Source organism: Oryza sativa, chromosome 5 (assembly GCF_034140825.1).
Source record: "Oryza sativa Japonica Group chromosome 5, ASM3414082v1".
In the NCBI taxonomy this organism is placed as follows: domain Eukaryota; kingdom Viridiplantae; phylum Streptophyta; class Magnoliopsida; order Poales; family Poaceae; genus Oryza; species Oryza sativa.
In genome coordinates, this window is record NC_089039.1 from 19,535,577 (window position 1) to 19,675,274 (window position 139,698).

The following is a 139,698-nucleotide window of genomic DNA, read 5'->3' on the forward strand; positions in this document are numbered from 1 at the left end:
GCTATGGGGTTGGTTTTATAACAAGTGGTACCAGAGCTTGTGGGAGATGTATATATAGAGGCACGAGAGATGAGTCCCACACCACAACACTTTGTATATGTTGTCTTGGGAGGGACATGATGCAAGGTTGGAGCACGGCAACGATTAACGGAAATTGTTCGGTGGAATCGAACACTTCTAGCAATGGTTTAACCATTCGATGGATACTTTTAATTGGGAGGCGACTGGACATGGTGCTCGATTTAAAGGTGGCGGACGCGATTGGCGATCCAATAGGTGAAGAAGAAGGCATGATAATTTGTTGGACTAAATTGATGGCGGTTAATCGAAAATTGGAGCGCGGGTGAAACCTTTCCTAAGGGAAAGGTGCCGACAACAGGACGAACTGCCGCAAAACTGATACACATGGGCATGGCAAGTACGGAACAATTAGAATGATGGGCGTAGGTCGGACTTAAATGCACAGATTGTTTGGATTGGGCACAGGGAAATGTGCATCCTGCTATGGGCCATGACGTGCACATATGTGCATGTTGGGCCATCATTTGCGCATGCAGCACATGCATAACAATTAACATGGGGCATTACACGCATACGGCAGGGAAGCACAAACGTGTGGAGCCTCAGTTTGCACACACACGCGCGCGTCCCTCTGATCAGGCCGACAACGGAGATTGGAAGGCCGTACGTGCATGTTTGGTGTAGCTGGTATCTTGGAGAGTTGGAGGTGCCGAGATCACGGAGGACTCGATCTTGGCCGGGTTGGCGCGCTTGCGGTGCAGAGGCTACGGACTCGTCCGCTCGTGTCCTCTATCACAGCGCACGGGGCACGGAGAGGTGGATCGACTCAAAGTTCAACTCGAACACGAGAAGGGCCAGCGATCGATCGTTACTCCATGGTGTGATGTGAGTTCGATCATCGGCCTATACGATCAGCAAAGAACGGGATTGCAAATCATCAAGCAAATAGTACAAGGATTGTGAAATCATGGTTTAATAGAAAAAAATAAAGCTTCCTATAAGTGAAATGAAGAAGTAATTTTGACATTAGTGCTAATAACAATCAATTGTACAGATTTTTTTGTAAAGTATATAAGGAGAAATTTGAATACCCTTAGAAAGGATGATTTTGGGCTCAAGAATGCTTGTTTTTACACAAATAATATCACAAAACACATAATATAGCTATGAAATCATAAGTTCCAAAAAATTGGGGTACAACTATAGCTCATGTTTCATTGGCACACCCATGGTTTCTAAGGAACACCCGTAATCAGTGTCCCGAGATATAAATTTTAGCACAATCTCATTAGTAAATATCATATCTCGATGTGGTTAATTATCTTGGTGAATACTTATGACGTATTTTCGTGTTTAGTTACCGATGTTCTATAATAGCTCGCATGAGGTTGGAAGTAATCAGGCAACAAAATTAGTGTTCTTCAAGCAAGAATGGTTGTCAGTTTATCTCACTATGTGAAGATCGATCTGTGAAACTAAAATGAGACTTAACATTAACTCCAAATAGTTGCCCTTCATGATTGATGATGAGTCTAGCTACGTACTGTACTGCCCAGGCTGACAGCTGAGCGGTCACAATCAAACTAGCAATCACCACCAATTCCGTGCAGACGTGGACGAAGATGAAAAAACTCGAGCTCGCTAGCGAAGTCCATTCCGACTCGCCAGCCGTCTATAAAAGGCAGGCGTTACGCGCTATCGTCCCATCTCGAAATCAAGCACGAGGACTCCCAAGTCCAGCCATGAAAGCCACGACGACAGCAGTGGCCCTCCTCGTGGCCGCCGCGGCCATGGCGGCGCAGGTAGTCGCCGAGCAGTGTGGCTCGCAGGCCGGTGGGGCGCTGTGCCCGAACTGCCTCTGCTGCAGCTCCTACGGCTGGTGCGGCTCCACTTCCGACTACTGCGGCGACGGCTGCCAGAGCCAGTGCGACGGCTGCGGCGGCGGAGGTGGCGGCGGTGGCGGCGGGGGCGGCGGTGGAGGTGGGGGTGGCGGCGCGGTGGAGGCGGTCGTGTCGAAGGAGCTCTTCGAGCAGCTGCTGCTCCACCGCAACGACGCGGCGTGCCCCGCCAGAGGGTTCTACACCTACGACGCCTTAGTCACCGCCGCCGCCGCGTTCCCGGACTTCGCCGCGACGGGCGACGACGAGGCGCGCAAGCGTGAGGTCGCCGCGTTCCTCGGGCAGACCTCCCACGAGACCACGGGCGGGTGGGCGACCGCGCCCGACGGCCCCTACTCGTGGGGCTACTGCTTCAAGGAGGAGATCGGCGCCACGGCCTCCTACTGCGTCCCCAGCGCCGAGTGGCCGTGCGCCCCGGACAAGAAGTACTTCGGCCGCGGCCCCATCCAACTCTCCTAGTAAGCACATCAAAGCTAGGTTCAATTTTTTTTATCAAATTCTCAGCGCGATAAGAATGGTTTTGAACTTTTGATCGATCGATCTCTCAGCAACTACAACTACGGGCCGGCGGGAGAGGCCATCGGCGAGGACCTCCTGAACAACCCGGAGCTGGTGGCGTCGGACCCGGTGGTGTCGTTCAAGACGGCGCTGTGGTTCTGGATGACGCCGCAGTCGCCGAAGCCGTCGTGCCACGACGTGATCACGGGGCAGTGGACGCCGAGCTCGGGGGACATCGCGGCCGGGCGGGTGCCGGGGTACGGCGTGATCACCAACATCATCAACGGCGGGTTGGAGTGCGGGTTCGGCCCCGACGACCGGGTGGCGAACCGGATCGGCTTCTACCAGCGCTACTGCGACGTGCTCGGCATCGGCTACGGGAGCAACCTCGACTGCTACGACCAGAGGCCGTTCAACAGCGGGTTGACGGCGGCGCAGTGAACAGCTAGTAGCTTCGCCGGCGGCGACTGGCTGGCGGTAAAATAAGAGTGCTTTGCCACTCACTCCCTGTACGTGTCGTCGTACAAGTACGTACTTACAACGTACTAGTATCGAGTCGAAGTATGGTGTGTCATAAACTTGTAACCGGGCTGAAACCGATATATATGCATGTGGCACAGTGTCAGTCCAATATTTCAGAATAAATAAATGGACAACAAAATTCTCTTTTAATCATGCAGAAAAACTCTTATATCGAAGAAGCACTTCTACATAAATCGTCGCTGGTGCCGGTTAGGAACACACGATTTTTGCATGTGGTTGGGCCAGCCGCATGCGTGAAATGGTCTGCAAAGATCACCATCTTTCCATGCGGCCAGGGCACCCGCATGCAAAAATCCGCGACTTGCCCCCGCTCCCGCCGCCGCCGCCAGCTCCCGCTCCTGCCGCCCTCGATCACGATGGCCGCTCCCGCCTCTGGATCTGGGTGGGACGAGGCCTGCCGCCACCACCCGCATCGTCGTCGTCGTCGCCCACTCGTCGTCGTCGCCGGAGTCGGAGACGCCGCCAGATCCACGCGAGGGAGGGCCCCCTGCGTCGGATCCGCGCCGCCCAGCCATCGCTCGCTGCCATCCGCTGCCGCCGCTCACTCCCGGCGCCGGTTGCTCACTCCCGCTGCCGCTGCTCGCTCCCATCCGCCACCGCCGCCAGATCCGCGCGAGGGAGGGCCCTATGCACCGGATCTGCGCCGCCCGGCCGTCGCCCGCCGCCGCTCTCTCCCGGCGCCGGCGGCTCCCATCCGCAGCCGCCGCTCGCTCCCACCGCCTCCTCCTCGTCGCGGCCCACGCCGCCCGCTGCTCGGCCGCGTCGCCCGCCGCCCGCTCCCATCTGCCGCCACCGCTCGCTCCCACCGCCTCCTCCTCGTCGCAGCCCCCGCCGCCCGCCGCCCGCTCCTGCCACCTCCTCCTCGGCCGGGCGTAGATCGAGGAGAGAAAGAGAGAGAGAGGAAGAGAGAGAGTGAGAGAGAGGAAGAGAAAGAAAAATAGAGGGGGTGAGATATCAGAGAGAGGAGAGGAGAAGACATGAAAATTTTTGAAGTGGTGAGGAGGGAAAAAACTATTGATGTGAAGATATTTTTACATGTGGTCCACTTAAAATAGCCACATGCAAAAATAGATTTTTACATGCGCCTCCTTAGGTGGACCGCATGCGAAAATAGTTATTAAAAATTAATTTAAAAATGTGAGAAGTTCGAATCAAATTTTATGATATTAAATGAACTTATATGAAAATGTTGCCAAAAACAAAGTTGTAGAACTCGTTGAGATCTACCAATTTTCTTTTAGTCATTTCTTCATTCGAGTTTGATTGAACTATATAAAATTTAAATTTTAAAATATAAGAAATTCAAATAATTTTTCAGGTAGTAAATGATTTCAAATGGAAAAGTTGTCAAAAACAAAGTTGTATAACTTATTAAGATCTACAACTTTTGTATTGGTCATTTTTCTATATGACTTTGTTTGAACAGTTTGAATATGAATTTTAAATTATAACAACTTCAAACAACATTTTCAAATACTAAATGATTTTAACTGAAAAAGTCGTCAATAACAAAGTTGTATAACTCATCAAGATCTATAACTTCTATTTTGGTTATTTCTTTATTTGACAAAGTGATTTGTAAGATTGTTCACAAAATATACATCTCTTAAAAACTATACAAGAGATGTATATTTTGTGAACAATCTTATAAATCACTTTGTTGGATGAAGAACTTATAGATCTTGATGAGTTATACAACTTTGTTATTGATGACTTTTTTAGATGAAATCATTTATTGCTTCAAAATATTATTTGAAATTTTGAAATTAAAATTTTTAATTGATAAAACAAAGTCACAAGAAAAAATAGCCAATATAATACCAATAAGAACACAATAACATGATAGAGCATGATTTTAGAAACATTTAGAAAAAATATCATCCAATTTGAAGTTCATATGAGTGAGATACACTAGTTTCAAATTTTTCAATTTTTATTTTCACATACGGCTGCTTAAGTGGCCCGTATGAAAAAAAAATCAATTTTTCCATGCGGGCGCTTAAGTGAGCCGCATGCAAAAATGAGCTCATTTTTGCATGCGGCCCTCTTAAGAGGCCCGTATGGAAAAATCGATTTTTCCATACGGGTCACTTAAGCAGCCGTATGGGAAAATGACCCTCAATTTTTGTAGACGCCACTAGTTATGGTCCATTTGCAAAAATCATGGGGTCTCGTACAGAAAAATCACTTTTGTAGTAGTGGAACCCACAAAGGTGTCGGTTGAAAAACCAGCACCTAGATGTCGGCACTATGTGGAGGAGAAATAGGAGCCGGTTTAGGAACCGGTACGTTTGAGGTTCCACGAATAAAAAAAATCGTCTCGATTCAAACCGATGCATCAATCCGCTCTCCATCATCCTTATCAAACAAACACAATCAAAATCAACATTGAAATCATCCAATCACAAAAATAAAGAAAATTGCAAACACAAACACATGCCACCATCGCTGTCGTGGATCCGGCCACCCAGTCGCCAAAACGTCAATCCGACTACCCCCACCGTCGTGGTGGCTTGTGGCGGAAAGGAGGCCACACACGACCACGACGGAGAAGGCCGCGCCCCACCGCAGCGGAGAGGAGGAGAGCCGTCGGGGAGAAGGAGAGGAGGAGAGTTGCGTTGTAGGGAACCCGCCACCTCCCCTCCTGCCAGATTTGGCGAGGAGAGAGCTGCCATGGGGAGTCCGCTGTCGTTGCCCTGGGGAGCCGTCGCTGCCCGTGGGGTGCCTCAAGAGAGAGACCGAGAGAGAAGCACCCAAAGAGAGGTAAAATAAAGAAGAGAGAGAGAGAGACCGCGAGTTGATAGAGGCGACCGCTCCTCCCCACTCCCCAGCCTTATCCTCTCGACCGCTCCTCACCGCTCACAACTCGGCTCATGGCTCAATTTTTACGGGTGTTGGTCTTTTAAAAAACCGGCACCTATATATATTATAGGTATTGCTTTTTAAATTGCTGGCACCTATGATAAATTAAAGGCGTTGGTTTTAAAAACCAACACCTATAGTATTGGGATCGGTTTTTCTATAGAAGCGACACCTAAGTCGCTTAAATGTGTCGGTTTATCTTGGCTTTTTTTCGCTTACGCGCAAAAGGATTACACGTCAATATATTAGAAGAAAAGAGTTTTAGTTACACAACGCAATCAACCAGATCGGCCTATGCCAGGGGAAGGGAGAAAAGGCAAAATAAAAAACCGAAGCTTAGAAAACTACGACGGCTAAACCCTAACTCTAAACAGTGGGAAGGGGCCGAGCCATACTACACTCCCCTGAAAGCGGTAACGCCAGCTTAAAAACCACATGTAGCCCTCCGAGTGGATTGAATGTTTTTTTTTTTTGCTTTCGATGCCATAGAGGTGTGAAAAGGATTTATAGGTACCGGTTTTAATAGTTCCGTCACCTATAGTGTCGATCTATATGTGTTTTTTTAAGTAGTGGAGTAAAATAACCAAGCGACCATACCGAGTAAGGATTATAAGTTCGCATATCTGAACTAATCATCTCCCTGCTCCGGCACAACGGAGATGAGAGCGCTACACATGATGATTGCACTATCTTATTCCATTTTAATCATATCATTCTGGGAAAAGCATGCATTTGATGGTCCGATTTCGTACGAGGCTAGGAGCCTAGGAGAACGGCATTTCGGCAACGCCACGTACGCCGTCGCGTAATTAAGTGCACGGTGGTGTGGAACACGAGCTAACGTCGCGGCAATTATTTCCTCTGTTTGCTCTTGCTGATATGCAAGCGAGTAATACTCTCTCCGTCCCAAAATAAGTACAGTTTTAGCACTATTTATATCCAATATTTGACCGTTCGTCTTATTTGAAAAAAGATTATGATTAGTATTTTTATTGTTATTAGATGATAAAACATGAATAGTACTTTATATGTGACTAATTTGTTTAATATTTTCTATAAATTTTTCAAATAAGACGAATGGTTAAAACACTGAACACGGATATCTATGGCAACACTTATTTTGGAATGGAGGTATTACAACGACTACTAGCATCCGGCAACAGGGACGTAACCTAGCTCTGATGATGCAGCACCTGCACCGCCAGTAGGAACAATAATCGTATGATGTGAAGCTTTACTGTTAGTTCGTACCAATTATCATCGTTTTTTAACACATCAGCAGTGGGAGGAAGATATGACAGCTGAAGTGATCATCAAGTTTGTCCAGTCACGAGAAATCAACAGACGCTCCCTTAAAAGAAAAAAAAATCAACAGAGGCGTCGTTACGATTGGCTGAAGGCATGATCATCCTAACTAGTAGGTGATACCCTAAGCTTTGCCGTGTGATTCATGGATAAGTATATATTAAATATTATCAAAATGATGAAAGTTGAAATGTTAAAAAAATAATGTGAGGAAGATGATTTGACACATATTTGTTGATTTCTAAAATATATACTCCCTCCGTCCCACAAAATCACGAATCCTGGAGGGGGAGGTTTGTCAAAAAAAACTCTCTCCTATCATTTTGACCACAGAAACCTTATCTCCTCGGCTTTTCTCGTCTCGTTCTCTTCTCCCTAAATCGCATCGCTCTCTCTTCCCCCAAATCACGCCCAGATGCGACCTCCTGCCTCCACGCCTTCCTCCCCGCAAATCCCTCCCCTCTCCACGCCGCTCCCCCTCACTCCCTCCCTGCCTTCCTCCCCGCACATCCCTCCTGCTCAACGCGGCGGCGGCGGCTGGCGGGGGAGGCGACGAGCGGACGCCGGTGTTCTTGCGTACATGTGGCCTCGGCGGCAGCGGTGACGAGCGGACAAGGCATTGGCGGCGACAAGCGGACGCGGCCTCGTCGGCGGCGGCGACCGGCGAACACGGCGGCGGCGGCGACGAGCGGACACGGCCTCGTCGGGGTTCTTGCTAGTTCATTCGTTAGGGTTGTTGCTAGTTCTTGTAGTATCTTTTTTTCTCTATTCTTGGCTCTGTTCTTCATTGACAGCTGCGAGGCTCCACCAGTCCACCTCCCCACACCTCCCTCCATTGTGTTGAAGGCTTTGCTACGCGACGGCGGCGGTGGAGCCTTGCATGCGTGTGGTATGCTGGTATGTGGCCGATGCTTGCTTTGCATGCTGATGGATGTGGCTTGCTCGGATGCAGCTATTATGGTGGAAGGGGATTGACGATGGGAAGGACAGCCACAAGGAAATTCATGCTTGTCTTTTTTTTACCGTTAATTAATGGTTGTACTTTGTACTTTGGTGAGAGCATACTAGTCTTTTGTCACTGCTGCTAAAGTCACCTTGGGCTTCTAGGAATCGTGATTTTATGGGACGGAGGGAGTATATTATAGATGATGTGTCATGCACTCATGCTTGCATGGGATTTAAAATATGCTAGAATTAGTAATTGCTAGTAAGTGAAGATGTGGCATGTTGTTTGCATAGGATTTTAAATGAGATAGAATAGTAATTGCTAGTGGGTGATGATGTGGCATGCTTGCATGTTGAGTTTTAGCTTCTAATAGTTGTTAGTGGGTATCAACTATATAGAAAGTATAGATTTATGGAACAGTGACAATCGAGGCTCAGATAATTGTCATTGCGCAATGTGCCACGTGGACATGATGAAAAAATGATACGATACATAACCGGTTACGAATTAGGACTTACGAATTAGGACTTAGAGTTGTAATAGGTATAAAACAATAGTTGAGTCGGATTTCGTCTTAGGGTCTCTCTTAAATAGAGAAACACACATGTTATAACCATGTGATGATAGTAGTATAAGTGAGGGATGACCGGCCTATGACCTTGCCAGTCGATAGTGGTAGATATCTTGTTACGCTGTAATTATGCTAGATTGGGAACTAGCGCACTTAATCAGTACTTCGGGGACGTAGACTTTGGTTGCACCCCATTAACAAATATTGACTCAGTCATTATTGTGTTTGGATCTTCTATGACGTTCTTTTGTGTTTGCTTGCATATATGATGTCGGGCTGGTTTTATATCCAGTGGAACAGAGCCGGTAGTATATCCATGTATAGGTAATGAGCCGAGCTGGCTCGGCTCGTGAAAGCTTGGTGTAAGGGAAGCTCAGCTTGGCTTGGCTCGCTACAAACAACGAGTTAAAACTGTAGCTCGGATTGGCTCGTTAATGGGCTCGAGCCAACTCGAGCTGGCTCGCGAACCTGGCATCAAGTAAATCTTAAGTAGGGTCTAAGAGAAATCGAGCAACATTTTACCATATAGAATGTGTAATAAAGTGATATTTTTCTTTAACATGTCATCACAACACATAAAATAGATAATATGACAATCAAAGTTATCATTTTCAACAAATAAATAGTAAGAAAAGGTGCAAAATTTTGTATGACTCTATTGTACTGAGCCAACGAAGCTCGCAAGCAGCTCGTGAGCCAGCTCGGGCTTGGCTCATTTTGGAAACGAGCTAGAAAGGATGCTTGGGATCGGCTCGTTTGGCTTTCGAGCCGAGCCGAGCTATGCGAGCCCGAACTAAGCCTGAGCTGAGCTAACGATCTCAAGCTTCTTGTCCATCCCTATCCATGTATAAAGGTACGAGGAAGGTGCCCCACATTGCAACTGTCGAAGAAGCGGGAATGAGGGTTCCCACTTCATCGGATGTCTCGTCGTTGGTCAGACATGACATTCAACATTGATTGGAACTGGATGATCGGTGAAGTCGAACAGTCTAGGCGGGGTGGCTATTGACGCAAAATCCGTTCCAACACGCAAAGGCTAAGAGATTTGTTTGACTATAGTGCACGTCCTTAATATTGGGTTCAGGGCGTGCTAGTTGGAAGTTGCTTCCCCTGAAGTATTTTTTTCCCCTTGATTTTCCAACTGCGTGTGCAATTTTGACCATGATGCAAGCAAAGTGCAAACAAAGTGTATTAGAAACACATAATTTTCTGGTAGTTCGTTTTGGAAACAGGATTTGCTTCTTGTCTTCCAAATTGCCAACAGAACAGACAAACAAATGCAGATGTAAATGCAGATAATCGCTGCATGAGTTTGGGTTTGGCATGCATGATGCATCCATATGAACCTGAACATTCAGGACAAAAGAAGGGCAAATTGTGCCATTAATCTCAGAATCTAAAACAGGATTCAGATTGCAATCAGCTTACCGGTTCCCGTACGTTTGCATAATTGCATGTACCGACAAGTTCACCAATTTTGCGTACGCAGGGCGTGAGCCTGAATTTCATATCACTAGCCGAGGGGATCACCATGCATGCCAGGGTGTTCTTCCTGCACGGTAGCGTGTCGTCCGTCGCGTGGGTGTTCGTGTACCTGCGGTCGCCGGTGACGAGAGGCCAAGGCAGGAATGCAGGATGCGGCGCGCTCCGGTGAGTCATGCGGTGGTGGGGTTCGGAGAATAAAACTCCGAATCCCTTCGAATCTCTTGGCTACCGTGATTCGCGGCCTGCGCGGTCCAGACGAGCTGAACTGCGCCCCGATGCAGTGTAACAAGCGATGGCTAGTGACTAGAGTAGTGTGTCCACGTCCACCGACGTTGTTCAGGGATTTCGCACAACGCACATCGAACATTTTCAGGGACAAGGTGGCATCACCTTCACTCCTTCAGGCTCCAATGCTCCATGGGTGCAGCCATGCAACTCTAACCCTATACCACTATTCGGGAAATTCTGAATCTCTTCGGTAGTAATAAATTCTTTGATTAAAAAATGCGTAAGAAAGCTGCAGGTTATGCTCGTTTTGCTTATCCGTTAATTGACCTTTGGTTTGATCAGGGTCGCATCGTTGTTCTGAACTTCTGGTGCAGTTTGCCTGCATTGTTGCGCGCGGTTTTATTAGTTTTTTTTTTTTTGAGGGGCAAAGGGCAGGAACTCTGCCAATTTCATTTCAGGAGAAAAGAGATAGAGTTTATACAATCATTTTATTAGTTAATTAGTTTCGTTAATAAGAACAGTTCATGTCAGTTTGAGTAATCGTGGGATCAGATTTTAGTTGATGCTGTTTTCTGGCCAATATGCATTTGCTTCATGTTGCTGTTCCTATCTGCTTGCTCAAGGATGCTAAAGTTGATATATCGGAGAAATGTTTAGTAGCAGGCTTAAGCCATGCCAAATTCAATCGTTATTCGTTAGTACTACACAAGTAAATAACGACGTCAAAGAGGGAGGTACATGAAATTCTTTATCTACCTACAAAGTAAAAAACCACATGAGAGAGACAAGTGTGTGAATTCATATCTATCATACAAAGAGATCTAGGTTGCATTTCTTCATATAGATCCTGTCTCATCCTGGGTAGTTGTAACGCAAACTTTCCAACGAATCAAACCAGAGCACGGCTCGATCTGGCTGATGCATGTGTGACATCGAATCCCCGGAAACAAAGACGATCGTTTTTACTACTGTTCTATCTCTTCATCTAGTTTAATTAATGCCCTGTATATTCGATCGTGCATCCATGTATCAGTGGGCTCAGTTAAACAAAGCAGACGCAGGCATGCAGGAGATGAAAACGAGCAACGCACCCTCGTGCTGCCCGAAAGACAGTGTACTCTCCACACTGGCATGACTCATTTCTACGGGTGAAAACAGAGCGGATTCAGACGAATAATGGTCATACCATATCCTAAACCAGGATTCAGAGTGGGTGCGGATAGGATACGGATGCGCATGCGGAGCGGATTATTTCGGATGTCGGAAATAGTGCGGAATCAGTTCGAAAAAGATTAAATTTATCGGATATTACATGTGTATACAATCAATACAATATTAAGTTAGCAATGCAAGAAACAATAATACAATAATCAATAAACGATCCATCATACTAATTATGTGCTTAAGTGTTAAACAATATGAATACATGATGTCCATAATATAAAAATACAGCTACGCAAGTATGCCATGAGAAGGTGAAAGCCTCAGACTAAGAAATCTATGCTAATTGATAAATTAGTGCATTCGATAGACCAACTTATGTTATATGCAATAGATAGAGTGATTACATGTGTTGATAAATTCGAATTATCCGGCAAACGGCCAATCGGATAATCCGATAGAAATGTCGGATAATCTGCATCCACCGGATTTTAGAGATACCATATCCTCATCCGCATCCGCATTATACTATCCTCATCCGCATTCATATCCGCCGGATTTCCAAAAGCCCATACCATATCCTCGTTTCGAACGGATTCAGAGTGGATCGGATCTATCCGATCGGTTTTCACTCCTACTCATTTCACACAAGATGAGGCCATCACCTTGCATAACCGATTTTACACAAGCTAGATGAGGCCATGATCTCCTCTATATAAGAGGCCATGCAGTCTGTGGCTTCATCACTCACCAGCTACGTACACTCAACCAACACACCACTGAAAAGCAAGATTTTGTTGAAGAAATAAGCATCTTGCCATGATCGCAGCAAGGGCTGCAAACCTGCAGGTGGCCATGAAGGCCCTGGCGCTGGCCGTGCTGGCCCTCGCCTACGCCGCGGCGACGGCGCGCGCCGAGCAGTGCGGCAGGCAGGCCGGCGGCGCCCGGTGCCCCAACAGGCTCTGCTGCAGCAGGTGGGGGTGGTGCGGCCTCACCGACGACTACTGCAAGGGCGGCTGCCAGAGCCAGTGCCGCGTCTCCCGCGACGGCGGCGACGACGACGTCGCCGCGGTGCTGCTCACGGCGCCGGGCGGCGGCCGCGCCGGCGTGGCGTCCGTCGTGACGTCGGACCAGTTCGAGCGCATGCTGCCCCACCGCGACGACGCGGCGTGCCCCGCCCGCGGGTTCTACGCCTACCGCGCCTTCGTCGCCGCGGCCGGCGCGTTCCCGGCCTTCGCCGCCACGGGCGACGCCGACACCCGCAAGCGTGAGGTCGCCGCGTTCCTGGCCCAGACTTCCCACGCGACCTCTGGTAACGTAGTAACGTTTACTTGTCACGTTGGAACTCACGTGTACGTACACATGTCTTATGCACGAGTGCGCATGTGTCCCTGCAGGTGGGCCCTACTCGTGGGGCTACTGCTACAAGGAGGTGAAGGGCGCGACGTCAGACTTCTGCGTGCCGAACGCGCGCTGGCCGTGCGCGCCCGGCAAGGCGTACCACGCCCGCGGACCCATGCAAATCGCATAGTAAGAGAACGCAAAGGAGCAAACCAAAACGTCCATATAAATGAACTTGCAAACAAAAAATCCACAAAATGGACGAACACTAGAAAAATCTTAAAATGCAACGGGATTTCATCCGTGAAACGTTCAATTTCGAGACTAGTACTATTTGGACTGAACAAATGACAAACTACTGGAATCTAATTTTCAAATTCAATTTCAGCAACTACAACTATGGGGCGGCCGGCGAGGCGATCGGCGCGGACCTGCTGGGCAACCCGGAGCTGGTGGCAACGGACCCGACGGTGGCGTTCAAGACGGCGCTGTGGCTGTGGATGACCGCGCGGTCGCCGAGCCAGCCGTCGCCGCACGCCGTCGTCACGGGGCAGTGGACTCCGACTCCCGCGGACAGCGCGGCCGGCCGCGCGCCAGGCTACGGGCTCACCACGAACATCCTCACCGGCGGGCTCCAGTGCGCCGGCGGCAACGGCGGCGCCGACCGGGTCGCGTTCTACAAGCGCTACTGCGACGTGCTCGGCGTCGGCTACGGGCCCAACCTGGACTGCTTCGGCCAGGCGCCGTTCGACGGCGACATCATGTCGGCGTCTGCGGCGAAGTAGACGTGTGCGCCGCCGTGCCGGCCCCGATCGATCGAATAAAATTGCGTGTGAGTACGCACTTCGCACGGTCGCTCTGCAGCCAGAGTGAGTGAGTTTGCTTTATGTATTTTTCGGTTTCGGGCGAGGAATTCTTCATGGATCTGTGAAAGCCCATATGTATGCATGGTCATGGCATGAATAAAGTAGTACTGATCTTCTCGAATACGGAATTATGGATCATGACTCACACGGTTAGGTATCAGTCGACGAAAAGCAATCTCACAAGAACGCATGCATATATATTTCATTGTCTCCTACAGCTTGTTCTTGCCAGCGGCCGTCCAATATTATGGAAGAGCCGAAGAAGAGTGTAGCAACAATTAAACAGAAGACGGAGCCAATGGACGATGGACACTCTTCTCGTCGAGCCGCACTCCGCTTTTGACCTCGGTGTACTTCGTCTTTTGATAGATGTTAGTGTACTTATGTTGTTTTTTTTAAAGTATTTTTACAACCATTTTACATTGAATTTGACAAAAATATTACACGTAGGGATGAAAACGGTCGGAAACGGTCGGAAAAACCCTCTACCATTTCCATTTTCATTTTATTTTCTCGAAAATGGAATCGGAACGGTATACTCGGAAACGGTAACGATATCGGTAACGTCAGTATATCGGAAACGGAACCGTCGGAACGGGAATCTACCGATATTGTTCGGAAGTCGAAAATTCATGTCGGAAACAGTGAACTGTGGTATCATCCCATATTTAACTGTGGTATGTCTAAAAAAATACTCAAGGCTTAAAAGTTGTACATCTACTAAAATCATGCTTGCACATCAACAGAAAATCGTGCTCAAACACATCAAGGCTCAGGCGTTCCACATTCATCTGTACATGTAAAAAAATCATGCTCAAGCATTCAAGCTATACACTTATACCTGGTGGACCTGGCAAACCTGGCAACAGTGGCAAACTCAATGTTCCTCGTCTCTGTTGTTGCTTTCAGATGGATCCAGATGGATGCGGCGTTTTTCTCCGGCAGGCGCCATCTTGCTTCTCCGGCAAGGGACGCGGCGAGGCACAAGGATACGACGGCTAGAACTAGCAAGCGGCGGTGCGGCGGCGGCGGAGAGCTGTGCGAGAGTCACGAGACAGGGAGTGGATGAGAAGGAGAAGTGACACGCCGGCTGACGCCCTATGGGTTTTCTTCCCGGCCTAAATGCCTAATGGGCTGCTCCTGTCTTGCTCCTGCTAGCGAGGCCCAGCCGGCTTCCTTCTTCGGAATTTTGTCGGAAATTTGACGGAAATTACCGATAAAAAACAGTTACCGACAAAACGGTCGGAAAAAACCCCATCCCATTTCCGCTACCATTTTCGAAAGAGATTACCGTTTCTATTTCCGATACTGACAATTACCGATACTGACTGAAACGGTCGGTGCAAACCGGAAACGGTAGCCAGAATTCTCAGAAATTTCCGTACCGTTTTCACCCCTAATTACACGAGGGGATGTTCCTCGAGGAATTAGAATCCTCTTCCAAGATTAACAGGCTTTGATTCGTATACGTTTACGTACGTACACGACCTGGCCGGTATACGTTACAAACCAACGCAGCATTGCAGCAACGAGACATATTCTATAAACAACGACTCCTAAGTAGGTACTCATCCTAATTAAACCATGAACAACAAGATTAACCCTAACAACTGCGACCAGCGACCCGTCTAATGATGGAAGGACCGAAGAAGAGTGTGCCAACAAAACCGAAGACGAAGGCAATGGCGGCTGCAGCCTCCGGCCTTCCGAAGAGGACACCGAGGTTAAAACCGGAGTGTGGCTCGACGAGATCGGGGTTATCGGCGAAGGCGTCCGCGGAGAAAGAGGCCGCTAGCTTAGGCGGGATATCGCCGTCCAGGTTGTTGTTAGACAGGTCTAGCGACTTAAGGTGACCTAGGAGCACAAGGGAGGCGGGGATTTTTCCCGAAAGGGAATTCGCCGACAGCTTCAGCGAGTTGATGAACTTGCAGTTGGCCAGCTCTGCGGGAATTGGTCCGGAGAGCTGGTTGCCGGAGAGGTCGAGGTTGACGACGAAAGGGAGCCAGTCGCACAGTGCGGGAGGAATTTGTCCCCCCAGCCGGTTGGAGGAAAGGTCGAGGGTTGTGATGGCGGAGCAGAACTGGAGCTCAGAGGGGATAGCACCGGTGAGGCCAAAGCCAGAGAGCGAGAGAGCAATGATGCGAGACTCGTCGGGGTTCCAGCACGAAACTCCCGAGAGCTCGCAAATGGCACCGGCGGAGGTGTTTGAGAAGGTCCAGGAGGCGAGGCGGCCATCCGGGTCGCCGAGGGATGTCTTGAGGCCCTCGAGACAGCGCACATCATCTTCTCGTGGTGTGCCGCTCTGTGGATGGACGGAGGTAGGGAGAGTCAAGGCCACAGTTAGGAGGAGGAGCTGGACGAGGTAAGGCATGGCACGGTGGTATATGCAAGTATGCAACCGATGAACCAAGCTAGAGCTCCGACTCCGAGCAAGTGAATATCAAATTACTGTTCTGTGTTAGCTTGCGATTTGCGAGCTACTCGCTACGGCTCGGATGTACGCTCGGTATTATAGGCAGAAACCATGACTTGATGACTACCTCCGTCACTCGGGCTTAAGAGAATCTCCGCGTGCAGGTCGCAGCTATCAGCCTATCAAATGGATACAAATCAATGGTCATACCGGAAAACAGAGCTGGGATAATCGTCGTACATCTTGGTTCCTTACCCTAATTTCTTTATTAGTGGGGAACTGGGGATACTGCAGAGATGTTGAAAAGTCGTGTGAATAAATGCGGTAAACACGCGGTCGACGACTGACCCCCCGGAGTCGTTGCGTTCAACAACGTGCGTACTCAAGGGGTGTTTGGAAGAGAGCTCTCCAAAAATATAAGTCGGAGTAATTTTTTGGTTTAGTCCCTCTCTTTTAAACACCCCTTGATAAACTAGCTTAGATTTACCTAACCTTTTTTTCTTTGACCAAGATTTTGATAATGCTCCTTCCTGGGCGCTCGGGGGTAGGAAAAATCGGACGCCCCCATCACATCTTTCCTGCCACACTGTCACTTATCCCCACCACACATAACGTTGCAACAAATTACCTATATATTTTCTAAACCCTTTATTAAGGGAATTGGTTTTATTTTTTTTCACAGAAAATGTTTCACCTAGTGTACTCACAATGTTTCACTATGTATAGATCTAATGTTACAGTGAATTAAAATATTCTTTTGCAACAAATCACCCACATATTTTGAAAACTCTCTATTAAGGGAATTTGGTTTACTTCTTTTTCCACCAAAAATGTTTCACCTAATGTACTCACAATGTTTCACTATGTATAGATCTAATGTAGCAGTGAAGTGAAATTTTCTTTTGCATTCTTTCGCTATTTGCTGAAACATTCTTTTTATATAAGGTGAAACAACATCCGATTTAAACGAGTGAAACATTTTCGATCAACTTAGTGAAACAATTCCGATATATCTAGTGGAACATCGTGCAACATTTAAAAATAATTCAATAATAAGCTAAAAAAATTTCGTCGGAATATATCCATGTGTGGTCTTGTTTTGAAGATTTAATTGCAACGAAATTAATGTTGCAGTCAAATTATGATTTGGATAAGTAATTTAAGAGAAAAATCAGTTTAACGTAGATTTGCACGTAAATCGGGCGCTGACGTCAGCGCCCGATTTTTCTCCAAACCGATCAGACGCCCGACCCGTAGACTTATCCCTAAGATTTACCTGACCCTCATCATGTAATTAACCAAGAGAGAACTAAACATACACAAGAGTGAAAAAGACTTTGCATGCAGTAGTCACACGCTGACACATGGCGTGCTCGGTTAGGCCAGTAGCAATGCAAGCTACTCACTTGAGGAACCTAAAATGCCACGTAGGCTAAAAAGCACCGTGTCCAAGTTTTGATTCCCCCACAGTGCAAATGGCCTCATGGGTGACTTTGATTTTCCGTTTCAGCCCCTATCACTTTTGATTTCAGCCCTCATATTTTGATCAATTTACAAATAAGTATAAATTTTACATTGAACACCTTACAATGGAGAAAATAATACAAAATCTCAACCCTAACCAGGCACCCACACTACCCCTCTCCACTTTCCCCGCCCACACAACCCATCCGAAGCTTCACAGGCGACGCTGCCGCCTCCGGCCTCTCTCCACCTCGGTGACGAACTCCGCAGCCGGCGGCCTCTCCCCTCTCCCCCACCTCGACGATGAACACCGGCGCCGCCGGATGTCGAGGAGATCGACGCGGTGGCGTGGATCCAGAGCGCCGGCAGTCGAGGATGCCGAGGCGGCGGCGTGGATCCGGAGCAACGGCGGTTGAGGAGGCCGACGCGACGGCCTGAATCCGGAGCGACGGCACGGATTTGGAGGGCGTCGACGATGATGACTCGACGACGGCGGCACGGCAGCGCGGATCTGGAGGACGTCGACGACGGTGGCACGACAGCGCGGATCTGGAGGGCGTCGACAACGGCAGCGGCACGGCGGCGACCCCAGCTCTGATCTCCTTCCACGCCCGGCGTGGTCGTCCTCGCTTAGAGACCGCGACCGACGACATCTCCCCACCACTGTCGTCGCACTTCTCTTCCGGCCGTCCTCTGGCTTCTCCCCTTCCTCACCGGAGGCCGGACTCGGTAGTGTGGCCGGCGAGCTATAAGCCCGTGCGAATCGCGTGGATGCTGACGACCAACGACGGAAATCGGATTGGGGAAGAATGGTGAGGATTGGGGAGGGGACCGCAGAGCGCAGGCACGCACGGTTTCTCTTTTGGGCGTAAGGAAACCAGATCCTAGCTAGGATGTACAAAACCTTGCAAAGACACGGGGCCCACTGCTTTTTCTCCTCCACATTAGATTTTGGCCTAGCTGGAGAACTAGGTAACACTCCAACTCACTGCATTATGAAGGGCCTTAGATCTCGCATGCCTGGCGTGACTCAAAGCGGAAACGCTAATTAGCGCATACGCGCTAGCTTTCTTACTACCGCATGGTTTGGCCCACAGGCCCAGCTCGTCCTTTATTGTCGTGTGAGCAGGCAAGTGCCCATGAGGCTGACTCCGCATGCTACCTGTTGGAAAAAGTACACCGAAGGTCCCTCAACTTGTCATCGGGACAAAAAAACGTCCTCGAACAACAAAACCAGATATGCGAGGTCCCTTAACTATGTAAAATCGGTCACCCGAGGTCCTTCGGTGGTTTTGACCCCGGTTTTGGTCTACGTGGCGGCTGAGTTAGTGTGGGACCCACGTGGGCCCCACATGTCAAGTGTCCACGTCAGCCTTCTTTCCCTCTTTCCCCTCTTCTCTCCCTTCCTCATCTATCTCTGTCTGTCTCTCTCTCTCTCTCTCCCTCCCTTCCTTCATCATCTTCGTCAACGTCGCGGCGAACCCACGGCTTGGCGAGGCCGCGCTCCGGCGGGTCGGCACGTCGGCGGCGGTGGTGGACCGGCTGGTGAAGATGCTCACCTGGAACGGCGCCGTACTCTGAGCTGGTGCCAGCCCATACCCCTCCGCTTCATGCCCCCTGAGCACCACATCGGCGCCGCACTTCTCGCCGTCGTCGCCAAGATGGTACACATGCACCTCATCCACACAGGTCTTGGTAGCCACCATGTACCGCCTTTGCGGCATGCAGCGGGCACGGTTGACCTCGCCCTTGTGCGGCACCGAGCGGGAGATGGACACGGACGAGGCTGGGACGGCACCGCCCGCCGCCGTGGCCCCCGCCGCTAGGTGGGGCGAAAGCGGGAGGGCAGCGTCGGCGAGCAGGAGGTGTTTGGGCGTCTCGTCGGAGGTGTGGGTTCCGAGGATGAGGCGGTGGGAAAGGGTGGAGTCCGGTGACCGGGAGTGGGAGGGGAGCCACTAGACGGTGAGCTACGGCCACTTGAGCGGCTGGGAGATGACGAGGTCGTAGAGCACCGGCGCGTTCTTTTTCTAGCTCTGGTGCTCCTCCATCTCCTTCGCGGACGACCTCGCCGCCGGTGGTGGCGGTGACGTTGAGGAGGTTGGAGATCGAGACGGCGGAGGCGTAGAGCGGTAGGGAGGAGCGGAACACGAGGTAGGCGTCGCAGGGCCCCGCGGCGGCGGCGGAGGTGACGTCGTACTCCTACCACGCCGCGACGATGAGGAGGACAAGGGAAAGGACGAGCGCGAGCACGGCACCGCCGCCACCACCACTCAGCCCTGTCGTCCAGCCGCCGACGCCTTTGTTGCCGCTCCACCATTGGCAAGATTCAACGCGGGAGATTCACACGATGCCCATCGTTTCGGGCCGTTTGAGCCGACGTTGTTTCGGGCGGCCGGCCGCCGGACCTCCTCCTCTCCCCTCCCCCTAGCAGCCTCCTCCCCACAGCACCGCCCGTCGCTGGCCTGAGAAAAGTGAAAGAGAGAGAAATGGAGAAGAGGGGGGAATAAGAGAGAGGAGATGAGGTGGCATCCTGACATGTGGGGCCCACATGGGTCCCACGCTGACTCAGCCACCACGTAGACCAAAACCGGGGCCAAAACCGCCAAAGGATCTTGAGTGACCGGTTTTGTATAGTTAAAGGACCCTGTATATTTGGTTTTGTGGTTTGAGGACGATTTTGTATCCCGATGACAAGTTGAGGGACCTTCGGTGTACTTTTTCCGCTACCTGTTCCAATGAAGCCACGTGGTCTTTCTTGGCCCACAACTCTTGTATACATCTTTTTTTTCTAATCAAGTGATTTGATTGTGCATTTCTTTTAAAACTTAAACATGTACAATTTGTTATAATAAAAAATGATAACATTAGTACAAACTTCTTAAATTTTAGTTGAAACTGAAATATTTTTCATTTCAAAATTTGAGTTGAAAGTTTTTTAAATTTTAACTTGAAAGATTCAAATTCGACTTGAAATTTTTCATAATTTGAGTTGAATGTTTGAAATTTTGAGTTGAAAGTTTTTTAAACCAATTTTTAATCAAGAGTTAGTAGTTTTTAAATTTAAGTTGAAAGTTTAAAATTTTGACTTAAAAGTTTTTTATTTAAATTTGACTTTCAACTTAAACTTTAATCAGAAAACTTAAAATTTGAAATTTCCATCTCAATTGGTTATTTATTATTTTATTATGAGAAAATTTTTAGACTCATCATTAACGCTAAGCGTGACTAGTGCTTGTCGACGTTTGATGTTACGACTACGGTATTTGGACAGTATAGGGATCGTTGGTACTAGGATATACGCGAGACTGAGGTAAAAGAGACGGAGACGAGGATTTTTATACAGGTTCGGGCCCCTGAATTGTCAGGTAATAACCCTACATCCTGTTGGTCGGAGCCGATATTGCTCTTATTCATGATAATCACACCAATACACTATTTGGGGTAGCCTATCTAACTATTGTCGACATGGCGGTCTGATGATCTGACTCGTAGTCGAGAACAGGGTAGCCTTTCTCCTTGAATCCGTGCCCGGCGAGATCAGAGATAGCGCTTTCGTCTCTCCTGAGGGTATCCGGAGTCACCGTAGGGTACTAGCCGTGCTTATCCCTGAAGTCGATATCCGGCGGCTTGTCTTGGCGTATGTAGGCTTCTATGCTGATTGTGTTTGGTGTTGATTGTCTCGTGTCCCCTCTCCTCCTAGGGGGGTTTGTATTTATACCCATAGGTGTTCCCTTGTCCAAGTAGAACTAGGAAACCCAATATGGATACAATCCGAGTAGTCCTTGTCGTTTCCATGTAGAACTATGGTTGTCTTTCCTTATCCGGAACTCCTCCTATATCCGAAGGTTGCTTCCATATAGGACATGGTATGAGGTGGGTCCTGCCGAGATTTAGTCAACTACTATTAGGTATGTGGTATCCATAACCCTGACAGTAGCCCCCGACTTCGATGCAAATGAACGAGTTCATATTCTCAACCACACACTTTGGAGGAACTGTTATCGAGCTCACGTAACCGTTCTCGGTGAGTTTAGAGATAACATTAGACTTCCTTTATCAGCCTCGTGCGGGCACCGAAAGGGTTTGTCTAAGTCAATCTCTGATGTCGACCGAGAAAGTACAGAGCGTACGACTAAGTCTCCCGTCTTGCTGTAATCGAGAATTTGGATTGAAGTCAAGAAATTTTATCTCGGCGGGTACACCATTTCTTCATTCCGTATTCCTTGTCAAGATCCAGCAACTGTTCTCGAGCGATCGAGAAGGCGTAGAGTCTGCGACGGAGCCTTGTCGACATTTGTCGTACTCGCCTTAGTCGATCTTGGTGTACAACCATAGAGACATGGAGCCTTCGTCATTGTCGAATAGAATTTTCTTGAAATCAATACTAAGAAAAGAATATTAGATAGAAATAGCCCCCGAGCGAACGCTCAAAGGGTAACATGTTATAATATAACATACTAGTGAATTGAATGTACAGACCAGTGTTTTGTATATGAGCGTCTTCTCTCTTACCGACTCCGATCAGTCAGTTTGTGGAGTCATACACTCTCCCTAGCCCCCAGCCTTGTCGTCGGAGAATTGTTCTCGGATGATAAGGCTCTTGGACCTTTGACCTGCCTTGGTTGAACAAGCACTGATCCTAGCCCCAAGCCGTGAAGTTGGAAATTCCATTTCCGATTACACAGCTTGGTTAATACGCACGGCGAGAACTATTACACGACCAGATCTTACATGGTCTTTCGTCTCTAAAGGATCCGACAAGGCCTTATCGGCTCTGGGCGTCCCTAGCCGAAGTTCCCTTAGGTTCCTCGGAGGCCTTGTCAAGACGGCGTAAAGGGACATTAGGATAGGTTTCAACGCTAGGTGTCATCTGGGTAAGGGATCTCTGGGTAAAACACTTGGTGATCTTGTGCTCCTGATATCAACTTTGTTGAAGCAGGGGTAATGGGAGAATCGCTACACCTCTGGTCGAGGACCAAGCAGTAGTCGTAACTCGACCACTTGGGAGAAACACTACACCGCTGGTTGAGGACCAGGAAGTAGTCGTAACTCGACCACTTGAAGTGGAAACAATGGGAGAAACGCTGCATCGCTGGTCGAGGACCAGGAAGTAGTCGTAACTCGACCACTTGAAGTGGAAACAATGGGAGAAACGCTGCATCGCTGGTCGAGGACCAGGCAGTAGTCGTAACTCGATCACTTGAAGTGGAAACAGTGGGAGAAACGCTACATCGCTGGTCGAGGACCAGGCAGTAGTCGTAACTCGACCACTTAAAGTGGAAGTAGTAGGAGAAACGCTACATCGCTGGTCGAGGACCAGACAGTAGTCGTAACTCAACCACTTAAAGTGGAAGTAGTGGGAGAAACACTACATCGCTGGTCGAGGACCAGGCAGTAGTCGTAACTCGACCACTTGAAGTGGAAACAGTGGGAGAAACGCTACATCGCTACGTTTTACTGGTTCGAGAACCAGAAGTAGGAGTCTCTTAATCACCTATAGGGGCGCTAAAGTTGGTTTATTACATGTGCATATCATGTGGCCAGCATGACTCACATACCCAACTTATAGCATATCCGGATGTCCGCTCGCAATCATGTCGGGTGATCAAACCGACGGCATTTGCGAGGAATTATCCGTTAACAATCTTTTCTCGAGTAGTCCAGCCATGGCCGGTGCTATGAGATAGGTCGTCGGTCTTCGTTGGTAAGTTGGGTGCGACGACTCCGCATTTGTCGAGAATGTTCTCGATAGTGGGGTGTACTCGATCACAACCTACTCGAGTGCTCAAATGTTCCTGAAAAATATTTTCTAGAAGGCAAGACATATAGCAGAGAATATCGAGTATGTACTCAAAAACTGCATAGATCTTCTAGTATTATCAGGATATAACGAGCAGATGTAAATATCAGGCATTATGTAAACCGTAAGCAAGCATGATTTATACGGAAGAAAATAGAGCAAGCCCTCAGCATTAAACCGTAGTCGATTTAACATCGGGGACACTCGCGCAATAGATATTGTATAAAAAACATGCTCTAGGTAAACATAATAAATTATAGATCTGACAATGTTGTATGATCTGAATAGGTACGATAAATTGCAAATAAAATATTGCGTACCTTTGTAGATACATGCCGGACGTATCTACGAAATTAGTAGATCAATTTGAAAAACCAATCTACCAATTACCTTATTGCGTACTCGTTCGACATCATATGATCTGACATCTTTTGGTACGCCGTGTATCTTGAGGCTTGGATGATCTCGATAGACCGAGTTATCGATGACGACGATGGTTTCGATCTGGTCGGAAAATGTACTTCAGTTGGGTTAGATCTCCTCACAGCCGAAGTCGTCGAGTAGCTTATTGTTGGAGAATCCATCTCTTGAACCCATCTCGTCGAAATCCTGAAGCACCAAAGTCCCCCTACCTGGCGCGCCACTGTCGACGTTTGATGTCACGACTATGGTATTTGGACAGTATAGGGATCGTTGGTACTAGGATATACGCGAGACTGAGGTAAAAGAGACGGAGACGAGGATTTTTATACAAGTTCGGACCCCTGAATTGTCAGGTAATAACCCTACATCCTGTTGGCCGGAGCCGATATTGCTCTTATTCATGATAATCACACCAATACACTATTTGGGGTAGCCTATCTAACTGTTGTCAACATGGCGGTCTGACGATCTGACTCGTAGTCGACAATAGGGTAGCCTTTCTCCTCGAATCCGTGCCCGGCGAGATCAGAGATGGCGCTTTCGTTTCTCCTGACAGTATCCGGAGACACCGTAGGGTACTAGCCGTGCTTATCCCTGAAGTCGATATCCGGCGGCGTGTCTTGGCGTATGTAGGCTTCTATGCTGATTGTGTTGGGTGTTGATTGTCTCGTGTCCCCTCTCCTCCTAGGGGGGCTTGTATTTATACCCGTAGGTATCTCCTTGTCCAAGTTGAACTAGGGAACCCAATATGAATACAATCCAAGTAGTCCTCGTCGTTTCCATGTAGAACTCTGGTTGTCTTTCCTTATCCGGAACTCCTCTTATATCCGAAGGTTGCTTCCGTATAGGACATGGTATGTGGTGGGTCCTGCCGAGATTTAGTCAACTACTATTAGGTATGTGGTATCCATAATCCTGACAGTGCTAAGAGCGCCGTTAGTCGAGCAACCTGCGTGGGGGAGCGTGCTGGCACAGACTCACCCATTAGGAATCCCCATAAAAAATTCCCGTGGTTAGACCCAATCCACTGAAAAAGAAAATGAACAGGGCCTCCGGTGGCCACACTCCCTGCGACTCTCAGTAGATCGATGCTGCCCCGACATAGAGTATTAAAAAACTATGGGTTTGGGCCCATGATGATCTTGCACATATATATTTATTGTCCCAAACCTAGCATTCCATATATGAAATATAGCTATATATATAAGAGGAGACTCACTATTCTACGCTGAGGATGAAAGGACAAATGAGAAAGGTGCCCCTTCACGGAATTAAATTTGAAAATATACTGTTGATTTGGTTTTTTCTCAAAAATATTAGGGATAAATTTTTTTTGCAGAATTATACCGTCCGTCTCACACAAACATTGTGCGAAAATGATGTGGACGTGACGACACGAACGGTCTCGTGCGACGATACCGGGAACCGTCGGTCTGACACAAACATTATGCGAAAATGATATGGATGTGACGACACGGGCGGTCTCGTGGGACGATATATACCGGGAGACCGCACGAGTGTCGCGAGGTGTCGCGGGACGAAATAGCGAGACCGGTCGGTCTCGCATTAGCAGCGAGCGAGACCGTGCGGCTGATTCAATTTTGTTTAATTACCTTGATTAGTGATTAATTAACTATCAATTAAACGCTAATCAAGGTATTACTCATTAATTATTATTAATTAATCGCTAATGAGGTGATTAGTCATTAATTAAGCGGAAGCTCAGCAGAGAAGCCGTTCGCTCTCACTGTTTGCTCGCCCGAGACCGCACAGTCTCGCCACGATACCGCACGGTCTCACGTCATCCTCGTGCGAGACTTACATGTGTCGTCACGCCCACGTCACTCTCGCCGTATCGCGCGGTCTCGCGTCATCCTCGTGCGAGACTGTCCGTGTCGTCACGCTGTAGCGCCCGTTCCGTCGTGGCGCCTAGCGGGAAAATGTAATTTCTAAAAACCCTAATTTCGAAATCTGTTTCCTTGCTTATTGTCTAGTGTCCGTGCCATTCCGGATCTCAAATCCCCGATCGATCGTCAAGTTCAATCCCGAATCAAAATCCTTCCCAAATCAAATCCCTCCGCAAAAGTCTATTTCGCCTCCCTTAGGTTCGATGGGCCGAATTCCTCTCGGCCCATCTCCCCCTCCCTCCCCATCTCTCTCTCTCTCTCTCCCTCTCCCCCGCTCTGCCCGTGCGCTGCGCACGCGTGCGCGTGAGCCGCGCCGAGCCGAGCGCCCTCCACTCTCGCTGCCGCTTCCCGCCGACGCCGCCCAAATCGTCGCGCCGCCCGTTGCTTCCCGCGCGCGCGCGCGCCGTGGTGGCCGACCGCCTGGTCGCCGCCGCCGTCAGCCTCTGCCGTGCCTGTCCGCGCCTGCCGTCCGTGTCGCCGCTCCGCTCCACACCACCCCCGCCGTCATCGCCGTCGTCACAACCCAGCCCCGCCACTCCGCGCGCTAGCTTCCAAGGGACAGAGGCAGAGCTCCCCCCCTCTGCTGCGTCGCCCTCTCTTCTTCCCCAAAGTGGCAAGGGGGCAAGCCCCTTTTCCCTCCTCCTTTTTCCCTTTTCTCTCCCGTCGGCGTCATTTCCCCCCTGTCGCCGCTTTGGCCGCGACCGCCGAGCGCTAGCTCCCTCCCTTGACAGCCCTAGGTCGGTTCCCAAACCGACGTTGCCATCCTATAAAGCCCAGGCGCCCTCTCTCCCTTCTCCTCTCGTTTTGTCCCATCGCCTCCACTCCATTGTCGCCGCCTCCCATGCTCTGTTCGCCATTCGCCGTCGCGCGTGTCGGAGGAGCCGGCACGAGCGAGGACACGGAAGGGGACTCCGGGCGCGCTCTCTTCTTCCTCTTCCCCGGCACGAGGCCGGAGAGATCGCTCCCATGCCGTCAGCCTCTCGTCACAGCGCCCCGCCTCATCTCGGTAGTGCATTCCCCCATTCTCCCTCCTCGATCCATCTCCTCCCCTTAGACTCGGTTAGTAGCGTGTGTAGTACCCCAGTAGCTAGCTGGCGTCGCCCCGACTGCTGCCGTCGCTCGCCGTGTGCTCGCCGCCATCGCCGCCCGAGCTCGGAAGCGTCTCTCGTCGCCGGCCTCCCTCGATGCGTTTCCTCCTAATCCGGCGCAAGGGGTGGGTTCCCGTAGCCGCGTAGATGCTCTCACCGCCGGGAATCGGTCCCTCATGACCTCGTCGCCGTTTCCCCCTTTTCTCTCCGCCGGTTGCCGCCGCCGCAATCCGCCGCCGACGGACTCCCTCCGGCGAATCCAAGCCGTTGGCTCGCTCCCTCTCGTTCTCCCTCGTCATCCCGGTGTACGCCCCGTCGCCCCTCGTCGTCGCACGGCGTCCCGGAGAAACCGTCGCCGCCCGCCGTCCATTCGAGGCCGGCGCCTTCGTCTTCCTCCAGCCGGCCCGCGTGGCAGCCACGTAGGCGCCACGTCGGAGCCACCTCGGCACGACCGGATCGGCTGACCCGGCCAGCCGCTCCCTCCGTTTCCCCCCTCCCCCATGCGCATGGTCCGCGGTGAGCCATGAGGCTGCGCGTGGGCCCGCCGCATCCGCGTCCTCCGCGAACCGCGCGCATGCGCCGCGCCTCCCCTCCCCAAACCCTAGCACGCCCCGCGTGCTCCTCGCTCACGGTGAGCCGAGTCACCGACAAGCGGGTCCCACCCGGGACCACGCAAGGTGGACCCGGCCCATCGGCTTCCTCTCTTCCCCCCGCCCGTGCGCGTGCCTTGGGCCGCCTTCTTGGGCCGGCCGGCCCATTAAGGTCTGCCGAGCCGCTCCTTTCTCTCGGGCCGCGCCCTAGCCGCCCGTGGGAAGTCTAATTCCCCTCCCTCCTTCTTTTCTTTTCTTTTCTTTTCTTTTCAAAAATAATTTAAATAAATCCTTTTTCCTTTAGACCAAAAATCCAATAATCTTAGAAATTCAATATCTTCCCAACCGTAAGGCCGTTTGACTCCATTCAACTTCCAAAATTCCTCAAATTTCGAGATCTATCTAATGGCACGCTTAGAGGTCATTAATAGGGCTTAATTTTCACTGTTTGTTGAGTTGTCCCGTTTCGCGTGTAGTTTCGGAGCCCGAAGACCCGTAGTGCGAGGAATTCGAGGATCAAGCTCAAGATCTCGAGCAAGGCAAGCCACCTTTGAACATATTGAGCCTATATTTGAACTTAATTATATTGCTTGCAAAATATCATGCATTGATAGGATTGCACTTAATCTGTTTGCCCGTCTGCAAGGCAGACCGGTGGGCCTACCTAACTTGTTGCATCTGATCCTTCTATTGCTAATTGTTATATCATGTTCCCTTGTAACCACCTAGTTGTGCCTCGGTAATCGTGCACTCTGCACGAGTATCGACGGTCGCCTTCAAACTTAAAATCTGAGAAACATCTTGGGTAAAACTTGGGTTTTACAAAAGACTTGGAAAACCCGACACCTGGGTCGGTGCTTGCGAACTAAATGAATTTCCAAAATCGCGGACCGGGGAACGTACCGGGTGTACGGTTTCCCGCTCTTGCACTTAAGGACCGTTTCCTTGGAATTTCATCCGATCATAAGACAAGTGCGACCACATGGGTGGAATGGGACACCCCTGGCTGAGTAAATTGCTAAGCGGGGGAGCCTTGATGCTGACAGACATGTGGATTCAACGGGGTGGTGTCGGAGAGAACCCCCGGGCTTCCTGGCACAGTATGGTCTGGGACCTAACCTGTTGTTGGTCTGGGACCCCTCTCGTCGGCATATGGCAACCCTGTGTCTGCTCTCGAAATGCCTTGTCATGAAAACCTTTATGTCACCAGACGTGGCCGTTCTGCACGGGCTGGGTGATTCGGGTTAGTAATGTCGTGTGGGTAAAGTGTACCCCCTCTGCAGAGGTTATTAAACTGTTCGAACAGCCGTGCCCACGGTCATGGGCGGATGTGAGGTGATTCCTAGCGTAGTTTTGTTTGCCTACTGCTTGTGAAATTTGCTGATGTGGTTTGGGTTCGATGTTTGGAAAATCTGCGGCTGATGGGATCAGCCAGGCCCGGGTGGCCGTTTGAAAGCTGTTGGCCGGGTGCCAATCTTGATCAATTCAAAAGACTGATACATTGCACATACTCCAACCGGACGAGACGCACTGTCTCATCCGTGTCGTTTGAGAAGCACTCACTTAGTTGTTTCAGAAAGGAGTTTAAATAAAACCTATTGCAAAAACAACAGCCTTTCCTTGAAGCCTGCATTAAACACTTAATTCCCCATGGCTTGCTGAGTACTCCCGTACTCACCCTTGCTCTATATAAATAATCTCCCCCCAGTTGCTGAAGAAGATGAAGCGGATCCCGCTGACGAGGAGTTCTTCCAGGAGCAAGTCGGCTACGATGAGTTTTAGGGTTTCGGCCTAGTTCCCAAGTCACGCCTGTGATGTTTGGTCTAAGTCTTGGCTTCCGTTTCCCTTTTGTAATGCAGTTGTGAGCTCGGGATCTGTCCGCAGCCCAACATGACTGTACTCCTACTCTATAATAAAGAGACCTCTGTTGCTGTGATATTCTGTCTTCCTGTGATACCAGCACTGTTTCCTGGGACTGGTATCGATTAACAGGTTAATTCGGAGCGTCACGGGCTAGTTCCACTCGGGGCTAGTTCGGGGCGTGACACACGCCTACGTCACTCTCGCGCAATGGATGTGCGAGACTGATAGTATATTTCTGCTAAACAATTTACATCCTGAATATTTTTGAGAAAAAAAACAAATCAACAGTATATTTTCAAATTTAATTCCCCCTCCACATATCTCATGTATTCACTTTTACTAGAATTATGTAATCCCTCTTAGATTACTCAGTAGTAGGGGGGGGTCGTATAGTGTAGAGTATGTCTTCATTGGAGCCTTGGAGATCGTTTCAATATAGATTTGAGATTTTATAATAATAAATTTGAGATCTTGTAACGAATATTTGGGTCTCTAAACAATCTCTATAATGAAAGGTTGTCACCTAGCTACAAAGTTGCAGATCTTATCAAAATCTACAATTTTATTATAAAGTTGTCCTTCATCAAACTTTATATGAAAAACTAAGTATAGATACGTGTTTTTCAAATTTTATTTCCAAATGTGAGTGACTTAAATCGCCCGTCTGTGAAAATGTTGTCGCAAGTGGCTTAAGCGTTCGTTTCTGAAAATCGAATTTCACAAATATGTAGGTCTTGACCAGAGACTCCCTCCGCATTTTTTTTAAAAAAAAAACAGGTCTTCTTTTAACCCGCCTATAAAAATAAAGGGCAGTGTCTGCATAAAGAGGGGACATCCAAACAATATTCGTCTCTACAAAGGTTCCAAACTTCGAATCAAGTATTTGATTTACGATCAGGCAATATACTCCTAAAAAAGTTGTGAAGTATGTCCTTAATTGCAGCACTGCTGGGCGGCTGCATCGATCATGGGAAAATATAGTGCAAACTCCATATGAAATGCAAACCTAGAAACTATCATAAGATACATAGACAGGCATCTAAACAAATGGACGTCCAAGTATCTCAAGAAGGGTGAGATCATGGGCCTAGACCACTTGTGCGGGATCTGAACAAATGAGCGTCCGAGTATCTCAAGAAGGGCCATGGGCCTAGACCACTAGTGCGATCGCCTAGAGCCTAGGCCGGTCAGGGGTCCATCACTAACCAATATAGCTAGCAGGACGTCATTAATTGTCCGCTCTAATGTCCAACTCCCAAGTGGTTACACTTCATCACATCGTGACTAGGTTTTACGGTAAGGTACCGTGATCTTCTCAATTTTATATCTATTTAGTCTAAAAAAATTGGTTAGGATTTTGTTTTATTCTGGTTGTTTAATTTATTTCACAAGTTTAAGTGTATATCATGTTAGTATTGTTCACTTGTGCCACTTTAGACTATACATGGTTTATAAAGTACTCTCTCCGTAGTGCAATATATACTCTCTCCGTAGGTGCAATATAAAGTCATAATTGTTGTCCTATCGCGGATGCTGATCATTCGGAAAAAAATAAAAATCGTTGTCCTAGGTTTGTCCCCGTTCCTGGACCTTCCTGAATCCCGGTAAGTACGTACGTTCCCTGCGCCGTGGACGCGCGTACATCTGACAATTTTGCACACAGCACACATGTATACTAATGGGAATTCTGCACGTTGCTACGAGAAAACTGTATAACAAAATAGTATTGATGAGTTGTAAAATTTAATTTTCTTACTATATAATTTTCTTTCATATGTTCTCTATAGTCTATATATGTTACCCTGATCAATTATCCAACGATTATAAATGATTGTGATGTACAGTGTTGCTTTTTGAGAAGATAGACAATTTGAATTCTTGATGAATCATTAAAAGCTAAAAATAGCCGAAATGATGCGACTTCATAATAGAAAAAAAAGTTAAATATATATGTATGGGCATGTTTAGATTGTAACTAAAATAAACATTAACAAGTTTTGTCAATGCTAAAATTTTGGCAATGGCAAGATTTCTTATGTATTGACTAAATTTGGTAATAAACTAAACGTAGATATTGTTTTTTAACTTTGCGAAACAAATATATTATGGTTGAAAATGACATCAAACAGGCTCTATGGTTCTGGAGTTCCGTGCACACAGCACCGCTCGCTAGCTCCCTCCGTCCCGCTACCTATATATATCTCCATCTCGAGTGCCTGGATCACATCAGCAAATTAATCAACGGGCTCAAGCGTTAACACACACACACACCGATCACCGAACACGTCTGAATTCGCCACGGGCGACGCGCCGCCGCCGGATTCACGAGGATGCTAGTCCGCTGCCTCCTCGTCGTCGCCCTCGCCGCCGTCGTGGCCGCCGCCGCTGGGCGCCTCGCCTTGGCCAAGGAGAATAACGGCGGCCGTGGGAGATGGCAAGTGTACTCGCCGGCGCCGTCGCCGCAGAAGCACCCGTGCCTGGAGAACCCGCCGAACATGACGGAGAACACGGGCGGGGAGGCCGGCGACGTCGTCCACGGCTACGGCGGCCTGGAGTGCTACGCCACCGGCTCCCGCCGCTCCGGCGGCCGCGCCGTCATCCTCGTCTCCGACTACTACGGTCGGTGCAGCAGCATGTGCATGCCTGCATGCCTTCCCGGAGACACTAGCCACTAGAGCTATGTTAGGCTAGCTTAGCGACGACATTTACATTGTCCACACGAATCGGATAATTAAAATTAATCCTCTTCGTCTAATTATTGTGGCTAACATTAATTGGCGCTTCATCTTCTGCAGGTTTCCGAGCACCAAAACTGAGGTACTCACGTTTGCACAGAATATGAACTTATGCGCTATGAAGTGACGGATTCAAAAAGAAATAGCATTAGAGTCTGAGCAAACTAGATAGAATTACAGTCCCCCTTTCATCTATATATGGTAATCTCATAGTCTTCACGCTAGTAGTGGGGGCTCAAGATCACGCCGCCCCCGTGCTGGATCCACCCCTACGATCATCGATCAAATCGCAAAAACTACTTCATGTCTTCATCACACAAGCAACAGGCTGTCGTGAAGCTGAGTTCGTTCACAACTCATTTGTGCATTTGTTTTTTGTTTTCGTTTTCCCATTTGGTTGGGCTGAAGGAAAATAGCGGACAAAGTTGCATACCAGCTTGGATGCTACGTTGTGGTTCCTGATTTGTTGTTCGGGGACCCTTACACCGATGATCCAGCGAGGCCATTTGAGGAGTGGATCAAGACACACTCTCCGGTTTGTTTCTTTTCTTTGATCCCCGTGCCTTTCCAATCTTTTTGTTTTGCCTCTCTGATTCCTTTTGTCACCTCTAGAAAAAATATATGAAAAAAAAACCCTGTAATTGCTAGCTCCAGTACAATTTACGCAAAGATTCTGTATCGCAGAAGATGATTCGTACTAAAAACGCCATCTTTTTTTCATCTGAATTTGAACTGAATCACTTTTTTTTTCTAATGAAGGATATTAATTTGTTCCGTAATGTTGCTCTCCATTTCAGGTTGAAGCAGCTGAAAAGACTAAACCGCTTATTGCGGCTCTGAAGAAGGATGGGACGTCTACTGTTGGAGTTGGAGGTTACTGCTGGGGTGGTGAGTTATTCAGTTAAATCCATGAGCATAAAACATTCAGACATGACATGAACCAGTAACCGAGCCAGAAATTGCTAAAGACTGGAACTAACGGTTCAACTAATGAATTGTTTGTTTCCTTTAAAATTTTCATGGTGATTTAAGAGAATTTGTACATGATTTTGGAGAAGCATAGGGCACAAGCTCTAGCTGCCTTAGGCTTGCCTCCACTCCTGACATGAACAGTTCTTATTGAATCAAAGTAGAATGGATCTTTTTTTTTTCATTTTGTGCCTGCAGGAATGTGTTCATTCTTTGAATTCTGAGTTTCTAAATATGCTTTTATGTATCAAACCTTCCTCTTTCATTCTTGACAGGAAAGGTGGCCGTGGAGCTATCAAAGACTGAAGAAACCAAAGCGGTTGTCATTTCGCATCCCGCGCTAGTGGTTGTAGATGACATGAAAGGTACAGATAATCGATCTTGTTCTGGCATTTTCACTCACTTAGCCTTATATTGTTCAGTTATTATCTCTCAAATTTTCTGAGTTCTTGTGATGTTCAGAGGTCAAATGTCCCATTGAAATCCTTGGGGGTGAGCTTGATACCATCTCTCCACCACAGCTAATACACCAGTTGGAGGATGCCTTAGATCAGAACAAAAGGGCAAGTTCCAACTGATTTCATTTTTATTTTCATTTGCTCTGTAATTGCAGTTGCAGATTGGCGACCCTGATCAGATGATTTAACTCAACCAAATTAGCTCGGCCTGAAACGATCATGTGATGTGTGTTGAACTCATTCATCTTGTTGGTTGCATGTATGCAGGTTCATCACTTGGTGAAGATCTTCCCGGATGCGCCCCATGGCTTCGCCTGCAGATACAACGCTACCGACCCGTTCGCCGTCAAAACTGCAGAAGAAGCTCGTGCTGACATGGTCAAATGGTTTGACAAGTATCTGGAGATCATGAAGCGGTGAAAGATTCAGTTGCACGGTTCCTTGGACTTGGATATCCAATACTACTAAATAAGAAGAAAATGAACCACTAGGCGCCTCATGTATCCAGTAAATTACAAACCAATTATTTGGCTTACAGTTTCATCAAAATTTTCCTGCCTGAAGCATATGATGAAAAGCAATAAAGCAAAGAAAAGCTATATAGGTTGGGAAAAAAAAGAGGACTCGAACCGGGTCTCTTCGGTGAGAACGGAGTATATCCTAAATAGCTAGAGCACTTACTTTATTCACTGAAATTTGCGTTCATCGATTCGTTAAAAAAAAAAAGCTAGATCACGGATGCTGGTATAAGTCACATTTGTACCTATAAATTCACCTTAGAGCGTCAGTTTGCCAACTTACAAAGTGACACTGTTGTATCAAAATGAACATAAAAGGTGGAGTGTCTTTTGAGCTTAAACATGTTGCGACCGGCTAATTGCGCTGCGGAAGAGGATAAAAAACAAACAAACAAGCAATCTAACTGATAAAAATATGAACAATATTTGTTATCTCTGTTTTTAAATGTATGGCACTGTAGATCGGTGTTTGATCATTCATCTTACTCTATCATTTAGTTTGTTTCCGCTTATTTTATCATTAAAGATAAACATAAAAGTCTAGATCAGTTTTGTTTAAGACTATAAACTCTATATTTTGCAAGAATTATCGATTTAGTTAATTCGATATAAAAATTTGGCTAATAACGCTTAATTCTTTCGGCCACAGAAGCAAGTTATCTAAGATGTTTACAAAGTAAGTCAACCTGGTAGTTTCTAGTTGATTAATAGAATTACTAACCTAACCACATACTCCATCCGTTCTAAATATTTGACGCCATTTACTTTTTTAAATATGTTTAACCATTCGTCTTATTAAAAAATTAAGTAATTATTAATTTTTTCCTATCATTTGATTTATTGTAAAATATACTTTCATGTATACATATAGTTTTACATATTTCACAATTTTTTTAATAAGACGAACGGTCAAACATGTGCTAAAAAGTCAACGGTATCAAACATTTAGAAACGAGGGAGTAGCTAAAATAGCTAATTTGTTAAGCCCTAGGCTGCAGGACATTTAACTTTTTGCCATTTTTAAGATGCGGCAATTAAGAATTTGTCACTCGTAGTCTATAACATGTGGGCCGTCATGTGTCCATGACATGTGGATCCAGTGGCAAATTCTATATCACCATTTGTAAGAGTGGCAAATAGTTAATTACTCTAGGCGGTTGCATTGGTGATGGCTAACTGTAGTATGTCACATTGATAATTTGATATGGATACATGATAGATCGCATTTCCAGAAATATGGATACATGGATATGGTTATATGTATAATAGTAAATGAAATTTAATGATAATATAATATGAAGAAATAAAATGTTAAGGTTTTAAATATAAAAGAGTTGACTATTCAATTTGATCGATAGGACAATAACACATATTTCTCTCCACTCCAAAAATACAAAGTGTATAGTTTTTTTCACGATCTTAAATGTTGTACTTTAACCATTACCTTTTTTCAGTATATACCATTACAACTATGAAATTAATATCACTTGGAGGTATTTTAAAATAAAAAATTAATAGTGTTACTTGTATGTCATTAAACAAATATATTGATAACATAATTATTAGTTAAAAGTTACACATATTAATTTATCTGAATACATGCACATTTTATATATATTTAGGATGTGGGAGTAATTAATTGATAACCTTGATTTAGACTTTTTATTAGCTTCAAATATATAATGATATCCATATGGGAAGTATCACTAGAGCGTGTCCGGTACATATGTAGAACTATTATCCAATGGATAACTTTATCATTCTTAAGAAAGTATCAGAAGGACTATAGTATAAAACATAGTACTACTAAACAAATTAGTATAAAATCTAGTTACTTTCTCAATAAACTGTAAAATTTCTTATATCGAATACATATGCCATGTTTTAGAAGTATGAAGTAACAACACCATAATAAGTTGTTGGAAAATGCATAGACCGTTGAGAACTAATGGCACCAGAAAGCATATGAGCTACTCCTTCCATCCCAATATGTAGCAAGCTTACTACGAATCTAGATATGCGTACGTCCAGATTTAGAGACCCATCATAAGTTGGAACATATTGAGATGGAGGGAGTAGTTACTGTTGACCTGCTGTGTTAGCGGGCTAGAGCTCACAACTTAGAAAACATTATTAGGGAACGCAGCCCGACCCACCATCCGTGGACCACCCAGATAACATTGGGTCTGCTTCACCACATATACAACGGAGCCACAGGCTCTAACAAACACCAAGATATACACTGAGTTGGCTGGAATATGTCATCGCGTCCGTTGATTTGCTCATATATAATTAATCTTCGCGTGGCGTTGATCAGATTAGAAATATTCAGATAACTGATCAAAATGCAGCACAACTACGATATCCGTTCGCATGATACGCATCATCACTCAACCTACTAAAATCTTAATTATATATACCTCCCCCAATTAATTATCATCGCTGCGACTCGATCGTTCATGTGATTTTGTGATCGAGCAACGTGCGTGAAGTCCTGAAGCCTCTGCACAGAGATGCGCGGCACGTACGCGCGCCTATCTGGAGGCTGGAGCTCTTGATGGATCACCAAATTAATAAACGGGTTGGTTTTGAACGCCTGAACCTGAAACACACACCGATCAACTGAAATCTCGCCATGGCGCTGCTTCGCTGCCTCCTCGTCGTCCTCGCCGTCGTCGTGGCCTCCGCTGGGCTCTCCTTGGCCGAGGAGAACACCGGCGGCGCGGGACGGCAAGTGTCCCCGTCGCCGGCGCCGTCGACAGGGAAGCACCCGTGCCTGGACAACTCGCCGAACATGACGGAGAAGACGGGTGGGGAGGCCGGCGAGGTCGTCCACGACTACGGCGGCCTGGAGTGCTACGTCACCGGCTCCCGCCGCTCCGGCCGCGCCATCATCCTCGTCTCTGACTATTACGGTCAGTGCACGCATACATGTTAGGAGCATAGCGTGCTCTCTCCGCTTCATATTATAAGTCGTTTTGACTTAACATTTTAAAAAAAAAGTCGTTTTGACTTTGGTTAAAGTCAAACTACTTTAAGTTTAACTTTGTAAGGAAATATGTTAATATTTACAATACTAAATTAGTTCATCAAATCAATAATTGAATATACTTTCATAATAAATTTGTCTTTGGTTGAAAATGCTAACATTTTTTTCTAAAAACTTGGGCAAACTTAAAACAGATTGATTTAGACCAAAGTCAAAACAATTTATAACTTGAAACGGAAGGAGTAGTTAACAATTTTGGGGAAAAAACGCCAAAAGAAAACAGACATGATAAATTCGAAATATCCAGAATAATTTAAATTTTGAACAAACCTGAATAACTTTTGCTAACTCGTGAAAATAATTGAAATTTCAAGCGAAATAGTTTCGTGTGTAGGTGAGGGGGAGGGGGTGGATTTCCAAAAATTGCAAACACTGCCTTGAGAGACAGTAGCCACTCGTATATGCTCCCTCTGTCCCAAATTATAAGGCCTGTATTTTTTTTACACGGTCTTTAATAACATACTTTGACTATTAATTTATTTCATGTTATATTTTCAATGAATATGAAATTAGCATCACATGAAAGCAATTTAAAATATGAATCTAACGGTACAACATGCATAATACTTGGCATATATATGGTTAGCATAATTGTTAGTTAAAAGTTATCAAGTTTGATTTTCCTTTGAAAGAGTTGTTTTTTTTTTTTGGGGGGGGGGGGGGGGGGGGGTGATGAAGAGAGTATCTCATAAATCCTCTTCTGTTTTTTGTCTGATAATATCGGCACTTCAACTTTTGCAGGTTTCCGAGCACCAAAGCTGAGGTACGCACGTTTGCAAAATCTGAAAATACGCGTTACACAAATTTGTCTCATGCTTTGATCGTCGATCAAAACGATTTATTAAAGCTATTAATACAAAAACTTCAAGTCTTCATCACGCAAATTTGTCGTGTGCAGCTGAGTTCGTTCTCAACTCAATTTTTCATTTGATCTTTTTGTTTATTCCCAACTTGCTTGAGTTAAAAGACAAATAGCGGACAAAGTTGCATACTCCGGATACTACGTTGTGGTTCCTGATTTGTTGTACGGTGACCCTTACACGGATGATCCAGCAAGGCCATTTTGGGTGTGGATCATGGCTCACTCTCCGGTGTGTGTTTCTTTCTTTGATCACGGTGCTTTTCGTTTGTTTGACCTATTGATTACTTTTCACTCCGTAAAAGAAAAAGTACATGATGAAAAGAAAAACCTGTCACTGTTCCAATGCAATTTTATACGGAACATTCAGTATTGTGAAAAAATGATTGCTAGTTAGACGCCATTTTTTGTCATCTGAATGTTAACTGAATCACTTAGATCTGAATGTTTGTTGCCATTTCATTGCAGGAGGAAGCAGCTGAAAAGACTAAACCGCTCATTGCGGTTCTGAAGAAGGAAGGGATGTCCTCTGTTGGGGTTGGAGGTTATTGCTGGGGTGGTGAGTTATTCAGTTAAACAACATGAGCACTAAGCAATCAACCACAAACAATTCTTAATTTCGTAAAAGTGAATGAATCTTCATTCTTTGTTCTCTTTTTTGTGCCAGGATGGGTTCATTCTCTAATTCTAATTAAGTAAATCTTTCATCCTTCTTATTTCATTCTCAACAGGAAAGGTGGCCGTGGAACTATCAAAGACCGAAGAAACCCAAGCGGTAGTCATTTCACATCCTTCGCTAGTGACCGTACATGACATGACAGGTACAAATATAGGAGTACAATACTACCTCTATTTCAAAATACAAAAATATGTAGGATTCAAATATTGAATCATAATATAAGCATTTTTATACTGATTTCTATAATTTCCACCACTTCAATGATTCCAAGCCAACCATATAAAAAAGGAATCTGAGCAATTTAAAATTCAAAAAACAACAACTGAAGTGATTGAAAAGATTTTTTTAAACCTAACCTTAGTTTTGCTAAAAGAAAATTTTAGAAATTCTTATATTTTAGAATAGATAGAGTATATACTTTTGTCGATATGTCTTTTTCCTTCACTTAACCTTAAATTGTTCAATGATCATTTCTCCAACTTCGTTTTTTTTTTACTTTTATATTTTGTAATGCTCAGAGGTCAAACGTCCAATTGAGATTCTTGGAGGTGAGCGTGATACCATCACGCCACCACTTGTTGTGCACCAGTTTGAGCATGCCTTAGATCAGAACAACAGGGTAAGTTCCAACTGATTCCATTTGCCTTTTCAGTTTAAATCATCGCTGAGACTGCAGTTGTAGCTTTGCATCACTCAGATGATACTCAACTGATTTAGCTCAGCGTGAACGCTCGTTTCATTTGAAGCACATCCATCTCTGCTGACTGCAGGTTGATCACTTCGTGAAGACCTTCCCCAAGGCGCCCCATGCCTTCGCTTGCAGATACAACGCCAGCGATCCGTTCGCCGTCAAAACTGCAGAAGAAGCTCGTGCTGACATGGTCCAGTGGTTCGACGAGTATCTGAAGCAGCACGGAGAGTTTCAGTTGCAGTAATTATTGAATTTATTTCATCAGCCGCGTCATGACAGGATGTGTATTATGATATTATTAGCGATACTATAAATATTAAAATTTTAATAGTATGTTAAACATATTAATTACCTTTGGAAAAGAAGAGTTCATGTTAGTTAAAATTTACTATTAATTAATTTACTCCCCCGTTCTAAAATATAAGGTCTCCTTGTTCCCTAAAGTCAACATTTGTAATTTTTTAATTAATAACACGTTTTTGGTTTTGTAGTACAGAAAGATACCAGTTCACTTTAATAGCACCTAAAGTTCACCCGTTCCCATTTTTAACACTTCCGTCAATTCTCGATCTTTTTCGTCCGCCTTGGTCGTTATTGACCCAGACACACGCGATATAACGTTTCTACCCCTCACAAGTATAAGTAGAATGCAAGGCAATGAGGGTAGAAATTTTATATCGTGTACGTGGCTGAGTCAATTACGATTAATGTGGACGGAAAACGATTGAGAATTGACGAAAGTGCTTAAGAAATGGAGCAGGGTGAACTTTGGGTGTTATTAAAATAAACCGGTATCTTTCGGTGTTATAAAACCAAAAACGTGAACTTTCAATGCTATGTAACCAATTTTGCCAATAATATATGTATTTAGTGTAATTCATATTTAAAAATATTTTCATATGACGTTAATTTTATAGTTGTTTGTACAAATTATGAAAGAAATTAATGATTAAAGTATGATTTTGGAGACCATGTAAAAAGCTAATATGGTTTAAATAAAAGGAGTAATAAAACACTAAACCGATGTACAAAGGTACAAATCACTTAGTCCCTCTGTCCGACGAAGACTCTATTTTTCAGTTTTTGATATAACTTTTGACTCTTTGTCTTATTTAAATTTTTTTTATAATTAGTATTTTTGTTGTTGTTAGATGATAAAACATGAATAATACATTATGTGTGACTATTTTTAAAAAAATATATTTTTTTCAAATAAGACAGACGGTAGAACGTTGAATAGAGAAAAAAAATGAAATCTTCGTGGGAAGGAAGGAGTATTAAATTTATGTTTCTTGAAAAACTCTGATAGAGAGCAATGAATAAAAAAATAAGTGTAGGGAAAAAATTAAACACAAAACTGATTTACAAATATTAAATTTATGAATAAATTAGAAAAACTAAGTGTAGGAAACGTTGAATAGAGAAAAAAAATGAAGTCTTTGTGAGACGAGAAGGAAGGAGTATTAAATTTATGTTTCTTGAAAAACTCTCATAGAGAGCAACGAATAAAAAAATAAGTGTATGGAAAAAATTAAACACTAAACTGATTTACAAATATTAAATTTATGAATAAACCAAAATTCCGTTGCCGGGACTCGAACCCGGGTCTCTCGGGTGAGAGCCGAGTATCCTAACCAGCTAGACTACAACGGATGTTGTAATGCATATCTTTCTTTGGTGTACAATTTGTGTACCTCATAAACCCCGCGCTTCACCAATCGAGACGTATAGCATTGTACCAACAATCAACATCCAGCGTTGTCATAAAACCGTGCATCACCGATCGACACGTATAGCATTGTACCAACAATCAACATCCAGCGTTGTCATAAAACCGTGCATCACCGATCGACACGTATAGCGTTGTGTTGTGACCAGTAAATTGTGCTCCAACAGAACAAAACAAACAAGAAAGCTAACAGGGTTAAGGGTGTGTTTAATTCACGCTAAAATTAAAAGTTTGATTGAAATTGAAACGATGTGACGGAGAAGCTAAAATTAAAAGTTTGATTGAAATTGGAACGATGTGACGGAGAAGTTAAAAGCTTGTATGTTAGAAAAATTTTGATGTAATAGAAAAATTGGAAGTTTGAAGAAAAAGTTTGGAACTAAACTCGGCCTAAATTTAAAAATACTGACTTGCTTGACTGCAATACGAAGAGACGCAGTGCCACTACCACAACAAAAACCAAGCGTTCCATAGCAGCAATGGGTGATTACAGAAACAAAACCTCAAAATAACTTTCATTCCGAGGAGTTTGTATAGTTTTCAACTGATTCCAGAGCGCACCATCACATGGCTACAGGAAAGGTTTTGGCCATGCATCTCAAAATTCACAAATCATGTTCGAGTAAATGAATCGAGTGCTAACTCTCAGAAACGGAGATAGGGGTTTTACATTGCTTATTGTGCCGAAGAAAATGACAAGACATTAGAGCTTAAAAGAGTGTCTACTTTCACGTAAAGCAAGCAAGATGATGAGTGCTGGGCTTTCATTGTTCTACTCGGCCGGCCTTTGCCCCAGCACTGATATATCTTCGTACCTTTTCTGCATTTCCAACAAACAAACAACTATCAGCAGACTATTTAGATTTCTAGAGAACAACTTCATCCAAACAATATTGCACAGAAATAGGGGAAACAATGAGGCAATCTGCAGCTAAAATGGATGAGTTTTTTTTTTCTGGAGAATAGGGCATTCAGCTTTTTGTGCTAAGCTGGTCCAAATTCAGAAATTAATGGGTAATGATGTACATCCATAATGAGTTAAATGAGAAGAACATGGCAATCAGTTCAAAACAAAAAAAATAATTTAACCTAGTCCTCATTTCACCTAATGACTTAAGGGGTATGGGCAATGAAAGTGGACAATTAAAGATAGGGGGAAACACGTCATAATGTAGTTGCATACAATACAAAAGCTATGCAGATACAAACAAACAAACATCGTGCAAATACTACTCCCTCCGTCCCATAAAAAACAAACCTAGAACGGGATGTGACAGTCTGTCCAGATTCGTAGTACTAAGATGTGTCACATCCCGTACTAGATTTGTTTTTTTATGGGACGGAGGGAGTATGTGACACCAAAATGTAGTAAATCAGCATCTGCAACCATAAAGTTGCCCATAGAAAAATCAATAGGTATATTTTGTATACTTGAATGTGAATCCCCACAGACATAATGCCTGGCTCCGCTTCAGGCTAGACAAAGATTCCATATACTTTGGTACATACACTTACACACATCCAGCAAAAAAGATTGCTAGGTAGTTCAGGCTCAAATCTAAATAATAATATACTAGCGGACTGCCCATGTGCTGCAACAGAAACTAAAATTACTAAACAATTCAACCACGGTTTACCAAGATATCATTCGTAAGATAACAAAGCACATATACTGCAGAAATAAGCTATGACATGAGAACATTCTAATAATTTGGACACTCAGCTCCACCTTAACTATATTCCTATGCAACAGCAGCTCCTTGCTGTTCTGGAAATCGAGAACATAGCAATAAAAAAGGTACTACCAGCACCAAGAAATTGGTTTTATACAAGTGACAAGTTCAAATTTAATTTAATTTATATATACAAGCGATTGGCTTTTTGATAATTTCTTGTATTTTCCTCTACAATATGATGATTGCCACCCTCATCGTTGTCACGTAATAGTGAGTATCAAAATACCTTCCAAAAAAAGGATTAAACATGATCTGCTCTTGTTTTCAGTACTTCACCACATATTTTTGTGATAGAAGAATTGATTTGTTTTGTGCTAGTCCGGAGGTAATATGATAATTAACTACAGCTGCATTTCATCAGATTATTATATTTTTAGTTGACAGATGGGAAGGAAGCCGCAGACCAAAATCAGATCTCATGGTAAGAAAATTACCAGCTACAGGTGGGTGTACTATACCCCTGTAGTCCTGTTGGATGTGGCAAAGTTATCTTGAGTTGTCTCACAGCATGGAGTTTGTTCCATGAGAGCTATCAGTTTTAATTTAGTCTAATGAATCATAAAATTAAGAAATTAAATCTAAACATGAGATTAGGAGTAAAAGAAAGATAGAACCCTTTTAAACTATCACAAGCAGTAGAGGGCAGTATATGCAAAGATCAAATCACCTATGAGGGCTTTTTCATATATAACCGGAATAATTACTGTTGTAAACTTTGAACATGTTTGATTGATAAGTACTATGCTGACTTGAAACTATGAACGTGTTTCAGCAGCACTTAATGTTTAAGAGCTAAAATATTCTTATGATGCTGATACCATAATTCCCATCCAGTGCATATACCCTTCTGAGATCACAATCTAAACCTCCTATTATCTCCATATGCATGCCATTGGCTTTGCATCTGAGAGCCATGGCCATAACGCAAGCGTATTCCTTGATCAAAGATTTTAGTATTTTGATCAAAGATTTCAGAAAGCAAAATTAACAACTGAAGCCGCAAGAAACCATGCAGAGTAGACAGACAAGCTGGGCTGATCAAAATACCATAGCACAAGTGAAGTTTTCTTATGAACGATATCTACAGCCCTGATTCTAGACTTTAACTTCACAACATGTTGTTTAGCATACTCACAACAAACAACAGATGGTGGCAGATTTTTTAAAAGTGAAATCGAGCATGCACAACAAAAATAGAACAATTCACTCTCAGTTGTTTTATGCTATTCTCTCTAAATTCGCTGGCATGGTAAAACACATTGCATTAACATGACATTGAATCAAGTAACAGCCAAAGCAAAACAGATCCTCATTCAGGAATTTTAATATCAGAACAAAAGACATTGCTAGCTACCAATTTAGAAACGGTAAATCTAGAAAAATAAAGTAAGTATAGCACTAGATGCAACCAAGCCTTCTCTTCGCATGGCTCTTCCTCCTCATTTTGCACACGTACAACCATCACCAAAAGATTATCCGCACCTCCGCAACGGATCATTCCCATCATGAAGGAGAACAGAATTTCAAGGACAGCGTCGATATAGCCCTACCCAGATCGCAAATGCAAGATCTAGAACGCCACGATCCAAAAACACGCGACAAACAAACCTAGAAATAGGAAAGCATTCATAGAGAGTGAAGGGGAAAAAAATTACCCCGATGTTGTTCATCTCCCAGACCTTGTGCACCCCGTAGTCCACCGCCTGCGACGAGACCAAGAGAGCGCAACAACATGAGATCGGGTCAAACGGCGACGAGGCCGCCCGGACAGATCTGAGGGAAAAGAAAAAAAAAAGGGGGGGGTAGAGGGTGGGCGTACCCGCTCGCCGGCGAAGGCTCCGGCGACGACGAAGGTGACGTAGACCGCGTTGCGGCGCATCACCACGCGGTAGAGCGCGTCCCATAGGCCCATCGTGGTCGGGTCGGTCTCGGCGGCGGCGGGCGGCGGCGGCGGCGGCGGAGTTTGGTATGGGGGAGGGATTCGTTGGGGGCAAAGCGAGAGATGGCTCGGCGTGTGGCGTCCTCTCGCTTTCTAGAGGCGTCGACTCCCCACGTTAGGCGGGCGCGCCAAGCGGTCCGATCCATCTTTTGAGATTCGTGCCGCTGGCGCTGGGTCGTGGTATGGAAATTAAGGAACAGTTTTTTTTTTTTTCGAGTTGTGCAATTGTACATCCTATTTTGTACCCCTCCGTTTCTAAATATTTGACGCCGTTATTTTTATAAACATGTTTGACTGTTCGTTTTGTTTAAAAAATTTAAGTAATTATTAATTCTTTTCCTATCATTTGATTCATGGTTAAATATACTTTTATGTATACATATAGTTTTACATATTTCATAAAAATTTTTGAATAAGACGAATGATTATTTAAAAATTCAACAGTGTTTTTATATTCAGAAACGGAGGGAGTATTTTTCTTCTTCAGGCTTTAGCTATAAAACCACAAGATTGGTGAAATTGGGAGAATACCCAAACAAGTGGCAAATTGAATGGAGTTTGCGACCAAGCCAAGGTTCAGGTTCTCATGTTCAATTGCGTCCTAACTAGAGCAAAGCTTGGAAAACACCTGCTGTGAAGTGATGAAGTCATTGATGATTGACTTTACCTACCAAGGTTTAAATTCTGGTGCTCGTGAATATTACGCACATACAGATAGGCTTTCAATAGAAATTTAAAGAGATCAGGGATGTATTGCCGGTGTGCATTTGCGAGGTGTAAGTGTTACGCGTGTAGTGATGTGTGCATATGCGTCTGCCACATAGTTATTAAGACCGGACCGGTGATCAAACCGGTAAGACACTCGGTTCACTGGTTTATTGGTTGGACCGGTCCAACCACCGGTTTATTGCAGTTCAAATAGATATGTGTTATAATATTATCACAAGTTTCACAGCCTGGTGGTTAAGACTCTATGCGGAAAGATGGAAGTTTTGGGTTCGATTCACAAGTTCTATAGCATTTTTCCCTATTTTCTAACTCCGCGTGATGCACCTGTAAGGCTGCAACCTGCGCACTTCTGTTTCCTCCATGTGACGCCGTTCCAGCGGTCCAACCAGCTCCGGTTTTTATCCGGTTTTTTGGTAAACCGCCCGGTTCTACCGGTTTGATTGCACACCGATCTTTTAGCTGGACCGGACCAGCCGGCGCCCTGGTTCCTTTTTTTTCCAGTCGGATCATCGGTCTGGTCCGGTTCTAATAACTATGGTCTGCCGTGTAATAAAAAAAAAGAGAGCTAGAGTAGCTACTACTTGTAATGAGTGGTCACATCATTCGAATTCATATAGTAAACATTGTAACCAAATGTCTATAAAATATTATGTTTCCTATAACACAGATATTCTATTATCTTTATGGATCCACCATCTTCTTCTATCTCTTCTCTTTCTTCATCCCACCCTTCATTCTAATCTTCTTCCTTCTTTTCTTTACCTTCTCGATGACTCTCTCTCGCAAATGATGCCAGCTCGAGTGCCCGGTGAGGACAATGGGCTGCAGATGGGAGAGGGCATGGTAGACTCCCCACGCGCAGCCATGGTGAACGAGAACAATGGTCCGACAGGCGCAGGCGACAACGACAGTCACAACGAGGACGACGACCCGACGGATGCAGGAGACAACAGCGGCTAGCACAGTTGTCTGAGCCACCATCACCATGGGTAGACTCCACAATCTTGGGCCGCCCAGTGCAGCCAGGCAACTAATTAGTCACTCGCATATTTTCTCTTCCCCTCTCTCCTTCATATTATCACAAAATCCTATATGGATTTTTGATCCCCGATTTTTTTCATGCTCTTAAGTGTTTCAAATTTCTTGAAGCGTGGCAATCGTGCTACTAACCATTAATAATTTTATAGTTCACAAATCATACTCAAACCGTTTGTTTGGATCATTTCAATCCAAACATTACCAAAAGATTGGCAATAGTAAAAAAAAAAGTAAATATAGTTTTTGGCTTGTTGCCAAATTTCGGTTGGTGTTTGAGGTCAAATTTGTTCTTCCAAAAATTTTGGCAATTCCACATTTTTGGCGCAAACCACTTGTTATTGAATGTTGATCATAAGCCTTCTCAGCTAAAACACTGAACCGCTTCTACCAACGGATCATCTAAGAGGACAGCATCACAGCAGCCGTACATTGTCGAACACAAAGGAAAAGAACAGATGCAGCAGGCCAGCAATGATCGATGCATGTAAACTAAGTTATCTGCACGGATGGATATGCACTTGTGATCAAAGACAAGAACAGATTCTATTCTTGACCACCATATATGGATGGACCGTGGATGAGAGATGGAGAATTGGATATTCCTCCCTTGTGGAGAGCAAAAGCAGAGCAATCTCTCCAGGTGGCAGAAAGGATCAAAGGAATACTTGGCTGGCTTACTTGCAAAGCAACCAAGGAGAAATATTTGCTGCGATCTTTTCAGTTAGAAAAACTGCACTTTTTAGCGTATATATTGGCTCCCGACCGATCGAAGCGTCAACACAGCAGCAGCAGCAGCAGAGTGTGTTTTCTCGCGACGCCGTTGTGATCTTCTCCTGCCTCGGAGAGCAGAGCAAGAGGGAAGATCAGCAATGGCGACCGGGGGTCCCAGTTCCATGTCCGCTGGCCTCCTCTTCCTCAACCTCGTCCTGTACGTCGTCGTCGCCGTCATCGCCGGCTGGGCCATCAACTACAGCATCGACGAGAGCTTCAACTCACGTAAGTGTCAGATTCCATCCAATTTCCATGTGCAGTGGCAAGGGACGTGTGGTTTCAACTTCGACGCCTCGAATGGTCCGAATTCCTATGTATAGTGGCAAGGGGAGTATGGTTTAAAGTTTTAACCTTGAGATCCCATGTTAAATCTTCAACACGCTCACAAATCATCTGTTTGGAGGGATATTTCTCCCTCCAAATCTCGTTTTAGATTCCATCCAATTCCTATGTGAGCTGTCTCGAGTGTTTGGTTGATGTGTGTGTTGCCTTGCTTGTGGGTGCAGTGCAGGGGGTGTCGCCGCCGGTGCGGCTGTTCCCGATCTACTTCCCGATCGGCAACCTGGCGACGGGGTTCTTCGTCATCTTCGCGCTGCTCGCCGGCGTCGTCGGCGTCTCCACCTCGCTCACCGGCCTCCACGACGTCAGCCAGGGGTACCCCGCCAGCATGATGTCCGCCGCCGCCGCCTCCATCGTCACCTGGACCCTCACCCTCCTCGCCATGGGGTAAGCAAAGCAACCGTCAAAACCACCAACCAATTCGCCATTCATCTGCACGCAGGTTTATCACTGATTAATCAAACCGTCGATTCGCTCGTTAATTGCAGGCTGGCGTGCAAGGAGATCAGCATCGGCTGGAGGCCACCGAGCCTGGTAAATTCATCAACAAAAAAAAAACTGAACCAATTACGCCATTTTCCTCGCGTCGTTTAATCGTTTTCGTGGCTAATCTGAGATTAATTGTTCTTGTGTGTGTTATTGCCTCTCTGTGCAGCGAGCGCTGGAGACGTTCACCATCATCTTGGCCGGGACGCAGCTGCTGTGCGCCGGGTCGCTGCACGCCGGAGCACACGTAGCCATCATACAGAATCCGATGGTTAGCAGAGTGTGAGGGCGTCGTCGACCGGGTCGAGGAGGAGGATTCTGTGCAAAACCGTATCAATCTTGGGCGACGGTTTGGTTTGTGGTGTACGTACGTGCGTACGTACGTGTACGCGCGTGAGGAGGAACGTTGTGTTGATTTATGCTAGTGTGTTGTGTGTGGATGTATATCCGTGTGGTCGTGGCGAATTTGTTCATTTGTAAATTGTCTCCGGCGGTTAATTCTTTTAATTAAGTTTGATCTAAAGCTTGTGATTACGAATTACTGTATTGTAAAATGGACTTCTTTTAAGGGTACAACCACACATCCCCAAATTTCTTTTATGGTACAACTCAAAACACAGACGAACACACATTACGGAAACGTGCAGTTTCACTGAACACGCACATATATGTACCCTGTTTCCTAATGGGTAAGGCCACGTGAAAATTCGCTATGTGGGAGTCGAATTCGTGCTGGCTGGTTCAAACCACTGCAAACCAACTAACTGCGCTCCTCCCCTGAAAATAGACTTGGAACGTACGGCAGGGGCTGTTTAGTTTCTAAAAACATCACATCGAATCTTTAGAAACATGTATGAAACATTAAATGTAGATAAAAAAAATTAATTGAACGGTTTGCATGTAAATCACGAGACGAATCTTTTAAGCCTAATTAGTCCATGATTAGCCATAAGTGTTACGTAACCCACATGTGCTAATGACGGATTGATTAGGCTCAAAAGATTCGTCTCGCGGTTTTCAGGCTGAGTTATGAAATTAGTTTTTTTATTCATGTCCGAAAATCCCTTCCAACATCCGGGTTAAACGTTCGATGTAACACCAAAAATTTTCATTTCACCAACCCTCAATTTGGGCACATCTAGCAAGAACGCCATCGACGGAGGCCCATGAGATGGTCCGGCCCAACTGAAACGGGCCGCACATAGGCCACCGCGATCACGTTTCGGCACCCCGAGTTATCCTTACCCCGGCCGCGCACGGCGCGGCGCAGGCTGCCCGGAGCGGAGAATCCGATGGCCGCCGCCGTCCACCTCCGCCCTATCCACTCGCTGTCTCTCCCTCTCCCTCTCCTCGCAGCCAAGGCCGCCACGCCCAATCCCGGCTGGCTCCCGCTCTCGGCGAAGCCAGGCGCAGGGAGGAGGAGAAGCTTGCTGGTCTGCGCCGCCTCCGACCCCAGCAAGGCCGCGGGGAAGGGCGAGGCGGGGGATGCCGTCGCCAGGTGGGCGGCGTGGATCCCGCGGGCTGCGGTGGGAGGGGCCGGCCCGGAGCAGGTCCTCAGGCTCATCTCCGGCGCCGCGGCCACGCCCATCTGCCAGTTCGTCGACTCGCCCCGCACCTTCCTCCACGCCATCGATCCCCGGGTTAAGCTGGTAACTAAGATTTCCCCGGAGACAAGACACCTTGCCTCACCTCACGCTTATCTGCTCCGTGTTTTTGGATCGAATCGCCAGTAAACGGCAGGGGATAAGGATGCACAGTAAGTGCTTGTGAAAATGTTCGCCCCTGGGCTATGAAGGGATGAATGAAATGCTGAATTGCTGATGCAAATACATCGCCAAAAATCTTGCTCAATTTTATATGCTAAGAGCCATTTGTACCACCAACGTGAGCGTGTGCAACTGACCAACTGTGCCTATTCTCGGGTTAACTTGGATTGTTGGTTGAGCATACATAATGCTGTCGTGAACTTTCATGACAACATACTAGTATGTTTTTTCAATGATTGGCTGATTCTCATTGGAGCCACAAACTGTGAAATCATTAGGTTTTGACGTTTTGTTTTCTGCTATTTTAGAAACTGACCTTAACCATTGAACCTGCGTCAGTATATCTATAAGTTATATTGGACACTTTGTCTGATGATTATTTAGAATATTTATGTAAGTTAAGAAATAGTGTCCGACGGATTTTTCCCTTCCCCCGAGTTTGTGGAATTTTGATTTTGTCACGGTAGTTGTTTTAACAAATTTCGTAGTATATATTTAATTGTCTTTTGTGCACAAAAATAATGATTAAGTTGATGATTAACTAAATGATCGTCCAATTTCATGCTGCAACCTGACCAATCACTTTTGTTCTCAGGTGTGGCTCTTGGCTCTTGTTGTCCTACCAGCCAGATCAAATATTTACTTGCGGTTTGGTTTAGTAGCATACCTTACTCTCCTCTCTATGTGGGTTCTCCCAAACCATATTTGGAAGGTACGCTCTCTGATCTACTGTTAAAATGGGCATTCACCATTTTATGCACAAATAGTGCTGGCCTGTTGGGTTGCCAGTTGTGGTTTAAATTGTCTACTACTTTATATATATATGGAGATTCCCTTATGATGTTGAATGCAATTCATTTTTTTTAAAAAAACATGAGTGTGGCTTATGATTTCCTACTGTTGAAAGGGTGACTGTGAAGTACTGGACAAGTTATATGGGTTTTGTACTGACAAACTATCATGCTTGGCTTCGTTTCATCGCCCCCCCCCCCAAAAAAAAAAACACACACACACACAATTTTATGTGACTTTTAAGTATACCAATGAAAGCTGTCCATGTTTTACTTATAGATTTTCCTGTACGATTTGGCTATTTTTCACTCCTTCGATACATAGTCTCTGCCGTTATGCTATCTTCTTTGTTAAAATATTACCCTTGAAGTGAACCTGCTGTTTAGCTTTATACAAATTACATTCTCTATAGGACCAACTTGGAAGGGTCGCTCTGCTTTCAGGCATCATATTCATAATGCTGGGATTTGGTTCTGATGGTGCTCCTTCATTAGTCCAGACAAGAACTCCTCCCCCATCTGTTATAGGTTTGCCAAACATACCTACATCCACAAATGGCTATTCTTACACAATCATGAAACTGGGTCCACTGCAATTTACAAGGAAAGGCCTATCAGTAGCGAGTACGTCAGCATGCCTCTCATTTGCGGTATGTCCTTTCCTTTTATGGGTAATATTTTCCATACAAATTGTTTTTTTTCTCTAATGCAAATGAGAGCTGTGCATCATTATATTAAGAAGAAAGAAAAGAGTCTGAAAAAATTCAAACAAGCCCATTAGAGAAAGATTTAGCATGAAAGGACTTGCCAAAGAAATAAAAAAGAATATGGCCAGCAACCCAAAGCCCAGAGGATTTGTTTGAACCAATACTTTCATCATCTAGCAATTGGCACATAAGACAAGCATGTCCTGAGTTGACAATACACTTTTTTTAATAAACCATTTAGGTATAATCTCCCATACTTTCTTTTGATGCAGATATTTCAAAGTGCAAGTCTCTGCTTGACAACAACTACTCCTGAGCAGCTTGCTTCTGCTTTATGGTGGTTTATGATTCCACTGAAGCATATCGGCGTACCAGTACCTGAGATAATACTCACACTCTTACTATCTTTGAGGTTCATTAATCTTGTATTTGATGAGGCAAGTATAGGGTGCTCAAGTAAACATCGGCTATATTTGTCTTTCTAACTAGAACATGCATTGTGATTGTAACATTATTTTAAATACTTTTCATTAGGTTCGCAATTCAGCACTGGCGATTGTAGCACGTCGGATAAATTGGGAAAAGCTGGCAACTATGGAAACTATTGACAGTGAGTACTTCCTACTTCTGTAACCAATGCCCGGGAGTGAACTAGCTGACAAACTTAGTCAGGAACCAGTTGCTGGCTGATTTTGGTGGGGGAATTGCAGCAGAAAACTAATCTCTACTGAATTTACTAGTTGTTATGTACCTTGATTTATTTTGTCAGCAAGATTTAACTAAGTGTTTTTCATGATTTGCGCTACTGAAATGAAGGCGATTACAGTTAGTTGAAGTTGGTCCAACTTCAAGTGCTTCTGCTCAGTTCAAATTCAAAGACTTTAATATATGAGTTCTGTTTCTTAGTCTAGTTCATTTGAGGTAGCTTGTGGCTTGTGCTGTCTAGCTATAGAGAATTGGTCTCCTGTCAGAGGTAAATAATGGATTATATCAACTGGTCCTGTAGTCCTGTTGATACCGACAAGTTCATTTATTCCAATATTTCTTATTCCAATTCATTTACCCACTTAGCAGTTTTATGTCTGCTACTCCCTATGTCCCAAAACATATCTCCTTTAGCATTCAAAATTTGTCCCAAAAATATAGCCACCTTTTCACCTGTTAACCAATCACAACCATCTCCCATTTAACATTTCCACTTACTTCCTCTTATCAACCAATCACAACCAACCATAATTGTATTTGACCTTTCTCCTTAATACTCGTGCCCAACTATAAAACTTCTTATATTTTGGGATGGATCATGGAAGCAGTATATACTTTTGCAAGTCCAAACCTTACTTGAGTTCGTGAGGTTAAATAACTCTTGCAAAGGTTGGACTTGGTGAATTTGGCTAATTTCAGCAGATGGCTTTTCAATTGTTCTGTTTATATTGAAACACCTAATGTAGGATAATTTTATGCATTTAGGTTGTAATACAGAACTTTTGTTAACTTCTTTTTGGGGAATTGATCCTTTGCATCAAAATTGCAGTTTTCTTCAACTATGTGCGGCGAATTTTCAAAAATATATTTGATCACGCAGAGCAAATATCCAAGGTCAGTCAGTTCTGAATTTTACCTTTGAGGCTTTCACTGACTACGAAGTTATAATTAATGCACTATTGTGAAAAAAAAAAACAATTTATTGAACATTGGCATAAGCTACTCACGTTATATTGAGCTATTAACTAATTAGAATTTCCTATGGATATCCCGACTCTCATTTAGTGTAATTCAAAACTTTTAAATAGAAAACCTTCATTGACCATTTGGGAAATTCTGAAATGTCAACTCAGTGATATACTCAATCTTGACTGCTTCCCAAACATGCGCTTGCCTTATAATCTAACCAAATCTGTGTGGCTTTTCTGAACTTCAGAATTTTGTAGGATTCTTCTGTTGTTGTCAAGAATTACAACCTTGATTCTGTAATATTAGTCGCTTCTCCTTCTCTAAGGAGATCATCAGTTGTGATATTTCATGAGCCTGACATTGGCTATATATAAGCATAGGCTTATGACCAATATGCTATTCCTAATAGCTGGGGGTCCTATTACAAAATCTAACTGCTGGTGCATACATGGCCATGAATGTACTGGCTAGCCTGACAGTTAAATGGGCTTTTGCTATACAGGACGTCAATGATAATACTAATAGTATAAGTCCATGTCTAATCCTTCATTCCTTTCTTGTGAAAGTGGTGTTGCAGGTCTGTTAAGTTGAATATGAATGTGTAAGAGGAAAATTTATTATGGTCTGAATGTATTGAACCAAACTGGGTTAAGAATTATGCGCTCTTAGTCTTATCACACTATTCAAACTTGCCAAAGTTTAGGCTGAAGGCAATCATACTGCAGGTTGTCTGGTTAGCTGATTGTGAGAACTTATCAAGAATTTTACTGGTTATGACCTAAAAGTAACATACAGTTTTGATAAAAAGATCTTGTACTAGTACTGCGGGGCTTGTAAGGAGGATAAAACTTAAATTACATCATTGCTGCTGCCCAACATTTTCAAGCACTTATATTGTACATACATGGTTCACTATAGCCGAAATTACTTTGCACATGACTGCACTTCATACTCTGAATGTCTGTCTGATTTTTGTAGGCCATGATTGCTCGCGGATTTCGTGGTGACCCTAACAACCACAAGATCTACTTTCTTACAGAATCTTCTTTTGGCATTGTGGATGTCTTTTCATTACTTTGCCTATTTGCTCTAGTGGCCCTGGCTTCCATTTCGGACAAATTGGTTTGATGGTATGATAAGGCACCTGTGATCTATTCACCAGTTTGATGTCATGGTAGTGTTGAACTTATTACATATGAGAGTATCTTCTTGATTGTTTCAGGAATCAGGAACTAAAGACTATCACGACAACTTCATCCCCTTAATTGCTTAAAAATGCTGAGTTGCAAAATCAGTTTTTGGGGCATCTTAGGAGCCCCTTCTGTGTAGTGGAATCGTGGAAACGATGGTAACGATTGAATCGTCAGGAAGATCATTTTGGAAGATCATTTTGATCAAGTGTATGCACCGCAAGCCCCTTTGGAAGGAAGACTGAAAGGTTAACCTCTGGCTCTAACTTCTTTGCAGCCTTGCAGGTGAGTTGAGACTTATATATCCAAATAATTTTTGCTCTTTACCAATGTTTTATCTCCTGTCATCTGATTTCTGTTAATACCGCAGGAGCAGTGCCGTATGCAGATCCTTCATTGAAGGACCACGTGAGAATATTGAGTATAACTGCACAATCAAAGTATACTTCCTGTCTTCATTAGGAAGTGCCGTCAAGAACTTAAGTGGGGTGACCGCTGTGTTCTTGCTAACTTATTGTATCTGCCCTTAGCTTGATCCTAACATGAACAACTGACAGTGTAAACCTATCTTTTTTCATTAGCCCTTTCTTTCTCTTTAGTTTTATTTTGCAAGGATGCAGTTCGAAGCATTGAATGTTTAATTGCAAGGATACAGTGCAAAATTGTACAGTCCGTAAAAAGGTCAGAGTTTGATTAGTTAAATGACTGCTTGAAAGTTGAATCCCACAACACACTCAAGCAACAGTGCCAACTTGGTAAAGCGCCATTTATAGTGATGAAAATACAGGTTCCAACCCACTTACAGCCCCTTCCAGTGGGGCTTCCATATTTTAACACTACAATTCATCGGAATATTCCCGTTCAAGAGCATGAAGAGGCGTAATCTTGTCACCGGATAATTTACACTGCCGCACCAGGATCACTGATAACGCCCAGGAAGTCATCTTTTATTGTGCCAATGCAAAACTGCAACAAACATATTCAAACTGTTAGAGCATTGCACATCACCAGCTTAAACGGGGTTATGAGTTATGACAGCAAGAACATGGATTCAGAAATGCCTCAGGGAAGAATATAGCCACATGCATTCAACAATTATCTATTATGATACCATACTAGTGGCTAGCTTATGAGCATTCATGGTAATTACTTGCAATTTGTTGCTACAAGATTACATGTCAAATTTTCATTTTGATATACTTTTCAACTAATTTACTTGACACACATCAAGGTTGATCTTTGCTGATAAAACCACATCTGTTCTTTTTCACACATTAGGAAAGAAAAACATCATGCAAACTACTGGTATGGAAAAGTGGGTTACATCACCAATAATTGCATATGGTGGTTACTCTGAGAGCAATGCTACAAAAATCTAAAAGACAGGGAACACCTGGTTTTTCGTTTGTTTTTTTGCACGAAACTAGATGTCAACAAACTTACAATTTCTGTTGCATCAACACGTGTCCCAATAATCTTCAACCGAACCTCACTATCTTTCTGAATTTTCACCTGCATCGGACAAACAAGTAAATCCTAGTAAGCAAAAGAAGATGGCCAAAGCAATTAGCCTTCAACAGTAGTACAGTATTCACATCTATTCGTTTCTAGGAAAAACAATGAACATATATGTGTATGCATTTCAAGCATAGTTATGACATGCTGATACCAAAATTGGATACAATGGACATTACATTACATTCCCCAGCATTTCTTTTTAAGTCAGACATATCACCAATAAGCATAAATAAACAGGAAAAAAAATCATAACCTGTCAACAGTTGTCAATGTTTATAGAGGACAAGACATAAGAAGTAACTGTAGAAAAGAAGCATACCGATCCATCAGAAGTAGTATAATTTGGCACATCCCCAGATTGGAACTCCATATCATCAGGAATCAACTGCACAACAAAAATAGAAACGGGAAAATGCAAGAACAAAACATTAGTTGGTTAGAAAGCACAAATTCAACTAGAACCTTATGTTGCCTTCCAGTCACTTTAAGATTGTTCAAACCAACATGTTTGATAAATTAGTATCAGAAATTTCTATGACAAAAACCATCCTTCGAGTTGATGGTACAGCTAAACTGGGTGTATGAAAATGGTACTGAACCATTATCGTCTATCGATCATTCTAGCATAAATTCTGATTCTTTTACTCCACAAATTTGGAGCATTAGAAAAAAGCAGCTCCAAGCAATGCAGGCACTCACATGGTTGGACACGAAGATCTGCACAGGCCCAGCCTCCGCGAAGAACCCCATCTGCAGAACCAACACGAAAACGAATTGGAGCCACTAACCACAAACAAGCCCTAATCCACCCAACACCAAATACCAATCCGGCGAGGGACGGAGGCACATCGCCCACCTTGTTGACCATGGTGACGACGGCCTCCAGGATCTCGCCCTTGAAGGGGCGGAAGACGACGCACTGGTACTTGACCGGGAAGGTGACGTAGCCCGTGCCCTCCCTGATGAGCCCCTTGCCGACATCCTCCACCCCCGTGATCGCCACCACGAACCCATGCCGCCCGCTGCAAAAGGACGAACAAGAATGAATCCCGTCGAACCCCACATCCCCTCCCCGCCCTACTAGGGTTTGCCCAACCAATCCCGAGCCCTACCTGCAGGTGCCCTCGACGTCCTTGATGAGCTTGGAGACGAGCTTGTCGCGGAGGTGCGGGCCGAAGTGCCGCGGGTGCAGCTGCATGTTCCGCTCCAGCACGATGTGGAAGAACATCTCGCCCCCTCCTCGTCCGCGCCGCCGGCGAGCGAGCGAGCGAGCGAGCGATTCCTCAACAGTTCGACTCAACTGGCTTGGCTTCTCTCTCGCGAGAGGCAATATTATTAGCCCTGACGAGGCGTTCGAGCCGTCGGATCAACGCCCCTGTGCATATCCTGGCCGTCCAATAAATCTCTTTACCTAGTTCGGCTTGGGCCTCGCACCGACTCCGACTCCGACCCCGACTCCGACTCGCCGCCGCCCTTGCGCCGCCTCCGCGGAGCCCTCCCCTCCCCGCCGGCGGCGGCTGCGAAGGTGCGGCACGTACGCGCTGGTTTCTTCTTCTTCTCTCCGAATCGTGTCCTGGGTTGGGGGGGGGGGGGGCTCCCGCATGCTTGCTTGCTTCTGAATTTGCTTCGCGGGTGTTTGTTTGTTGGTTGTGGCAGCGACTGGATTGGATGGCATCGAGGGTTCCGTCTCCACCGTGCGCGGCGGCGCGGTCCGGTTGGGCTGTCCCGATGGTCTCCGTCCGGCCGGCGAGATCCGGCGTGGCGAGTATGATGTCCCTTTCGATTCGATTCTCTGTATGGCTCGATTTGTTACTGCTTGTCGCGAATTGGGGGAAAAACTGGGATTGCTCGTTTGTTTTGGCAGGAGGACGTGCTGTGGTGTGCGCCGTTATCTTCAGGCCGTGTATCGATATTCATAAGGTCCGTACGAGTGGAACACTTGCTTCCTCTTATGTTTCATGGGTGTTCTGAACATTAACATGATCGTAAATTGATACCCCAACTTTGTAAGCAAAGTACTTTCAGAAGTTTTTTCAGCTTGTATGCTCCAAATTTTCCTGCGATGCGATTCACCTGGAACACCGTGATATTAAAACTAAAGGCTTATGCATTGATTTCTACTGTCATTTTGCAACCATGTGAGTTCAGTTACTTCTGGCATTAACAGTGTCATTTATCTGATGGGCTGTTTCTTAATATAAATTTTCAGGGGAAAGTTAAACAGATTGTTGGCTCTACTCTTCGGGATTCATCAAACGATGGCACGGCACTTGTTACAAATTTTGAATCAGACAAACCTCCAGCAGAATTTGCAAATATATATAAAGAGGATGAACTTATTGGTGGACATGTAATCATGCTTGGTGCAGATCCTGCTAGTCAAGCTGCTGCCATGGAAGCACTACATGCATATCCTGGTGAGAATGTTATCTAGCTGTTACCTGTTAGCATAATTATGTTGTTATTTGGACTAGTTCTTTTGTGAGCAGCTGTCTGTAGTTGTTTGTTCTTTACTGTTATCAATAATAATTATGATATAAAGCCACATTTGTGACTATTGAATATATGGGTGCTTACAGTGTATATAATTTAATAAGTGCAGTGTTTGTTTTTATTTTCTAAAAAAAACTAGCTGATACAAAATATCATGTAGCTATTTGAGAGCAATGAAAAATACTTTGCCAAAATGCAACTCTAGGGGAAAAAACTTAATAACACTTCTTCCTTTTCCGTTGTTGTTTCATGATATTTTCCAGTGGTATACCTGTCAGATTCCACTATTGCGGGGTTTGAATTATGTATGGTTCATGCTGACAGCCATGTTTCATGTTCATTGCCATAAAATTAAGCCCAAGAGATGCTAATTTAGGTTATTATGGTTCTGGTCATTGGAGCCTTTGGAGAGTTTTTTTTTCACCTGCTAATGGTGCTTCTGCTAGTATGGTTTGTTTCTACTATGGCCATGAAGCAAAATCAATTTGAAGTATTTGTAATAAACGTGGGCTATTATAATACTAGGTGGTTTGCAAGTTGGAGGTGGAATAAATTTGGAGAATGCGATATCTTACCTTAATGAAGGTGCCAGTCACGTGATTGTTACTTCTGTACGTGTTCATGCCTTGATCCGTGTATATAAGTTCTGTTTCTCTTTCATTCTTTGAAACCACATATAGTTGTGTATGTTAATACGTGCATCAGTTAACCGGAACAAAATTAAGCCTGGCCCCATTGCATTTCCATTTCATATCCATTTCTTGTTAAATACAATTTGTTGGTTCACTGTAACGTTACCCCAAAGCCTAGCATGATATAAGAGCAACCTATCAAAAACCCTACCACTAGTCATTGATCTACAGGCAATGGCATTGCCTATAGTCCTGTCCAGTCAGTCAATAACATTCCGGTGGTTTCTCCTTCCTGGTGTAATTTGCTTGCTGGTTGCCTCCTTTTTTCTTCTTGACGGAAAAGTGTTCCAAAAGCCACAAGGTCTAAGGAATCTCCTGTTCTCTTTGGGTGATCACTGTAAAATCTAAGGGAGTCTTTGTTGTGGGGCTTAGGAGCCTTGTACCTACTGGCTACTGTTGGCGATCAGCCACAAACCCCGAAGGTGTTTGATGAAATGACAATTTAGAACTGGAACAAACTCAAATGCGATCACAAGAGAACTTTTGTGTTGCTAAACTTGGCAGCATTTTCTAATGCATTGATCAACTTAAATAGCAAAGATGCAATGCAGGTCCGTTAATCTCCTTACAGGAATGTGCGATCCACGTTGGGGGGCTTGCTGCACCATGCGCTGCATGCTTCCCTACTTAGCCACGCCATCCCACGTGGTGGTGTGGCAAGCCTCCGAACCATTTGTTGTAGGACACATGGCGTGGCAAGCCTCCGAATGTGGGATGGCACATTCCTGTAGGGAGATTGACAGACTTTCATCACATCTTTTCTATTTTAGTTGATCAATGTATCAGAAAACATTGCCAAGTTTACCAGCACAAAGGTTCTCTTACGTTCAAGTTCGAGTTCATTCCAGTTCATGATTTGCATTTCGTTGAACACCTTCGGGGTTCCAGGCTGATCGCCAACAGCTACTAATAGGTCGGTGCTATTTGTGAGTGCTGGCTGCAGCATTAGATTGCATATTATAAAAAGTGTATTTAATATTGTTCCTCATTGCTGTCATGCTTCATTTGCATACATGTAACGAGTCAAGTCTTTTAGAACTTCAATTGCTTGTGATTTTCAACTGAAACATGGTCAACACCAGTTGACATGACGAGACATTTGATCTATTTGATCATATGACTATCGCTCATCCCTCATTGATGCACCTACTTACATAAATAGATGTAGCTATTTCACTGTATATTAGTAAATTGATATGAAGTGGATTTTTCATCATGGTGACTTCAGGAGATAAATTTGAAGCTTCTCATGTCCACCTGGTCATGTCTGTTATCTTTGATGAACCCATCATACCATAAACATGAACCATAGAGCTTAGTTTGAGTATTTTGGTTGTTTAGTTTCTATTTTCTTTACTCATCATTCTCTGTGAGTACTATCAAATCTAGTAATAGATGTCAAAGCATATTGCAATGTCTTGATTAAGGTTCATCACAAATTACTTACATGTTTTCTGTTATAGAGGTCGCTTCCATGGTATAAAATGTTAATTTTACTTTTAGTTCAACAAAATACATTCATAGCCGATAATTACTAACAGCAGTGGCGAAGCCAAGATTTATGTATGAGGGGGGCCAATTTTGTAAGTGATTACGGGCTGTTTTGGTTTGCTGCCAAAATTTGCCCTACCAAATAGTTGGCACTTTGAATAGTACCTTATAGATGTTTGGATTGATGCCAAAATTTGACAAAGTTAATACAACTCCTATGAACCAACTCTACCAAAACATTAGTAGTACCAAATCTTGCCCATGATTTGGCACTTACCGATGATTTGGTGGGGCACCAAACCAAATGAGCCCTACAATTGAAGAAAATAGTGTAGAAATATATGTGAATTCAAGGCTCCCAATAGATAATATATCAATATCAATGATATAAAAATTTGCATTGGGGGAGGCCAGGCCTCTTCTCGCCCCCTCTGGCTTCTCCCCTAACTAGCAGCCAGGCAAATTTTGCCTTTGTTGGCAAAATATTGCACTTGCACATAGCTGACCCCATTTTACAAATGCTTGATAGGATTTTTTTTTGTGTAATTTACCTGCATTTTGTTTTTACTGTACTTGGGCTTATCAGTAGTTGAATATTGTGAATCATGCATCTGAGTCTTTTTATGCAGTATGTGTTTAGTGAAGGCAAAATGAACATTGAACGGCTGAAGCAACTTGTCGATCTGGTTGGGAAACATAGGCTTGTTTTGGACCTTAGTTGTAGAAAAAAGGTACCAAGTACTTCGGACATCTTCTTTTCAAATTTAATTAATTCATTACTGTGTGTGCAATGAGAAAGTTAGCACTTCAAATACTTCACGTGAGCTGTTCTCGTTACATTCTTACAAATGTTACACCTTTTGTACCTGCAGTTCACGCTCTTCTAGTGTGATGCCTATGCTGCATGTCGGCATACGGACAATTCCAAACGCATGGCATGCATGGCATTTCATAGGCAAAAAGTGTTAGAACAGTGGCATGGTTGATTACATCTTTTTGGAATTTCGCTTAGAACAGTTCATGAGGGTCCCTTTCTTGAATTTTTCAATTTGATCTGTTCAAGTTTAACCTAAAATGGTTTAATGATTGTGAAATATAATTTGCACTATGTATGCCCTGATAGTTATATAGAGAGCAGTATACAATATACCAAAGTATAGTTGAATTCCAACTAACTGGTTTCTGTGATAAACTGACATCCAAGAGCATGAACCAACAACAATAAGTGTATATCACTATTTTAGGTGTAATTACTCCATGTATTCCTTTTCATATTCAGAATGATTTTTACTGATAAAGATAATTAGTCATACCATCAGATATGAGCATTTTACCCCTGAAACAAGATAAAATTTAACCTAAACAAGTTAGTCCTTTTAATAGTTTATATCGAAGTTAGAGAAACACAAGCTAGCTACATTCTCTTCTGTAAATACAAGAAAGAACAATTAGGATTACCCTAATGTGTTTGTCATTATCTTATTATTGACAGGTACTTTGATACTTAATTACGTTCTTACAATAATATTTCTTGATAGGATGGAAGATATGCCATCGTGACTGACAGATGGCAGAAATTCAGTGATGTCTTTGTGGATGAGCCAACATTAAAACATCTTGCTGCCTATGCAGATGAATTTTTGGTTCATGGTGTTGATGTGGAGGGGAAAAGGTGTGTTTTATACCTTTTCTCTGTTTCATGCTTTCTTGATAGAATTGGATTGGTAATGGCAGCATGAAATATTGTAATAAGACTTTAAATGTCTGTCTGCCAAAACTTTCTATATGCTACTGTTCACCCTTAGTTTCATAACCAATTACTCGGTAAAGATCCAATTTTTTGTGCTTTCAGTTAGGTATTTAAATTTAATGACACATCATTGAGCAAATGAAGTTAACATGATCGTCCCAATAGAAGCAGGTTTTTTTTTTCACTTTTTAGTTTTTTCTTTGTCTTGATTGGAATGAGTTCTAATGTTCAAAAGCTTATTTGTGTTCTTCAGTAGTGCAACTGCTCATATCTTGGATAGGTTGTTAATTTGTATATCCAGTTCACTTGTGTATTCACTTAGTAGTGAACAGCTTTCTTTTTGTACCATTATCTTTTCTGATTTAAGCTAGTTTGGCAATTGCAGGTTAGGAATTGATGAAGAACTTGTCGAACTATTGGGACGTTATTCACCTGTACGTGCAATTGTATTCTTGATTCATTAATTTAAATTCTTCCAGCTTTTTCTTGTTTCTTAATTCCATCCTTAATGTTTGTTCTGTATCTGCAAGTTTAGTCTTTCTTGTGAAATTTAGATTCTTGCTTTATCTATAATTGAAAAAGCTGTCAATAAACCAAGTATTTAAATGGCTGAATTGACTGCATTGTAGTTGAGCATCTAGATTTTTGAAAGCGAAGAAAAATGCTACACAGGCAATGTTATTTCAAAAGCTACTCCATATAACAAGATGACCATGGCCTTCATAATTCTTAAACTCAAGATGCTAAATCAAGCTGCAGCTAGGCATTTTACCATCCTTGTTTCTTTTGAACAAAACAATTGTCGAACAAAGCACTGGTAGCCATTTAGATATAAATATGGGCATGCTGATACAACTTTTGGGAGATGGACATTTACTCGGGCTGTTCAGATACGGTTTAGGCAGGTCAATAGGTTGTGACAGTGATCATGCATGCAGGCAGGCTCCCAGTTTGCAAACCAATAAAACCTTGCTTTAACCGTATTTGAATGTTCCTAGTTCTATTGTTTATGAACTCATAATAGTATCTTTGGCTCTGTAGATACCTGTAACTTATGCTGGGGGTGTGTCTACAATGGATGACCTAGAGAGGATAAAAAGAGCAGGCAACAGTCGAGTTGATGTTACGGTTGGGAGTGCCCTTGATATATTCGGAGGAGATTTGCCCTACAAGGACGTCGTTCTTTGGCACAAGGAACAAAATATGGTTAGCCAACCATGATATATCAGAGGTATAATGCTTAACCTGTTCCATCAGCTCGATTGTTATGCACAGACCTCCAGGGTCTAGAAGTAATGCTAATGCATTTTCTCAAGTGTTGTACTGCGAATAATTCGATGGGTCTTCTGTGGTATAAGTTCAAGCTGAAGGGTTCGATTTTGTTCGGATCTGGAACTAGGCTTTACATTGAGGACTGGCCGAGCTGTTTATCAAGCGACTGCACTATATGTTTTTGAGATTAAAACACTGTTAACATGATATGTAAGCACATCTACTGAGTTAGCCCGTCTGATGGTGAAACATAATGGGGGCCTCCACTAGTCCACAGCTCATTAATCATACTCAACATTTGGCGTACCAAGCTGCAGTGGTTACAGTGTGTTTTCTTTGGAAGTGGGCCGAGGGATTTATGCCCCACTTAAAATGTGGTCATTTCCCCAATTTCCTGCAGGTCATGTGAAATCCCTACTGCAGTACTCCTATGTGTGCCAAGCATGCCAATGTGGCCATGTGGCCTGTGGGTCTATTGGCGACGTTTGGCTGTGGAGTACTGCTCAGTAATGGATTAAGTAAAACATCTCAAAGCACCATTTGCAACTTCTCAGCAGTTCATAATGCAAGAGCTGATTTGTTTGGAACTATTAATGCATATTGTTGGTCTTGTGATTGTACTAGTATTTTCACAAGGAATCCCATTTTCAGTGTGTATCCCGCACCCGCCTTCAGGTGCAGGTATGCCACTGCACACTGCCGCTGGCATAGTACGGTGTATTCTCTGTGCAACGTTTACAAGGACCTGCATTTGTTGCGCGCCGTTGGCGCTGACACCGATGTGGTGCAGAACTGGAGATTTCTTGCGCCGTCAGTTTTGCCTTTGGCTGCCATAGTATATTCGTGGGTGCCGAAGTTTGCTTAAGGCCGTGTTTAGTTCACCCCCAATTACTCTTAACTTTCAATTTTCCATTACATCACATTCAAAACTTTTCTAAACACGTAAACTTTTAACTTTCACTAAACTTTCAACTTTTTTGCAAAAATTAAACACAGCCTAAGACAAATTTTGCCAACGATGGTCTGATTTGGTCATACTACGGAGTAGTACATGGCTGTGTTTAGTTCACATTAAAATTGAAAGTTTGGTTAAAATTAAAACGATGTGTGTTTAGTTCACACTAAAATTGAAAATTTGGTTAAAATTGGAACGATGTGACGGAAAAGTTAAAAGTTTTATGTGTGTAAGAAAGTTTTGATGTGATGGAAAAGTTGAAAGTTTAAATAATTATTTTGAAACTAAACAAGGCTATAGTTTAGCTGTTTAGCGACTCCGCTAGTCGGCTTTTTGGATAGGCTCGTAACTAAACGAACAATGGAGGCTGTAGATTGCAGTAGAACGCACCGCACCGGCACGGCACGGCACGGCACCGGCACGGCCTGACGCAGACAGCAGTAATGAAAGCAAAGCTAGATACATACTCCCGCCGTCAAAAAAAAAAAAAAAGGCAAACCCTGAGTTTCCGCTCTCACGTTTGACTGTCCGTCTTATATGAAATATTTTTATAATTAGTATTTTTATTGTTGTTAGATGATAAAATATAATTAATATTTTATGCGTGACTTATCTTTTTAATTTTTTTCATAATTTTTTTAAATAAGACGGACGGTCAAACGTTGAACACGGAAATCAGGGTTTATCTTTTTTTTGGACGGAGGGAGTATGTGTAAAGTTTTAGCGTGTCACATCGGATATACGGACACACATTTAAAGTATTAAATTATAGTTTAACAACAAAACAAATTACAAAATCTGCTGTAAACCGCGAGATAAATTTATTAAGCCTAATTAATCCATTATTTGTAAATGTTTAATGTACCGCCACATTGTCAAATCATGGCGCAATTAGGCTTAAAAAAATTGTCTCGCAATTTACACGTAATCTGTGTAATTAGTTTTTTTTTGTTTATATTTAATACTACATGTATATGTCCAAACATTCGTTGTGACGGGCTATAAAATTTTTATGGGGATATAAATAGACCTAAAATAAAGATAAAATATCTTATCCTGGTCGTGATCGTTGGGGCAGCATCAGCATTCACGGCGAAATGGCAAATGTCTTGCGCCGGGCCATGTGGAATTGTAGGGGTTGGTACCTTGGCGGGCGTGGCGCGCGACAACGCGAGTGGCGACACTGGAAAAAGCTGTGCAATAGACAAAAAAGGAGCCTGGAGGTGGAGGGGCCTGCAGCCTGCCCAGACATCGGTGCCTGAATTTTTTTTACAATTTAACTCTTTTTAAAAACTTATTTTATAAATAAACTCTTAAACAACTTGTTCTATAAATGGTTTCTTTTAATGGTTTCTTTTAGACCACTGCTGTGGCCCCATGCCATCATGATGCCACATGGCCACCAAGTGCTAACGTGGCAAGAGGACGATGCCACCGTGTCAATCTTGCTAGCACTGCCCCTCCTCCCCATGCCAACACTGCTGGCGCTCTCCCTCCAGGGCTGGGCGCACTTAAACCGTGTGGGCCCTACCCCTGCCCCTTCTTCACCATTCGCTACCTAGGTCGTGCGCGGCACTGCTCACCTCCCCCCTCCCCCCAATCCTCCTCCTCAAATCCATTCGATTTGGAGTTGTTTTTCACGCGATTTCTTGGAGAAGAGCAAGGTATACCCTTCATTCCCCTCTCTTGTTTTTTCGTTTTAATTAGTGGAATTTGTAGATCGAAGGATAACCCTATAACCTATTTTTTTTTGTCTAATATAGTGATCTTGACCGTTGAAATTGAGGGTTTGATGATTGTAGTGTTACATGTGTACAGTGCGCTTATTAGTGTTATGATTTTTTTAAGTACATATATGTGGTAATGATAATTTTTAGTTGAGATATGGATGGATGGTTGTATGGAAAAATTGATTTAGGTTAAATTTGAAGGTACGTATTATACAGAGGAGAGACAAATTTTGCTACTACAGATTGAACCTAAATCAATTTTTCCATACAACCATCCATCCATGTCTTAACTAAAAAATATCATTACCACATATATGTACTTGAAAAAACATAGCACCAACGAGCACATTGCATGCATGTAACACTACAATCATCAAATCCCCAATTTCAACTGTCAAGATCACGAAATTGGGCAAAAAATAGGTTCTAGGGTTACCCTCCAATCAACAAATTCCACCGATTAAAACGAAAAAAAAGGGGAATGGAGGAGTATACCTTGCTCATCGATTTTCCTTAAAAATCCTATGAAAAATGGCTCCAAATCAAGTGGATTTGAGGATTTGTGAGAGTGGAGAGAGAGAGAGAGAGCGCGCGTGCACGAGATGCGCTCAGGCTAAGACAAAAGATAGGGGGGGCAAATGGGTGGGGGAAGGGGGGATTGGGATTCGGTGATATTCCCCCGTGACATTCTCTATTGGCGCCGTGGGGGGGAGGGGGGGCAATGGCAGTAATGTTGATGCCATCCTCCTGCCACATCAGCGATGGGCCGCCATGTGGTGCCACGGTGGCATGACACTCGCGCTGTCCGGTTGGACTACAGTGCTATTAACTCTAGTGCTTCTACTCTGTTGGTGTTCAGCGTTCCTTATCGCCAACTAGGCAACTACCTTTTCGCAGTGAAATTTTTTCGTCAGCTCTTCTAGTTCGTTCGTTTGGCTTCGTGCTTATGTTTCCACAAAGATTACTCGTCATGGTTTTGGGATGCAGGATTTGTACCTTCTTGTACTAGGAAATTTGAGAAGAAATCATATTGGTTTCATCTAATATTTATGGGTATCCCAGCAAAAAAAAATATTTATGGGTAATTTCAGTGTCTCATTTTTCTTTGTTCTGTTTACCCCGATTCTCACGAAAGCAGCAAAAAGTGTACAATGGCAATCTTTTCGCGCAATACAGTGAGCTGAATATACTTTACACAATTTTGGAACAAGTTCTAGGCTCTAGCTCACTTCTCTTTGCTTACAATTTCAGAAATCAATTCCATCGTACCCCTCCAAAATCTCCTTAATTACGGTAGCTTACCACGCTGCTGCGCCATCCAACCTCCACAGAAAATACCTTTAAGACAAGGTCTAAAGTGCAAAAATACAAAAATAGTTTGGCACTACATTGATTTATTTTGTATTTGGCACTGCAAAGATGGTCTTGACGTTCCGAGTTAGCCCATTTGATGGTGGAACACAATGTGATCTCCTGTATACATCCGCAAAACCACAACTCCACAGCTCAGGCTGTGTTTATAGTTCACGCTAAAATTGGAAGTTCGGTTTAAATTGGAACGATGTGACGGAAAAGTTGAAAGTTTATGTGTGTAGGAAAGTTTTGATGTGATGGAAAAGTTGGAAGTTTGAAGAAATATTTTGGAACTAAACACGGCGTCACTACTCATACTCAATCTTTGGCATTGGCGTATCAAGCTGATGACTTGTAGTGGTTACAATACTTTTGATTTTTCAAGTATGGAAGTGTAAGACATTTTTTCATGTCACACTTTAGTTATGCCCGTAGTTTTGCTGCCCCATCGAGCTCGCCAAATCTAGCCTCGGGTTCGTCGGATCTGGCGAGCGGCACCGCTTTGGGGACGATGCAGCTGATTGGGGCGGTGGCCTCGCCGGCGACCGCTGCCGCTTCACACGGATGTGGGGGTGTCGCATTAGGCCACGGTCTCTCCCAATGCGCCGCTCAACCCGTACCTCATCCTGCACCTGCAAGTTTTGACGAAGAACATGTGACTTAGTTTGGCTCCGCGGACTTCGGTTAGGAACGCCACACACGCATCTTGGGAGAGGGGGTGGAATATCTGATGTGGATGGTTGGGGAAAGAATGCCACCTCACTGCATTGTGAACGCCCTGGCAGTTCTATCATTCCTACTTCTATTTACTCTGAGATTCACCTCAACCTTTTAATCCAAACTCTCAAAGGATGCCCCGATTTGGCCAGGCATTTCGGCGAACGCATGTAGTTGGCTAGGCTCTACTCCATCATTCCCAAAATAAATAAACTTTATATGAAATATGATACATTATAATATTACAAATTTAAATAAATCTCTTTATGGTGCTATATTTTATAGCTGTATCATGGAGCCTGAGAACGCATGACACGACAAGGCAACCGAATCCGTACGGGAAAATGCAACGAATAGGCAGGCATTGACGAAAGCAAAATTAAAAAAAATTATCACCTGGTCCCGATCGTTGCCTCGTTGCGCATGGCTGCATGGGCACTTCCGCACGCAAGTGGTGACACTCGGGTAAAGCTGCGCGGCAACCGCATCGTGAGGGTGAGGCCTAGGGCCAGTCGGCCAGACACCGCCGGTGCGTGTTATATATTGGATGTATTGGTGCAATGCGATGCGAAACACTCGCTCTCTTACTCTGTCGCCTACTAGTCCACCTCTCACTGTTGTTCACCGTCTCCTGGCTCCTGCCCCACCTATGCCCCTCATTTCCACCACACCAATAGTGATTTTTGGGGTTACCTCTGCACCCTTCCAGTCAGTTCGTTTTCGTCCCGTGCTAATATTTTCATTCTAACGTATGAGTAGTGTATAATTTCGGGGAGGAAAAGAATGCATGATTAATTTCTACTTTCTAGTAATAGGAAATCTCAGATGAAGTCATGAAACCTACATGGTTCATCTAGAACTTGCGTGGAATTTTAGTCATAAGAAAGTTTTGGTTTTCCATCTCCAGTTTTCCTCTTTCTATGTGTGTGTGAGAGAGAGAAGAGCACAAGCACAAGCACAAGCACAGCTACGTTATGTTTGTTCCGATTCTCACGAAAGCAGCAAGGTAGTATAAAACGGCAATCTTTCCGTGCAATGCAGTGAGCTGAATGCTTTACACAAGATTGAATTTCGGAACAAGCTCTACTAGGGCCTCTAGCTCACCTCTCTTCGCTTCCAATTTCAGAAACCAGCTTCACAAAACCCCTCCAAAATTTATGTAATTACCTCCCATCTCTCCATACTGCCATATCTAACGCAAAGCCCCAAAAGCACAAGGGCTAAAATGCAAAAACAAATAGCAGTAAAATTGTAAAAAGCTTGGCAGTACACTAATCATGGGTGGCCAGGTCTTCCCTTTACAACCCAAAATCAACTCAAATCAAATCTCCACTGCTTAAGAGCTTCAAGCATCAGCAACCTTCTCCTCCTCTTCGCTTGGAGAAGCAAGAGCAGGAGAGCAGAAGCAGAGTGGAGTTTAGCTAGCGAGCGCAAGCCACCATGCGCGGGCCACCGCATGCTGCGGCGGTGCTCCTCGTCGCCGCCGCCGCCCTCTGCCTCGGCGGCCGCGCGGAGGAGCTCGAGGCGTCGTCGCCGGAGTTCAACTACCCGGCGGTGTTCAACTTCGGCGACTCCAACTCCGACACGGGAGGGCGCGTGGCCGCCGGGTTCGAGTCCATCGCGCCTCCCTACGGCTCCACCTTCTTCGGCTCCCCCTCCGGCCGGTTCTGCGACGGCCGCCTCATCATCGACTTCCTCAGTAAGCTCACCTCTCTTGTTCTCACCCATTTCCTTGTAGATTCTTCATGTGGGTGGCAGTGCGTCGTTCACATTGCTTGTTGCAATCTTATTCCCACATGGTAACCGGGGGCATCGGCGATGTGGCTTCTGTCTGAATTGCATCAGAAAAATCGTTGCTCGTCGCCGATTGGTTCTTGGTACCCAATCTAGTGTTGCAAGAAACAAAGAATCGGCGTGCTGGTGATACTGTTCGTCGTCGATCTTGACGGCAGTGAGGCCATTTGGTCCGCACGGTGGTTGGGGAAAAGGGCGAATTAGTTAGGACTGTCCTTTGCAGAACATACCAGATCACCAGAACGGCCGTGATGGTGGTTAGAAGATTTAGGATGGGGATTGGGGCATCAATTGCCGATGGTCAATGATAGCAGTGTACTCTGTTCTAACACCGGAGGAATTGTGCTGGATGTGGGTGGTCCAATTCGTGCCATTTGTACCGCTGTTACTTGCAGCATTTTGGTGGGATATTCGTTAGATCTGGAGGAAAGGATGTGCTGTTTCTTGATCCGGTTTCATCGCATTTGGGGAAATTAGGTCACTGTTGTTTTATGCTTTGACTCGCGGTGAGCTTTGCTCTGTCTCCATCCAGCTGCCTACTTGCCTAGTGCCTAATTTCTTGGGTGTACTTAAGAGTGACCCACCAACTACCGTGTGTAATGTGTTTCCATTTATTTAGTTTAACTAGGCTACTGCTTTTCAGTTTATTATTGGAGTTGGTGTGGTGGTGTCACTAAGAAACCATGGGAGTTGGAGGCGTAACTATGAAGGAAATCTAAATGGCCAGCACAATTTTAGTTGTAGAAAACACTATCACAAGTTGCTATTGATCACCCCCTCCCCCCACCTCCTTCTCTTCGTTATTTCACATTACTAACTTTCACAGTTTTTGAGATGTGACCTGCAATTGGTTTGTGCAATCTACAATTATGGTCCATGTAGAAGATTAGTATTCTGAAAACATTCCTCTGAACAATAGGTCTAGTGATATAGTTTTCATATAATCACTATAAACCTGGAACCTTAGATTCTAAATATTGTTGCTTTAGTGGGTTAATGCATTACATTTTGATAGGAATAGCAATAGCATTTCGCTACTATAAATTTCAAAAAAAGCATTTCGCTACTATGACTAGGAAATTCTATTTTCACACTTTTGCACATGAGAAACTTATGTGGGCCACTATCTGACATGATTTTAAACTTCCTCCTGCAGTGGATGCAATGGATATGCCGTTCCTCAATGCATATTTGGATTCTGTTGGTGCACCTAACTTACGTGCGGGTGTTAATTTTGCTCAAGCTGGCTGTTCAATTACTCCAGCAACGGCAACATCTGTCAGCCCATTTTCATTTGGTCTTCAGATTAAGCAATTCTTTGCATTCAAGGACAAAGTTACTAAGCTTCTATCTAAAGGTATGGCAAGGTTTTCCATACGTCACATCTTTAGATGTTGTGGATACAAAGCAAAATGGAAAATGTCTTCTGCAGTATGTACCCATAAAAGTCACGCAGACCGAATGAATTTTGACTGAAGGTGGCAATTTTGTGTTACATAGGATTAATAGGGGAAAATAAAGAACTGCACCTAGAAAATACTCCAAGATGATTAACAAATCAAACTTAAAATAAATTAAAGAGGACATAAAGTTGAGACGTTGAGTGAGTTTCAGTGAATGAAAATTTTCAGAACATTTTAGGCCAATATTGTGTTTCTGGAAAATTGTAGAAGTTTCCATTATTTATCATTGTTCATTCGCAATGATAACAAGTTTTTTTGGAATCCTTGCAGTGACTAGATTTTAACACTTAGCAAGTTTTTTTCGTAGTTCCATTATGTTTTTTTAATCAATACTCCCTCCGTCCCAAAATGTAGCTATTTCTAGCACAGTGTCTTGTCCCAAAATGAAGCTATTTCTTCACCTACCTCCTCCTCTCAACCAATCACAACCATTCTTCTTCACCTACTTTCTCTTTTCAACCAATCACACACTTCCTCCAATCATTCTCACTTACTTTCTTAATACCCGTGCCAACCTCAAAAATGGCTTCATTTTGGGACGGAGGAAGTATATATCAGTACAAGAATTAGAATGATATTCTCCTCTGTTAACCTAACCACCTGGTGTCTTTGATTTTCCATGTTCTAATATAGGCTATGTAACTTTATTAGTGATGGAATCTTATTTATTTACTTTGCAGGAGATACGTACAGGAGATATATTCCTCAGTCGGATTACTTTTCGCGGGGACTTTACACGTTTGACATAGGTCAAAATGACCTTGCTGGTGAATTCTACTGGAAAACAGAGGACCAAGTTGCTGCATCCATTCCGACTATTTTGTTGGAATTCGAAACTGGGCTGAAGGTTTGTATACACAGTATTTTCATTCTTAAGCTTTTGCAGTGCATGGAACCTTTTTTTTTTTCTTCAATGGTCTTCAGTAGTTTGTAGAATATGGTTTTCAGTCTTCAAAAAATAATCTGTTTGCCTTGGCCAAAAAATAATCAGTTTGCCATTTTTCCATACTGGTCCAACTATGTACTGTTTGATTGGGAAAGGACCTACTCTAAACGTTTTCCTTCTTTTTCAGAAATTATATGAGCAAGGTGCCAGGAAATTCTGGATTCACAACACAGGTCCTCTTGGCTGCTTACCTCAAAACGTAGCTTTTTTCGGCAAAGACCGATCCCAGCTGGATGAACTTCGTTGTGTAGCAAAGCATAATCGTGTTGCAAAGCTTTTCAACTTACAGCTGCATGCACTTTGCACAAAGTTAAGAGGTGAATTCGCTGGGGCTAGTATCACTTATGTTGACATCTACACCATCAAGTACAGCCTGATCGCTAATTATTCGCGCTATGGTATGCAACCAAACTATCTAATTTCCTCATTGTTTGGTTATCTTGAAATCAAATACATGATTTATCATTTCTATAGTCAGTATATTACAATGCTGGGAGCTTTTTTTTAACATTAACATGCTTCAACTAGAAGACTTATGATGAATTGCCACCATCAGTCCTGAACTAGGCTTCTAATTATGAACCTCGCTTGAGGGAAATAAAGATGCTTTTTACCCTTTTTTTTTCGCTATTTGCTCATTCCCTTGCACTGCTACACTTTTTTTTAAAGACAATGGAATTGTACAAGACACTACACAACAACATTTTCTTTCTTTGGCTTTCTTCTACTATGCATTTGGACACATGCTGGATCAGTGATGACTATTGTAGCTAGCTCATAAGAATATTAAGCAGTAGGCTTTCAAAACAATAATCCCTTCAAACAACACTCTTAATTTCTGCCTTTGCATTATTACAGGGTTCGAGAATCCCATCCAAGCATGCTGTGGATATGGAGGGCCACCCTTGAACTATGACAGTAGAGTACCTTGTGGGCAGACAGCGTCTCTGAATGGTAATCTTGTAACAGCCAAAGGGTGCAAGGACAGTACAGAATTTGTCAATTGGGATGGAATCCATTACACAGAAGCTGCGAATTTCCACATCGCGTCGCAGATCCTTACAGGGAGATACTCTGACCCTCCATTTGCTGACAAGATGCCATTTCTCATAAAACCGAAGTTCTAATGAGCAGATCTTTTTTTCGCTTTTATAAACTACGAGGTGTTGTATTTGATAAAAAAAAAACGTTGTATTTGTTACTTGTCAATAGATAATAATCACATATATAGCTCTTTTCAGTTGTTCATATATACTTCGACTACTACTGCTACAAAGCCTCAGCGGTGATTAACTAAAAGACATGTAGGGGTTACAGTGACCTGAGTAGTACCCAAAGGTCCTGAGTTCAAATCTCCTATGGAGCGAATTTCAGATTGAGTTGTTTGCGGGGCTAAGTTTCTTATCTCAATGGCCGTATATATCCGGTTGGATATGGAGGCCGGGTAGAAAATACCCTTCTCTAAAAAAAATAATAAAAAAAAACTAAAAGACAGGTTTAGTTGCATTGTTGTAGCATGAAATTTTTGCTGGAGAGTTTGCACATTTTGCAAGAACTGTTGCAGCATTGCTGGAAGGATAAAACAGAGCAAAAACTAACAACAAAAAAAATGGTTATAGAAGAAGAGGAATCGGGGTAAGGAAGTGCTGATTTGCACCTAATTGCTCAGTGCCTCAGTTATGCTACTACAATAAAAATTAACCGGCACGGTGGTGCACCTGTGTTCATCATAATTCTCTGTTTCGCCTCTAAAATTCCGACAGAAAACCGGGAGATTTAGCCATCTCCTGAGCAAATTTACTGTACAGAGCAGCACCATATGCTGCTCATTTTTTCTCTCTTTTTTTGTTGGAAAGAACAGGTAGCCGCTGCTGTTCACTTCTTGGAGATGTAGGCGTAGTACTGCGCCATGGGCACGACGAAGGCGATGACGAGCAGGCCGCCGACGACGAGCGTGAACTGGCCGCGCTTCTCCTCCGTCTCCTCCTTCGTCTTGAAGTTGGACTCCCTCTTGTTGTCCTTGAACGTCGGCCCGCCGGGGTCCGGCAGCCCGTCGATCGCCGCCGCCAGCCGCTTCGCCGTCGTGTAGATTGCCTCGTTGTACTTCTCGTCCGTCGCCAGCACTGCAGTGCATGCACGATCAGACCTGTTGGTTTTGTTCTGCGTCGTGAACGGCAGAGCACGCCGGCGTCTGGGGCGAAGGCTAACCTGGGAGGTTCTCGGAGACGGTGGAGTCGAGGATCTCGTCGCCGACGGCCTGCACGAAGGCCGGGCCGCCGGTGATGGCGCCCTCCTTCTGGCTGGTGACGAGCACGACGATGCCCTTGTTGTTGCCCTCCTCCACCGTCGGGTACCACTTCTCCAGCACTTGGTCCGCGTACTCGAACGCGTCAGCTTTGCTCTGCAAGGAATTAACGTCACGGACGAGCCGCGCGCCGGCGGCGAGGTGGTCAGAGACGCGCGGTGGCTTGGCGGCGGCGTGATGTGATGCGATGTGATGGCGTACGTACCGTGAGCTTGCGCACGGTGATGAAGTTGATCCTGATGTTCTTGCGGGACTCGAGGTCGCGGACGAGCCGCTTCACGTCGGACTTGGTCACGCGGCTGAGCACGCCGGCGTCGTCCACCACGTACGTGTCCTCCGGCGGCCCGCCGTTCAGCACGTCGAACTCCGACGCCACGGCCGGCGCGGGCGCCGGCGCCATGCTGATTGCCAGCGACAGCGCCGCCGCGGCCAGGCCGTGCTGCAAGAACGTCGCCCAGCTCCCGACGCCGCCACCGCGGCCGCCGTCTCCGCGCCAAGCGGCGACCGCCTGCGGCGGCGGCTGCTGCCTCCTGAGCGCGCAGGAGACGACGGACCTGGCGGGAGACGACGACGACGACGACGCCGACGCGGCGGGGCTCGCCGGCTTCTTCTTGGAGCCGCGGAGAGGGGAGAGCAATGTGGAGGGGGAGAGGAGGGTCTCCATTGCTGCCGTGCCGGCCGCTGCTTCTCCGGGGAGAAGGAGGGAGCTGAGCTGAGCTGAGCTTGTGATCACTAGAGTTTCTGCTGTTTTGTGTATTGGAAATTTGGTTGCAATGGCGTGGGTTGGATTGTGATTGGGTGGATGGGATTCTGGAGCCGGATAAGGCGAGGGGCCAGCGTGGACAGCCATGTCTGGTCGCCATACTACAAGGGCAGAACTGCACAAGGGTTTCTGCCTCCAGGACGGTCGCTCTGCTCCCTCTTACTCTTCTCTAACCAGACGTATATTTGTCCTTTTATATTGCTAGTAAATTACCCATGGCATAGGATAAAAAAATAAACCTCTTTGCCGTGTTTTTAGTAGTAGTTATGTTTATTTTTCCGGATTTGCTATAAACCTTTTTTCGGATCAGCTGTATGGCAAAACATTGGTTCAATACCCAAATCCATTACCGCATACAATTCCACCGATACAAATTTGATGGACTATAACATCTGGCATATCTCTTCTCTATCTCTATCTCTACTATTATAAAAATTAAATATGTTTTTACCGATACTTTGTTACGTCATCCATGTATGAGTCAACTTTTAAGTTCGTTCGCTTTTAGAAATACAAATCTGTATTTGAGTCGGGTTTTAAATTCGTTCGGTTTTGAAAATACAGAAGGAGATGTATAAGAACTTTCTTTAAAAAAACTCACATGCTAACTTGAGATGATCGGACTCATAATTATAGCTCATGATTTTCTAGAAAAATATATATCTAAACGAATACTACAGTGAATTTTACCTTAACTAAACCGTAAAATAATAATAATAAGATTAAAATAATCTTCACCCGTTGCAACGTACAGATATTTTTTTCTAGTTAATAATAAATGCAACTACTCCCTTCGTTTCACAATGTAAGTCATTCTAACATTTTCCACATTCATATTGATTTTAATAAATCTAGACATATATATCTATATAGATTCATTAACATCAATATGAATGTGGTAAATGCTAGAATGACTTACAGTGTTAAACGGAGGAAGTATATAAGAAGGTAAACTCCTGCGTATTGACTTAGATTGGAATATGCCGTGTTGGTGTTGCATTAAATCAGCCTTTTTTATACATAGTCATACAGAAGTACAGAGTATATATACTGTGTACATCATTCTTAAAAGGTTAATTGCATGTTCTAATATTGTACATCATAGTAGTAGGTCTTGTCCCTCTAAAATGTATCAACTAAATCTACAGGATCCATGGAGCCCAACTCATGGCCTCCCTGAGGGAAGCACTCACTATTTAGGACCGCTAGTTTCCGAAGGTCCAGCACGCTCCACCATAGCATCATAAAGCTGTCGGCCGTTCTGTGTTGCAACACGCCAACACCAAATCAAATTCCATATGATACAACAACAAAGTTAGTAAAATTAGTGGACTTACAAAAATCACAGGGAAGAAATGAATTTGCCCTTCGGGTTTTGTTTGGGTCTCCTTGAAATAAACCAAGATAGGAAATTGTGGCCACCACAGTTCCCAATTCACAAATGTTGAGTACCTGTGGGTGCATTCAATTATCAGGCATTACTACTGTTACCATGATCAAAGCGATTTATCGAGCAAGATAGCCCGACCTTTGGCGCGTGATCGACATGTTTTAGTTTTATGGACATAGAACAAGCAACTAATGCTTAGTTTTTGACATATCTTTCCCTTACGAAATCATTTCGACTGACTTGCCAAAAGTATTCTGTTCTGGACCACATATGGTGTAAAAGATATACATGCCTACTTACCTCCAACGATTCTTGCCACCGACAAATACATTTTCACCTGACTCCTCTAACTGATCGCCCACTTTCACTTCCTGCAATAACACAAATATAGAATCAAGGACACTCATGAAATTATAGATATGAAGACCCAGAAATACACCTTAATCCACATAAGCTATGATGTGAAAAGAATAACATCATTCATGTGACAGAGAGTCATAACAGATTTTTTATAAAAAAAGGTAAATCATTACAGATTTACAGATCTTAGCAGTAATGCATTTACTTAGCAACATAAGTATTTTACTTGAGAAGATAGAGAACACAAACCAGGGCCTCATCATCGAAGACAAATCGTACTCTAGTAGTCTGCAAAACATTGAGATCCGTGTTAGCATGAAAATGAAGCAAACGATTGCTCAAAAATGACCAATAAAATTCAATCAAAGTACAAAAAGGCAAAAAAAAAGGTGCTCTTCAAAAAGAGACGAAAAAATAAGCCATGGGTGCTAGTTGATGATGGAAGTGCTTATGAACAACTAGTTTTAATTTGAATTAATTAGCAAGAGGAGCTCTTGCAACACTGCATTCATGCAGTATGGTCCATGAAGTTTGATTTCAGATTACTCAATATGGTCTTAAAGATTATATCCTACGGAGAAAAGATAGTATCACAACATCTTAAGCAGATATTATAAAACCAGAGCTTAATCAGGCTTGCGCTGACCTGGAACAAAAGAAGACACCCCAGTAGGCCTACAGGTGCAGCAGCAAGAAGATTGTCTGCATATGCAAATGCACCAGCTATCCCTGTATTTGGATAATACTAGTTAATTAGTTGAATTGAGGAATCGCAATGCTAACAACTAATGCATCTTTAGACTTCACGTATAAGTACAAATCTAGAAATATTCTACTCAATAATCACGGGGCTCACCAAGTATAACAATTGGCAATCGATAGTCAGGGTCAGGGACGATAGTCTCTCTGGTCTTCGACTTTCTTCCAAGCTGAAAAGAAGGACACAGGTTACCAGATCATAAAAAAAAATGTGAACTAAGTTATCTTGTGCACATGAAAAATCTGTAGAATGAAAACAAACTCAAATTCCATTTCACTGGTAAATTAAATTCTTGGGTGTTGGGCAAGCCAGGATTTTTAATGCAATTGTGCATGAAATGTTTATAAACTATGCTGGTTCATTATATCCGCTCCCCTTGGATGATTTAATTGGTGCATCAATGCCATTATTTCGTGAAATAAATTTTAAGCCTCTTCAATCATGAAAAAGACAACTTAAATTGAACCACATCAAGAGGTGCTAAAAAGGAAGGGTAAACTATACAAAGTCTAACCACGTTTACTATTGTTGCACGCCGTTGCCTCCCACCATGTACCATAACAGAGTTCCATGATGCACTAGCTAAAGCCGCTCGACACGAAATCACACCTTGAACTGCAGAAGTAGAACAAAAAACAAATCACCTCACATGTACAACATTATGATAACAGCAATGCAGTATATCATATCGTAGTAAACAACGGCAACTTTTTAATTCAGGACTGATCACAAAAATAGCAAATACATGTGAGACATGACCCTAGCTGCAACAAAGCTGTGACCTTTCACAGTCTCTGTTAATAATTTCTGGTATATGGAGGAGGCAGGTAATCAACCAGTCACCACCACCGCAAACTATTCCAATGAAGGACAGTTCCCTTATCTCGCTTTACATATCAGCAAGTACATGGCTTAAGCACAACTGAAGCCTATTAGTGCTAGCTTCTCATCTCAAGATCTAGTGCAGTTTCACATGGAAGGTCCTGAATTCCTCTTGCTCCAATAAACATGGCACAAACGAGTCAGTAGCCACTACTCACCACCCTAACAAAGCTCACCACTCAAGAGAAAGAGTGTGGTAACTAAGTTGTCACTATCGTCTACTGGCAGCAAGGGTTATCTACCATAAATGGCAGGAGCCCATGGTAGTGCGAGAAAGAGCTGTTCTTGGATTGGGAGATGGTTACCTTTGGGAGGAGCTGCCAGGAAGAGTGGGGAAGATAATGAGAGAGTGGACATCATGGCTCCCTCAGCTTATGTTCCTGACCTTCTTCGAGCTTTTTGTTTTTTTTTTCCACTCTCTGAACCTTCTATCGAATAGAGAAGCACTCAAGCTTGTTATTTGATCTGCCTCACTTTTTTTCTTGGGCTTTTTGACGGACCTCGTAACCAAGAACTCCACGTTCGGCCACAAGAGTTGTGCAGTTGCTGAGGGTGTCCACTGCCAATTTGCTGTTTAATACTGTTTTTCACGAATATGGTTTACCTACATACAAATTCGGGGCACGGATCGGTCAGATTCCAAATTGTCACAGATAGGCTAATGGATAGCATATGGCATATGCATAAAGTAAAAAAAAAAAAGAAGAAAAAAGATGCAACTTAGATGCTTGGATCACCCTTCACACAATGTGCTCGACAACCATTTATCACTGTTAATGGCATAAAACAGGATGCGACTATGGGTTGAATATCTGATGGATTAATCCCATTAGACACTCAACATGCTACATTTGTGAATGTCATTTTTTTACGGAAATTTGAGCGGCCTGTTGCAACAAGAAAAACAAAGAGTTTCAATTGCAATGATGACAACAAAACGTTCTTGACAGAAACGAACCAACATCTTTCTGTTTGGTCAACTGATGACCAAAAAGAAACATGAGATGGCTAATAAATACATTTATGACGAATACAACACTACACAAACAAAAGTTAAATTCAATCCACGCACCAGAAAATAGAAAAACAAACCAGACTTAACAAGGTGCAAAAGCATTTGCATTTGGATTTGTTATTACTCTTCCATCCAAAAAAACAAATTTGACCTACATGTCTGTGGAGTGACACGCGATACAATTATCTATGCCACTAATTTTTTAGAACTTCTATAATTATCTTGGCCACATAAAAGATGTCAGATAACACTTCCATCATACAACTTCTATTTACTAGCTTCAATACCCAAGTAAAAGAGTTTCAAAAGTAACAGACTTGTATGATCAATACATGTTTCCAGCAAAAAGAAAGAAAAATACAGATATTGTCCTCGATGCAACACAGGACACAGACATCTTGACTGCAAGAGAAAATCAACCTTTTGTTGGGCCACAAATACCCCGGTAAGCAAAACAATGGAAGATAATTTGCAACAAAAAATATACTAGTTATTACTGAGAAAAACTGATGCAATCATATGGAGAAAAATAAAAAATTCTGCGACGGGACTAGGTGCCTCGACAGCAGCGAAGCTTGGGAATGCCCTAACCTGACAAGGCCGGGACCCGCCTCGTCGGCGGCGAAGACGTCTCCGTCCCTCAGCCGGGCTCGATGGACGGGTGGAGCACTGGATTCGGAGATTTGGAAGAGAGAGAGGAAGAACCAAGGGTGAGTAGATAACAAGTGAATGGATCGGACTCTTCAGCTACAGAAAGGTGAACTAGTGAATAGTGGGCTTTGATTCTGCAGGGGAGGTGGTCCGTGGTCCGTGGGCCGTGGGCCGTGCACGCGGAAAGGAGGGCCCACCACCGTGCCGTGCTTATCCACCAAAAAATCGGTTCACCCCGTGTGCGTGCGCGTTCCTCTCACCACGGCGAACTTCCAGCCTCTCCCGCCGCGGCTTCCGCGCCGTCCGCTCGGCAGTGGCGCCGCCGCCTCGCCGCGCAATGGCCCCCGCCGTGCTCCTCCGCCTCGCCCCCTCGCCTCCGTATCCCCAGAACCCGCCGCCCCGGCGGCGGAGCCCCGCCTCGGCATGCGGCGCCTCGCGCCGCGACTTCGCCATCCACACCGCCATCGCCTCCGCCTCCGCCGCGGTTGCGGTCTCCGTTCGTCCGGCCACCGCCGCCGCCGCCGACGAGGAGGCGCCACCGGGGGAGCCTTCCCAAAATAAGAAGGGCTCCCCTCTGCTGGGCGGCATCGCGAACACCAAGTCGTGGTCGCAGTACTACGGCAGCGGCTTCTCCATCCGCGTTCCCCCTTCCTTCGACGACATCTTGGAGCCCGAGGTCTCTCGTCTCCTCCCAATGTCCCCTTGCGCGTTCGGTTTCCTCAGGCATTGTAGTCGCGCGAGGCCGCGAGCTCAACATTTTGGTTTTAACCTCGGAATTTTATCGACAAATCAGGAGTTCAACGTCGGGATGACCTACTACGGCGACAAGGCGAAGCCCAGGACATACGCTGCTCGCTTCGCGTCTCCGGACAGGTAGGTAAGTAAGGTCCCGTTTGACTTATCGAGCTCTCTAGCATTTCGAGATATGCGTAATGATTATAAATTTTACAATACTATTAATCTCAAATTCGCCTACGAAAATAGCTCTAGGAAGAAATTGGGTAGAATTTGTATCACTAAATACATTCAACGAGCTAAGATGATTACCCTGTTATTTTTCTGTAATGCAGGTCTGAACTTGTAAGCGTGGTAATTAAGCCATCGAATCAGCTCAAAATCACATTCCTAGAGGTTTGCACAGCAACTAGTTATTTTTCTGTTACTATAGTTTGATTGTTTTGTGTTCTCCCTCCCGAATTTTTCTGTATGTGCAGCATTTATTTTGTCTAAAAGAAAAATAATGGTAGAGCACCGGTTCGTTTTTTTTTTAGTTGGTCGTGATGCAAGATAATGTGATGATTTGTATAATCTGATGTTCTCAACTCTTTGGAATGACCAACGACCCATTTCCTAATCATTAAAGCGGCTTAGCTTTGCACACTAGTTAGTAGTTACTATAAATTGATTTACAATATTGTGCAGTTGTCTCACTGTGTTATGCAAGGTAGTATGATTGATGGCACTTTATTTTATTTTATTTTTTTGATAAAGAGAGGCAGGATCCTCCTGTTTTCATTAACGAAAACGAAATGATGACAAGTTTGATGGTGCTTTATATGTTGATAATTTACCATCCTTTGATAAACACCCCTAAACAATAATAAGAATTATATAGAAATAAATATAGTATTGATAACACATGTCAAGTCCCAATTAATTATATTTATAATGAACAATAGTAGCATTGATTCACAGAGAGGCGACAAACATTACTTTTTTTGCTCCAACTGACTAGTAGAAACTGGTACTGCACTAGTAGGTGCAGGAGTGTTCATAATGTTTCTTTATATCAACAATTCTCTGTAATCAAGGCCCAAAGACATGTTTTTTATTTTGAATTATTTTATGTTGCACACAATCAGCCAAAAAATTTATGTTCTGACACAAACATTGGTTTGTAGGCCAAAGATATAACAGACCTGGGCACTTTAAAGGAGGCATCAAAGATATTTGTACCTGGTGATTACTGTTATCTTAGACTTCAGAGATGTACTTTGCTTTTAAAATAAGTTTCTAAGATGAATAAGGACACGGCATATTCACAGTTTTCACTTATCAAAGGAAATTGCTAACTCTTGATCTAGCTTCTTGTGTGGGCGCTGCTGTATATATGATGTTTCACCTGAATGACCTAACATCTAAAACATCATGTTTACAAATTGAAGGGGCATCTTATCTTAACAATGTTCTTATGATGTTGGTTAATTTTGCATCATTTTTAAAATAAATGTCCAGCAAGGAAGTGCACTATTAACTGCTTTCTTAATGAGTTGCACAATGTACTCACATGCTTACTACATTCTATTTTGAACTGTTTCTTTCACATTGTACAACTTTGTCGTTATCTACTGTTGTCTTCGTAAAACTTTGTATGATCAATATTGATGCTTGGTTAAAATATTCAAAGAAATATAAACTTGTATCCATTTTTTGTTTCCATCACTTCAAAAAATTATATGAGGAAACATGAAGCAAAAATATTCTGTTAGCATGTAGTGCTAGCATAATGTACTCATTTGGAAATATCTGACTTAGCTCTTCCAATTTGTTTGTAAATTCTTTTGTCTCATTTCATAGGTGGCGCAAAATTATACTCAGCTCGAACAATTAAAGTTAAGGATGAAGATGATATAAGGTACTATATGACCTTTTCTATTTATTTTGAGGCAAAAAAAAAATCTTATCCCTCATCAATAAGTGTCCCAATTTGGACAGAATTGTTCTTGTATTTTGATTTTGGTCATGAGAGATTGGTTCTGCAGGACATATTACTTTTATGAGTTTGGTGTGGACAAAGAACATGTTGCTGTAATGGCTACTGTGAATAGTGGAAAGGTATTCACTCATTTCCTTTATGTTTTTGTGGGCAGTTCTGTTCTGGGAAAATGTTTTCCTGTCTTCATGTTTGTTTCTGTTCTGGGAACAACAATGGACCAAATATACAGATGTGCCGAAAGCTTGTAATCTGTAGCTTTATCTTAGAGATTTAATGACATTATCGATTCATTTTCTTTTTAATTGCTGGACTTTGGCATCCTATTTCGGTCACAGTATTTAATTTGAATTGACATGTGGTGTTGTGTGGACAGACATATATTGCCGGTGCCACTGCTCCAGAGACAAAGTGGGACGATGATGGCGTGAAGTTGCGATCGGCTGCTGTATCTTTGTCTGTTTTATGATGCAAAGCAGAATACCAAGCATTTATTCAGAATTTCAGGCCGCAGCTGCATAGATGAATCATATCATCTTATTTTTTGGTCGTGTTTTTTTAGATAATAGATAGATAAAACATGTCCTCTACACCCAAATGGGTGTACGCAGCCAAAGGATAATACAAGAGTACTTAGACCCAACAAACAACACACAACAAAGGCATCCTTTAACACAGGTTTAGACCAAGACACACGAGGGAGACTAAAATTCAGTTTCTAAAGTTCCAACCAAATTTAACTCGTCTCTGAAAATGATTTGAAAAAGGAGTTAGTCTTGGCTCCATTAAAAACCACATTATTATTACTTAACCAAACATTACAACATAAAGTTGTGATTCCTAAAAAAAATGATCCTTTAGTGTAGGTTGAATACCATTTAGCCAATTACAGGAAGATTAGACTTGCTAGTTGATGGTCGAATTCCAAAAATAATAAAATGCGTGTTCCAAATGAATCTTGCAACTTGGCAATAGAATTGAAAACTATCACGGTCACTATGAGCAATCTGTACATAGAAGTCACTGAAAAAATTCCCATCCTTTGAACCTTCCAGACAAACGCACTGCCACAATCTTTAAAAAAAATATGCCATGCTAACAAATTGTTACCCACTAAAGCCCTTTAAAAAAAATATCAAGTGGAACCCTGGAGAACACTTCACTCACGAAAGAATTTTTTGTTTCTAATCAGATTATACAACGTAGGGGTATAAAGTGTTAAGGGGATGATCACCCAATCAGCAGTCGTCCAATCTTAACCGGGATCCATTGTGCCAATTTTAAAAGAGCCACAGGAAAAAAAAAGCCTATGTTTTAACCTCAAGTATTGTCCAAAAATGAGAATAACCCATCTGTTTTCGCACCTTAATAACGGTACTTTTGATAGGTATTTTCTTCTAAGCAAGTTCTGCTAGCTTCACTAATAAGCTTGAATAACCACTTGCCAGGCAAACATTTATTCTGGATATCCAGATTTAGGATTCCAAGACCCTTTTTTTTTGTCTACATAGAGTATTCCATTCAGTAAGTCACTTTGCCAGAAAAATCAATATCAGGAATAATCCAGCTTCTCCAGGATTCTCCTTGGGACATCAAAGAAAGACAACATAATCATAGCCAAACTATTTAGTGGGACGACTCAAGTTTCCCCCACCATCATAGACAAACACTTTCTCTTTGTGACAAGGGAACATGGTTCCTACAACCAATGGCGCAGACCGGTTGGATGCCCCGTTACCTCACCCCTAAGCCATTGAACAAGACATAGACCAATCTCAGGTCAACACGTGGCTCTCCAATAGGATGGCAAGCGAAGCCCCACGGAGCTAAGGAGGAGCCCCGAGCCTTGGGGCACAGCGGCCTTGCTAGGGGATAACTCCTTAAATCTTGGACGGAGCTCACCGAAGGGCCTTCGGGGCAGAACCTGAGCTAACATTCCTAATTGAAGCTGGATGGATGAGCCATTTCTGCTTGGGCCCTTGATGTCTCCCCATTTGAGGGTGACAAGATGTTTACCTCGGGGCGAGGCGCATGAGAGATAGGGCAACAACTGCCACACCTACCACCCATCACTTCACCCCTTGCCTACCTTGATAGGGATGTGGGAAACCAAGTGGCGCGGTTGACCACCGCATTCCCACTAGGCCCACTGTTTTTAACATCCTTTACCAGACATTGTCACGTAGGTCCCACCACCGGGAGGGTGTGGTGAATCCTATTCCCACATGTTTGCGTGCATCAAGCAGGGGTGCGTCACGAGCTTTCACCGCACCTTGTTCCCTGTGGATCCTATTTGGGCCTTCCTGAGGCCGACAGATCGGGTGAGAAGAAAAGTTGCTGACAAGACATTCCACACCAAATCCTTGTAAAGTTAGCTCCTTCCTCGAACTTTGGTCATGTGGTCTTCCCTAGAGAACTAGAAAGGAGATCTAGGAGCAAGGGGGAGGAGGTCGATACCTAGTGGGTAGAACACTTATCTGCATACTTATCAAATTCTTAGAAAATCCAGAGGAGAAAGGAAGAGGAACTACTTTGAGTCTATGATAAACTTGTAAGATGCTTCACAACCAGGAGAGATATCACTAACACAACTGGAGTTGGGTGTTAGCCCGAACCTATATAATTCTTGCTTGTTCATTAGTTACCTCTCCTCTCGGGAGCCCGAGCTCCTTCTCACACATGACTCGCCCCAGGCCAAACTCACAAGAGCACAAGCCCAAACTAGCGACTGACTTATCTATCTTAAATTTCTAGCCATAGCTTGGCATGAGTTAATTATGCATCTCAAATATTTTTGACCATAGGTGTATGATTATCTAACTTCTAGTTCATCATAGTAGCAACAAAGAAATTCATTAATGGTAAGTCGAAATCAATTCCCCATGGATGTGAAGTATGTAGAAAAATTATATGCGTGTGTTGATGTAAAAACACGAGGCCTGGGAGATCTGCTTAACTCCAGTGCAGGTCCAAAACATGCCTTTGGGTGTGTGAGCGTGCCAGTTGATTTGATCCTGCAATCAACAAGAAACTGTTAACAGTGAAATTTGGTAAGCCCGGAGTAGTCATCGGCTTAGAGTCAGCATCGGCTTCGAAGTCCTGAGATTAGCCGATGAGAGTTGTCAAGTCGTCAGTTGTCGGATTCTTGCTATATTCGGTTAAGGAAAATGATCTACTAAAGGAATCTTATCCAGAAGAGACCAAGTTCAAAGAGAATGCGGCGTGGCAAGTTATCTATTAATTAGGAATAGTTTGTTAGTTTCCTTTTATCTTTAGGAAAGTGTGTTTAGTGTCCTATAAGGACTTTATCTTTTCCTTTTATCTTTAGAAAAGTTTCTTTCTTGTCCGACAAGGACTTGTATCAACCCATGGGTATAAATATGTACACCTGGGGTCTATGTAATCTATCTCCACGATCAATACAATTCGGCGCATCGCCACCCTTTTTACTTCTACTTTTGTTTTACGTTCCGGCGGAACTTGGCACCCGACGCAGGGTTGCATCGGTGTTCGATCTCCGGCTAAGGGGTAAGTCCAATGTTCCGCCGGTCCAGGCAATTGTATCGTCTACGTCGGCGTCGTTCAAGGCTGCATCAGTACATTCGACCTCTTGGATTGCTCTGGTTTGGATGATATATTTGCCTACATGTTTATCATATGTCTATGTTAATCTAGTCCTAGCATATCAATTTAGCTCTATCGGCTACTTCTCGTTTTACGGTTTCTGCCGGTATCGGCTAAATCACGTTGCTAGATTAGATTAGCTTAGACATCTACCACCCTGAAAACTCAGTCAACGGCTTGATTGTCTAGATATTATGTTTCTTTTCATACTCAGTGCTGCATCAGTTAAGTTTGATCTACTAAGTCGTGCTTAGAACCATAATCTCTAGCCTGCTTCTTGATTGCCAATAAGGGTTTCATCGGGGTTTCAGCCGATGAGTTATCTAGACGTTGCATCGGCCCATAAGGATTGCATATACATATAAGTTGGATTTAGCCGATGACAACAAAGGTTTCACTGTTTAATCTAATCTTGTGGATTTCATGACATTGGACCTCCAGCCGATGTGTGCTTTAACCTTCGGATCGATGCTTATTTATTATATCATTATTTGCCGATTGGTTTATACTATATTATATTGTTATTTTATTACATCATCATCAGCCGATTGCCTTTATATCATCATCTACATTGGACATATAGCCGATTGCTTAAACCCTATCGCTATCGGCTGGTATCGGCATTGGCTATTATCGCTATCGACTGGAATCACTACATCGGCTTGTCAGCCAATCGGCTGTTTTATCTGCTGTTTACATATCTTGTCAGTTGCAGGATCAAATTGACTGGCACGCCCGCATCTCATCATATTTGGACCTGCACTGGAGCTAAGCATATCTCCCAGGCCGGTGTGTTCGATTTTTTCGTCAACACAAACAAAGACAAAGAAACCGTGGTTAAATCCATAAATGATAGCCCGATCGGCTAATTGGCGATGACATATCATTTATCTTTGAGCCGATGTCATATATGCATCGATCGGCAGTCATTAAGAAATAAGAAAGAACTAAATCTACTCGATCGGCTGTAGATATCAATGGTATATAATCTTTATGTCGATATATACTTAAATCAAGTGATTGGGATAGATCGGTCACCATGCCGAGACAGTATAAATCACTTAGATCGAAATATATATTGACAACAAGATTATATATGTTCATAGCATAGCCGATCAGATAGATCTAGCATGTATCGGCTAATACTTCGATACCACTCTATATTAAGATATTAAAGCAAGAAGAATATACTAAACAGAAATCCTAATATATTTGAAGGCAATAAGATCTTAACATAAAGGGCAAATTTAACATGTCAATAAAGCATATAAGATAAATGTAGTTAAATCAGATAAGATTGGCTGAAACCCCGATACTACCCTAATCGTCAACCAAAGACAGGCTAGAGGTTGAGATTCTAATCACGATTCGTAAGATCAAACTCAACTGATGCAGCTATAAGTATGAAAAGAAAGACAATATCTAAACAATCAAGTCGTTGAATGCTTCATAGGGTGGTAGATATCCTATATAATCTAAGTCAACATCGGTACTTAACCTAATCGGCTGCCTTCTAGCAACAGAAGTTAGCCGATTGAAGGTCAGATAGCGATATTGCCAGAGATTATATAAGATATATGATAACTCGACGAATTACATAAACGAGATTAGAGTATCATAAAGATGTAAGCACTAATCCTGAGAATGCAAGCCCCATAACAAGTTTTACCTCTTGTTGAAGATCGAAACCGATGCAGCTCAACCCGAAAGCAAGAACTCGTCGAAACAAAACGAAAGTAAAAGGGTGGCGATGCGCCGAAATTGTATTGAATGTGTGTTAGTTTTATTACATGGGGCTCGGGGTCTATTTATACCCGAGAATTACAAAATATGCCCATATCGGACACGACTCTTATCTCTAACAAACTCTAAGATACCATAAGTCTTTGCGATAGACTTTTGCCCAAACATATCTCTAAGAAAATTACATAAAATATCCTAATTAATAGATACAATTGCCTTCTCAGGACTCTATCCATGCAATCATCATGAAGTACGTCAACCTAACCCGACGACATATGCCGTGTCATATTGTCAGATTCGGCTCAATCGGCTAACCCTGTTCGACTCGAACTCTGCCGATCCTAGTCACAGCCGATTCGGACTTCAGCCGATCCTCACTCTGTTTCCGGACGATCTCTATCTCGAACTCCGTCTCGATTCCTTCTTCACATCCGATCCTTGGATTACCAAATTTGGTCGTTAACAGCGTGTTGCATGTAGAGTTGCATGTGTCATGCATATTTGGTTTGTTATTTGCATGATCGCCTATAATCTTTATCCAACAACAACGATTTGACTCACATATCCTAAATTCTATATGAAAATTCATATCAATGGTGAATTGCATTTGGAGATTAAGGTGACAGATATTAACTCACGTATCCTAAATTCTTGTATGAAAATTCATATCGATGGCGAATTACATTTGGAGATTAAGGTGACAGATATTACACTATATCTTTAAGAGCTACAAGATGGGACTTATATTCACATGTAACTGCGCACATACATACTACAAATCTTGATCATACACTACACCCTAGGGAAATGAACATTAATAGATAATCGTTCCACAACTCTGGCTTAATGTATTTCTAGGGCTGTGGGGGAGGGGGAAGGGGGTTGTTACCATGGAGACTAGTGCAATGTGCGTCAATGGTAGGGTCATTTGCTATGGCTTGGCGGTCTTAAATCTGGCTATTAAGCCAGTATAGGGCCTGACGTCGTCTTATACCATATGCTCCCAGAATGATCATGGCGACCTAGGCAGACAAGGATGAAGCAATGGGCATCATGTTTCCTCTGCCTTTGGCCAAACCCTATGTGGTTCCTTGGTGGAATCCTCCTATGCCTTAGGCCATGCACATTACCACTCCCCTCCTCCCTGCTGTCCCCAGTGGCAGATCCAGTGTGAGGGTTAGCTAGATCTCCATGGAGAGAGAGAAGGTCATAAACCCCAAAACTAAGAACATACTCTGTAGTTGGAAAGGAAAACTTTCATCCAAGAAAGGTTGGGTCGCACTAATTTCTTTGTATACCCCTAAATGTCTAACTAATCCCTTCCATACCCCTAAGATTCAACCAATCCTTTTCATACCCTTGAGTTTCTATATTGATCTCCTACATGCCTATTTCCATTAGTTGACCATTATGTTTTCCCTAAAATGACCATATTGTCCCTATTTTGTGTATTACAAAATGGTAAGTGTCCTCGCTAATAAAAATTTTGTAGTTATAAAAAATATACGGTGGTTGAATACATACTCGCAAAAATATTAAAATTTTGAACTAAATAAAAATAGTGTCAATACTGGCGAAAGGTGAATACACGGTTATGAAAAAATTCCACATTTTTCAAACTGCATATTCATTCAAATAATAATTTTCAAATTCGACGCAAAGCTTCAAAATGTTATGTAAATTTCAATGAATTGTCTTTTCAAAAAAGTTAAATTCAAAACCACATATTCGGTAATTTACTGCTTACCATTTTTTCACAGCCCAAACAATTTCTATATAGAATATTTCTAACTTTTAGTAATATGCCGAGGTCAATAAGATCTTTTTTTTTAAAGAAACAATAAGATCATTTCCTTTTTTAAAAAAAAACTAATAGTAAACTAACAGAATAGGCATGTCAAGGACAAAAATACTCCGATGTATACAAGGGATCAAGCAAATCTCGTGGGCGTAGAAAGGACCGCGTGAAGTTTCAAGGGTACTTAAGGAATTGACCCTTGATTAATTTAATGCTTAGCAGCCTTCTTATGTACTTACCAAACATCTCTAGAAACTAAAGCTGCCACTTAAGGTCAAGATTTGTTTGGTATTGCAATGTGGAGCTAAGGCAACATAACTAACCACAACTAGTAAGGTAGTCAAAAGCATTGTTCCTGTTAAACACATGTTCTAATATTGTAATTGTGCTCACTCGATTTGGTCTATTATTCAAGTGGTGTGAGATCTCCCTCCACCTTGAAGTGTTTCTCACGGGTTTGGAGATGGCTTTGGGGAATCCAAAATAATATGAAACCTCATGTCTTGTTAAAGGCGGATGTCATTTGCTGGTCGCTTTGATTGTACGTGAATGATATGGTTATTTTTATTAGAAAAACATTATCTCTTCAGCTTTTCATGTTTTATTATTCACTAATCCATTGGCTCCCATAGGTTATACTTTAGGAGTATGCAAGATTTGGTGATTGCGTTATGTCTGCATCTAGAGAAAGTGGTCAAGGTGTTTATTACCCTATGATGTGGATGGCCATCTAGACGTTGATTGGCCATAAAACTTCATGTATTTTTTATTTTATAAACTTGAGGGTGTGTGTGTGTAACTATGTGTCCTTGCTATGTAAAAGCTGAGGGTGTTCTCACTTCTCATATAGATGTGTCTTCTCGATGTAATTGGTTTTTCTATAGGCTATGTAATTGGTTAAGTTGAATAAAAGCTATTGTTATTTTTAAAAATCCAAAAAGGAGGGGATGAAACCTTCTTGGACCGAGTCAGTGGAAGTTAACTGGTTAAGAGACTGCAAATTCAATTGTAAACAAATTTTCCAACCGGAGAAATGTTAGGATAAACGGCATTACAATTATCTATAATCATTCTCTATACAATGGAAATGGCAACCATGTATCTCAAACAAAATGGCAACTTTCACTTGGTCATCTCCTATCTCTTCAGTTGGAGTATCCATTCATCACATTTACTGGTAGGAGAATAACTCAACGATTGGTGCTGGCAAATCCTATATACAAACAATTAAAATCGATGCATAAGCATAACTAGGTACATCTGCTGGTACAAACCAAACAAAGTGAGCAACACCAGACGCATCATCTACCTCTACTATTTAGAGCTTACTGCAAACTCAGCAGGACATGAACATCCATCCAGTAGTTCTTTCTCGCAACCAAAAAGGGAAAAAGAAAACACTGTTCCTGATTGATCCTGAGCTCAACTATGCCTACCCATATATTCTACCGCTTCCATCTCTGCTACTCACACCCGGGCTAAATTACAGGCAGACCAAACAAAAACAACCAGTCACCACTTCGACGACAAAATTCACAGGGAGGACACACCGATTAAGACTGAACTTCCCGCGCGTTTTCGACTTTTTTTTTCCTTTTCTTTTTTTTTGTTTGCCTCAAAGAAGAAGAAAATGCGGCCTAATGGTGACCACGACGACGCCGGCGAGGCGTGGCGAGGTCCGGTGAGGTGACGTTGTTGATGTCAGCCCTGGGCCTCGATCGGCGACATCATCGCCGAGAACCGGCGCTTCTGGATGCGCGGCGGGAGGTGCTTGTTGTACCTCTTGGGCCCGACCGTCCACGGCAGGAAGACGCCGGTGCCGCTGCGGCTCATCCGCTTGTTGCCGCCGGCGGGGGCCATCACCATCGGCCTCGCCGGCGCGGGCGCGGCGACCATCATGACGGGCGCCGCGCGCACGGCCATGCCCCACGCAGGCGCCAGCACGGCCTGCGGCGCCGGGCCGTAGCCGATGATGGCGCCGCCGTGCTGCGGCTTCTGCTGCATGCCGGGCGCCGGGATCGTCTGCTGCTGCTGCGGCGGCGGCGCCTGCCACAGCGTCATGGCCTTGGTGGGCGACGGGAGCGGGCTGAGGTCCACCGGCGTCGACGGCCTCACGCGCACGAACGTGATGCTCACGCGGCGGTTGGACGATGGGCACACGACGTGGCGAGCCATGTCCGCGCTGTTCCCGCGCATCACCAGGAGTGACCTGCAAATTCGACGCAGAGACGCCATGAGCCCATGTACAACTATACTAGCTTAGCTCTAAAAACAAGCAGATGATGTCAGTGCGATTCGATGTTTTACCCTTGCTTCAGTGAGAGCGTAAGGGGTCCCTTGTAGTTGCCATTGCTGTCAGTGACAAGTGACCTTCCAAATGCCATCGTAGTCTCGGACAGCAGGAGAGTGGAGATTGGGTTGTCCAGGTGAGGAGGCTTGAAGTAGGGCTGCGAGTGCTCATCCTGTCAAACAAATCCACCATAGCGTCAGATTGTCAGAGAGCACAACCTGGACAAGACTTTTGAGCAAGGATATTTGTTCGTCTATTCTATGCAGTTGAGTTCTTGGTGCATGCATGTCCTATATGGAAATTACTGATGTCCTAGTACTCAAGTTGACTTTGTGTAGTCAAAGCAGATCATTGGAAATCAAGCAAGCTCAAGATCTTCATAAAAGATTCAACCTAAATTCCAACTGATTTTTCATCACCTACGCTTGCCATTGGATAAATCCAGGCCCATCACTAGTCTAAAACAAATCCAGGCCCATCCGTAGGTATGGGTCTGGATTATAGTTCTACACAAGCAGATGTTGGGTTTGGGGTGTATCCAAACGAGTAAAATGGTTAGGAAGTCATAAACAAAGTATATGGAAGAAGTAGATATGTCAGAAATTTCGAACTTTCTTCGTTCTCATATTTTTTACACTTATCTTCAGCCTTCCACTTGTAGAACAAGAAGTGAACAATACAACTGTTCTGGCATTTACATGAAGAGTGATTTTATTATATTATAATGATGTTCCTTTCTTAAAATCACATTCTTTATCCATTTCCTTTTTTTCCCTAGGACCACTAGGCTAACCATACTTCCAATTCTATTCAATATTATACGACAAGTTTCAACGAAGTATAGAAGAAAAGGGGCATTTGGGTTCGTCGAGTGTACTGTCATACTATTTTATAAGGGAACCAGTACCTACCTCATCGAAGAAGTTGATGATGACACTGTTAGGTTTCCTGCTTTCTGGTATTAAACGCCAAAGAACAAGATGATCAATGACAGCCTGGAGGACAAGGGGGATTGCTTCTATGTGACCTGTACGCAGAGGAAGGAATGAACAGTTGTAAACCACCATTCAGTAGGCCATTACGTTGTGTGGATAAGACATGTTCATGCAAATATGATATGCCACACTTCAAAGAATATTCTTGCAACTGTAAGTAAGTAGAACAAATCACAGTAGAGTTGTCTAGTTTTTCGATCATACAATTAGATTCCTCTGTGGTGGGCTGAAATAGTGGGACGCCAAGCTGAATGATCTCCCTCTTGTTCCCTTTAATCTGCTTGTTGAAGAATATGAAGGTTTCACCTAAATTTTGAACTAGAGAGTTAGCTCCAAACTGACAAAATTGATAGCAGCAAAGGCAAAGGTAATAGGAGGGTCGCATTTCAAGGTACAAGGTAGGCAGGAACAATCAACATAGCCAAACATGAACAATCAACAGAACCAATAGGGAAATGCTACTAGGTTCCTCGAGATGCTAAAATTTTTAGTGTAAAATTTAGGTACATCGAGATACCTTTTCAAGGACCATAAAATTTCTCTACTCAAGAACCAAATAAGGCTACAAAGTTGAGATCTTACTTGGATCAATGTTTTGTGGTGCAGAACCCATTCCGATAAGATAGAAGCGATCTAACATGTTGTCATAATTAAACTATACTCTTGCTCAACGTCTTCTATTGTCATTTAAGATAACTTGAGAACTCATGGCTAGTTAGATTAAGTTAAAGCAAATACACATGCTCGAGTCCATTAGGTATCGTAGGCACAAGGTTTGTGACTATCTTGTGATCTTGTCAAATGCAAATTATACTTTTACTTGATTAGGATGACTGGAGGTGGCATCTATCTATGCAGTACGCTGGCAACCCCAGCTGAACTCTGCCGTTTTGGCTTTCAATTAAAAGCCGGGCCACTGGCCTTCCGTCTAAAAAAAATCTATCTATGCAAGAAGTGTATAAACTTCAATGTCTTAGCTTCATTTTCTATTGCTTCTAGCACGATATTATGTGAAATATATGGACGACAGTTGTTATGAACTGGATATCCAGATATCGGAGTCAGTTACCACAAAATAATATCAAATAAAATCATCACCACCAATAGATAAAGGTAGCAATGCCTGAACTAGGACCACCTTTAGATGCTATGGACGCAAGAATATTTTTGGTATCTTAGAAGAATCAATTGGAGAGCACCAAAGAGATATGGACAAAAGTAAAAAGTATGAAAATAAATAGCACCTAACGTTAATAATGCAAACATACTCCATATCAGGGATCTTTAAAACTACATTTGACGAACAAAAATGTTTTTAAGCAACAAAAACACCAACTTACCTGAAAGCTCTCCATTTCTGCCAGCCTGACGAATTTCATTGATGAAATCAGCAACCTTCATGAGCTCTGAAGTTGTGAACACATCTTCATAAATCTTCAGGCCTTTCACAACGTTAACCTGATCATACAGAAGTCATAAACACCAGTCAAAAACAGCAATTAGAAGAATGAACGTATTAGATGAATGGAAGTGCTGCTAAGTCCTACAGCATCTCCTAGTTCTTCAATACAGAAAGTTTGCCGAGTGATGTAAAGAAGGAACTCGCCATGTGCCCCTTCACGGACTCCTTGGCCATAAAACCTTTCTGAATCTTGATCCTCTCGGGGCGGACAATGCACTCCTCGTGATCAGAGCAGATAGGGTAACTCTCTGGTAGGCTGTGTTCCCCTTGAGATCCTTGGTCAGTATGATCATCTGCTAAGTAATATAGATCTCAGATGCATCCAAACAGTGGATATGTTCTTAGCAATTAGATTTGAACTCTGTTTTCAAACAATAAAGATATAAAGTTCTTTTAACTGCGGTACCATGTTTCAAGGAAAACATCTATTTCAAAGAGCAATCAACTTATGATAAACAGCAGAAAGCATGAAAACTTCCAATCACGGATATGAGTATATATGACTGGTGACGCTATAAAAAAAACTGCACCCATGCCGTAGGCCTTATTTTTATAAAAGAAAGTGCATTCTGAGAATTCAGTTTAACTGTTCATCTTTTAGCTTGCAAGCACAAAGGATACACATCTAAAAGCTGATAACTCTTATCATGTTGTTCAGGAAATGAGAAACCAAGCTAAGCTAGCTAGGGTACTAAACAATCACCGACAGATATTATGGGTTGAGGCTGTCTAAAGAACCTAATAAAATCGTAAACCTCCTAATAAAATAAAATATAAAATGTACTTTCTACCCGCTTTTCTGGCCTGGCATAATTAGATCCTCAGTGAGAGTTCGTTAGTGGGCACAGTCACGCGGCACCAAGGTCTCCAAGTCTATCGCCCAATTGCATTCACACAAAATTGTTGTCACCTACCGTTTTGCCATCACATTTTGAGACACGCTGTAGTTCCCCTTGATCTTCCAAAATTTCCATCATAGCCCAGGAAGAAATAACCTAGTGTCGAGGACTCCTACGCTGTAGTCCTTTTCATGTCATTTTCGATGGACAGCATGAGGAGAAAAAAAGAGGAACCTTTCGTGATAACGCAATAAAGAGAAGAGCGAGCACAACGGGAGATTCTTCCCGCAAGTTGAGTGAAGCGTAGATGGTCATTAGTACATATGGCATAAGTGTGGGGGCGAGCACCAAGCAGGGACCAATACGTGTTCAATAATTGGGCGAAGACAATGTATAAAGACGATTTGCATCAGACCACCCTATGCAGCACGCACAGCAAAACCTTTTTCCTCCTTTTAGCACAAGAAACTCAAGAAATTGTTTTTCCTCCTATCTTTTAGAAGAAAAAAAGAGTTACTCGTGTGTAGTCCGTCAGTAGTCAATTTGGAAGAGATTGCAGAAAATCTTCTGAAATCCGGACTGGTTGCAAAGGTGGCTGACTAGTAGCAGCAACTAGCAAGTCGCCAAATCGCGGAACACGATCACATCACCAATATACAACGCAGAAACAAACATAGCGTCGCACTGGCTACGCTGCCCTAACCTGAATTATCAATTCCAAATCACCTACAGTTGATCTAATCATGTGGAAGTTCAAAAGTTGTGTACGCCGTCGCCGGTCGCCACACCTACCCACACACTTGGGCTGATGGTAGCAGGCTTGCAGCCTCAAGGCGGCTAAAGAGTAAAGACTTAACACGAGAGCAGCCAAAGAGCACAAAGACCTGTCACTGGCCAGTGGCCACCATGCGGAGACAAAGAGTTCTCTCGAGAAGGCGCTGCCAGTGGGCCCGAGCTACCACCTGCGTGATTGGCCCCGGACCCCACCAGCCAGTGGATGTCGGCCAACCACGTGTAACACAGCTCAGACTCCGTCCCGACCGATCCGATCGGCACGGCACCAGATCCAGCCCTTCGGACCCCGGGAATTCTGGCTTCTCGAACCCGATCTGGGTCCAGCCGGTCATCGACACGTGCAGGGTTGGGCACGAACGAATTGATTTTTCCACGGTGACCCGCCGCCCGGCGAGTCTCGTGCGGGTCCATTTAACTCTGCCCAGCGTCTGGCTCCGTTTGATTGCGATCAGACGGGCCGTGCCGTCGCGGCGCACCGGCTGGCTCCACCGCGCGGACCTGACATGGCCTGACACCATCTCATGAGATCCACGTTGCAGTACTAGTAGCACGGAGGATGGGAGGAAGTTCCCTCTCGTGTGTACCACGCTCGATACTGCCACTTAGTAGGAGTACTATTTTTATTTTCATCTAATCTATCAGCTCTGTATTCTTAATGTACTAATCCACTTTCTTTACTTTCAAAAAGAATCACGTTCTATTTGTTTGCTTTTGTTGCAAAACAATGGCAAAAAACCATCCTTCGTCATTCTAGGCTTCTAGCCCCAAGGCGAGGATGACATATTCACACTTTCCTATTTTTTGTTTTGTTCTTTTAAATGAGTGTGTATGATTTCTCATGTTTGATCACTACACTTGTGCTTGCCTAAGGCAGAAGGAGACGACTAGAGGTCACTCGAGCAAGAGGACAACGACCGTCCCTAATTACGTTTTTGACACCCCCCAAACCAGGACAAAATGATGATGACAATTCTACACACACAACCGAAATACTAGCATGCAACAACACAAAACAAAACTTAAAGCACACCAACTTACTCTGTATTTCTCCCAAATAAAAAAAAGTCAACAGTTTCATGACAGTTTTTTTTCAAGAGCATTTATTTCTTTGAAGAGAAAAACGCCTGTTCAAAGTTGATGCCACACTGCCACGCATCACGGCCTCCATCTCCATCTCCATCTCCTCCAAGTGAGGAGGAGGCACACAGTCTTTTTGCCCGGCGGGTTAACCAGCAACCCGAATCTGGTGATCTCCGGCCGTCCACACATGCAAAACGCATGCACGGCAATATTTTACGCCGAGCCAATCAGCGTCGGCTACCTCACACCATATGGAGCCCCCCACTCCCCCAGGGCCCAGGTTGATGAGAGCCGCTAGAATCCAACGCACACGATGTTTTCCATTCAATTCAAGGCCACCGCCGCCGCCGCTCTGAAGCCAACCGCCGACCCACGGCGAGAGGCCGCCGGAGGCGTCAAAAGGGCAACCACAGCGTGGCACGTTTTTGCTAATCGCACTGGCAGAAGCGGCCGTACCAGCGGTGGTACTTTCCAGGGGGACCAAGCCAAAAGGGGTGGCCGAGGCGCGGGCGCGCGCGTGGAGGCGACGAGACGGAGAAAACCAAACAAAAGGAGGCGGAGGAAAAGAGAGGAGGAATCCAACGGCGTGGATGGAGAGGAGAGAAGGCAATAAAGCGGTAGGGTTTTAGCGAGGTCACGGGCCGCCGCCGCCGGCACGGACGGCGTCGATTGACAGGGAGGAGCACTGCCCCGCCGTACGATCTCCCCGTCCCAGGAAGAATCATGGCTCCGCATTTGGTGCGGCGCTGAATAATTTGGCCCTCTCGACCTCCATTTTTTCTCCTAACCACCAAGCGTGATGGACCCGCGCGCCAGGTCTAGTAGTACTAACCATGCAGATGCAGCTTTTGCAATGGTATTTACCGTAGAAAGGCATCGTTTGAAAGTCTAAATTAATCACTTTTTTCTTTTAACCCCAAAAAATAGGAGATTAGAGGACAAAACTTGCAGAGAAATCCACAGCAAACGACCAGATCCAACTGAAGCGGGCCAAAACTGGAGATCCATTCTACGGATGAACTAACGGAAACGATGACGGATTTAGCAAGAAAAAAAATGCCGATGCCGAAAATAGGAAGCAACGATGGTTGGAAAAGCTATGGCCTATGAGGCACATGTAATTAATATGCGCGTAGGAGGATTAATTAGCGGGGGGGGGGGGTGATTGTACTTACGTCCGTCAGCGACGGCGTCATCTTCCGTGGAGGGTGCCTTGCGCTCCGACGAATCTCCGGAGGAATCTTCCCCGTCCGCCTCGTGGTCCAGCACCTCGGCGGCGGTGGGGGAGACGGGGTTGTTGACGGCGCCGTCAGGCTCCGGCTCCGGTGCCGGATCCTGAGGTACATGGTCGTGGTCGGGCTCCTGCTCCTGCTCCGGCTCCGGCTCGGCGGCCATGGCGACGAGCTCGTCCATGGGCTCGTGGATCACCGTGGACGCCGCCTCCTCCTCGGAGTAGGCGGCGGAGGCGCGGGCGTCCGCGACGCGGCGGAGCTCGGCGGCAACGTCGGCGACGGAGTAGAACTTCTGCATGTGGAGGACGGGGAACCAGTTGAGGCGGCGGCGGTGGAGCGCGGCGAACACGGCCTCGTACTCGGCGTCCCCGCCGATCTGCGCGAGGTGGCCGCACAGCGCGTCGATCACCGCGTTCGCCGCCGCGAACTCGCCGCGGAACCACCCGATCACGGCGTCCCTCGCCGCCACCTCGGGCGCGGCCGCGGCCGCGGCGGCCACCGGCGACGCCGGTGCCGCCCCCGCAGCCGCAGCAGCCCCCGCCGCCGCGCCCGTCGTCATCCCTCCGGCGATCGCCAGGGCCCCTCCTCACTGCACACTACCCTCTCTCCCCCTCTCTCTCTCTCCCTCGCACACCCACCACCGAATTCTCGAAGCCTTTCGGTAATGGCGTTAAGGTGTTCGACGCCTTGTTTCTAACCTCTAACTGGCGTGGGTGGTCTCTCCGTTGGGAAAATTATGGGGGACGGTGTGGGGAGCGCTCTCTCTCGGGACGCTCCTATAAATACCAGGAGGAGAGGAGGACGCGGCCGTGGGGTACCCGTAGCCGCGCGGCGCCCAGGGGAAGGGAGGTGACGTGGCGCGAGGGGGCTGCATCTTAGCGGGCGCGCGGGCGCCGATCCGATGATCCGACAAGGAGGAGGTGGCGGTTAACGAAGTCCGGTCAGCTTCGCTTAGCGGATCGCTGCGGGGCGGGGGCGGCGGCTGCGACCGACCCGTCCTACGAGGGGAGGCGCGTGTGGACCGCGCGCGCGCGGCTCAGGACGGGGGCTGCGGGTGCGGGATACGGCGCACGGGCACGTCATCACCGTGGCCTTGGGATGGATGCACGGCGACACGGAGGTGCGGCCTGGTCTATGGGGAGGTCATCTATGGGGTCATGGCCTTGCGTGGACGCCCAGTTCGGCGGGCCACGCGTCATCTCGGCCGTCCGTTTCAGTGTCAGATTCTTGGCATTTTTAGGTCTCGTTCGTGTGAGCCACCATAGGGAAACATAGGATCAGCTCGGTGAACCGGTTTTATGAAAGTATCTCTACAATCAGTCTATAATATAACCCAAGTTAATAAAAAACGGGATGATTCTCATTTTTGGTCAGGTCTCATGAAGATCAAAGATACCTTCTTAGATATGAGTTCTTGGATTGTAAATAATAGGAAACAAATAAGGTTCTGGGAAGATAAATGGCTAGGAAACCTGGCTTTAAAGACAAATATCCATCTTTATACTCTATTGTCCGAAGGAAAAGTTCTACTATTACTAATGTTATGAGATCTGTTCCACTCAATGTTTCCTTTAGGAGATCATTAGTTGGTCAGAATCTTGCATATTGGTATGAATTGTGTGCTTCTATTGGACATATTCAATTGAATCAATCCTCTGATAGCTTTAGATGGAATTATCATCAGAATGGAATATTTTCTGTTAGGTCGATGTATCTAGCTTTAATTAATAATGGTTATATTGAGATAAACAAGATTATTTGGAAGCTTAAGATGCCACTTAAGATTAAGATTTTTATGTGGTACTTGCTTAAAGGGGTTGTGTTAACCAAGGATAATTTGGCAAGACGAAATTGGAATGGCAGTTTAAGATGTTGTTTTTTTATGAAAAATGAAACTATTCAACATCTTTTTATAGAGTGCCATTATGCAAAATTTGTTTAGAGAGCAGTACAGTTCTCTCTTGGTTTATGCCTTCCTACTACCGTATCTAATATGTTTTATGTTTGATGGTTAGCTCTTGGGGGTAGACAAGAAGAAGAGTAAACTCATACTTGTAGGAGCTTCTGCCATATGTTGGGCTCTGTGGTTGACTAGAAATGATATCGTTTTTGACAAATCACCATCTATCTCATATATGCAGGTAATTTTCAGTGCAACATATTGGCTCCGATTTAGAGCACAGCTGCAAATGTGTGAAGATGATCGAGAGCTTATGAAGGTTGCAGGTCGTTGGCTTGAGACAACGGTCATGCAACTCCTTGCAAACTATGATGGAGATTCACAAATAGACTTGAATAAATGTGCTCTCCTTATCTTAGTTTGATCTTTTATTTTGTTGGGTGTGTTTAATTCATTTGAACTACACTCAGTGTTTGGGTGTTACTTTTGTAAGAATTGGCTGTAGCTCTGATGAGTAAAGGCTGGAATGTTTTATTCCATTATAAGAAAAAGAAATGAGAATTTGGTGAATTTTCGCGCGTAATTTATTTTTGAAACACATACACACGTACCGGCAATAATATAAATAGCACATACTCACCCCTATGTCTACATACAAAGTACACCTTAACTCACGGATCGAATTGAATTGGATATACAATTGTTATTTACGTTTCCATAAATACAACTATAGTTGAAAAGCGTTGCCAAACCTGTACAAACATATCGATCAATCATTGTCGATATAATTTATACTCACGAAGATTTGACTATATAGAGTAAATGTTTTTTTTCTCCGATTTATCGTGTTATTTTAATCTATGAAAGTTTATTTCTGTGTATGTTTTATGACTTTTTAGCTTGATGTGACATCAGTACCTCAGTTTCTTCTATAGATTAATTACAATTACATAAAGTTTGAGTAATTAAGAATTGATAGTGAAAAATCCCATGCTCAACAAGTTACCTTGCCTACATGGAAGTGCACAGTCCACTACTAGTCCTTGGATAGATGTTCCATCTGATATGATGAACTTGCTGGATTATTTCAACATCATGACAACCCTGTCCCTTACTTTGTCTTAATGTACTTTCTAGGTTGGTAAGTTTTCTCCTCCTAGTCTTGGTAGTGCCATTAAATTCAAATCTTTTTCATCTAGAGCATGGGGATCCCAATTAAGTCTAATCTGCTGGTACATATGACCCGAATCAAAAGTTTCAAACATATGCATCTTGTTTGATCTCCATGTTCATTCCTGATTTCTTAATTGACACGTCTTGGGATTTGGACCTTGAACATGAAGGACATTGTAAGATTGTGAAACGGTTCTTAAGATCCTTTTTGGTTCTGCAGAGAGAGTGAGAGACCATGACCTATTTTAACCCGAGGCAATTATTTATCACAATCAAGCTGTGTCTACTCCATTAGTTTAATGGCACTTTTTAATTTGGCACTGATTTGGTTCGGTTTAAATAAGGGCTTGTACATCTGGGTGGTTGGTGCATGCGCTGAGTCTGTTCTGGAGTTCCTTTTTAGGAAGCTTTTGCTGCGGGGAAACACACACCAACTCAATTATATGGCATGTGATCAACGATTTTCATCGAAACCCCAGCTGGTTGCGTCATTAATGTTATTGAAATGGCACGCATTTGAGAGTCGATTGATCATAACTTAATTATCACAGCACAGTTTGAAAGTTGTTTCTTTTAAAACCAAATATGACAAGGGAGCGTTCGCGAAAAATATGACAAGGGAGGAAAATTAAGAAAACACAACATTTGATGAGAGGTGTAGAAATTATCACGTTAATTCCAAAAAATATGCACTATTTTGTCACGATGGGTTGACACTATACGATATCGATGGTCTGTATATTGATCGATATGGTTGTATATGTAATGTAGTTGTATTTATAAAATTTAAGCAAGAGTATTAGATATAATTTTATTTTCAAAATCTAGATTCATATTAAATTACATAGGAAATTCTGAAGAAGAGAATTACAATTAATATCATTCGTTGAGAAGAGACAACATGGTACCAGCTCCAACATTAATTTCATAGGAACTGTGCATCACCAGCATGGAGACGCAATGCGGTTGAGCCTCTTGCTCCGCCTGTCATCGCTGCTACTTGATGCACACCGTGTTTAGAGTTAACTAGCACCTTTAAGATATCTAATATACCATGTACTTGTACGTGTTGATTTCTATATATCGGACATACTTCCAATTGGAGAAGTCTTCAACATTAAAGTTTCTTCATGAATTTCTCATCGATCTATTTCTCTATAAATATATACCAGGCAAAGCTTTTACCATCCTTTCAAAAAAAAAATATTCTCATCGATGGTATCCCAGATGCTATTAAAGCAAGTTTAATAGTATAGTCAACTACTAGCTCCAAATCATCTATAGCCAATCTAATACCCAATTCATACAATAGTTGCTTACTATACAATTAATACCTGGTCATACCTGTCATACACACATTACGTCTTGAAGTCCGTGCTGTAGCTGGCCTACAAATCTGTAGCCTGCTGCTCTTCCCTCTCTTCCTTTATCTCTTCAAAAATATGTTTATAGCCTGCTCTTAAAACGAACTACTACTATGATTCCACTTTAAAACATAAGTCTATTAGTACAACTTTTATACACTAAGGGCCAGTTTAGTTCCCAAAAAGTTTTTCCCAAAAACATCGCATCGAATCTTTGGACACATGCATGGAGCATTAAATATAGATTTTTTTAAAAAAAACTAATAGCACGGTTAGGGAGAAAATCGCGAGATGAATCTTTTGAGTCTAATTAGTCCATGATTAGCCATAAGTGCTACAGTAACCCACATGGGCTAATGACAGATTAATTAGGCTCAAAAGATTCGTCTCGCGGTTTCCAGGCGAGTTATGAAATTAGTTTTTTTATTCGTGTCCGAAAACCCCTTCCAACATCCGATCAAACATCCGATGTGACACCAAAAAATTTTCTTTTCGCGAACTAAACAGGCCCTAAATATACATGTAATTTAACTAATCATTGGTTAAACTTAAATCTGGAAGTCTAGTGTGAAAGCAGCTTCTGAGTTCATGACAGATAGAGCCCACCCTCAAAGCCCCACACATCAAAGGGAGAGGACTTACGAGGAGCTTCTTCGGTCCAGGGTACAGTGTGTACCAGATGGTCCAGATGTTATTCACGGCTATGGAACGGAAGTAATCAAGAAGCCTGCTTAGCTTGCGACATCAATAGGTCATCAGGCACGGGCGCACATTTTTCTTTCCCCTGTGCCGGACGAGTTGACCGTATATGGTATGACCCTCCCCAAATAGAACGGTTTAACTGTTACAGAATCAGTATGAAAATGCCATGTGCAACTTGACAAGCTTTGAGATCTAGACTTTCGGCAGGAGAACTTAAAAGACCTCTTGTTGATTTTACTATTGCAAATTTCCGTACATTCACTAATCACAGAGGGGAAAATATCAAACAAGAACCACAGAATTTTGTCTGCTTTGATTTTTGCTTGAACGGGACAGTAATACTAGAAAAAACAAATCAACTGTCACGATGCAGAAGGGCAACGTAAGGCGCAAAGACCACTGAACTGTTGACGTATGTGCTGTGTTTAATGTTACTGTTTTGTTGGCCGTGACAACAACTCAACAAGAGCAACTTCCATGACGTGATGTTGTCAGCGATCCTCTCTGTGTGACACTGTCCAAATTGCATTATTCAAAGCCTTCGTCTAGTGACCGGGCCGGGGGCTACATAATTGGCTATAATTTATTTAATCTGAACTCGAGCATAATTGGCTATATTATAGTCGATCTAAATGCACAAGTTTGTCTTCTCATTCGAAACTCAACTCAATGACAGGAGGTGTGAGATATCTTACTTTAGCGTCCTGATGAACCCATAATGCTAGTTATCAAACACTGTTTGGTGATATTATAAGGAGCTTTTAAATGGTCCACGTGTTGAGCTGATACCTTCTCCCATCTCTCTCTGTCCCCCTTTGACAAATTTTATACTTTTAGATTCTTTTATATAATATGCATAGATGATGTAAACTAAACCGAGAACGATATTTAGCATTTACGGTTGACATGCGGGTCCTACGTGGCAAAAATGTCGTCAGGGGGCACCTTTCGCCGCAGAATGTGAGATGCGGATGTAAATTCATTCACACTCATAATTGAACTTTAGTATTCTAAAATTATTTAAGTTGTAAAAGACAATATAGGTATTGTTTCCTCCATCCCCACGTATATCAACTTCTACAATTTAAAATTTATTTTATAGTATAACAACTTCTCTATATACTTTTATATCTCAACCAATTATAACCATTTTTTTTAATTTTTCCACCTTATTTCTTTTTTTAATCAATCACAATATTTCCCATTTAATTTAACCTATTTTCTTAATTTGTGTGGTTGAAGTGAGCGTAACTCAATTTGTTAGGTTACTTGTGATGGAACCAATCCACCCGGGTTCAAATTCTAGATTTAACACATGTTCTCGTATTTACGGCTAATTAACATGGGTTCAAATCCTAAATTCGACACAGGCGCTCGCATTTACGGCTAATTATTCTTTCAGTGGTAGGCAACGCACTCGTCGACAACGAGACACCCGTGATGACTTCTTTAATCTCAAGATATTTATTTTATCAGTGGTAGGTGACGTACGTCGATAGTGAGGCATCCATGATGACTTCATCAATCTCAAGATATGCTGACCTAGTACTTCAGAGGTGTAATTATTCTTTCAGTGGTAGGCGACGTACTCGTCAACAACGAGACGCCTGTGATGACTTTGTCAATCTTAAGATATTTATTTTTTCAGTGGTAGGTGACGAATGTCTATAGTGAGGCATCCATGATGACTTCATCAATCTCAAGATATGTTAACCCAGTACTTCGTAGGTGCTCACAGAGATAGGATGTGTGTGTTTATAGGGGTTAGTACTCGTTGACAATGAGGCATCCGTTGTGACTTCGTCAATCTCATGATATTTGTTTTTTCAAAAGTAGACGACGTACCTCGACAACGAGTTATCCATGATGGCGTCATCGATCTCAAGATATGCTGGTCCAGTCATTCGGTTGTACTCACAAAGGCAGTGTGTATGTGGATGTGTTTTGTACTGTACATGTTCCTAAAGTAGTATCTTTCTTCGTAATATTACTAAGGTGACTGTTGCATATTTTGAGAGCACTTTTAGATATTTTAAGGAGAGACTGATTCCTCTAGTAGCAGTTGACCTTTGGAGAAGCAGGAGGAAGATACTATCGCCAGCTACAGTTATAGAGGTCAGAATTGGCCGTAGGCAAGGATCTCATCACGGCCTATCTTTCCCGGCCTCGAAAGGCTAAACCGGCTCACGCCAATAATATTTGCTGCCTGATCCTGCAGAATGCACCTGCACGTCCTATGGAACTAAGAAATTTTTCGGGCACACTCAACGGTGGAACGAATCAATGGAGTGGAAATGAAATTATGCAGGTTTCAGCTATTTTTTATGACAAAAAAGGGAAAGAGTTTATTGATAGTGCTGAATCATGGAAATTTCATACGCTGCCTTCATTAGATATCTGAGCTTCAACTTTTTTATTTTGTTTTTTCTCTCTTTTCCTAGCATAAGCCGGTCTGGCTGATTGCGTTGTGTAAGTAAAACTCTTTCTTCTAATATATTGACGTGAAATCTTTTTATGCGGTCGCGAAAATTAGATCTCTGATTTGAGCTAAGCTATATGCAGTTATGTGTGTTTGTGTCAAAACTGAGTTTAACTGTTTGAGGAGAAGGGGAAAGAAAAGATTGGGAAGATATACAAAACGAAATGAGCTATTAGTGTATGATTAATTGACTATTAATTATTTTAAATTTTAAAAATAGATTAATTTTATTTTTAAAAGCAATTTTCTTATAGATTTTTTTAAAAAAACACAACATTTAATAGTTTAGAAAGCGTGCACGCGAATAACGAGAAAAATCTAATACAAAAGGTCATGAATGTACATGTGGTGCCCGCACGCATATGCTTATCTTTATACAATAGAAAAAGAATACAAAATATTATTTCTTAAGTACAACCCAAATGAGAAATAAAACGAACAAATTAAATCGGTACAAAGGCTTGAAACTTTCACCTCTAATTATAAACTGTACGACTTAACAGCAACAGAAATATAATTTGAAAGCAAAACTTTTATAAAAGCTAACAATGGAAAATAAACTTCGATGAAAAAAATATTGAACTATTAAATTTTAAGAGTGGCTTATAAGCCGTAGGGCCAACTATGGCAGCTGAATTTCGAGTTTGTATTTCATATCTTCACTTAAACTTTAAAATTAACATTATATGCTATTGTAAATTATATTTTGATGATATTGTAACTTCCCCTAAGCAATGACCTCAAACTATTTCTATTTTTAACTTCCGAGCCATGACTTCTAGGGCACACACACTAGACGCAAGCATCGAGGGTCAATTTCTGTTCATCCTCTTCACACTTCTTTCAAATTCTGAAACATTCGAAATTTTATATAAATTTTACAGAAATAATTTAATTCTTCTGAAATTCCACTAAAATCCCTCCATTTCAAAAGAGACTTCAATGTGCCCGAACACAAAAACCAATCAATGAATCCATGCCACTTGACGCGTTTTGCTAGCCACGAGAGTGAATTTAATTTGTATGTGAGAACTTCAAATTTCATATTAAGGGTTCCTTCGAATCTCATGATCGTGAAAACAGAGTAATAAAAAAACATAAGATTTTCAAAAGAATAAAAGTGTAAAACAAATTATTATAAAATACAGAAAAGCCACATAAATGATCTTTTGAATAGATCACCGAGAAAATATATGAATCAGATGAGAGATATGATCAAAGAAGAAAAAATTAAAAGGTTGGAACTCTTGATAACTTTTCTTTAAAATATACGCATTGAGCCATTATTAGGAATTTCATATGATTTTGAAAGCTTTAATCCTCTGTTTCAAAGGGTCAAATAGGAAGAAAATATCCTATAGGATTTGAATCTACAAAATTTCTCTGTTTCAAATGGGGCATAAAAGCATGACTTTTAGTTCGATATTTAGAATCCTTTGGCCTGAAAGTTGACAATTGATTAAAAAAAAGTAAAACCCAATGAAACCTTTGGAAGGACTAAGGAGGTAGAGCATCCAGCATCAATGAACAATTCAAGCTTACCAGATACCACTCCCCAACATACCACGTCGCCACGCACCACCTTGCACAAGCATCCAACCCGCCCTAGTCATATATATTCTCCCTTACATACAAGTATTAGATGTCATTATAACACTACAGCACTATGTACCGACAACCATCAAGCTTGAATAGATGCATACCTGCAATTTTCCATGTCTAAGTCACCAGATTTTAGACGCCAATGGTTGTTATTATCTTCCCCGCTTTGTTTGTCAATCGTATGGTCATTTTGGTCACCGCTACATTGTCATCGTTGCAAGCACCTAAGAATGTTTGTCATGCAATCAGCTAGCTAGTCCATGCCTTTTCTCTCTCTCCTCACGTTCAAGCTTAATTATTTTCTCTCTAGGTATGTAGCACATTTTCAAGATAAGTACATTAAAGCTTTCAATATTAATATTATTTAGATGATGGAAAACCCTTCTAGTAGTACATATTAAACAATGAAAATCCTTCTAAAATATTGACAAGCCTAGGTTGATAGGGCTCTCGGACTTCGTCTCAGGTGGCAAATCACGATAGGGCCTACGCGGTCCAAGCCTTCCTCTCGGTGCCCCTCCTTTGATTCGGCATCCTCGCTGATGGCAAAAGGGAAGGAAACATGTCTCTTATCACTATAGTGATGTCTATGAAGTTAGAAATGTCATAGAATTATTTGCTATTCTACCTATGTGACAACTACTATATCCGTGGAATTTTCAATGAAGATTTAGAAAGACTTATATGTCGCGTTGACAAGGATCCAATCAACGGGAGTGCCTTTGGGGTGCGATTCACCAACTTGCTCGGTGATGCCAGCTTGCAAAATTGTTAAAGGATTGAAGATAGTGGTCAATGTCTACTCATATACTTCTACGCGAGTTGAAGTTGGTTAATGTTATGATTGTGCTTGTCTGCTCGTATCTCCTACGACGTTTTATGACATGAAGTTTTTTTTTCTTTTTGGCACGTTTAATGTACATTCAAGAAAATAAAATCCTTGTAAAATTACTTGGTTGGGCATCTCAATATAAAAAAGAGAAAATCCATGAAATGCCATCAATAAGCACCCTAATCCTAGAAATGCCATCGACAAGAGCAACATCCCAAAAATACCATTGCACAAGCTTCTTTCTCCCAACATAACCATCAATTCCGCACTGCAACAACCATTTTTTTATAATGACCAAATTGCCCTCGGGCCAAAATATACCCAGTTTTTATGGTAAAAGAAAAAAGAGATGAAATGGTGAAATTTTTTACCCTATACCCCTCAATCCCGATCCAGACGGCTCTCCCGACTGCGGCACAGCTCTCCTGGTCGGTGGTGGCGGCGGCGAGGCCGCGGTCCACGGCGGCGGCGTCACGGTCCACAGCAGCGTGGCGCGGGGCGCGGCGAGGAGGCCACAGGCGGCGGTGCGTCGGCCGCAACAGGCGGCAACACGACGGCGTAGAGGAGTGGCCCGCAGGCGCCGGTGAGCAAACATTGCAAAATGATGATGTGGGTGAGCAAATGGTTGTCTAGGGGTAAAATTTCTTTTCATACAATTTAACGGAGAGTTGTTAACAACAGTTTGACTATGATGGTATTTTTGAGAGAAAGAGATTTGTGCAATGGTATTTTTGGAAAGTTGCTCTTGTCGATAGCATTTTTGGTATTAGGATGCTTATCAATTAAATTTTATGGCTTCTCCCTATAAAAAAATAAAAAAGAATAACCCCTAGTGTACTCTTGAATTCTTTTATATTTTCCCCGAAGATCTTTGGAGCTAACGAAACCACAAAAGCCGTAGTCCTCGAGTACCACACCTTGTCCCATCTCAACAAATGTATGTAAAGTATCAGCCTTCCACCTAACGTGCGAGTAAAATACTCACTTTGGACGCCAGACACGGGTGCGCCTACACCTCCAGCCAGTACTCTACCGTTGTTTTTTTTTAATACCACCACATTAGCCACGAGCTTCTGTAGCCACATATCCTATCCTGTGAAGAGACACCCCTCCCCGTTCGTACAAACGGCTGTACGGGCCCCAGAATTCCAGCGCCCGCCACGGAGCCTCTGCACGGTCGCGCGACACGAGCTAGCACTGCACGCACCTGAGACGGCGATCGATGACTCGGGAGTCGCTAATACCGACACCGGTTAGCTCGCCGTCCTTGTCGATCCGAGCAGAAACACACGCTACGCTTGGTCTCGGCCGCGCGCCGCGCGGCGCCCCGGTGCCCAACGCACGAACGTGACGACATGCACGCGCGCGACACTAGCCGCGAGCGAAGAGATTTCAGTGAAGCGTAGCGTGTGTTTCTGCTCGGAGCGGTTGCTGATAGGCGGGAGAGGGAGAGAGAGAGAGCTAGTGGCAGCACGGGAGAGGCATCATATCGCCGTATCGGCATCAAAGCTCAGGTAGCGGACGAGCGCCCCCGGACGAAGATTCCGAGGTAGATGCGGATGGAGGCGCCGCGTTCACACCGCCGTGCGGTGCGCCTACGTACGTGTTCGTCTTTGCTTTCGTCTCTTGTACCACTATACCGTAATACCAGACTACCATGCTAGCTACCAGCTGCGATCCATTCCGCCTCGGTTTTCACTTTTCAGATCATATATATGGATGTTTAATTTCCCCTAATGAAATTACAGTGGTATACTGACGTTAGTCGTTAGGCCATCCAGTTGACTGATTGCATGGGAGAGGAATAAATTAAATGAATGAATTTGTGTGATTGCGTATAGGAGCACGTCACGGTCGGAGCATATATGAGATTGTGGCTGAAGGATTTGTATTGGGGGAATTCGATCAATGATCTGAGGTTAATTGGGACCCAGACCAGGGGCCGGTGACCAGGGGAGCAAGCGTGGCCTCTCGAGCGGGGAAACATATCTGAATCGGCATGATCGTACGGGTTTTTATGTGGCATCCATGTCACATGATGGCAGCATTAATACGGAAGCCAAACAATCGGGTAGGTTTGGGACTCATGTTGTCTCGATGAAATGTGGATTGATTCGTTAGGTACCACCGGACATTGGGTCGTCCAGTGTTTTTCTGCCTTGGGTTTTTCCTCCCATGACTACTGTTCACTGCGGAACGTAGCGGTCGGATTATGTTGGCGTCCGCAGCATAAAGTTATGTAGGGGCTTGCAATATTGGCTCGATCAGCACGTCTGGCGACTGAACGGGACTACTACTCTGCTACCGGATCAAACACGCAGGAGCCCATTTACGGATTTGATTAGTTATTATCCGCACTGACAGCCATGACATGCCCGTTCGATTCCACAGGGGACAGTAGTGCCCCCGGTTCCGTTATCTGACCAATGATAATGCCCCTAGCCCAATCTATCGATCTCGCGCGCGTTGCCTCGGCAAATGAGGCTACGCCGTAATGCGCCCCCTTCGACGCCACCGTGCCGTGCGCTCTCGGCGTCCGCGCGACCGACCAAGAGACAGCCCGACCCCGACGCCGAGCAAACCACCGACCCCGCGAGCCAAATCACCGCTCGTTGAGGCGGCCGAACCCCGCGCGGTGGGGAGTAGTATGGGTGGGGTGGGGGGGATCTCGCGGTCTCGCCGTCCCGGCGAAAGAATATCCCAACGCCGCGCGAGCGCGAGCGCACCGGCGTCGCCGTCACGTTTGGCGGCGTTCGATCGAGTGGGCGCGCCCAAGCCAAGCTACCACGCGCGCGCGGGGGGGGGGGGGGGGGCGTGGACCGACGGGTGCAGCACGCGCGGCTGCGCGAGGTGTATGGTTAGGTATACCGTCGTAACCGTGTACAGTTTTCGCACACCCCACCGGTGAAACGGCTGGACCAAACTATCTAGCTAGTAGCTAGCTCTGTTACGTCGGGATCGTTGGCGGCGCGGCGCGGCAGATCGTTTGGGCCTTTCGCTTAGTAACGTCTTTTTTGTTTTGTTTTATAGGAGTATTTCTTCGTCACGTAGCCACACGTTGAACCGGTAAACCCGTAACGCGCCATCTACCCCCGGGACAGGACTGTCTGATGTGATCTGCTTTAAGATCTGGTACAAGAGAAAGGGTTTCCGGCCGGCTACAGAAAGAGGATATTCGTACTGACGACACATCCTCATCAAGGTGTTAACGTTTCTAGGATTATGGCCAAATAGTGAAATAGCCAAAGGCTATGGAAGTTAGATTGCTTAATGTGGTCGTTACCATAAAATCAGGTCTCTAAAGCTCGACTAGCTAGCAGCACTTGAAGCCCCCTCCTACACAGGGGACGTAATATCCCTCTTTCTGCCGATTCCAGGCCCATGCTAGAACTCTAATACTCACCATCAGAGCTTAGTACACCATTCCGCGGTGAGGGACCGGCTAGGCAATAACGCCATAGTGCCAGTACATGATCTCTCTAACGACAGGTTGCCCGTGGACATCGCTGAACCCGAAAAGGATGTGCCCTGCGCCATTGCACTACGAGATAAGGCTACATCATAGTACGGACCCGACCCCAACGGTGTGCCACTAGCTCCCGCATGCAGCTGTCACCTCACCAAGATCTCGCAGCTAGCTCACTACCGTTCTATATCATGCAAATCCTCCACATACCCATGGCTGATACTGTGATACAACACGCATACTGCGACGAGGCTGCCCGGCGCACTAGCCAATTATCGTCACGCACATCAACCAAAAGCCGCGAAAGTGCCGCGCGGCCCGTTGGTCCCCGGCTCTCAGGATAGGCAGCAACTTGTATAGCCATTCACTGCACGTAACCTTGTCGTTGCAGTGCACTGGCTTGCTATGTGCAGTGCCCTGTTCGTGCTGACATTCCATATCGAGCAGGCAAGCAAAGCGATGGCAAATGTGTCCTCTCACATATACTCGTAGATCATGTACATATATGGTAAGATGGGAATGGGAGGGACTGTCCCATACATGGCCAATCATGATCTCACCAAATCTCGAGAAATGATCGGACAATAATTATGGTGGTAAGTTCTTTATGTTTATGCGGGGATCTTACTTATGACTAAGGGGGTGTTTGGGAGAGAGAGAGAGGCTCTCAGAAACATAAGTCCCAAACACCCTCTAAGTCCCGACTCCTGCAAGTTATACCTATATAATTATCCATTACAGGACTGCTCCCTTTTTTTTTTTTTCATGTGCGTTTTATAATACCAGGTAATACTTTATGTGATTTTAAATAAGTGACCTGTGTTGACGGTTACCCTGTTTTCTAGAACATGTTGGGAGGTGTCACTATCCAAATTGGGACTGATCCTCCTAGATTAGAACTGAACTGTATGCGTGCTCACGCTTTTTGCCAGTAAATGGACCTGCTCTGCTGCTCATGTGGCCTCCTTTTGACTTTGCAACATTTTTTTTTAAAACGGGTGAGGATAAAAAGGGATAAAAAAGGTCGACGACAAAAGATCAGTTACATCAACTAGGCATGCTTGCAGAGAGAAGGGTAGCAGAGGGAACAACAGAAGATACAACCGTCGTATCGTTCTGTCTGAAATTTTTTACCCACTCTTCCAGAAAGAAACCGCGATCCTTGCCGAAACTGTTCTTGCAAAGTGCAACCCGGGGCATCCGGCTGAAAGCTGAATGGTATGTTTCAGTCGTCAGTGGATGCAGCGGCGCTCTCGCTTTCAAGTAGTATACGTATGGCCAGCGTTCGTTTTCAGGTACAAATCAGAAGGGCATTTTTCATTTGGCATCTTCTTTTACGTGCGTTGACCACCAAGTATTATGCAAGTATATATGCAGGTGCAAATAGAGCAGCAGAGGATAGATGTAATTAAACTACAGTCTACAGGAGAGGTTCCAACTGAAAACCAATGGCATACTAGCCAGCTCAATTGTATACATATTCTGAAGCTGTCAAGTGAACCATTCTACCAATGCCATATGCATGGCTTTGTTAATTGGCTAGTGACTTCATCTCCACTTAAGGCTACTTTCTTTGAATTCAAGAGCTCTCTTACTCTTAACAGGGAAAACAAACAATCTGCCATTAGATAAAGAGGAGGTTGCTACACCGGTGTAACCTAACCATCAGAGAAGAACCTTTGCTGATTGGCCATGTTGTGTCCCCCTTTACTTAGTGCAGTTGTACGTGGCTCGGTGCGCACCGGATCGAATTAATATGTGATTTCGCCATAAGTTAACACCGACACCACCAAATCAGGATGATGCTTTTCCTTTCTATCGAGAGGTCATATGGATGAGCTTTATGGTGTCACATGTTTTTATGTGTGAAACTTTGGATGCCCCTGCCTCGACTGAGATGTAGCACTCAAACACCTCATTTTGAGCAGACTACAAATACAATGCACAGAGACAGAGAGGTTATACTGACTCAAGAGTTTTCTAGCTCTGTAAAGGGAATCTGCTCTCTTTTCCTATTGTAGGATAGGTTTACATGCATTGATTTAGCTGCCAACTAGGCAACTTGCTAGTTAGTGCAACACAAGATGGACTTGTCGAGTTTAGTTTAGCTCAGTTGGGGCTAGTTACATATCTGACATGAACGTCCAAACGACAAGAAGCCGGTTGAGTGTATTACGCACCTGTGTGTTTTGACGGACTACAGCCACAGGTAATTCCAATTGTATAGCAAATTTAAGCTTCTCATCGGTGAATTGATTGGTGTAAGTAACTTGCGGTACTAATACCGAAAGGTCCTTTGACATTGACAAATGCCCAACTTGACAGAACTGTTTTACATATATAACATCAATGTTCAAATCCGTTTTTACAACTGCATAAACTTACTTGATGCAGCCATGCATGGAAACAAGAAACCGGTGATAGTTGCCGCGGATCGAATTAACCTGTCCCATCCCAGTCTTACTGCAGCGCTTACATCAGATTCGCGGTCTCCCAATTAAGCGCGAAGCTTCCGTGCTTTACTCACCCAAGATCGCGATCGAGAGGCGCGGCTCGGCTCGGGTCGCTATCGGAGATCCATCGCCGTCGACCCCCGGATGCCGTGGCGCGAGGCTCGCCCAAGCGTTTTTTTTCCGCTCGAGCGTTCGAGGGTTCGAGCTCTAGCTGACACGGCGTGAGCGCCATAAATTCTCCTGCGCTATAGCTCTCGCCATCGGCGTCACGGAGAGAACAGAGGCAGCTGGAAGCTGACACGGCGCGGGAGCGCACGCACAGGAAGCCGTTTTTTTCCGCGCCACGGACGCGAGTGAGCGCTGCAGGAAAGCGGCATGTAGCAGTTGCTTGAAGGGAACGGAGGATCAGTTCGAGATGCCATACGGACGATCGGACAGGAGTCACAGGACAAGCGAGTTACGTAGGGAAGCGCACGGCTGGCAGGAAGAGAAGATACCGCCAGATAATTTGTTGTAGCGTTAAAATCTCGCCTTTTTTTATCGATCACGAAAGACATACACGAAAACCTGCGACCATATAGGCATCTTCTTCATGCTACCTCGGTTTGATCAACTCACGCTTTTTAAACAGCTAAATAATATATTTCGCGGAAAATTTTTTTATATATGTAGAAGTTACTGTAAAATATTGAATAAAACTATTCGTTAAGTTTATAACAATTAAAACTCAACTAATTATACGTTAATGGTTTTCTTATTTTTGGTGTTCTAACTTCTTTATTTTTATCTTAAGTAGAAACGAACATTACCTTATATTTACATACCAACGAGCACATACATTTTAAGGTGTACGTTTAACATGCGTTTAACAGTAATATATCATCCATATCCTCGTTGTGTATTTATTTATTAGTGTTTATGCAACTACTATAACGTAAAACTGAAAAAATTCTCAGCTCAGCAAATTTAATTTGTCCATTCCTGTCATCCACTTGATAGTACTAGTTGATAGTACAACTTGCGAGAGAGGTTTTTCGCTGATGAATGCAGTGACATTTGGTCGTGCACTCTTGCAACCTTGTGAGTTGTGACACAGAATTTGAGGTAACATCCCCCCCCCCTCCCACCCCCTAAAAGAAAACTGTTTGTAACATCAGAAACACATAGTCTATACTAGTATATAGTTAATCAGCTCTTGCCATTTAGTATTTAAACATGATCCTTTTCTTATCTTCTCATCGTTTAGCTTCCATAATTATAAATTAGATTTTAAAACTTAATTTTTAAGTTGATTGAGTTTCTTTTATCATACTTCATTTTTCAGCATTGTTTTATAAACCTCTAATAAACATAAATATAAAAGTTTTACCCCTAAACTATTTTTTATTTTTTCCACTGCCCAATGTATCGTGAGGAGTTCCGCCGGTTCCCAACTCCCTTCCTTAATTAGAACGTGCCAATAGCTGCTTTAGGAAAAATCCAAGCTACTATCGATTATACTGTCATCACTTCAGAGGTTCGACTTGAGGAATTTGGAGTGTGATGCCCCTGCAATTGCAACGACCTAAACCTATTTGTATGGTCCACCGTGATTTTTCCAGGATAGTTGTGTCTTCATTTTGATGGTACTTGTCGTTTTAACAAGAACATAATAAAAAGTAATGTTTGACCACTATTTTCTATTATAATACATATAAAAATATTAATAAATATACTATTTTATTAGAGTAATTTTAAAAATTAAACTATACATATGGATATTTTAGAAATAATTTATAATTAAAGATTTTAAAATTTCACATTAGACTTGTTCAAAACGATCGATAAGTATTACGAACATGAAAAGAGTATTACATTGCACATCCTAATTAAAAATTTTTAGCACTGTACCCTCCGTCCCAAAAGAAATTAACTTCTATGGATAAATTTTTTGCCGAGATACGTCCAGAAGTTGTTCATTTTAAGAGCCAGTTTAAGTTTAATAGTAGGATAAGTAGTGAGAGAATTTGAAAAATAAAAAGGGTTAACTCTCATGCAAAATTTATCTGTTCACATGCTTCAAGCTAAATACATTAAATGCATATGTGAGAGATAGAAAGAAGAAGGAAAACATATATAACCTTATAGCTTATCTACTATTCTCTATGTCCCACAAAGACTCCATTTTTCAACTTTTATATAAAGTTTGATTTTTCGTCTTATTTAAAAATTTTCAATGATTATTATTATTATTATTTAGTAATAAAACATGAATAATACTTTATAAGTGACTAATTTTAAATTCTTTTCATAAATTTTTTTAATAAGACATACGGTCAAACGTTGGATACAGAAACCCAAAAATAAAGTCTTTGTGGGACGGGGGGAGTATTTTGGCACAACACCACCTCCACATCTCCTGGAATTGGAGCTCAACCAAACAATTTCAGCTCCACCTAAAATGGGAGTGGAGTTGGGTGGAGCATTCTCACAAAATGAACAAGAAAGGTGGAGCTAAGGGCCTGTTTGGCACAGCTCTAGCTCCAACTCCACCCCTCCTGGAGCTGGAGCTCAGCCAAACAGTTTCAGCTCCACCAAAACTAGGAGTGGAGTTGGGTGGAGCTCTCTCACAAAATGTACTAGAGTTGTGGAGCTGGGTTTAGACAGCTCCACAACTCCACTCCAGACTCAACTTCTGGAGTTATATTTAGGAGTTGGAGCTGTGCCAAACAGGCCTAGGGCATGTTCGGTACAGCTCTAACTCCAGCTCCACCCCTTCTGGAGCTAGAGCTCAGCTAAACAGTTTCAGCTCCACCAAAACTGGGAGTGGAGCTGGGTAGAGCTCTCTCACAAAATGAACTAGAGTTGTGGAGTTTTTAAGCTGCTCCACAACTCCACTCCAGATCAACTCAGTTAGCTCTAATATTAAACTTGATCTAAGGGAGGGAGTACTGCAAAAGCAGGCATTTATGAATGCAGAGCATCTTTTCCTGAAAATGTACATATAGAGGAAGGTTCTTGCTTTCCTACGACTGATGGGCACTAATTTCATTTCCAGGAAAGTAAAACTGTATAAATTAGCTAGAGGATTCTCTTCTTTTTATCATATGAGCATGACTATTCCCTTTCCTGCAATTGGAGCTCACCGCCATGCACTAGAAATTTATATAATTATTGCGTGCTTTTAAGCGGTTGTCCACGTGGTATCCGAATTGAAAGGCCATACAAGTGGAGAAGAGCTTGCCACATTTGGTTTGGGAATCATTCAGCAGGATAACACCTCTTTAATTATGCTGTGTGTAGCTTATATATGTGGTGGGAGGTTGTAAATGTATTTCTTCTATATCTTATTAAAAACTAATATTTAGTATTACTAGATTTTTTTTAATCTATCAGATCAGCTATTTTTGTGCTGAATATTTGGTATCTACGACTTTTTTTTAAAAAAAACTAGTTTTATGTTTCTCTTCACACAAGTAATATTTAAATTTGAAATTAAGTAGGACGATTGATAACATTATACCTTATGCCTAATTATCAAGTAGTTTTTTCATGATTTAACAATTCTAAAATTCCAAATTAATGAATACCAAGTTATAGTCATTTTGGAATCTCAATCATAATATTTTTATGATCTAATAATCTAAAAAAAATTAATAAATACCAAGCTAACATTAATTGTTTAAAATATATGGTACACATCCCATGTTCCTAACTTCTCTATATTCTCATGGGTAATTTTACTATCCCTAAGAAGGTACCGGAGGTACCATATTTTCTTGAATAAAATTGAAGTACCAAAACTTTTAATGTAAAATCTTGATACCTCTAGATACTTTCTTAATAACTATAAAATTTCTCTTTTCTCGTATGTTGTTTCTCTTTCAGTTTCTGATATGACCCTAGCTAGTAATAGATGGTATATTTCTTTTCACCACCATTTCATTTGCATATAACATGCATGAAGAATCCGCTCCAAAATTGCAACGCGGTGGTGTTCCCGATATGATATGTTTTTTTTATAAACCCACAAGGAAGTATATTTGGATCCTTGTAAGGCCAATCTTTAATTTTGTGCAAGATATGTATCTGATTCTCGTTATATATGCTGCTTATCAACTAACGGGATAAACTAATTAAATTACCTTTACCGCACTCAACAATTACGTGCATGTTTCCATCGGAGTTACAGTGAGTGATCCGTCCACCCAATTCAACATCGACACACGAGCTAAGCTACGCACAAATTCAGTCTTGCGTATATCTGCTGAAGAGCGAATATAATCGATCGATCGATCAAGCCATGTGATCCTCTCCCTTAGCTTGCACTGTTGAGAATATAGGCATACGATGATTTAATATATTCCATAAATAAATCATGACATTACAGACACTGGTGGAGAAACCCTTTGTAGTCTCGGTTTGTAACCCCCTTTAGTTCCGGTTTCCAAACCGGGAGTACCAATCCGGGACTAAAGATCGCTATTTTAGTCCCGGGTGAAATAACCGGGACTAAAGATCGATCTTTAGTCCCGGTTGGTAACCGGCTGAGGCATTACCAACCGGGACTAAAGATCGAGCTGACCTTTTTTTTTTCATGGCCCTGTTGCTGCATGGTTTATATATATATATATATATATATATATATATATATATATATATATATATATATATATATATATATATATATATATATATATATATATTATATGTATATATGGTTCAGTACATATGTACATGCATAATATATATATATTTATACATATATATGTTATGCAAATGCATATGTGTATATATATATATATATATATGTGTGTGTGTGTGTGTGTGTGTGTGTGTGTGTGTGTGTGTGTGTGTGTGTGTGTGTGTGTGTGTGTATATATATATATATATATATGACCAAAATATATTTACATTATAGAAAATGTGTACACATGCATATAGAAACATATGTAGTCATGTATTAATTACAATCCATTATATGTCCTAGCTAGCTACGATTTCGACGTAGTAGTACTCGCTGCTAGCTCAGAAGCTAAGGACCGGTGAATTGTGTTTCCGTCGTAGTAGAATTCACCCTTGGGATCAAGGATTTCTTCGTTGATGAATCCCATGAGTTGTTCTTGAACCGCCGCGATAAATTCCTTGTGTGTGGTCAGGTTATCCCTCATGCGAATAAACTATATGAATGTATGAAATTGATTAGTAATTAAACAAGAAATCGCTACGTAATGAAATTTTGAATTTATTTGTACGTACATCGAGCTCTCTTGTGGTGATGATTTGGTCTGCAAGGCAGTGGCAATACTCGCACACGTAATAGCCGCACAAGTTAGTTCCCTGCTTTTGCTTTGCGCACTACAAATAAATGACAAACAACGAGAGATCTAATTAATATACACTTGTATGTATTTGAATCGGAGAAATATAAATGTAGAGCATGTGTACTCACAGGAAATTTGAACTTCCGCCTAAGTCTTTCTCTCCATTTGCCGCGGACCAAATGACGGAACCGATACCAAGCCCTACATGGAGTTTAAAGCTATGATTCGTAGTAGCAATTAACATAACAAGATTTTCTTAATTAACAAAGGAACTTATGACGGTACCTGTCTATAAGTTCGAAAACCTTGTCAAACGTAGACTCTTTTTTATCCATTGAGTCATATACGTTGACGGTGCAGGCCTCCAGGTCGAAGAGTAAAAGCACCCAGTGGAATCTGCAATGTGCGTGGGATGCATTACATATGAAACACTTAGCAAGTTCGTACGGGAATGAAATTTGGTATGTAGGAAGACAGTAAAATTAAACTAACTCTGTGTTGTATGGCAACAGTATGAACGTCTTGTAATGCTGCGCCTTCAGGAGATGGACGAGATTGTCCTCTGTTTCTTGTGGATATTGGTCGAGCATTGCGACGTTTACTTTCCGAGGGTCGATGAATCCAGTATCGAAAACCCTCCGCCGTCGGGCCCTTTGAATCTCCATTCTACAACGATAAAAGGGAGTATATTATTTTCTATAGTCTACTTATATACAAGGACATAATTAATTAAAGGAGACGTATAGTAAGAAATCTAACTGAACGATATACTTACAAAATTTAGCAACTCATAATAGAGATGTCGAGGGCGTCCAGCTGGTATAGTTCGTTGATTCCCCTGAAATTGATCCAGAGAATGTCATCTCCTTGCAAGAAGTCCGTGTCCCTGATCCTCGCTCCGATCATCTCTCTACCGGTGGCGCTCATCTCCATGTACAGCTGATGGAACTTGTACATTTGTGTGGGTAGGGACTGCAGCAGCTCAGGCTTGACAAGCGGTTTACCGAGTTCGTACATGTATTTCACTTCCGTCTTTTCGATTGGTGCGACTCCTAGCAATTGATCCGTAGTTAGACCGGTGTCAGTAATAAATTGTTCTATCATCATTTCTTTACCGGTCACCAACGGCTCGATCTCCTGGTTTGGTCGCTCTCCAAGCTGAGGGACTGGTTTGGACTTTCCAGAAGATGCTTTCTTCAGCGTTCGCTCATAGTCCGATAGCTTGATGGCCTCCTTGACAGATGCAGACATACCCCTGAAGAAGTTCCTGACACTAGGGTCTATAGGAATCTTCTTTTCTGGACTTCGAGGCTTGAATTGTCTCTTGACTTCTGATGCAACGTAAGCGTCAAGCTCCTCTTGCGTGCAATCGTACCCCGGGTCCTTGTTCTTGGCGGCGTCAACTTTCGCCTTCTTCGTTGCCCTTGTGTGGGCAGGCGGTGGAGCTGGGGGGGGGCCCTTGACTTTGAAGGTGCCGGAAGAGGAGCTTGCGGAGGAGTAGGTGTAGGAGCCCGAGGAGGAGTCGGTGCAGGATCCTGAGGAGGAGTCGGTGCTGGAGCCTAAGGTGGAGACGGTGCTGGCGGATCATGAGGAGGAGACGGTGCAAGATCCTGAGGAGGAGATGGTGCACGAGACGCCGCTTGTCGCCCAGGGAGGATGATGTACCGCCTGCGCCATAGAATAATGGCATGGCTTGTGTCTCGTAGATGCGTCTCACCGTCTCCTCCAGGGTAATCCAGCTCGAGGTCCTCGTATGCGCCTTCGACCAACTCAACTTCGACCTTCGAGTATCCTGCTGGAATCGGCCTGCAGTGGTAAGTACCTGAAGGGTCCGTTGGGATGGCCATGCCCGACGCCACCTTCATGTTGTGAGATATTTTTTATTAGTAATCAACATATATAAGCAGCAACTAGCGGAATGGCTAAATCTAAAATATATAAACTACGAGCTTACCTTTATTGATAAGTTCTTGTAAGGAATATGCAGCTCAGATGGTGTCTGCTGAGTGATGTCATCAACGGGACAGGTCGATTCGTCCTGTGTTTGAATGGCGTCCATGCTCTGTAATCCTACCTGCCCCGTTAAGGCACAGCTGCTACGGTTTCCTGACGGGCTCATCATTGCAGGAGGAATGGTCGGCTGGGGATCATGGGACCGATGTGCGGCTATGCGTTCATCAACCTTCCTTGTCACCTCCTCTTGCATGCTGAGTTCGTAGCTCGATACCCGGAACTCTAGATCTGCAATCTTCGCCTCGGTATCTCTCTTACTCCTCATCCGACTCCTGTACGTGTGGATGTCCTCCTTGAAACCAATCTTCTAAGGAATCACCCCTTTCCCTCGTGTTCGTCCTGGATGCTCTGGAGTCTACAGGGCGAGTGTCAGCTCGTCCCTATATCTGTCCGATCGGAACGTGCCCTGAGAGGAGGCTTCCACTGCATCTGTTAGTCGTCGCGCAGCCTCTCGTATCTGATCGCCGAAGACCAGTGAGCCATCAGCTGGGTTGAGCGTTCCACCATGAGCATAGTACCAGAACTTCGATCGTTCCGGCCAATTGGCGGTTGCCGGTTCGATACCCCTCTCAATCAAGATAGCCTCCATCTCCTCCCACTTCGGCATCGTGACGCTATAGCCTCCTGACCCCAAGTAGTGATGGTACTTCTTCTTGGCGGCATTTTCTTTGTTTCTTTCCATCATCGCCTGCCCTTGTTCACCTGTCTTATATGCAACGAACTCGTCCCAGTGATCCCTTAGCTTTGGGAATGTGTCGAAGTTCGGTGTCTGCCCCTTCAGGATATATTTCTTGTACAGCTCTCCCTTGAAGCTCTGAAACTGTTCTGCCATTTTCTTCAGAGTCCACCTTTTCACTTTGTCCTCTGTACCCGCGGGAAGGGTGAATGTCTCGAGCATTATGGTCCACAGCATCTCTTTCTCCGAATCTAGGACAAAGCTCTCATGATCTCCGCGTGTCCTTGTTCTTCGCCAGTACACCGTACTGACAGGCACGTTATCCCGCACAACCCAACCGCTGTGACGTACATAGTTCTTGGCGGCTACGGCCGGGGCACTAGGACGTCCATCTTCTTCCACTTCCATTATGATGTGCCGACCCTCAAGCTTCTTCGCTGCACCTCGTTGCCCGCGTGCCCTCTTCTGTCCAACGGAGGGTTGACTACCACTAGCCTCCTCCTCCTGGTTCCCCTCCACATCCCTTTCCACGTGCCCCTGCTGGTTCCCCTCCGCATCCCTCTCCACGTTCCCTTTCTCGTTCAAGTACTGATTTGGATCCTCGTTCCCCTCTTCTTCATTCCAGTACTGGCTGCTTCCCTCCGCGATTGTATCGTACAATATCTGTTCCTCATCGCGGTCAGCCATCTGTTGATACAAGAAACATCTGCTAAGTCACGAGACATTTATGTTTTAACAATCTAAGTCATGTATGCTAAGTGTAAATGTCGTACATTAGAACCCTACACAACCTTACGTGCTAAGTCTAATTACAAATCGTGATATAAGCTAAGTCTAGGTGACGTATATTATACAACCCTAGCTAGTAAATAATTATATACTAAGTCTAATTACAAATAAAATAATATTATATTAAAACTCAAATAATATTACATGCTAAGACTAAAATAGTCATGTATATGCTAAGTGTTTCGTGCGTATATGCTAAGTCTAATTAAGACTACAATAGTCAATTGCTAGGAGTCGCACCAATTCCGTAGTCAATAATTACGTACTAATTCTAATTACAAATAAAGTAATCTTATATTAAAACTCAAATAATATTACATGCTAAGACTGAAAGAGTCATGTATGCTAAGTGTAACTGTCGTATATGCTAAGTCTAATTAAGACAAAAATTGTCAATTGCTAGGAGTCGCACCAATTCCGTAGTCAGTAATTATATACTAAGTCTAATTACAAATAAAATAATCTTATATTAAAAATCAAATAATATTACATGCTAAGACTAAAATAGTCATGTATGCTAAGTGTTTCGTGCGTATATGCTAAGTCTAATTAAGACTACAATAGTCAATTGCTAGGAGTCGCACCAATTCCGTAGTCAATAATTACATACTAAGTCTAATTTGCAATAAAATAATCTTATATTAAAACTCAAATAATATTAGAACACTACACAATCTTATATGCTAAGTCTAATTACAAGTCTAATATTCTTAATTGCATTACAAATATAACAATCATTTATATTATTACGTCACTTGCCTGCACGAATTCCTTCTAGGGCTAGCTCTTCCACTCCGGCTTGAGGGACGACTCCGACAACACGTCTTTTCTGCAAGATACAAAAAATATGTATTAGGATAAATGCGAAGTAACATATATATATATTGCATTTCACGTTCACATTCATTCGCTCGTTCTCATTCACGTTCGTTCTCGTACACGTTCGTTGTCGTTCTCGTTCACGTTAATTCGTTCGATCGTTCTCGTTCTCGCTCTCCTTCGTTCGATCGTTCTCGTTCTCGTTCACGTTCTCGCGGCAACGTATATTGACGTGTTCGTTCTCGTTCACGTGTTCGTTAACGGCGGTGTGGCGGCATCGGTCCGGCGCTTGGCGCGGCGGCGTGGCGGCGGTGGCGGCGGCGGCGGCGTGGCGACGACGGCGGCGGCGTGGCGTTGCATGCGGCGGCGGCGTTGCGCGGCGGCGTGGCGTGGAGGCGGCGGGGTTGCGCGCGCGGCGGCGAAGGCGGCGGCGTGGCGCGGCGTCGGCGTGGCGCGGTGTCGTTGTGGCACGGCGTCTCGTGGCGGGCGGCACGACGGAGAGAGAGATCGAGATCGGAGATCGATGAAGGGAGAGGCGGCGGCGGCTCTCACCCCAGAGATGCGGCGGCGGCGGAGGAGGCGGAGGTGGCGGCGAGGACGACGAGCTCGAGACGACGGTGAGATACGGTGGCGTCGGCGCGGGGATTTGCCCTAGGCAGTGGCGGCGAAGGAGAGAGGCCGAGAGAGATCGATCGACCGAAAACGTTAAGTGTTGGTGGAGAAGACGAGGGCGCGCTTCGGGAATATATATAGCCCTCGATCTTTAGTCCCGGTTGATGAGAACAACCGGAAGTAAAGATATCTTTACTCCCGGTTGTTGAGAATAACCGGGACTAAAGATCGTTGTTCTCATCAACTGGGACTAAATATATTTTCCCGCTATTTCCAAATTCTTTTTAAACCCGGTTAGGGTTAAGAACCTGGACTAAAGATTATAGCACTGCATATTATTTTTGCTTACATATGTGTTTCTAAAATAGAAGTTAATGCATTAACATTATTTAAAGTACAAAGATTAATGACAATTACTTTGAAAAATTATTTTTGTCTGTAATAAATTAAGTGGATAAATCGTAATAAGCAAATATATGACTTAAAATTAATAAAAATTCTAATAATCATATATACTTAGCATATGAATGATATTATTAAATTGGTAAAAACTCTAATTAAGATTTATATGTACATACTACATGATTTAAAATTAATAAAAATTGTAATCATCATATATACTTAGCGTAGGAATTATATTAAATTAAATGTTAAAAACTCTAATTAACATATGTAAATGCCACATGCATGATTTAAAACTTTTAAAAATTCGAATAGTCATATATAAGTAGCATATGAAAGATAGTAAATTAAATTGTGAAAAACTCTAATTAACATCTGTAAATGCCACATGAATGATTTAATACTTTTAAAAATTTTCTAGTCAATTATAATTAGCATATGAATGATATTCAATTAAATGTAGCATATGAATGATAGTAAATTATGCCATACATCAATTGATTTATATGGATAATCAATACATCCAAAATAGTTTACATCGTGTACACAATAATTACGGCATTACATCGGCAGTGACGATTGACCGCACGTACTTTCTCCTTACTATTGTTCCCTCCTTGTGATCGCTGCGTGAGTAAGGGGTGTCTTCATTTGATAGGAGGATGCTAGGGTCAATCGTCACCGTGAAAGGGGGTTGCCTATCCAACTGATCGTAATCCTCGTCAGTCTTGTCCTCAGCTCCGACGATTTTTCTTTTGCCTGGGAGAACCACTTGACGCTTAGGCTCATTAGGCCCTCTGCCCTTCTTTCCTTTGCTAGACATGTCCTTCACGAAAAAGACTTGCGTTACATCATTGGCAAGGACAAAAGGTTCGTCCGAGTATCCAACCTTGTTAAGGTCAACAGTTGTCATACCACTGTCATCAATCATTATGCCTCCACCAGTCAACCTAACCCGTTGGCACCAGAACAAAGGAACCTTGAGAGGACCATAGTCAAGTTCCCATATATCCTCGATGGCACCGTAATACGTGGCAGTTGTTGCATCGTGTCCCATGGCATCGACACGAACAGCGCTGTTTTGGTTCGTGCTCTTCATGTCTTGGGCTCTCGTGTAGAATGTGTACCCATTGATCTCATATCCCTGGAATGTCGCGATCGACCCAGACGGTCCCCTCGCCAGGAAGGCAAGTTGTTGGTTGATTGACTCGTTACCCATGAGATGTTGTCGTAGCCACGTGGGGAAAGTATCAATGTGATGCCATGTAATCCATGCATCGGACTTACCGATGTTCCTGGCGCGAACTAGAGCCAAGTGCTCCTCGATGTAAGGAGCTACCAATGAAGAGTGTTGCAGAACAGTGAAATGGGCTTTACGGAATAAATTGTTGTCTACCGTCATTATTGCTTTTCCTTCCGAGAGTTCCCTTTCCCCGTAGTCTCCCTTCATGGCGTGATTCAGGTACCCCGATTGGGCGAAGGTCTTCGATAAATTCTGCGCAAAATTCGATGACCTCCTCTGTTCCATAACCCTTGGCGATGCTTGCCTCTGGACGAGCACGGTTACGAACATACTTCTTCAGAACGCCCATGTACCTCTCGAAAGGAAACATGTTGTGTAGGTACACAGGCCTGAGAATACGGATCTCTTTCACAAGGTGACAAAGCAGATGCGTCATTATATTGAAAAATGAAGGTAGAAATATCAACTCAAAACTGACGAGACATTGCACCACTTCATTCTGAAGGGCTTCTAATCTATCCGGATCGATGACCTTCTGCGAAATTGCGTTCATGAATGCACATAGCTTTGTTATTGTTGCCCGGACATTTTCTGGAAGGATACCCCTTATTACAACTGGTAGCAGTTGTGTCATCAACACGTGACAGTCATGAGATTTTAGGTTTGTGAACTTCTTCTCCTTCATGCTTATTATTCGCTTGATATTCGTGGAGTATCCAGACGGTACCTTTATGCTCTCCAAGTATTCAAATATACTTTCCTTCTCTGCCTTGCTTAGAGTGTAGCTGGCTGGACTCAAGTAATGGCTTCCTTTCTCCTTTGGTTCCGGGTGAAGGTCGCCGCGTTGTTCCATATGCTTCAGATCATTACGTGCTTCCAGTGTATCTTTTGACTTTCCGTATACACCTAGGAAGCCAAGAAGGTTTACGCAAAGGTTCTTAGTGAGGTGCATCACGTCGATTGCGTGGCGTACGTCCAAGAATTCCCGATATGGTAACTCCCAAAATATAGAGTTCTTTTTCCACATCGCCGCGTGACTATCTTCGCTCTCTATAGGCTGGCTTCCAGGCCCCTTTCCGAACACTACTTTAAGATCTTTAATCATAGCAAACACTGTTTTCCCGCTGTGATGTTTAGGCTTCATACGGTGGTCGGCCTTATGTTTGAAGTGCTTGCCTTTCTCCTGTACCGGGTGGTTTGCTGCAAGGAATCGATGATGACCCATGTATACAACCTTCCTACAGTGCTTAAAATACGTACTTTTTGTTTCATCCATACAGTGAGTGCAAGCCTTGTACCCCTTGTTGGACTGTCCGGATAGGTTGCTAAGTGTAGGCCAATCGTTGATGGTTACGAACAGCAGCGCTCGTAGGTTAAACTCCTCCTGTTTGTCCTCGTCCCACACGGGGACACCTTCCTTCTTCCACAACTGTTTAAGATCTTCGACCAGTGGTCTTAGGTACACATCGATGTCGTTACCAGGTTGCTTGGGGCCTTGAATAATAATCGGCATCATTATGTACTTCCTCTTCATGCATAGCCAGGGGGGACGTTGTAGATACACAACGTAACGGGCCAAGTGCTATGGCCGCTACTCATCTCTCCAAAAGGATTCATGCCATCCGTACTCAAACCAAACCGTATGTTTCGTGCATCCTTTCCAAATTCTTTAAATTTTCTGTCGATGTTTCGCCACTGCGAACCATCGGCTGGGTGTCTCAGCATCCCGTCCTGTTGACGCTCTTCAGCGTGCCATCGCAACATTCTAGCATTCCCCTTGTTCCTGAACAAACGCCTTAGCCGTGGTATTATAGGGAAATACCACATCACCTTAGCAGGAATTCTCTTCTTTGTTAGCTGCCCATCAACTTCTCCTGGATCGTCTCGTCTAATCTTGTATCGTAGTGCTTTGCAAACAGGGCATGCTTCTAGGTTCTCATACTCCTCACCGCGATATAGGATACAATCGTTCGGACATGCGTGAATCTTATGAACTTCCAGTCCTAACGGGCAGACTATCTTAGCCTCGTACGTTGTCTCGGGCAATTTGTTTCCCCCCGGAAGAATGTTCTTGACGAGTTTCAATAAATCGCCAAATGCCTTGGCACTAACCCCATTTTTTGCCTTCCATTGCAAGAACTCCAGAGTGGTATCCAACTTTTTGTGCCCCTGCTCGCAACCTGGGTACAACGAAGTTCTGTGGTCCTCCAACATCTTGTCCAATTTATGGGCCTCCTTTTCACTTTCGCAGTCCTCCCTGGCGTCCTGCAACATCTGACCAAGATCATCCGCAATGTCGTTACCATCAGCAGCTATTTCCTCCTCGCCCGTTTGATTTTCTTCAAATCCATCATACTGAGCAAAGTCCGGAATATTGTCGTCTTCCACTTCATCTTCTTCCATTTCAACACCTTGCTCTCCGTGGGATGTCCAACAATTATAGCTTGGCATGAACCCCGACTCAAACAAGTGGAAATAAATAGTCCTGGATGCAGAATACTCCTTCTGATTCTTACACTTATTGCATGGACAACAAATAAAACCCCTTTGCCTGTTAGCTTCGGCCACTCTCAAAAAATAGTGCACGCCGTCAATAAACTCTTTGGACCGCCGGTCAGCGTACATCCATTGCCGATCCATCTACATGAGTCAAAAAAAACCGTACACAAATAATTATTCTTACAATAATGACAGTCATACAATAATTATAAGATATCTTTATTCATACAAAAATCATAAAATATTACACTAAATAATTCTTAAATACTATTTGTAAAGTTTTAAACAATTTTAATGTGTTTTACTTCTTTTAATTTTCATTTTAGTTTGTTTTCTATTATTTAAGATTAACTTTCACTAGAGTTTTCCTTCTCAACTATTTTATAAAACCTTGTTTAGCAAATGAACTAAATTTCTATATATTCTTTCTTCCCCACACACATTTTCTCTCTCATCAACTTACAACTAAATTTTGGAGAAAAAAAAGTGTGCAAAACATAGGTGCAAATGTAGTATGACAAAAAAAACATTGGACGATGAAGTTGCAAACCTTTTAGGCACCTCCGATTTGTATGTAATCACCAAAATAAATTCAATAAAAATTTTGGCATGACCTCCCCTCTTTTTTGAAGAAATTTTGAAGCTTGCTCAGGCAGCTGGAGAAGGAAGAAGACATATCTATAGGGGTGGGACTTTAGTCCCGGTTGGTAGCACCAACCGGGGCTAAAGATCACCAGGATCGGATCTTTAGCCCCGGTTGGTAATACCAACCGGGACTAAAGTTACGATCTTTAGTCCCGGTTGGTAATAGATCCCGGGGGGGCCTGACATGCCCTGACAGCATTCGAACCGGGACTAAAGATCATCTTTAGTCCCGGTTTAAAAGGGTAACGGGCATATTTGATCTTTAGTTACCAAGACTAAAGATCAAATATGCCCGTTACCCTTTTGAACCGGGACTAAAGATAATCTTTAGCCCCGGTTTTTATTGCATCCGGGACTATTGTGGAAATCGTCCGACCGACGAAAGATGGTTTCTCCACCAGTGAGATGTATACTAGCATTAATGCATCATTAGATCTAAACATGTAAACTAAGCAGTAAAACATGAACAGATCAAATATGCGCAACATGTCGAACACGTACCGAGGTAACGGAAAGACCGGTTGCTCGGCAGGAACTACTCGCGGTTGCGAGCGTCGACGAAGGCGCGCAGCATGCGAGCGGAGAGGAAGGCGAGCCGTCGCGGACGAACAGGGAGCAGTCGCACGAAGCGCTTCCCAAAAACCTTATTGCCGCCTTCTCCCGGTGCAGGTCGTCGAAGGCAGAAGTTCCGGAGACCTGCTCTCCCGATCGCAGGTGCACGCCGACGAGCGGGATGGAGTAGTCTACGAGCGACGGTGCAGCACAGAGGAGGAGGCAAACCCTAGATTGATTTCGTGTGTTTTGCGTGAAGGCGGCGGCTCGGTTTATATAGAGATAGGTCGCTTGATCAGGGCGCTCGCACGATCTCCACTCCGCATAACCGAACCGGATAAGTCGCGCGTAACTTATCCGGACTCCACGCCGTTTTCACGCACCGGATTTTTCGGAATGTTTCCAAAACTAAACAAATCCGAATTTTCCTGCAGCAAAACAAAACTGCAAAAGGAGGCTGCATCTGCGCAAGGGTGAGGAGCCAATTTTGCGGACCATTCGACGCGTACGTCGTGCACGTGCGCCGCCTGCCCTGCCCTGCCAGGCCAGGCCAGGCCAGGCGAGCGAGTGTGTTCCCCCTCTTCTCTCCACCACACATGCTTCAAGTGGCTAGGAGGGCATCCTCCCTTTTAAGGAGATCCCCCTCTTCTAGAATAAGCAAGGTGGTACTAAACTCCACATGCATGCCATCCCATGAGGTGCGCTTTTGTGATTTTCCAAAGAATTAATCTTCGAATGGGCCTTAGCCCATCTATCAATTCCAACAATCCCCCACCAAATCTCAAAATCCCACTGAGATTTGCCTTTTCCAATGTACTTTTATATACCAACGGTTCGATGGAGACTGATCAAGGTTGAACATCCACCTAGAACTCCAAGCTACACTTACTCACAACTTGAACAATGGACTACGCCTTGAATTGCATGTCTTGTGCAAGCAAGTTTCACTCAAAGTCTTATCTGGTACTAGACCGTCTGTAGACTACCCCTCGGGTGGAGCATATAAGTCATACTCCTAGGTCTTTAGTAAGCTTCCTAGAAGATTCACCCAAAATCTTCATAGACTGCGACCAACAGTCAAGCTTACAAAGGTGAGTTCTTTCATGAATGCTTTGCAGGACAGCATCTTCGCTAATTAAAGCCAACAGAACTCATTAAGGCATAGCCAACCTGCCTTGCAGCTCACGAGAGTACATGCATCTTCACTTAGAGAGGGTATAGATTGGTACTCTCCTCTAGTTTACTAATGGTTTGTTCTTCCCAGGTTCTAATTCACGGAATCTCCGATCACATAGACTGGGTTACCACCATAGTATAACTCACATGGGTCTCAAACACATCTCCTTCGATGCATTATCTATCACATTTCGTGATAGTCCCTTCGTGAAAGGATCTGCCAGGTTTCTAACTGTTTGGATTTAATCCAACGTTATAACTCCAGAGTTTCTCAGTTTCCTGACAGACTTCAATCGTCTTTTCACATGTCTAGACGATTTCATATTATTCTTAGAACTATTCACTTTGACAATTACCGTTTGATTGTCACAGTTCATAAGGATAGCCGGCACCGGTTTTTCAACAATAGGCAGATCCATTAATAGATCACGCAGCCATTCTGCCTCAACAGTAGCAGTATCCAGTGCCGTCAGTTCTGCTTCCATGGTTGACCTCGTCAAAATAGTCTGTTTGCAAGACCTCCACGAAACAGCACCACCACCCAGTGTAAAGACATATCCACTAGTGGCTTTGATCTCATCCACATCAGAGATCCAGTTAGAATCACTATATCCCTCCAATACCGCAGGATACCCAGAATAGTGAAGCCCCAATTCCATAGTACCTTTCAGATAGCGCATTACTCGCTCAAGCGCACGCAGTGATCATCTCCCGGATTAGAGGTAAACCGGCTCAACTTGCTCACAGCAAAGGAGATATCAGGCCTAGTTGCACTAGCCAGATATATCAGCGAGCCAATGATTTGGGAGTATTCTAGTTGATTCCTAGTAATTCTCTTATTCTTGCGAAGCAACAAGTTAGGATCATAAGGTGTTGGAGAAGGCTTACTATCAATGTAGCCAAAGCGATTCAAGATCTTCTCCACATAATGGGACTGCAAGAGTGTAATCCCATTCTCACCTCTAATTAGCTTAATGTTTAAGATAACATTAGCTACTCCCAAATCCTTCATATCAAAATTTTGAGACAATAATGATTTAACCTCATTTATCACCTCAAGGTTTGTCCCAAATATCAGTATGTCATCAACATATAAGCACAGAATAACTCCCTCACCCCCACCATGGCGATAGTATACACATTTATTTGTCTCATTGACTGCAAAGCCTGCAAATGTCAATGTTTTGTCAAATTTCTCATGCCATTGCTTAGGAGCTTGTTTCAGACCATACAAAGACTTCAACAATTTGCACACTTTGCCTTCTTGACCTTCAACTACAAACCAATCAGGTTGATCCATATAGATCTCCTCATCCAGCTCTCCATTAAGAAAAGCTATCTTAACGTCCATTTGATAAACGAGAAGACCATGTGAGGCTGCTAGGGAAAGTAGCACATGAATTGTGGTCAATCTAGCAACAGGTGAGTAAGTGTCAAATAAATCTTCGCCTTCTTTCTGAGTATAGCCCTTAGCAACAAGCCGAGCCTTGTACTTTTCAATAGTACCGTCAGGCCAGAGCTTCTTCTTGAACACCCACTTGCACCCCACAGGTTTTCACCTCCCAAGTCCCGTTAGCGATAATGGAATCCATTTCACTACGGACAGCCTCCTTCCAGTAGTCTGCATCAGGAGATGCGTATGCTTCTGAAATTGACTTAGGAGTGTCATCCACAAGGTACACAGTGAAATCATCACCAAAAGACTTAGCCGTCCTTTGTCTTTTGCTCCTTCGAGGAGCTTCACTGTCATCCTCCTCTGTAACATGTTCATGTGTATGTTCAGTTTGTTCTGGTGGTGTGATTGAACTGGGTATTATTTCAGAGGGTCGACTAGAACTACTATGTGTATCCTTCATTGGGAAAAAGCTCTCAAAGAAGGTAGCATCACGAGACTCCATAATTGTACCAACATGCATGTCAGGTACCTCAGATTAACTATTAAAAATCTATAGGCAATGCTGTGGTGAGCATATCCCAGAAAGACACAGTCCACAGTCTTAGGTCCAAGTTTGCACTTCTTCGTTATTGGTACATTGACTTTCGCCAAGCACCCCCATGTGCGCAAGTAAGAAAGTGATGGTTTTCTCCCAATCCATATCTCATATGGTGTTTTGTCCTTATTTCTGTTAGGAACTCTGTTTAACACATGATTCGAGGTCAACAATGCCTCCCCCCACCATGCCTTAGGTAATCCCGCGGTGTCCAACATGGCATTCACCAAGTCGATCAGTGTACGGTTCTTCCTTTCAGCAATCCCATTAGACTCGGGAGAATAGGGAGGCGTCCTCTCATGTATAATGCCATGTTCCTCACAGAATAAGTCAAACTCGTTTGAGAAAAACTCTCCACCACGATTAGACCTAAGTCTTTTTATCTTTCTGTGAAGTTGATTTTCAACTTCTGCCTTATAAATTTTAAAATAGTCTAGAGCCTCGTCTTTCGTTTTCAACAAGTACACATAGCAAAATCTAGTAGCATCGTCAATCAACGTCATGAAATATCATTTTCCACCCTTCGTCAACACCCCATTCATTTCACAGAGATCTGAGTGTAGGAGTTCTAGAGGTGCCAAGTTATTGTCCTCAGCAGCCTTGTGAGGCTTGCGAGGTTGCTTTGATTGCACACAACTATGGCACTTAGAACCTTTGACAATGGAAAACTTAGGAATTAAACACATGCTGGAAAGCCGAGACATCAAGCCAAAATTAATATGACATAAACGTGAGTGTCATACATTAGCCTCATCATCCACACTGCCAAAAATATGGTTCACAGACTTATTGCAGAAATCAGAAAGGGAAAAGCGGAACAGGCCTCTGTACTCATGACCTTGACAAATAAAATATCCATGTTTAGACACGACTACTTTATTAGACTCAAAAACCAACTTAAATCCGTCTCTAGTCAGACGGGAGCCACTAACAAGATTCCTGTCGATAGAAGGGACATGTTGCACGTTCTTCAGCTGCACGATCTTTCCCGAAGTAAACTTCAGATCTACCGTGCCAACACCATGAACAGAAGCATGTGACCCATTCCCCATTAGTACGGTGGAACCCCGTGCGACCTGATAAGAAGAAAACAATGAGATGTCAGCACAAACATGTACATTGGCCCCTGTATTAACCCACCAATTAGTAGACTGATTAACTGAAAAAACAGTAGGTAAATTACCATACCCGCTTCCATCTCCAGTGTTGCCAATGGTCACATTAGCAGACTTAGAGGTCTGCCCTGCAGGTGCCTTCATCCCCTTGCGTTGTGGACACTTCCTGGCCAGATGGCCAGGTTGACCACACACAAAACAAGTCCTCTCATCCTGATTAGAATTGTTGTTGTTGTTTTTCTTCTTGAAGTTGGTGGTCTGCTGAGCTTTGTATTTCCCCTTGCTCTTGTTCTGGGCCTTGTGCACAACATTGGCAGTGGACTGCCCACCATCGCCCTTAGACGCGACATCTTTTTCCCGAGCTTTCTCCTCAACATCAAGAGACGCTATCAACCCCTCAACGGATCGTATTCCTGTCTCTTGTGTTTGAGTGCAGTACCGAAACCTCTCCAAGATAGAGGTAGTTTCGCAATAATGCACCCGGCCACAAATTTATCGGGTAAGACACACTTAAGGAGTTCGAGTTCCTTAGCCATGGTTTGTATCTCATGAGCATGTTCGACTACAGAACGGTTGTCAGCCATCTTGTAGTCATGAAACTGCTCCATGATATACAGATCATTGCTAGCATCAGTAGCACCGAATTTAGTATTCAGTGCATCCCACAACTCCTTAGCATCGGTGATATGCATATACACCTCGACCAGACGATCGCCAAGCACGCTAAGAATGCATCCCACAAAGAGAGTAGTGGCCTCATCGAATTCTTTCTGCTGATCAGCATTAAGAACGCCCATAGGCTTGCCAGTACTCACCCAGAAGCATTTCATAGCTATCAGCCACAGAGTGATCTTGATCTGCCATCTCTTAAAGTGCACACCGGTAAATTTATCCGGCCTCAGTGCATCGGCAAAACCAGCCATAGTAAAATCACAGCGCCTATAATAAGGTTTTTGGATTGTTGAGAATATAGGCATATAATGATTTAATATATTCCATAAATAAATCATGACATTACAGATGTATAATAGCATTAACGCATCATTAGATCTACACATGTAAACTAAGCAGTAAAACATGAACAGATCAAATATGCGCAACATGTCGAACACGTACCGAGGTGACGGAAAGACCGGTTGCTCGGCAGGAACTACTCGCGGTTGCGAGCAGCGACAAAGGCGCGCAGCACGTGAGCGGAGAGGAAGGCGAGCCGTCGCGGATGAACAGGGAGCAGTCGCGCGAAGCGCTTCCCAAAAACCTTATTGCCGCCTTCTCCCAGTGTAGGACGTCGAAGGCAGAGGTTCCGGAGACCTGCTCTCCCGATCGCAGGTGCACGCCGACGAGCGGGATGGAGTAGTCTACGAGCGACGGCGCAGCACAGAGGAGGAGGCAAACCCTAGATTGATTTTGTGTGTTTTGCGTGAAGGCGGCGGCTCGGTTTATATAGAGATAGGTCGCTTAATCAGGGCGCCCGCACGATCTCCACTCCGTGTAACCGAACCGGATAAGTCGCGCGTAACTTATCCGGACTCCATGTCGTTTTCACGCACCGAATTTTTCGGAATGTTTCCAAAACAAAACAAATCCGAATTTTCCTGCAGCAAAACAAAACTGCAAAAGGAGGCTGCATCTGCAGCAAGGGTGAGGAGCCAATTTTGCGGACCATTCGACGCGTACGTCGTGCACGCGCGCCGCCACCTGCCCTGCTAGACGAGGCGAGGCGAGTGAGCGAGCGAGCGCGTGTTCCCCCTCTTCTCTCCACCACACATGCTTCAAGTGGCTAGGAGGGCATCCTCCCTTTTAAGGAGGTCCCCCTCTTCTAGAATAAGTAAGGTGGTACTAAACTCGACATGCATGCCATCTCATGAGATAGGCTTTTGTGATTTTCCAAAGAATTAATCTTTAAATAGGCCTTACCCCATCTATTAATTCCAACATGCACCAAACCAAATAACCAATACACCTACACCATGCGGCCCTATGTATGAAAGAAACAGTACTATATATATCCTCTGCTTTTTCTCGGGGTATATATTCCGGCTAAATTATTGGCATCGCAATACACGCGCAGTTTCGGATGACACTGCCAGTACGTATACATATCTAGCTAGCCGGTGCAGTAGTGCAGCATCGATCGCCAACACACATGACAACGAGTTCTCGGCACGAGATCGATCGCGATCGATCAGCAGCAAACCAAAGTACACCTATACAAAAGCACGTTAATTATATGCTCTCGTACTGGATGCCGCTAGCAGCTAGCGTTACATTTGACAGGACAAGTAGCTATCTAGCTAGGCCGGTTGGAAACTACCTGTAGAAAGAAATACGTTTTTCCGTTCCGGTACATGGCCTCGTCGATCGTAGCTGCAGGGTAATAATTAGCGAGCATCTGGCTGGCCCGCGGCCACTGATCTGTACTGCCGCTGCACCTCAATGATCAAATCAACCATGGACCGGAAGATGACATGCACTCGATCGAGATCGCGCGAGGCTGGCACCGGCATCTGCAGGTTGATCTACACTACGCACCAGCACAGTAGCACAGTAGGGAGTGCAACCGCCCGCTCGGCGAGAGCGAGAAGGCAGTAGCAGATACTAGATTAATTGCTTTTTCAGCATGCGTACGTTTCGGCTTTGCAACGGCATCGGAATCGGTTAGCTTTTCCCCATCGACCGGCCATACGGAGGGGGCCGGGAGAGAGAGAGGTCGACCGAGAGAGATGGGTGAGAGGGTGATGATGAGTGCACGCACACGGAACCAGCCGAGCCGAGCCGAGCCGCGCCGTGCCGTATTGCCGTGTAGTGCGATCTATCCTATGCTAGTCGCTGCGATCGCGATATATGCAGCTCGTACGTAATATTTCTAGCTCGTTCCTGTGTGTTCGTGCTCGATCGCTCGCAGTGACGTGCCGCGGTATACCGATGTACTCCATGGACGAAGAGATGGAATTAATGAGGTGGTCAGCGACAGTCGACAGACGACAAAAACCCCCAGCTCTCGCCGGAGCGAGCGTATGCTGCCGTTGGTGCCAAATCGTGCCAAAGGACCGTTGTAGTAGATTTCGTGCGGGCTGTAGAAATTGCTGTGCATGAGAACACGCAGAAATCTATCTATCTATATATTTATATTTACTAGTAAAATACCCATGATTTATTGTGGGCAAAATAAAATACACAATAATATATAACATAAACAAGTTCTTTAAAAAATATGCTAGTGTTATTTATTTGCTTATTAGAGTGTCCTTGATATTATGCATCAGCATCTTTAGTGTCTTTTATACTACTATAGATATGTATATACGAACACTTCTTACGAGTTGACACATTAACCAATCAATATTGTAATTAGATAGATCATATTATTGTGATCGAATATTTATATTTAATAGTGTGCTATATCAAAAAGTCATTTGTTCTAGATGGTGTTGCCACGTCAAAATTCACCTAAATTTTGATAATTAGATATACATTAATTATTAATTTAGGAATTAATAAATCTCTACTATTATACAAATTGAAGATGTCACTACTAGAAAAACGATTTTTCATGGCGTTTGGAAAATAGTTTTTATGGCGGCTAAGTGGAAAAACCGCCAGCACAAAAAATCGTGGGGGTCACGGGCTGCCAGCGGAAACACATCTTCGCTAGCGGTCATCTTAAGCCGGCCGCCAGCGAAGATAGGATATCTTCTCTGGCGGCCCTCTTAAGTTGACGACAGCGAAGATACCATATCTTCGCTGGTGGTGTGGTGACGTGGACCGCCAGTGTCGGAGAATGAACTCCTCCACCAAGGAACCGTGAGGCCCCCCTTTGTGAGTTCGGCCGGGAGCAGCGGGTGAGATTCGAGGGCTTGGTGAGCGGAGCTGTGTGATCTAAGGGCGTTAGGCCCCACCAAGACGATGAGACAAAAGAGGTTTATACAGGTTCGGGCCGCTGAGAAGCGTAATACCCTACTCCTGTGTATGATTGATTGAATGTAGAACACAAGTGCTTGGGGTTGCGAGACCCAAGCGCCAGTTCGCTCCGAAGTCCCCCCTCCACCACTAGGCCTAGACCTTCTTTTATACCTCAAGGGGTTACCACATGGGCCCAACAACCTAACCTAGCTCTGGTGGAGAAGTATTATAATCTTTGCATTAAATTCATGTCTTGTCTCTTGACTTGGGAAGCCAAGCACACGTCATCTTGATGATGGGGCCTGTCAAATCTTGCCGCTTGACACGGGGGGTGCCCCTGTCAGTCACCATTTAATGGGTGAAGACTTCTGGGCTCCTATTACACCGGGAAACGGGAGCCTTGCTTTGACCAGAGCGGGAGGACCTACTCCGGTTGGGATAAAAGGATGAGAACCTCTCACCATCACTATTTGATGGGACATGTCAGGCTGCACGCCGCCTGACACACGAGCAGCGCACAGGCGCACTAGCCAGTCCCATCGGTCATTCGACCGGTCACAGACCGGTTGAGTGTACTGCACGCCGCATAGCGTGGCGCGACCGCTCGGGACGCCATAAATGCGGGTAGATGGGCACCTGGAAGCGGACACCTAACCCACCGTACGTGGTGACCTAGAGAGGGGGTCGGGGGTGCCCGACCCCTAGTCACGGGAGGGGGCAGCCGCCGCCCGACCTCGGGCCCGATCCCCCCTCGGGGGGGAGCCATGTGGCGCCTGGGGCGGCCTTCTCCCTCTAGTCTTGGCTAGGGAGTGGCCGCCGCCCTACCTCGGGCCCGACCCCTCTCGGGGGAGGGCCACGTGGCATTGGAGGACAGCCTCCTCCATCCAGTCTCTAGGAAGGAGTGGCCGTCGTCCTACCTCGGGCCTGACTGCCCTCGGGGGAGGGCCACGTGGCATCGGGGGGCAGCCTCCTCCCTCTAAACCTGATACTAT

General features: G+C 43.9%; 15 protein-coding genes and 1 non-coding gene across 19 annotated transcripts; 9 read left to right on the forward strand and 7 right to left on the reverse strand.

Annotated features, from left to right (window-relative positions):
- The first annotated feature begins 1,716 nt into the window (after positions 1-1,716).
- Positions 1,717-3,089, forward strand: LOC4338719 (chitinase 9). The gene is made up of 2 exons (NM_001420488.1): positions 1,717-2,377; positions 2,468-3,089. Exons 1-2 carry the CDS (start codon positions 1,764-1,766, stop codon positions 2,856-2,858), a joined length of 1,005 nt encoding a protein of 334 aa, NP_001407417.1. The 5' UTR covers positions 1,717-1,763; the 3' UTR covers positions 2,859-3,089.
- Positions 3,090-12,260: 9,171 nt separating this feature from the next.
- On the forward strand, positions 12,261-13,850 carry LOC4338720 (chitinase 7-like). The gene is made up of 3 exons (NM_001402523.1): positions 12,261-12,830; positions 12,916-13,048; positions 13,248-13,850. The coding sequence occupies exons 1-3, from the start codon at positions 12,338-12,340 to the stop codon at positions 13,642-13,644; spliced, it is 1,023 nt and encodes a 340-aa protein (NP_001389452.1). The 5' UTR covers positions 12,261-12,337; the 3' UTR covers positions 13,645-13,850.
- Positions 13,851-14,478: 628 nt separating this feature from the next.
- On the reverse strand, positions 14,479-16,233 carry LOC9267740 (probable inactive receptor kinase At1g27190). The gene has a single exon (XM_015782988.3). It carries the CDS (start codon positions 16,094-16,096, stop codon positions 15,329-15,331), a length of 768 nt encoding a protein of 255 aa, XP_015638474.1. The 5' UTR covers positions 16,097-16,233; the 3' UTR covers positions 14,479-15,328.
- Positions 16,234-31,498: 15,265 nt separating this feature from the next.
- Positions 31,499-33,998, forward strand: LOC4338721 (endo-1,3;1,4-beta-D-glucanase). Of its 2 annotated transcripts, XM_015783493.3 has the most exons (7): positions 31,499-31,892; positions 32,069-32,090; positions 32,417-32,543; positions 32,806-32,896; positions 33,253-33,342; positions 33,440-33,540; positions 33,703-33,998. In XM_015783493.3, the coding sequence occupies exons 1-7, from the start codon at positions 31,604-31,606 to the stop codon at positions 33,853-33,855; spliced, it is 873 nt and encodes a 290-aa protein (XP_015638979.1). In that variant the 5' UTR covers positions 31,499-31,603; the 3' UTR covers positions 33,856-33,998. The 2 variants fall into 2 exon arrangements, with proteins under 2 accessions (XP_015638979.1, XP_066166935.1); XM_066310838.1 differs by lacking the exon at positions 32,069-32,090 and having other exon boundaries at positions 31,499-31,908.
- Positions 33,999-36,497: 2,499 nt separating this feature from the next.
- LOC107275974 (endo-1,3;1,4-beta-D-glucanase) lies at positions 36,498-39,674 on the forward strand. Its single transcript, XM_015783427.3, has 7 exons — positions 36,498-36,868; positions 37,744-37,765; positions 37,970-38,093; positions 38,330-38,420; positions 38,593-38,682; positions 39,059-39,159; positions 39,311-39,674. Exons 1-7 carry the CDS (start codon positions 36,589-36,591, stop codon positions 39,473-39,475), a joined length of 873 nt encoding a protein of 290 aa, XP_015638913.1. The 5' UTR covers positions 36,498-36,588; the 3' UTR covers positions 39,476-39,674.
- A 1,137-nt stretch (positions 39,675-40,811) lies between these two features.
- On the reverse strand, positions 40,812-40,884 carry TRNAE-CUC (transfer RNA glutamic acid (anticodon CUC)). The gene has a single exon. It is a non-coding gene; the product is annotated as a tRNA-Glu (tRNA).
- Positions 40,885-41,447: 563 nt separating this feature from the next.
- On the reverse strand, positions 41,448-44,700 carry LOC4338723 (cytochrome b-c1 complex subunit 9, mitochondrial). The gene is made up of 3 exons (XM_015782010.3): positions 44,516-44,700; positions 44,352-44,399; positions 41,448-41,780 (listed from the first exon to the last, which is right to left on the reverse strand). The coding sequence occupies exons 1-3, from the start codon at positions 44,606-44,608 to the stop codon at positions 41,733-41,735; spliced, it is 189 nt and encodes a 62-aa protein (XP_015637496.1). The 5' UTR covers positions 44,609-44,700; the 3' UTR covers positions 41,448-41,732.
- Positions 44,701-47,151: 2,451 nt separating this feature from the next.
- Positions 47,152-48,532, forward strand: LOC4338724 (membrane protein PM19L-like). Its single transcript, XM_015783286.3, has 4 exons — positions 47,152-47,398; positions 47,680-47,899; positions 48,001-48,046; positions 48,168-48,532. Exons 1-4 carry the CDS (start codon positions 47,272-47,274, stop codon positions 48,282-48,284), a joined length of 510 nt encoding a protein of 169 aa, XP_015638772.1. The 5' UTR covers positions 47,152-47,271; the 3' UTR covers positions 48,285-48,532.
- A 698-nt stretch (positions 48,533-49,230) lies between these two features.
- On the forward strand, positions 49,231-54,828 carry LOC4338725 (protein ABCI12, chloroplastic). 2 transcript variants are annotated; one of them, XM_015784210.3, is made up of 9 exons: positions 49,231-49,647; positions 50,360-50,476; positions 50,969-51,205; positions 51,535-51,699; positions 51,797-51,872; positions 52,797-52,861; positions 53,915-54,066; positions 54,159-54,411; positions 54,497-54,828. In XM_015784210.3, exons 1-7 carry the CDS (start codon positions 49,291-49,293, stop codon positions 54,062-54,064), a joined length of 1,167 nt encoding a protein of 388 aa, XP_015639696.1. In that variant the 5' UTR covers positions 49,231-49,290; the 3' UTR covers positions 54,065-54,066; positions 54,159-54,411; positions 54,497-54,828. The 2 variants fall into 2 exon arrangements, with proteins under 2 accessions (XP_015639696.1, XP_025881166.1); XM_026025381.2 differs by having other exon boundaries at positions 54,503-54,828.
- Positions 54,789-56,951, reverse strand: LOC4338726 (DNA-directed RNA polymerase II subunit RPB7). The gene is made up of 6 exons (XM_015784214.3): positions 56,757-56,951; positions 56,501-56,666; positions 56,344-56,394; positions 55,964-56,029; positions 55,570-55,638; positions 54,789-55,092 (listed from the first exon to the last, which is right to left on the reverse strand). Exons 1-6 carry the CDS (start codon positions 56,870-56,872, stop codon positions 55,027-55,029), a joined length of 534 nt encoding a protein of 177 aa, XP_015639700.1. The 5' UTR covers positions 56,873-56,951; the 3' UTR covers positions 54,789-55,026.
- A 53-nt stretch (positions 56,952-57,004) lies between these two features.
- Positions 57,005-63,936, forward strand: LOC9270806 (1-(5-phosphoribosyl)-5-[(5-phosphoribosylamino)methylideneamino] imidazole-4-carboxamide isomerase, chloroplastic). Of its 2 annotated transcripts, none has more exons than XM_015784213.3 (9): positions 57,005-57,178; positions 57,301-57,409; positions 57,509-57,564; positions 57,854-58,061; positions 58,663-58,748; positions 60,950-61,051; positions 61,859-61,992; positions 62,456-62,504; positions 63,112-63,936. In XM_015784213.3, exons 2-9 carry the CDS (start codon positions 57,313-57,315, stop codon positions 63,289-63,291), a joined length of 912 nt encoding a protein of 303 aa, XP_015639699.1. In that variant the 5' UTR covers positions 57,005-57,178; positions 57,301-57,312; the 3' UTR covers positions 63,292-63,936. The 2 variants fall into 2 exon arrangements, with proteins under 2 accessions (XP_015639699.1, XP_015639697.1); XM_015784211.3 differs by having other exon boundaries at positions 57,005-57,169.
- A 5,301-nt stretch (positions 63,937-69,237) lies between these two features.
- On the forward strand, positions 69,238-73,764 carry LOC4338728 (GDSL esterase/lipase At1g54790). The gene is made up of 5 exons (NM_001420493.1): positions 69,238-69,796; positions 71,048-71,248; positions 72,035-72,201; positions 72,428-72,698; positions 73,159-73,764. The coding sequence occupies exons 1-5, from the start codon at positions 69,538-69,540 to the stop codon at positions 73,425-73,427; spliced, it is 1,167 nt and encodes a 388-aa protein (NP_001407422.1). The 5' UTR covers positions 69,238-69,537; the 3' UTR covers positions 73,428-73,764.
- A 95-nt stretch (positions 73,765-73,859) lies between these two features.
- Positions 73,860-75,360, reverse strand: LOC4338729 (UPF0603 protein Os05g0401100, chloroplastic-like). Its single transcript, NM_001420494.1, has 3 exons — positions 74,811-75,360; positions 74,509-74,701; positions 73,860-74,423 (listed from the first exon to the last, which is right to left on the reverse strand). Exons 1-3 carry the CDS (start codon positions 75,267-75,269, stop codon positions 74,176-74,178), a joined length of 900 nt encoding a protein of 299 aa, NP_001407423.1. The 5' UTR covers positions 75,270-75,360; the 3' UTR covers positions 73,860-74,175.
- A 973-nt stretch (positions 75,361-76,333) lies between these two features.
- Positions 76,334-80,502, reverse strand: LOC4338730 (uncharacterized). Its single transcript, NM_001420502.1, has 9 exons — positions 80,367-80,502; positions 79,066-79,364; positions 78,393-78,493; positions 77,975-78,047; positions 77,765-77,847; positions 77,368-77,406; positions 77,059-77,129; positions 76,706-76,820; positions 76,334-76,629 (listed from the first exon to the last, which is right to left on the reverse strand). Exons 2-9 carry the CDS (start codon positions 79,118-79,120, stop codon positions 76,561-76,563), a joined length of 606 nt encoding a protein of 201 aa, NP_001407431.1. The 5' UTR covers positions 79,121-79,364; positions 80,367-80,502; the 3' UTR covers positions 76,334-76,560.
- A 163-nt stretch (positions 80,503-80,665) lies between these two features.
- Positions 80,666-83,679, forward strand: LOC4338731 (uncharacterized). Its single transcript, XM_015782739.3, has 7 exons — positions 80,666-81,102; positions 81,220-81,299; positions 81,497-81,557; positions 82,328-82,385; positions 83,004-83,061; positions 83,189-83,261; positions 83,516-83,679. The coding sequence occupies exons 1-7, from the start codon at positions 80,764-80,766 to the stop codon at positions 83,606-83,608; spliced, it is 762 nt and encodes a 253-aa protein (XP_015638225.1). The 5' UTR covers positions 80,666-80,763; the 3' UTR covers positions 83,609-83,679.
- A 7,822-nt stretch (positions 83,680-91,501) lies between these two features.
- Positions 91,502-99,747, reverse strand: LOC107281123 (RNA demethylase ALKBH10B). The gene is made up of 7 exons (XM_015784739.3): positions 98,941-99,747; positions 95,196-95,344; positions 94,930-95,047; positions 93,794-93,895; positions 93,506-93,621; positions 92,612-92,766; positions 91,502-92,513 (listed from the first exon to the last, which is right to left on the reverse strand). Exons 1-7 carry the CDS (start codon positions 99,554-99,556, stop codon positions 92,006-92,008), a joined length of 1,764 nt encoding a protein of 587 aa, XP_015640225.1. The 5' UTR covers positions 99,557-99,747; the 3' UTR covers positions 91,502-92,005.
- Between the last annotated feature and the right edge of the window lie 39,951 nt (positions 99,748-139,698).

Coding starts and splice junctions, on each gene's coding strand:
- LOC4338730 (NM_001420502.1), bottom strand. CDS start 79,120: ATGATGTCCACTCTCTCATTATCTTCCCCACTCTTCCTGGCAGCTCCT. Junction 78,494..79,065: donor CCTGGCAGCTCCTCCCAAAG/GTAACCATCTCC, acceptor CTACTTCTGCAG/TTCAAGGTGTGATTTCGTGT. Junction 77,130..77,367: donor TCTTCGATGATGAGGCCCTG/GTTTGTGTTCTC, acceptor GTGTTATTGCAG/GAAGTGAAAGTGGGCGATCA.
- LOC4338729 (NM_001420494.1), bottom strand. CDS start 75,269: ATGGAGACCCTCCTCTCCCCCTCCACATTGCTCTCCCCTCTCCGCGGC. Junction 74,702..74,810: donor TCACCGTGCGCAAGCTCACG/GTACGTACGCCA, acceptor AATTCCTTGCAG/AGCAAAGCTGACGCGTTCGA. Junction 74,424..74,508: donor CGTCTCCGAGAACCTCCCAG/GTTAGCCTTCGC, acceptor CATGCACTGCAG/TGCTGGCGACGGACGAGAAG.
- LOC107281123 (XM_015784739.3), bottom strand. CDS start 99,556: ATGACGACGGGCGCGGCGGCGGGGGCTGCTGCGGCTGCGGGGGCGGCA. Junction 95,048..95,195: donor AGTCCGTGAAGGGGCACATG/GCGAGTTCCTTC, acceptor CTGTATGATCAG/GTTAACGTTGTGAAAGGCCT. Junction 92,514..92,611: donor ACGCTCTCACTGAAGCAAGG/GTAAAACATCGA, acceptor TCGAATTTGCAG/GTCACTCCTGGTGATGCGCG.
- LOC4338728 (NM_001420493.1), top strand. CDS start 69,538: ATGCGCGGGCCACCGCATGCTGCGGCGGTGCTCCTCGTCGCCGCCGCC. Junction 69,797..71,047: donor CCTCATCATCGACTTCCTCA/GTAAGCTCACCT, acceptor TTCCTCCTGCAG/TGGATGCAATGGATATGCCG. Junction 72,699..73,158: donor CGCTAATTATTCGCGCTATG/GTATGCAACCAA, acceptor GCATTATTACAG/GGTTCGAGAATCCCATCCAA.
- LOC4338719 (NM_001420488.1), top strand. CDS start 1,764: ATGAAAGCCACGACGACAGCAGTGGCCCTCCTCGTGGCCGCCGCGGCC. Junction 2,378..2,467: donor GGCCCCATCCAACTCTCCTA/GTAAGCACATCA, acceptor TCGATCTCTCAG/CAACTACAACTACGGGCCGG.
- LOC4338725 (XM_015784210.3), top strand. CDS start 49,291: ATGGCCGCCGCCGTCCACCTCCGCCCTATCCACTCGCTGTCTCTCCCT. Junction 49,648..50,359: donor TCGATCCCCGGGTTAAGCTG/GTAACTAAGATT, acceptor TTTTGTTCTCAG/GTGTGGCTCTTGGCTCTTGT. Junction 52,862..53,914: donor ACGCAGAGCAAATATCCAAG/GTCAGTCAGTTC, acceptor TGATTTTTGTAG/GCCATGATTGCTCGCGGATT.
- LOC4338721 (XM_015783493.3), top strand. CDS start 31,604: ATGCTAGTCCGCTGCCTCCTCGTCGTCGCCCTCGCCGCCGTCGTGGCC. Junction 32,544..32,805: donor GGATCAAGACACACTCTCCG/GTTTGTTTCTTT, acceptor TCTCCATTTCAG/GTTGAAGCAGCTGAAAAGAC. Junction 32,897..33,252: donor TGGAGGTTACTGCTGGGGTG/GTGAGTTATTCA, acceptor CATTCTTGACAG/GAAAGGTGGCCGTGGAGCTA.
- LOC4338720 (NM_001402523.1), top strand. CDS start 12,338: ATGATCGCAGCAAGGGCTGCAAACCTGCAGGTGGCCATGAAGGCCCTG. Junction 12,831..12,915: donor GACTTCCCACGCGACCTCTG/GTAACGTAGTAA, acceptor GTGTCCCTGCAG/GTGGGCCCTACTCGTGGGGC. Junction 13,049..13,247: donor GGACCCATGCAAATCGCATA/GTAAGAGAACGC, acceptor ATTCAATTTCAG/CAACTACAACTATGGGGCGG.
- LOC4338723 (XM_015782010.3), bottom strand. CDS start 44,608: ATGGGCCTATGGGACGCGCTCTACCGCGTGGTGATGCGCCGCAACGCG. Junction 44,400..44,515: donor GAGCCTTCGCCGGCGAGCGG/GTACGCCCACCC, acceptor GTCTCGTCGCAG/GCGGTGGACTACGGGGTGCA. Junction 41,781..44,351: donor GGGAGATGAACAACATCGGG/GTAATTTTTTTC, acceptor TTGGAAATGCAG/AAAAGGTACGAAGATATATC.
- LOC4338726 (XM_015784214.3), bottom strand. CDS start 56,872: ATGTTCTTCCACATCGTGCTGGAGCGGAACATGCAGCTGCACCCGCGG. Junction 56,667..56,756: donor GACGTCGAGGGCACCTGCAG/GTAGGGCTCGGG, acceptor GTCCTTTTGCAG/CGGGCGGCATGGGTTCGTGG. Junction 56,395..56,500: donor TCGTCACCATGGTCAACAAG/GTGGGCGATGTG, acceptor TTGGTTCTGCAG/ATGGGGTTCTTCGCGGAGGC.
- LOC4338731 (XM_015782739.3), top strand. CDS start 80,764: ATGGCCCCCGCCGTGCTCCTCCGCCTCGCCCCCTCGCCTCCGTATCCC. Junction 82,386..83,003: donor ATCAAAGATATTTGTACCTG/GTGATTACTGTT, acceptor CTCATTTCATAG/GTGGCGCAAAATTATACTCA. Junction 83,062..83,188: donor AAGGATGAAGATGATATAAG/GTACTATATGAC, acceptor TTGGTTCTGCAG/GACATATTACTTTTATGAGT.
- LOC9270806 (XM_015784213.3), top strand. CDS start 57,313: ATGGCATCGAGGGTTCCGTCTCCACCGTGCGCGGCGGCGCGGTCCGGT. Junction 58,749..60,949: donor GTCACGTGATTGTTACTTCT/GTACGTGTTCAT, acceptor CTTTTTATGCAG/TATGTGTTTAGTGAAGGCAA. Junction 61,052..61,858: donor ACCTTAGTTGTAGAAAAAAG/GTACCAAGTACT, acceptor ATTTCTTGATAG/GATGGAAGATATGCCATCGT.
- LOC4338724 (XM_015783286.3), top strand. CDS start 47,272: ATGGCGACCGGGGGTCCCAGTTCCATGTCCGCTGGCCTCCTCTTCCTC. Junction 47,900..48,000: donor CTCACCCTCCTCGCCATGGG/GTAAGCAAAGCA, acceptor CGTTAATTGCAG/GCTGGCGTGCAAGGAGATCA. Junction 48,047..48,167: donor GCTGGAGGCCACCGAGCCTG/GTAAATTCATCA, acceptor CTCTCTGTGCAG/CGAGCGCTGGAGACGTTCAC.
- LOC9267740 (XM_015782988.3), bottom strand. CDS start 16,096: ATGCCTTACCTCGTCCAGCTCCTCCTCCTAACTGTGGCCTTGACTCTC.
- LOC107275974 (XM_015783427.3), top strand. CDS start 36,589: ATGGCGCTGCTTCGCTGCCTCCTCGTCGTCCTCGCCGTCGTCGTGGCC. Junction 38,094..38,329: donor GGATCATGGCTCACTCTCCG/GTGTGTGTTTCT, acceptor ATTTCATTGCAG/GAGGAAGCAGCTGAAAAGAC. Junction 38,683..39,058: donor GACCGTACATGACATGACAG/GTACAAATATAG, acceptor TGTAATGCTCAG/AGGTCAAACGTCCAATTGAG.